The sequence below is a fragment of the Sciurus carolinensis genome, chromosome 16 (assembly GCF_902686445.1).
Source record: "Sciurus carolinensis chromosome 16, mSciCar1.2, whole genome shotgun sequence".
In the NCBI taxonomy this organism is placed as follows: domain Eukaryota; kingdom Metazoa; phylum Chordata; class Mammalia; order Rodentia; family Sciuridae; genus Sciurus; species Sciurus carolinensis.
The window spans coordinates 28,129,008-28,248,974 of NC_062228.1; the positions used below are offsets into that span (position 1 = coordinate 28,129,008).

Here is a 119,967-nt window from a genome sequence, read left to right on the forward strand (position 1 = left end):
CTGCACTAATTTGCAGCCCCACCAGCAATGTATGAGTGTACCTTTCTCCCCCCATCTATTGAGTTTTTAATTTGGTTTACTGTTTCCTTCATTTCAAGTATGTCTGTTGGTTTTTTTTTTCAGAATCCTCTCTTTATTCAAATGCTCTTTTGCTTCCTGCATTTGCTCTTTTAACTGTTTATTGGAGTGATCATACATTGCCTGCATTTGCTCTCTTATCTCATCCTTTGCTTCAGGGATCATTTTAATTATGCACATTATAAACTCCTTTTCTGAAATTTCTACTGCCATGCTGTCTGTCCGGAGCCGGCAGGCCACGCCCTCACCTTGCCACATGTTGAGCTAAGATGGTACCTGCCAAATACTGGCAGGGCGAGCCTCTCCTGCACACGTAACTGTCAGTCAATACTATGCGTGTATCAGGCTAGATTGTGTGGTGCTTTATGATTGGCCAAGTATGTTTCCTTACTTTCCTCTGATTGGCTTTTGTACTTAATATAAACTGTACTCACTTCCTTAATAAATGAGACTTGATCAGACTTTTGTCTTGTCTCCATTTCTCATGTCTCTTGTCTCTCCCAATCCCTGCTCCCCCTTCCAGGTTCCCGTTGTAGTCCTGCGGGTCGGGACAGCTGTCATTGGATTCTATTAAAATAGCATCTTGGTTTGTATGGGACACTTTTTTCCCCTGTTTTTTCATGTTTTTCCTGTTTCTTCCCCTCTAGCAGTGAGAATCTGAGGTATTGCATTTTCCCCCTGTAGGCTGATGGTGACCCTGTATGTTTCCACTAAGTCTATTTTAAAGGGGCAATCAATATTAGCAGCACCCAATACAAACAATACACAGTCCTAAAAGAGATGGCCTCTATGAAGACGTTAACAATATTGTAATAAACACGTAGGATGAGTTTGATTATTATCTACAGTATAGCTAATAGGCATTCCACAAGCTCTACAATTTCTAATGGTGGACAAAGAGGATGGGGAGGGGTGTAGGGTGTAACTGTTAATGGGTAAGAAGTGAGTATACAGACGTTCTAGATCATGGGAAGTATGAGGGTGGGATCAAAAGAAGTTGGTTTTTAGCATGAGAAAAGGAAGAAAGAGACTCAGAGGAAACAGGTAAATAAAAGGAAAATAGAATGAGAAAAAATGAAGAGATACAAAATTAAAAATTAAAAAAAAAGTCCAGGGTCTAACATTCATTTACTATTCAAACCTCCCATATTCTGAATCCTGATGCAAGAGAGTTATCTGACAAAGAGCTTCCAGTCTCCAGCAGTTGCACCACCCAAAGATGGTGGCCTTCCCTTCAGGGACAATCCAAGATGGCAGCACCAGCTTCCAATCATGTTGGTAGATGGGAAGCTGCAGCATGGCCGCTGAGTCTGAGTTGGGCATAGGCAGGCCAGGGTCTGGAAGCCTGGTGTGGACTTGGTTGGACCAGTGTCCAGATGCTGTGGACAGTCTCAGGCAGGCCCTCACTTATACTTAATCCACATCCTATATTAAAATTGTTCTTTTAAAAGACATTACTATTCCCAATTTTTCTTCTAGATGATTTCCCAGTCTATTTATTTCATAGATTCAAACATACTTCCATCCACACTCCCATTGGCCCAGTTACCTATAAATAGTTTTAATGGATATTCTTGAATGTGTCTTCTAATGAGAATATCCATGCATTTCTCCTTGATGTGTATTCCAATTTGTTTTCCTGCCAGCAGAATAAGGATTGTTCTGTATTGTTGTCAATACTTGGTGTTCTCAGAATAACTGCTGCACTGTGATCATTTTTTATACTGTCGATCTCCTTGGTTTATTTTCTTGTATGAAACAATTGATTGAAAGGAGTACATGTGCCCAAGCAGGTCACTGATGGTTGGTTGGTAACTTAAGATTCAGGACACCCTAGTCCATCATCATGATCACTAATAGGGTGACCAGGCATGGACTTCATCAAGAATCATCATTATTGCAACCATATCCTCAAATCTCAGGAAATGTCACTGTTTTGAAACTCAGATCTCTGGACAGAAATCACATTATGCTGACCCTTGCTAAGGAGCTTCTGAAATTCAAGTGTAAATAAGTGTTCAGAGTCCCAGAGCCAGTTGTAAGATTAGAAATGCAGAGAGCCCATGGGAAAATTAGTTTGGGTGCTGATCTACAAGAGGGGACTGCACTTCTCATCTCTGTATGTGGGGGTTACTTGCACCCCCATTTATATGGGTCCCTATTACCTTGCAATCCAGAGAGTCCTTCGCAGTCTCCATTCCACTTTTGTGTTTGCTGGTGTCTTTCTCCTTTCCACTCACTGACTTTCACCTTCTCAGTTCTACTTCTGGTTGTTCTGTTGACCTTCCAGGTTCCAAAATGCTGTCATTGTTTCTGCATGTGTTTGTCCACATGCGTTTGTACTTTTGAAAACTGTAGTTTGCTCTCTTTCTGAAGAATTTGGGGATTGAAGAGAAATTGCCAGATCTCTTTCTCTCACAGGAAAATGGTGAATTTTTTAAACTAACTATTTCAAAGTAATATCTCCACATTTTTGATACCTACATTGCATCCCAGAGGATAAATTCTAAATTATCTAAGCATTTTCTGTTTGAGGCCATTCAGATATTTTACACATTTTGACTCTTATCCCCTTTAATAAAGTGAACACCTGAGGTGCATATCTCTGGAATTACTCCTGGAGAACAAAGTTTTTATATATAGGTTTTATTATTATTACTTCAGCCCGGAAAAGTCAGGGCCATCCACTCAGGAGATGACTGCTGTTGAACAGAGAGTTTGGTACTCAAGGTTCCCAAGTCTAGGGACACTTTGTGCATATGGGGAGGGGGTCACATGGGGAATCACTGAGGTCATACAGTCAAGGGGGAATGTGAACAAGAGGCTTTATTGTGGTTTTCATGGGAGGGAGTTGGAGATGGGAGAAGCAGAGTTAGGATGAGTCATTTCAATGTGCTCTGGGGCATAGGGACTATTCCATCTGGTATCTGGTGCAGGAGTGATTTGGACCCAGGGAAGCTGAGAGATGTGTTCTGATCCGACTGAGCAGCTCTGGGGGTGAGAGCTGATCAAAAATTACCCAGCTTGTTGTCAGGACTCCAGAACAAACCTTGGCCTTGCTTGAAGGTTCACAGGGCAAAGTTTGGAGTCCTACGAGGAAGAAGGTCTTATGCAAGAAGTTGTTGGATGCCTTAGTGTCCATCTTACTCTGAGAGTTGCGTAAGGAGAGTTTAGATAAGAGGGTGAACTCTAGGTAGGCATGGCCTTCCCAATCAATGCCTGATAAACTCTTTGGAACAGAGAGACTATTTCTGTCATTGAGGTGTTTGCAATGTGAAAGAGTGGGCGGATTCTGGGCAGGCCTTCAGTTCTGGAGCAGGACCTGTGCCTTGCCTCTGAGCAGCACAGAGTCTTCATTGTCCTGGAGCTGCTGCCCATCCAGGATGTGGCTCTATTCTGTGGTCTTGGCCGCTCTCTCTGCTTGCATTGCTTGGGGTGAGTCCTTCCAAAATGCATCCATCATGGAGCACATTTGAAACACTTCCACGGGTCCAGTTGGGTGGAATTATGTGCAGGGCAGAGGATGCAGGTCTATTTCTGCAGTGGTTCTCCTACTCTGGATTTAGCATTAGACTTGGAGTATCCAGCTCAGACAGTGCAGGGAGGATAAACATGCTGAGACCTCAGCTGCAGTCACCAGACTCAGGAGCTGACTGAGACAATCTCATGCCTCACACAAAAGGAGTTCAAAGCTTGGGACTAATTTTTCCTTTACTGTAAGGCCAGATCTGGGCAGATCATGGAGGGTGGCCAGTCCCATATTAAAAGCACCAACTCAAGAGCCAAGTGCAGGTCTGAAGACCAGCTGAACCCTTCTGAGCTGGGCAACCTTGGGCAAGGCACCTTACCTTTGCTGTGCCTGTGTTACCTATCTCTTAGACAGGGATGAAAGAGTCCACACTTCATCAGGCTGTAGTGCGGATAAAATGAGTGGTTCTTTCTAAAGTACTTGGAATGGTGCCACATTTAGAAGGGGTACAGAAGGGACTTGTTAGTAAGGGGATGATTTTAAATTAAGTAAATTATTAGGAAATTTGAAGCATGATAGATTAAGGTGAGAAGCCCTTGACCATGGAAAGACAGTGTCTTACTAACAGATCTTAGGGAGTTGAGCACACCACTGTAGTGGAAGAGGACACAAGAGGACCCACCAAGGTCAGTCAGGAGGCAGAGGGAGAGTGGGGCTGTGGGCAAGGGCTTTGGTCATGGTTTCCCCTAGACAGAAATGGTGAGGCGTGGTAAGCAGGTGAAGGGCTGCCTAGTTGTGATTGATTTGTGGGACTTTGGGTCACAGGAGCTGTCACTGGGTGGCTGGTACCTGGCTCTGGGTATTTAGGGCAGGTGAGCACTGGCCTGGAGTTTGAGAACCACACGTAGCAGGTGGGTTGGGTGTGAGTTCTGGATTAGCTGCACTCTGCAGGAGACATTCCTCCAGGATTGTCAAGTCATCAGAGAGGAGAACTTTAGACTCAGGGAGCAAAAATGACAGGGCTATAGGGAAAGATCTCAGCATATCATTGTGCCATTTTATGGACAGAATAGTGAGACTCAGAATGAAATGTTCTCTCCAAAGTTTTTACCTGGTAAATCATGCAGTGGTCTACATCTGGGTATTAATTTCAGAGGAAGTGCCCCAGAGCAGTAGTCAAACAGCCCCCACATACCTGGGATTTAGAATCCACACTGTCTGGTCCTGGGTTATCCTGTAGGAGGCCTGGAACCAAGTGTAAGGCACATTAAGAATGGATCTAAGTTCCAATGGACCATTTGACCACTGTTGTTTGTCTCTGGAGATATCATCACATTTCTGTCTTTAGGAAGTGCATACAAGCCACTTGCAAATACTGTTTGCTCATCTGATCAGCGGGCATTGTAATAACACTTATCTATTGAAGCTTTTTTGAGCAATAATGTAAAGGAGCTGGAATACACATCTGGTACACAGAAAGAGCTTAATATGTGCACATTCCACATGACATAAGAGGTGTCTGCTATTGTTAGCATCTTGTATGCTTCCCACCCCATCTGCCCATCTTTCCAACCTGGAAATTTTGTCTTCTACCCACTTCATTGGGGTTGAAGGTCATCAGTGAGCTACTACAGGCCACACACAGTGATTTTTGCTCAGTCTTCATCCTCCTCCACGTCCTTACAACACTCAGCATCCACTCAGCCCCTTTTCCTCTCCTCCCTGGGCTCCCGAGGCTCCGTGCTCCTCCTGCCACCTCTCTGGAGGGTACTTCCAATCTCAGCTGAAGCTGCCTTTGTGCTTCCTTCTCAGCTCCTGCTCTCCTCTCTCCCTGGTCCCTGCAGTGTGGTCACATGCATCCATGGTATGTACTCTCAACTTCAGAGGGACGATCCCCTGCCCCTTCATTGATGCCTTCCGGACTGGAGGGGCCCTGGTCCTGTGGCCTCTCGCCAGGATATCTCACTGACTCCTCTACTACCCTGCCCTACACGGAGCCAGATTCACACTCCTGCTCTCCATTGTTTTTTCCATTCCACTGCTCTCAAAATCTGGTCAGCTCCCAAGCCCTCCTCAATACTTTTCATATGCATCTTCATATTTCTTCATTAAATGTTTTCTAATTATAAAAAAGGGATCTATCTTCTGTGCAGAATTCCAGGCATGCACCAAGAAGTAAGGAACCTGTACTGCCTGCACCCATGGACATCTCAATGCACAAGCTGGAAGCACAAGTTGGGCCATTGGTAATGATTAACCATACGCCCAACGAAAACAAGGGTTAGGGTTAGCCCTTAATAACAGAAAACAAGGACATGTTTTGTAACCTGGTTTCTGTAGGCAATTCCAGCGGATTGTGTTGCTCTTCTTGATGTTCATGTAGTCCTGCATTAACAGTGGGTTTATGCCTGGTGATCTCAGTGTCTTATGACAATGTGGGACAGATAAGACTGGACACTTGAGAAATATTCAGGAAGCAGGTTCATTGGCTGCAGAGTCCAGAGGGTCTCTATCTAAAAAGTTCTCTGGGTGAAGAATCTGGAAGTTCTTTGAGGGATTTGAAGGTTTACATGACAAGTGGTTTTTGTTCTATTTTTTAGAGTAGACAGAAGTTTTACAAGTTTTTTTCCTTTCTGCAAAAATGGCCTTTACAAAAAGTAGAAACCATCAACCACAATGCCCTCTGCAGAAGCTTTTCCTCATGTCCTGTGAAAAAATCTTTCTGACAAGAAGAGGAACTTATTTTTCCAAAATATAGTGGGGGGTTCAACTTAATATTGGTAAGGGTCTTTGGGTGGGCGTCTCTGGTCTGCGTCAATGATTTTTCCATCATAAATCAAAACCCTGTAATTTGGGAACCATATTTCCATGTTCATCCTGGTGTTATTTGTAATAATTAGCCACAAGAACAAAAAAAAACCTCTCTGTTCACACTATGGAACTGGTTGTTGGTGCCATGCGACATGGATATTATTTCATAAATTGGTTTCTAAGACATTTGATTTTCTTTTGCTAGAACAAATCTTTTCTTTCCTGTCCACACACTTGGAGGAGAATGTGGAGAAATTGACTTTAAGCAAAGAGGAGCATTGTGGAGGACAGGAGGGTAGTAACCATGTCCCGTGATGGGTGCTCTGAGAACCTGAGGTCATTGAGGCCAGACAGGAGAGGACTCCAGGGGTGGCCATGGTCGAGTGTCTGAAATCCACCTGCCACAGCTTAACTCCCTCTGGTCCCACAGCAGGTGGAACCAGTTCAGGTGAGAAGCTGAGGGAGAACTTGTCTCCTCCACAAGAATGGAGGGAATGGAGCAGTAGGAACCTGATGCCTGGTCTACCTCCTTCCTAATGACCCCTGCTTAGAGCTACCAGAGCATGTTTTAGAAGCTCATTGTGTTATTTAATCTAGAATGTTCCTGCCTGTTAATTTGTCCAGTGAATAAAATCCAAAATCCCTGAACCTAACATCCAAGGCCCTTACTGACGTGCACCTGCTCATTCCAGAATTGTCTTCTACTCCTTAGGGACTCCGTGTCCTGGTAGTCAAGGACCACACACCCTTTCTCAGCCAGGGCTGTGTTTTCCCGTTGCCAATCCTCGACTTTTCCTCTTATTTCTCCTTTATTCCCCCATTCCATCTTCCTCATTCTCTTCTCCCCTTGCAAATCCTAGCTCCACATGATCAGAAGACCTTGCTCCCTCTTCTCTCACCTGTAGCCCCTCCATGGTCTCCTGACCAGGACATGGCCACTTTCTTCCCAGCATCAGGTCAAGTATGTCTGGAGTTCTTCTCCCCAGAAGGTCAGCCCTCCTGAGAACAGGGCCGACTTGTGTCCATCCCCTCAACCAGCATGCAGCTCTGCACCAGGATCCTAGTGGGTACATGTTTCTAGAAACTTCTATGAGGGAAACGAAGGCTGTGTTCATTCCCAGAAGTTCTCCTTTTATCATTGTCATCTGTCCAGATGCATTTGTATCTCAATTCCAATTGACCTCTTCTATCAGAGCTTTCAGTGAGGTAGGACACTTTCCTCATCCCTAGTTTACTTATAAAGGATCAGAGGTCTAGAGGTTTGCGGTCGCTTATTCAATATCACATGCCTAGAGAGTGGCAAAACCCACCTGGGACCAGGACTAGCCTTTCCACTCTAATGTCACATTTGCTGCCCATTTCCAGCAGGACAACCGTCCTCGCCACCCGTGGTGGACACTGTGTACGGCAAAGTCCTGGGGAAGTACGTCAACCTGGAAGGATCTGAGCAGCCTGTGGCCGTTTTCCTGGGGGTCCCTTTTGCTAAGCCCCCTCTGGGATCCCTGAGGTTTGCTCCACCGCAGCCTGCAGAGCCCTGGAGCTCCGTGAAGAACACCACCTCCTACCCTCCTATGTAAGTGGGGTGGCCTGTCTCGGGGGTGGTCTCCCAGTGCTGCAGGAAGGGGTGGAGGCCGTCCTGTGCTTGGCTCTGCCTTCTTCTGGAATGCTCGAGAACACTGCAGAGCCCTGAGACAGCCCGGACCTCTCAGGGATGTCTAGAGCCCTTCATTCTACACATGGTTCTTGACCATCTATTGCATCCCAGGCATGTTGTGGGTTCTTAGAGTCCATTAGTGAACAAAACAAAGATCTCTGCCTATGTGGGGCTTCATCAAGGATGAGAGACTTAATTAACAATATATAAGGTCATCCATGAATCATGTGACTTCTTGGAATATGATGAGTGCCTTGGGGGAGAGTCAGTTGAGCAGGAGATGGAGGAAGGGAGATCTTCCTTCCTTTGTGTGTGCACATGCACCTTGATGGGCTTCCAGAGTGTACTGGATGGAGTCCTCTGTGTGGGGTGCCTTGGACGTGTGACTTGACCTCATCTCAACTCCCAGGTGTGTCTATAGACTTCTTCCCGGGCAGAGCAAGTGTGGTGTCCAGTCACCCTGCCACCTGGGCACAGAAGCCCAAGCTTCCAGTGAGGCTCGTGGCCACCCCAGAGCACTTCCGACACCTACAGGTGTCATTCCATCCCTTATTCCTCTCCTCGGCAAGGTGCTTCTGATGTCCAGGATCCCACTTCTGGCTGTGTTCTTTCTTTCTTTAAAAAATGGCATTCACTGTTTTTACTTCATGATAAGCAGAAAAGTTAGGAAAAACTGAGAAGCAAAATTAAGAGGGCAAAAATCACCTGCAATTCTCCTGCCCTGGGAGCACTGCTGTCAATATTGGAAGTCTCATTTCCAGATTTTCATCGGTTGCCCACTCCTCCTTGGGAATGGATTATTCAGACAGATGGTTTGGGTGACCACCTTGCTCATTGTTCAGTATGACAACTTTATTCTCTTCCATTTAATGTCCCCATCTGACACTTAATAGACACATTGAATTAGGTATTAAAAAGAAATTGGTATTCAGGCACCGCTCAAGAGGCTGAGGTAGGAGGGCTGCAAATTCAAAGCCAGCCTCAGCAACGTAGCAAGACCCTGTCTCGAATAAGATTATTTCAAAAGGGCTTGGGAGGTGGCTCAGTAACTAAGCAACCTAGGGTCAATCCCTATTCCAAAAAAAAAAAAAAAAAAAAAAAAATGTAATGTCTAACTTGGGTTCATTAAGGTGGCTTACAAGTTCTTGGCATCATAACTGACACCATAATTATGCTAAAGGTAAATCATTCTACACATTCCTGGATATATGTGGTCTAGGAAAACTTCCCCAGGATAGAAATCTGCAAGCAGCTTTCCTGGGTCCAATTCTATTAATTGACATCTGTGTCCTCCTGGCACCTGATTCCTCAGCTACCCTTCTGCATTCCAGGGCAGTAATGCCTGTGCTTCTGGTTTTGAGATTGGGAAATATTGTTGATAAGGTACTTGGAAACATGAGCACTGTATGGCATGGATGTTCCTGGGTATGGGACCTTTGAAAAGGTCTCCAACCTCTTTGTCTTGGTGTTCGGATCTGTAAATTGGAGATAATTACAGAACCCATGCCGTGTGGATGATCCGAGGCTTGGAGGGGTCAGTACATCAGAATTTAAATTAGTGCTTGGTAACTGGGGGAGCTCAACAAACCTGACCAGATCCATTCTGTATTGGGTTTTGGAGACCTCTTGCCAGGGTAGCCAACAGCGATTTCATGGGAGAGCTGGCCCCAGAGAATCTTAGGATGTCGGGCTTGCTGGATCCACAGGCAAGACTCCTGTCACTGTCACCTGGAAGAGTAAAGCCCAGAGCAGGAAAGAAATTCACCCATGTGACTCAGCACATCAGTGGCAGGACTAGAATGCAGTTCTTCTGGGGTGGTCTCATGTTGATGGCACCACTACCTTGCTCACGGCTGAGTGTCTGTCATTAAGAATCTGTTTGAATGAAGTTCCACAGAGTAGACATAGTTACCAGGTGGGCGGTATGCAGCAGCCCACCATACAAAGCCCAGCAGAGACATGGCCCTGTCCTGGGAGTGCAGGAAATGTCATGTCTCAGGGCAGATCAGCATAGGGGCAGCCTCCCTGCCTTGGCCTCGGCCATCCCTCATTATCCAGAAAGGGAAGACATTCCAAGTCCTTGTCACTTACATGTCCCAAGAATATCTAGAGAGTCCTGGGCTTCTCAGCAGGTCCCTCAGAGACCCTTCTGCCCTTTCTGCTACCTCAAGTCATATGACAAAACTCCATTGAGAGACTTAACACTCCCAGAGCAAGGTCTGCCCCAGGGACACCCTGAGCCTCCATCAGGTAGATCTTCAGAGCTCCTCTTTGCTTCCCCAGGTGCTCCCAAGATGTGGAGGTGGGGCAGGTGCTCTCCGAGCTCTTTACCAACAGAAAGGAGAACATTCCCCTCACCTTCTCTGAAGACTGCCTTTACCTGAATATTTACACTCCTGCAGCCCTGACAGGGAGAAGCAGGCTGCCGGTAAGCATAGCCCCTCGCCAGGACTTGTGAGCCCCAGCATCAGGGAAGTGGCCGGCAGAAGGAAGGGGCTGAAGGGAGTTTGGAACAGGAGCACTTAGGGTCATAATGACTCTGGGCCCAGGGGTTTCTTCCACCACAGGAAATAGCTATCTTCCTTATTTCTGTTGTCACAGGTGCTTCTCCTTGTTATCTTGGCAGGTTGAATAATCCAGGAGGAGTGAAGACTGTGGGCGGGTTGCAGGGAACTCAGTGTCCTTGGCCTTTACTATTCCCATGATGATCCTCTCAGTTTTAAAGGTCTTAGAAGGATGTGGCACATGGACGTGGGGAGAAAGGCAGGCGCCCTGAGCAGCGAGATGGCCTGGGCCCCAGCAGGGAGAGTGGAGGAGGAGACACACTGCCTTTAGGAACCATACTGAGCACAGGTGTACTTGATTGACAGCCAAGATGTCAGCAGGGAATCCAAGCATATTCAGGGATCCTTCTCTGTTCTAATATCAATAAGTAGTTTGGCTGCATCTGTTTTCTCCAGGTGATGGTGTGGATCCATGGAGGTGGACTGGTGGTGGGTGGGGCATCCACCTATGATGGACTGGCCCTCTCTGCCCATGAAAACGTGGTGGTGGTGACCATTCAGTACCGACTGGGCATCTGGGGGTTCTTTAGGTAAGGTGCTGGACTCCCCTCTCTGCATGTGAACCCCTCATTGGCCTATTTCCAATTGACATATCCATCTGCCCAAGACTGAATAAAGAGAAAAAAAAGTTGTAAGTCAAATTATAAAGAAAAGAAATGTACTCTGCTCAGTGCCAGATTGGGGAGGTTCATCAGTTGGGCCTCTGGTAAGGACTACCATTTGCTCAGGTCCAGCTGGTCAAATGGTCCAGGTATAAGGATAACAGCAGTTCCAGGGAAAACATGACCTCCTTGACCTTTGCTCTTCTCAGGACAACATTCCCAGGAATGGCATCTGCAGGAAGAAGAGCTCACGTGTTGAGAGGAAGCTAAGGGGTGCAGGCGGGGAGTCTTGCTGTCTTCATAACAGCTCCCTCTCTCTACAACTAACCAGTGTCCCGTGAGCTCTTCCTTAATCCCCTACAGGGGTGGCACCCCAATGACATACTCGCCTTCCGCTTCACCTGGTGTTTTACAAATTCTGTCCCCTCTTGATACCGCCACATCCTGGACCAGACTGCATCACAGGAGCCCTCGGGAGACAAACTGCATCCAAACCATGCAGCCACCAAAGCAAAGATACTTGAGGGACAGCTGTGATCGATATAGCAATCTTGGTTTTTCATTATTTTCTTTTAGGACTCAGAATACCTTATTCCAAGTCCTTCTGGCTTTTAGAGTTTGTGTTGAGAAATCAGTTCTGATGAGCTTACCTCTAAATGTGAACTGACATTTTTCTCTTGAAGCCTTTGCTTTCTGTTTCTGTGTTCTTTGTTTTCTGTGTTCAGTGTTTTAATCACAATATGTCACAGGGAGGATTTATTTTTTCTAGTTTATTTGGGGTTTTGAAAACTTATATTTATATATCTATTACTTCAACAAAGATTGGAAATTTTTCTGATAGCATTTCACTGAAAAGTTTATCCAACTAGGTGTGGTGGTGCATGCCTGTAATCCCAGTGGCTGGAGAGTCTGAGGCAGGAAGATCACCAGTTCAAAGTCAGCTTCAACAACTGAGCAAGGCCCTAAGCATCCTAGTAAGATCCTGTCTCAAAATAAAACATAAAAACATAGAAATAAAAAAAAGATCATGGAATGTTCTCAGTGGTTAAGTGAAACTGGGTTTACCATTTGCAACAGCAACAAAAACAACAAAAGTTATCCACACCCTTGTCTGGTATCTCAGAGTCCTCTTCCATCCCAGTGGTTCTTATGATTGTCTCTGAATGTGGTCACCGATTTCCTGATTATTCTGACTATAGTCTTTTTGTTTTGTTTTGTTTTATTGAGACTTTGATTTCCATCACTTCTCATTGATTCTTTCTCATAATCTTTACTGAAATGACCTTTCACCTCCTGTAATTTCTCAGTTAGTTCATTCCTTAGATCTTCTTTTAGTCTGTTGGTCACTTTAACTCTCAAATTTCTGATTCTAGTCCAGGATTATTTTCCCTTTGATCTTTGCAAATTCAGTAGTGGGGGAGTAATCACCATTTGGAGGTGGTGTGTTTCCTTGTTTTCCTGTGTTGTCTGTATTTTTATATCTAGGTTTGCCCATCTGTTGGAAGGGGTCTCTTCCACTGTGGTCTAGAGTATGCTTTAGTAGGCTTTTCCCATTATCCTATGTCCCAAACCAGGGGAATATCTCCTTGTAAAAGGCCCCACTCAATGGACCACAGTGCTTTGATCAATTGCTCCTACTTGAGGAGGAGCGGGAGTCACTTGTAAAGGAAATTATGGTTACTGGCTTTCAGAGTGCCTAGTGTTCTAATTATGGATCTTCTAGCACACTCTGGCCAAAGGGTGACAGATAATGCAGTAGAGTGACACAGGCTTTCAGATAGAGGAGGGGGAGTCCAGAGATGGATTGCAAGAATGGCGGGCTCCAGAGACAAATGTCCCCTGCCTCTTCTTTTACCCAGTTTTATTCTCCTCAAATCACTTTCCTTAACTGCCATGTTCTCTTTCCATCTGTTTACTTGTCACCCTTAGTGTGATCTGGGTGCCGTAGATTAAGCCTACTTTCTTTCCAGATGTGCACTAGCCCCTAGTGTAGGTGCTGAGTACACCCTTTCTGGAAGAATGAATGCAGACCCCACACTGAACAGTGGTACAGGAAGGAGCAACAGGAGAATATTACTGTGTCAAGGATGCAGTGTCCAGCCTTGTTCTGGAAGGTTCAGTGAGGGCCCTTAGCTCATCTCTGAACCTGAGAACCTTACCATGACATCTTTGTCTCCATCCCACTCTGTTCTCTTGCAGCACAGGGGATGAGCACAGTCAGGGGAACTGGGGTCACCTGGACCAGGTGGCTGCTCTGCGCTGGGTCCAGGACAACATTGCCAACTTTGGAGGGAATCCAAACTCTGTGACCATCTTTGGAGAGTCAGCAGGAGGTCAAAGTGTGTCTGCTCTTGTAAGTGGTCCTGGAAGCATGTGGGTTTCATAGTCTACACAGAGAAAAATGTTCACGTTTTTAAAGTAATGAAAAAAAGGAAAAATACACCAAATTTCAAAGCAGAAGTCATCTATAGTGCCCCAACCGAAGGACAGTGTCTGAGAGGAAGAGTTGAAACGAACTTTTCTATCATTTTTGTATAGTTTTACCTATCACTTTATCATCCTTTCTTTCTCTTTCTCTCTCTCTCTCTCTCTCTCTCTCTAGCTCTCTCTCTTTCATTTGTGTATGTGCTGGATAAATTTTTACAAAAATAAACACCTCTCTGTTAGACTTAGAGTATGACATTAAAAATTTACTAAATGTTAAACAATCTTACATCATATTATCTTTAATAATTGTATGGTATTCCATGGTAAGAATGAAAATTATCTAATCTCATGTTAGAACTTATGTTGTCTCAAACTTTTTATATTATAAGCAGCATGAACATTTCTAGAAATTTTAGGATCCTCTATAATCATAATTCTTAGAAATAATTCTGAGTAATGGATACCCCACAATGTAATTTGTGGCCTTGACAAGGGAGAAGGTGTAGCTAGGACAGACCAGGACAGGGGAGGCAGATTTCATGTTCACTGACCCCAAACTCTTCAGGTGATTGGCCAGAGCAGAGGAGCAGGCTGAGAGGACCTGAAAGCAGGGTTCTGACCACCTGCCCATGAGCATGACCCCCTCCTCTCCACTCCCCTGCCAGGTGCTGTCTCCCCTGGCCCAGAACCTCTTCCACAGGGCCATCTCACAGAGTGCAGTGGTCCTCTCTGCTGCCTTGGTCAAGAGGAACATCAAGCCTGTGGCTGAGGTAGGTCTGCCCTGGACAGCTCCCATAGCATTTCCTCTGACCTGCAAACTCTGGGGGACTTTCCTCTTCTGGGATTCAGATGGGGTCCTCAAGGGATCTCTGCAGTGGGAACAGTTGGGCAAAAAGCTCTTCTGGGGACGCACACTTAAATCTTATGCCGTACTTTCTGAAGTGTACATGAGAGAATAATTTTACCTAGTTCTCCGTCCCTCTGCACAGGTTCTAGTGAGTGGGAAACATGATACACATCTCAGCCCTTCCTCTAAGAAAGGTGTAATCATTACTCTCTTGTACGTGGGTAAAAAAAGGCACATGTAGATCGAGTGACTTGCTGGAGACTGAAAACTAGTAAGGGGAGGAGAAGGATTTGAAAACTCTTAATACTGACTCCAAGGAGCCTCTATTAAATTCAACTTTGGGAACATTGTTCCCAGCTTACTTATTATTTATTTATGGTGCTGGAGATGAACACTGCATCATTTTAACAGAGATAAGCTAGTCCATGCTACAGTTCCAGTTAGTAACACAGGTAACACTCTGCAACCCAGAACCCTCACCTGGTGGTCTAGAGTGTTTTCTGCTGCCCTCAGAAGCTGTCCATGAGATACAGGGCTTCTTTCTATATTAGTAGAGAGAAGGGACATTTCTCTTATCCTATGCTATTGCCTGTGATCTGTGCAGCAAATTGCTATTGCTGCTGGGTGTAAAACCACCACGTCAGCAATCATCGTTCACTGCATGCGCCAGAAGACAGAAGAAGAGCTCTTGGAGATTACAATGAAAATGGTAGGTGCCTCATTTCAGTAACCCCCATCCTATGTACTTAATCCCAGATTTCATTGATTCATTTTTCCTGAATCACACTATCACATAGAACTGCCATTCTTGAATTTTGGGGCTGGGATACTCAGTTCCACATTTTTAGGTTATTGGCACAATTTATTTTGGTTGTTTCAGAAACTCTAAGTTTTAATATTAGTAGCCATGTCCTCTAGATTTTTGTGAGACTGTGACTTAATTAGGATTCTAAGATAGGCATTTTCCTATCTACTCATTCATCTCTCATCTATTCCTCCATCCATTCCTCCATCCAATTCATTCACTTCCTTTCATCTGTCTAGTTGTCAATCCATCTATAATTTTTCATTCATCTATTTTCAATCTCTCCACCATTCATGAGTCAGTCATCCAACATATATCTATACTTTGTTTCTCAACACTCCAGAATCAATGATGCATTCATTACTGTCTGTTAGTAATCATCTGTGTATTCACATACTCATCCAATTCATCAATAGTACTAGTAATTGCCAACTCCAACCATCCATCCTTCCCTCCCTCCATCCATCCATCCATCCATCCATCCATCCATCCATTCATCCATCTATCCATTCAAGGAATAAGGAAGGGTGGTGTCAGGGTAGAAAATTCAGACATAAATTGAACAAAGCCTCTGCTCAAAAGGGGCTATCCAAGAGAAACACAGCCACATACATGGTGAGTTAATTGTGGCAGATCAGAGAGTGGATACATCCATTTTAATCATCAGTAGTGCTTTTCAGGGAGGTTGACATTTGAGAATTGAATGATGGTCATGACAGTCTCTCATCATAGGGAAGTTCAGCCAGAAAACATGCAGGAAAACAGAACTGCAGCATGCAGGACCCATGGGATCTAGTCCCCCAGTGAGGAAAGTTTAATATGGGCTCAGGGTACTCCTGGCCTCTAGGTTAAGGCCTTGGACACTAGAGGCCATTGGGAGTCATAGGGCAGGCCACTAGCTCTGGGTTGTGCCTATAATTCCATTTGGTGAGTCCAGTGTGGCCCTGGGGCTTGAATCCTGGTTCATCAGGATGAAATAAGATGATCAAGGTGTTTCAAGAATTAAGACACAGCTGTCTTATAATACCCAGAAAGAGGCAAATATTTCAGTCATTCTCCATGTGGCACAAGAGGACCCAGTTTATATGAAAAAGTCAATGAAGTCCAAAGGACCTAAGAGTCCACGACATCCCATTGAGATTTTCTGAGTTCTTACAGAACTATTTCCATGAATGCAGACTGTCCTTGGTGCATACACATGTGCACATGCACACACACACATGTGTGTGCACACACAAACACACACACAATATTCTTTGCTGGTGGAACTACAATTCATGATGCAGGGATTTCTAGTGGTCCTTTCCTACATGTAGTTTAGACCTGTTACCTGACATGTGCCACGCAATCATTGTGACCTTGGTGAGCACATGGCAAAGGAAAGAGTGGAGTTGGAATGTGTTTCAGTGAGGTTGAGTGTTTTTCTAATGCAAGATGCAAAAATTCATTTCAAGGTTCTCTGAAAATCGAAACACTGTACTGTCACAGAATCTTCAGGTAAGTGCAAGGTTCATGAGCAAATGGTGTAGGGATGGCTGGAGCCAGGTACACTGGAAAGATGATTGAGAATTCACCTGTGTTTACCCATGGATTGCCCCATTTAGTTGGCTTCTTTGTGAAGATTCATTCCCTGGGGAGGATAAAGACAACAGCAGTGTAGACTCCCATACTATCTGCTCACAAACCATCTGTTCCAAAAATTCCAGCAATAGGTTTGGGGTGAACTCTGTTGGGCTGACGCTGCCTTACATCCATCCCGGCACTGACACCTGTGTGCAGGGACGGGGAGCACCCTGGTCACCTGCAGATGCCTGAACCTATGGGATGTGAGGAGAGAAGAGCGAAACCCAGGCAGGAGAGTGTCTTCCTCCCATTGCCCATCCCTCCTCCTGTCCCTCTCCTCGGGAGCTGCCATAGTCCATCACCCCAATCACCATGTTGCCCTTTCCAAAGAGGAAGTGTGGCAGATGTTACCAGAGAGAAAGAGTGACAGGACTGGAGGGGAGGATGGTCTGACAGCAGAGATCCTCCCAGAGTCCCAGGGCCCTGACTCTGATTCCCCTGAGTCTCCTTCCCTGGCTGGTGCCTGGCCCTCCCCCATCCCACCCTCTGCTACTGCCAGTGGAGTCCATGTTCCCTGGGTCCAGCCAAGGAGGCGACAGGGGGGAGGACCTGAGAGCAATGGGGCACAGGTCAGAGGAGCCATTTTATACCAGGAAGCTTCTCACCCACATGCTCTGTCTTTATCTTCACAGAGACCTTCTAGGCTTAATGTACATGAAGATCCCAGAGAGGTAAGGCCCTTTGGCTCCTTGATTACAGGTTTTGAGTCTTAAGCCCTTTAAGCTCCAATTCACTATGAATGAAAGAATTCTCCTTTGTGGAATCCCAGCCACTCCTGTGTGCATATTGCTGAGGCCCAGAGAGGGGAGGTCCCTTGCCAGGGTAACACAGCCAGTGGGCCAGAGGCAGGACTGGAACCCGCTCCCCTGTCTCCCAGTGCACTGCTCCCATCTGCACCTGTGTCCCCTGGACCAAGCTCTCCCCTTCATGTTTACATGTGCTGCTTCCCAAAAGGCCCCATGGGAGGACCAGCACCAGTCCTTCCACACTCAGGATGCAGAGCGAACAGGAAAAGGGGCAGAGGAGGCTTCACTAGGAGGACAAGCCTCCTGGGAGGCCACAGGTTTGATCAGCTGGGCAGGGAGGGACCTGAGGGTCTCAGTCCTGAGGACACCTCCTCCTCCCAGCCCCAGGGACACTGCCAGGGTGCTCTCACATCTCCCCCTCCCTTCCCCCTCCCACCCTGTGCCAGGGGCTGGTGACATTAGCTGTGCAGCATCTTAGAATCCTGTCCTCTTTTCTTCCCTGGAGATCCTAGGTCAGTATTCACTGACTCAGCACTCGCTGCAACTCTACAGGTAATCAGACTCACATGCACGTGGAGAGACTGCACGCTGCCCATTAAAATACAACCATCTCTGGTGCTGATTTTAATGTGATTATGGATTCCACTCCTCCATCTTGGCCACCATCATCTTATCACTGCTATATCCCCAAGTTCTTCCCTCTGTGTCTCACAGTCTTAGACCCGTTGTTAGGACCCTGAGTGAGATTCTGTGAGCCCTGTCCTAACCACAGGGCTCTGGTGCTGGCCAAGCCCTCAGACAGTCAGAGGGACCCTGGGTGCTTCACAGGCGGGGTGATAACCCACACTGTCTGCTCTCTTACCTTAGAGCAGACCTTCCATGCTCACTGTCATTGACGGAGTGCTGCTGCCAAAGACACCGGAAGAGATTTTGGCTGATAAGAATTTCAACACCGTCCCCTACATGGTGGGAATCAACAAGCAAGAGTTCGGCTGGCTCATTCCCGAGGTGAGGGCGCAGGACCCTTAGACAGAGGAACCACTGCGGGCTCACCAGCTTCCCTCCCGCTCTGCCCCCTTGGCTTCCTGCATCTCCAGCTCCTCTGAGTCCCATGGGGACCAGCTGACATTTTCTTGGAAACCTCCAGGAGGACAGAACCCTTTCCTGAGTAGAGAGACCCTGGGAAGCCCTTTCCCCAAACACTCCTCGATTGGTTTTCTAGTCAAGAATCCTGAAATGCACAGGATGGAGGCCCAGCCAGAGGATAATCGTGAAGGTGGAGAACCAAGTATTTCTGGAGGGGGAGGAGCTGGAAAGCTCAGGGGACTCAGATCCCACGCACGACACCGTCCACCTTGGGCACGGACTCCTAGGTCCCCACATCCCCACCCCTGTTCTCATTGCAAGGATTCAGAAACCTTGCTTCTCCTTGAGTTCAATCTGTCTTCTAAAAGGGAAGAGGAGATTTTTTTCCTCTCGAGTTCTGCAAAAGTGGACCCTAGTTAAAGCAACGGGAATACAGTAATACAGGAGCAGCTGGGCTAAGATCAAGATGATCTGAACTCAGATTCCGCCAGCAAACCTGGAGAGGTCTCGAGGCTGGGGAGTGCCCAGGGAGGCACTGTGGGGTGAGTGGTGGAGCCACAGGCTTAGGCCATGGGATTTCTTGATCCAGGATCAGCTGCAGGACAAACAGACTTCATGGGAGGAAGCGCAGGGCTTAGTTGAAGTAAGTCCTCCACGGATTTACACCTTTATCACAGGCAGGCATTTTGGGAGTGCTGGGGTCATGACCTCAAATCTCTAGAAGCCATGCTAGATTTTGGTCAATCTCTGAGTGCAGATTTTGGAGGGGGTTAGTCACATGTGGAGAATTCTGCAGTTCTCACTTCAGAAAGGTTTCAGAGGTTATGCCCAGAGACAATCCATCATGGTGGATTTTGGCTCCCTGGGTTATCTGAGTGTGGTGGGTGTGGTCTGTGCTCTGGTTCCCTGAGCTGGTCTCAGTTCCCTCATGTGCCAGATGACCACTGTGTCTCCAGCATTTGAAATAAATTGATTTAAGACTTCCTCTTTCGATTCCTTGAGTTCCTGTATATGAGTCCATTTGATTCATTGATTTTATTCAAACTCATGAAGCTCCTATGAACATGGAGACCCCAAAATACCCTTCTTTCTGCCTTTGTGTTTGGACCAGCTGATTGGGTTCTTCCTGTTCCTTCCTGAGGGATTACAAATGCACAACCCTGTTTTCTTTTTAAACAGGTATTGTTGGGCTATCCACTCTCCGAAGGCAACCTGGACCAGAAGACGGCCACGTCACTCTTGAGGAAGTCCTACCACCTTGTCGTAAGAAACGGGGGAATTAGTTGAGAAATAAAGAAGGGCTGAGGGCCCCCTAGTCGCAGACCATCTCCAGAGCAGAAAAACCCTGAGACCCGGGTTTTGTCCCGGGTTTCTGCCTTTCCCTCCTCGCCACCCCAGAGGTTCAGAGCCAGGGAGCCTTCTGCATTGCTCTCCAGTAGGGGTGTCCTTTCTTGATGATTTCAGAACCTCTCTGAGGAACTGACTCCAGTGGCCGTTGAGAAGTATTTAGGAGGGACAGATGACCCTGTCAAAAAGAAAGAGCTTTTCCTGGACTTGATGGGAGATGTGATTTTTGGTGTCCCTTCTGTGATTGTGGCCCGTAACCACAGAGGTGAGTGTCAGAGGTTGGACGTGGGAGAGGTGCTCTGACCCACCAGCGGTGGTGTCTGACTGGCCCTGTCCCGGCATAGACAGCTGTGGACACTGCGGAGGGATAGGTCTTGAAGTCTGATTCCACATGTCCTTGGGAGGGGCGCTGTCCTGCCTTGTTTCTGCCACTAGCAGACAGAGAAAAGGATCTAATGGCAGGGATTGAATTGTATTCAACTAGAATGGAGATGAGGAGGTGGCCCAGGAAGAGAAGGCAGCCAATCATTATGCAGTGCCAAACACATGTCCCCTGCGTTTGTTCCCAACTGAGAACTGTGGGAAACAAACAGCAAACACACCCCAGGGTTGTCCCACAGAACAGCAGGGAGCTAGTTCTTCTCCACCTGTGTCCTCTGTCACGGGTTGAAGGCTGTTCCCTGGGATTGCTTAATCTGCAGCATTTTGACCTCTGCAAATGAGGGCAAAGTAGATCCTAGTGACCTGATAAAAGGCTGAGCCCAGGTCTATAGATGCTGGTGGAGGACAACAGGGTGGCCTGCCCAGACACAGGGACATGAGCAAGGCACAGACAGCGCCTGCTACAGGGCTGCTGCCCTGGGACCCTGGGACTGGAAGGCAAGCATTGGAAGATGTGTCTTGGAAAGTTTTCAAGGTCAAAACTTGCACTAAAGTGCTCAACTAGTGGAGGTGGGTAACTGCGTTATAGGATCAGGAGGGCATAGGGAAAGGGTCCCAGAAGGCATGGGGTGGCAGATGGGGCTCTCTCCAGCATGGATGCTGGTTTGTCTTTCTTGGTATGTGCTGCTGTGGGCCAGCTGACCACCAGACTGGGGTCTGTTATAGGACCTTCCAACAGCTACCCTGTCCTGTGTGGTCCGAGGGCGTCTTAACAGATAGGTGAACTCAGCTAGGTGGGGAGTGTATCATATTCTAGGGACCCTTTGGAGAGGCTCCCAAGACCCTTCTTTTGTTACCGGTCCTATTAATTTAGTATCAAACCAGGAAATCATTATCTGGTCCAGAGTTCTCTCCCTAATGTGCTAAAGGAGTTTTAAAGTCCAGGACTTTATAAGCATGACAAACACCAGCCAGAATAATTCCCTTCCCCTGTTTTACCTTTTGCAGTTCTGGTTACCTGCTATGAGTGCAGGTGACCAAAGGAAGGCCAAGCAGAGGAAAAGGAGATATTCTGAGAGGTGACACTTACATCACCTACAATTATAAATTAGCAAATGGTATTTGTACACATTTGTGGGTAGAAAGTCATGAAAAGTAGCTTTGGCTGCCTGCTGCTTCAACTCGGTCCTCTGACTCACAAGAGTCCGTTCCTCTCTGACTGGGTTCTGAGCCCCTGCCTAAGGACTGCCTGCAGACACCAGGTGAAACCCTGTGACTTAAGTTCTTCCCGAGCTGCATCAGGTGCCTAACACAGGACTCAAGTCACAGAAGGACTCCTCTCCACGGCACTGCTTGATGAACCAAGGGGCAGCACTGCAGGCTGAGGGGGACGGTCCAGAGACTTCCGTTTTGTTCCCCTGCAGTGAAGACTGATGTTGTTAAATGCATTCTGGTGAATGTCTGAGGCGGGCAGCAGTGATTACCCCAGATCCCTCAGTAACAGAGCAGGATGCCATTGTAGAGACCTAAACGTCCTGTTTCCTAAACTCTTGAAGAAGCTTCTCTGAGTCATGAGATTATGAGGGCTATTTATTTTTTTCTTATTCTGCATTTTCCAACTTTCCTACTGTACCCATGGGAAGGGTGGTTTTGGAAATTTCTCCACCAGCCTGATCTGGGGCCTGACTCTTCTACTCCAGGAACCACTCTGATGTGCACATTGTGACCAATGAAAAACAGTGCGGTCCCCAGTCTGGGGGTCCCTGAGTTAGTCCTGAAGGAGCAGGGAATTGAGGGCCCAGTGAGCTCATGGAGGGGAAGGTGGCATCTTCGTAGGGATTGGCCATGAGCATCTGGTGCAGAGAGAACCTGGCATCACCTAACCCTTAACAGTCCCCGGGCTGAGCAGGAAGCAGGATGCGCAAGAGACTGAAATGGGAATCTGTGAGATTGGTGCTTTCTTTTTTATTTTTATTATTTTTTTTATTGTAAACAAATGGGATACATTTGATTCTCTGTACATGGAGTTAAGCCATACCATTCGTGTAAGCATAAATTTACACAGGGCAATGCTGTTTGATTCATTCTGCCATTTTTCCCCTTTGCCCCCCACCCACCCATCCCTCTTTTCCCTCTATACACAGTCCTTCCTTCCTCCATTCTTGCCCCCCTCCCTAACCCTAACCCTAAACCTAACCCTAACCCTAACGATAACCCCTCCCACCCCCCATTATATGTCACGTCCGCTTATCAGCGAGATCAATGGTCTTTTGGATTTTTGAGATTGGCTTATATCACTTAGCATGATATTCTCCAATTTCATCCATTTGCCTGCAAATGCCACAATTTTATCATTCTTTATGGTGGAGTAATATTCCATTGTATATATATACCACAGTTTCTTTATCCATTCATCAATTGAAGGACATCTAGGTTGGTTCCACAATCTGGCTATGGTGAATTGAGCAGCAATGAACATTGACGTGGCTGTATCTCTGTAGTATGCTGATTTTAAGTCCTTTGGGTATAGGCCAAGGAGTGGGATAGCTGGGTCAAATGGTGGGTCCATTCCAAGCTTTCTGAGGAATCTCCATACTGCTTTCCAGAGTGGTTGCACTAAATTGCAACCCCACCAGCAATGTATGAGTGTACCTTTTTCCCCACATCCTCGCCAACACCTATTGTTGCTTGTGTTCTTGATATAGCCGTTCTAATTGGGGTGAGATGGAATCTTAGGGTAGTTTTGATTTGCATTTCTCTTATTACTAGAGATGTTGAACATTTTTTCATGTATCTGTTGGTTGCTTGTACATCTTCTTCTGTGAAGTGTCTGTTCATTTCCTTAGGCCTTTTGTTGATTGGATTATTTGTATTCATGGTGTAGAGTTTTTTGAGTTCTTCATATATTCTGGAAATTAGCATGCTATCTGTAGTATGAGTGGCAAATATTTTCTCCCACTCTGTAGGCTCTCTCTTCACATTACTGATAGTTTCCTTTGCTGAGAGAAAGCTTTTTACTTTGAATCTATCCCAGTTGTTGATTCTTGCTTTTATTTCTTGTGCTATGGGAGTCCTGTTAAGGAAGTCTGATCCTACGCCGACATGTTGAAGATTTGACCTACTTTTTCTTCTATAAGATGCAGGGTCTCTGATCTGATTCCAAGTTCTTTGATCCATTTTGAGTTGAGTTTTGTGCAGGGTTTTAATTTCATTCTGTTGCATATGGTTTTCCAGTTTTCCCAGCACCATTTGTTGAAGAGGCTATCTTTTCTCCATTGCATATTTTTGGCCCTTTTGTCTATTATGAGAAAATTGTATTTATTTGGGTTTATGTCCACGTCCTCTATTCTGAACCATTGATCTACCTGTCTATTTTGGTATCAATACCATGCCATTTTTGTTACTATTGCTTGGTAGTAGAGTGGAAGATCTGGTATTGCGATACCCCCTACTTCGCTCTTTCTGCTGAGGATTGCTTTAGCTATTCTGGGTTTCTTATTCTTCCAGATGAATTTCATAATTGCTTGCTCTATTTCTCTAAGGTACCATCATTAGGATTTTAATTGGAATTGCATTGAATCTCTATAGCACTTTAGGTAGTATGGCCATTTTTGGCAATATTAATTCTGCCTATCCACGAACATGGGATATCTTTCCATCTTCTAAGGTTTTCTTTAATTTCTTTCTTTAGTGTTCTGTAGTTCTCATTGTAGAGGTCTTTCACCTCTTTTGTGAGATTGATTCCCAAGTATTTTATTTTTTTCAAGGCTATTGTGAATGGGGTAGTTTTCCTAACTTCTCTATCTGAAGATTCATCACTTATGTATAAAAATGCATTGGATTTATGAGCATTGATCTTGTAACCTGCTACTTTACTGAATTCATTTATTAGTTCTAAAAGTTTCCTGGTGGAATTTCCAGGTTCCTCTAAATATATAATCATGTCATCAGTGAACAGGGATAGTTTGAGTTCTTCTTTTCCTATTTGTATCCCTTTAATTTCTTTGGTTTGTCTAATTCCTCTGGCTAGAGTTTCAAGGACAATGTTGAATAGAAGTGGTAAAAGAGGGCATCCCTGCCTTGTTCCAGTTTTAAGGGGAATGCTTTCAGTTTTTCACCATTTAGGATGATATTGGCCATGGGCTTAGCGTAGATGGCCTTTACAATGATAAGGAATGTTCCCACTATTCCTATTTTTTCTAGTGTTTTGAGCATGGAGGGATGCTGTATTTTATTGAATGCTTTTTCTGCATCTATCGAAATAATCATGTGATTCTTAACTTTAAGTCTGTTGATGTGGTGAATGACATTTATTGATTTCCGAATGTTGAACCAACCTTGCATCCCTGGGATAAAACCCACTTGATCATGGTGCACTATCTTTTTAATATATTTTTGTATGCAATTTGCTAAAATTTTGTTGAGAATTTTTGTGTTGATGTTCATTAAGAATATTGGTCTGAATTTTCTTTCCTCCATGTATCTCTATCTGGTTTAGGTATCAGGGTGATATTGGCTTCATAGAATGAGTTTGGGAGGGTTCCCTCCTCTTCTATTTCATGGAATACTTTGAGGAGTATTGGAATGAGCTCTTCTTTAAAGGTTTTGTAGAACTCGACTGAGAACCCATCTGGTCCTGGACTTTTCTTTGTTGGTAGGCTTTTGATGACTTCTTCTATTTTGTTGCTTGAAATTGACTTATTTAAGTTGTGTATTGCTCCTCATTCAGTTTAGGTAATTCATATGTCTCTAAAAACTTGTTGATGTCTTTGAGGTTTTCTGTTTTGTTGGAATCTAGATGTTCAAAATAGCTTCTAATTATGTTTTGTATTTCACTCGTGTCTGTTGTGGTATTTCCTTGTTCATTCTGGATTTTAGTAATTTGAGTTTTCTCCCTCTTTCTCTTTGTTAGTGTGGCTAAGGGTTTATCAATTTTGCTTATTTTTTCAAAGAGCCAACTATTTATTTTGTTAATTTTTCGAATTGTTTCTTTTGTTTCAATTTCGTTGATTTCGGCTCTGATTTTAACTATTTCCTGTCTTCTACTACTTTTGGTGTTGGTCTGCTCTTCTTTTTCTAGGACTTTGAGCTGCAGTGTTAAGTCGTTTATTTGTTGATTTTTACTTCTTTTGTTGAATGCGCCCCATGAAATAAATCTTCCTCTAAGTACTGCTTTCATAGTGTCCCAGAGATTTTGATATGATGTGTCTTTGTTCTCGTTTACTTCTCAGAATTTTTAAATTTCCCTCCTGATGTCTTCTGTTATCCATTCATCATATAATAGCATATTATTTAATCTCCAGGTATTTCAGAAGTTTCTGTTTTTTATTCTGTCATTTATTTCTAATTTCAACCCATTATGATCTGATAGAATACAAGGTAGTATCTCTATCTTCTTCTATTTGCTAACAGTAGCTTTGTGGCATAAAATATGGTCTATTTTAGAGAAGGATCCATGTGCTGCTGAGAAGAAAGTGTATTCGTTCTTTGTTGGATGGTATATTCTATATATGACCATTAAGTCCACATTGTTGATTGTGTTATTGAGATCTATGGTTTCTTTATTCAATTTTTGTTTGGAAGATCTATCCAGTGGTGAGAGAGGTGTGTTAAAATCACCTAGTATTATTGTGTTGTGGTCTATTTGATTTCTGGAAATGAGAAGGATTTGTTTGATGTACATGGATGAGCCAATGTTCGGGGTATAGATATTTATGATTGTTATGTCTTGCTGATTTATGCTTCCCTTAAGCAGTATGTAATGTCCTTCTTTCTCCCTTCTGACTAGTTTTGGCTTGAAGTTCACATTATCTGAAATGAGGATGGATACTCCAGCTTTTTTGCTGTGTCCATGTGCATGGTATGTTTTTTCCTATCCTTTCACCTTTAGTCTATGGGTATCTATCTCTGTGAGATGAGTCTCTTGCAGGCAGCATATTGTTGGCTTTTTCTTTTTAATCCAATTTGCCAGTCTATGTCTTTTGATTGATGAGTTCAGGCCATTAACATTCAGGGTAATTATTATGGTATGAATTGTATTCCCAGTCATTTGACTCATTTTTGTACTTTGACATGATTTGGTTTCTCATTTATTTGGCTATTCCTTGAGGCTAGTTCCTCCCATTGGTGATTTGCATCATTGTTTTTCATCTCTTCCTCATGGAAAATTTTGCTGAGAATGTTCTGTAATGCCGGCTTTCTTTTTGTAAATTCTTTTAGCTTTTGTTTATCATGGAAGGATTTTATTTCATCGTCAAATCTGAAAGTAAGTTTTGCTGGGTATAAGATTCTTGGTTGGCATCCGTTTACTTTCAGGGCTTGGTAAATGTTGTTCCAGGCCCTTCTAGCTTTTAGGGTCTGGATTGAAAAATCTGCTGATATTCTTATTGGTTTCCCCCTGAATGTAATTTGACTCTTTTCTCTCGCAGCCTTTAAAATTCTGTCTTTATTTTGTAAAATTCTGTCTTTATTAGGTAGTTTCATAATAATGTGCCTTGGTGTGGGTCTGTTGTAATTTTGTATATTTGGAGTCCTATTAGCCTCTTCTACCTGGTTTTCCATTTCATTCTTCAGATTTGGGAAATTTTCTGATTTTATTCCATTGAATAGATTGTTCATTCCTTTGGTTTGTTTCTCTAAGCCTTCCTCAATCCCAATATTCTTAAGTTTGGCCTTTTCATGATATCCCATAATTCTTGTAGATTCTGTTCATGATTTCTTCCCATCTTCTCTGTTTGGTCAACTTTGTTTTCAAGATTAAATATTTTGTCTTCAATGTCTGAGGTTCTGTCTTCCAGATGTTCTATCCTATTGGTTATGCTTTCTATGGAGTTTTTAACTTGGTTTATTGTTTCCTTCATTTCAAGAATTTCTGTTTGTTTTTTTTCAGTATCTCTAACTCTTATTGAAATGATCTCTTGCTTTCTGTATTTGCTCTTTTAACTGTTGATTGGTGTGATCATTTAATGCCAGCATTTGCTCTTTCATCTCCTCCTTCAATGCCTGCATTTGCGCTTTCATCTCCTTGTTTGCTTCCCTGATTGTTTTAATTATGTACATTCTGAACTCCCTTTCTGACATTTCTTCTGCTGTGCTGTCATTGGGTTTTATTGATATAGTATCTAGGTTTGTTTGGACATTTTCTTCCCTTGTTTTCTCGTATTGGTCAGATGTCAGTGGGACTCTGAGATATTGCAGATTTCCTCTTTGGCTTATAGTGTCCCTGTAGATTTCCAGTATATCACCTCCCAGCCTTCAGTAGCCTGAAGTCTTGGAGGAACTTGATAATGCAGTGATTCCAAAGAAAGCTGCCCTTAGCCCGCTACGGGTTCCAGGGCTTGGAGCTGGCTCTGTGCGGAAAGGCTCTCACTGGGCTGCCTGCTCCAAGAAGCTGACTGTGGAAGGAACCTGCCTCTGGAGGGAGCACGGCTGCTTGGGGAAGTCTCTGGCTACCCTGCCCTGGCCCGCAAAGCAGCCTGCGGGCCAGGGCCCACGGTTGGGTCCGGCGCTTAGAGCTGGCTCTGTGCGGAAAGGCTCTCACTGGGTGGCCTTCTCCGAGAAGCTTGCTGAGTATTGAGCCTGCCTCCAGAGGGAGCTGGGCTGCTTGGGGAAGTCTCTGGTTGCTCTGCCGTGGCCCCAGAAGCTGCCTGTGGGCCGGGGCCCGCCACTGAGTCCGGGGCTTGGAGCTGGCTCTGTGCGGAAAGAGTCTCACTGGGCAGCCTGCTCCAAGAAGCTGGCTGTGGAAGGAACCTGCTGCCGGAGGGAGCAATGCTGCTTGGGGAAGTCTCTCACTGCCCTGCCCTGCTCCAAGAAGCTGCCCCTATCCAGGCCAGCCGCTGGGCCAAGCTTCACCCAGTGAGAGAGACTCACCCCGCGGCTCTATGTTAGTCCGAATCTCTCATTGCCTCCCCTTCTTGAATCCTGGGTTCTGGAGTGATGGCAGACGCAGTCATGCTCTTGTCCACCATCTTGGATGAGACATACTTGGTGATGTTAGTGACTCCTATTGCTGTTATATGGATAGTAATCTTGATAATTTTCTTCTGTTTTCTCTGATTTCAATGGTACAGACAGTCTTTTAAACATTTTACATTTCAGTGTTTCCTTTGCTGGTTCTTGAGCTGTCTGATTCACTAATGGTGTGACAACTCTGTATTTTCTTTCTTTATATTTCAAAAACTGGCTGCGCTGGGTCCCATACCTGCCTCGCAGCTTCCTCAGAGCAGACAAGGTCAGGTGGCACAGGTGGGAGACAGCTCGCAGGGGCTCAAAGACACCACCAACTTTCACTCCTGATCCCCCTAACTGTCGGACCACACAGGGTCAGTCGTCTCGTGCCCACCTGAGCACCCACCACATTGTCGGGAAGGGGGCACAGGCATGCCGGAAGTCCGATTTGTGCTTTCCTGAAGCCAAAGAGGCAGATTGCTCTGTCTGTGTGAATATTTGTCTTCAAATATCTTCATGTTCAGAGGGGCAGCTTGGATTTGCTTCTCCCTTCTCTAGTGGTTGAGAACAACACTGGAAATGCGCAAAATGAGATGAATAAGAGGCCCCTAGTGGGTCGTGGAGATTTGTGAAGGGAAGGAGGACTCGTGTGTTATCAGCAACACACATCCAGTGTGTTGATTTGATTCATTTAATCCCTTTATTCTGTCCTTCAATAAATATCTGGTTCAATTTCCAATTCCACCTCCACCTGCTCTGCAGCCCCGAGGTAGTCACTGTGCTTTCTGGAACTCAGTTCCTCCCCCATGCGGACATCCAGGGATTTCCTGCACAGTCAGAGTCCTTGAGACCGTGCAGCTGGGTCTGATAACATGCTCTGTGCCCAAATCCCTGTCTTCTCAGATGCCGGAGGCCCCACCTACATGTATGAGTTTGAGTATCGCCCGAGCTTCGCATCACACAAGAGACCTGCGACAGTGGTAGGAGACCACGGTGATGAGCTCTTCTCAGTCTTTGGATCCCCATTTTTAAAAGGTAACCGCTCCTAGCTGGCTGTTAGTTGGGAGGCCTGGGTTCCAGTCTCACTCTAGTGGCCTTGAGCAAGCGTCTCCTGTTCTCAGATTGCTAATTTCCCACCTCAGGGTGCCAGGGCAGAGCAGCCCTGGGATCCTCTGTACGTCCTTTATAAGAGGAAGGATGTGTATTCACATCCCAGAGTCACAGAGTCTCAGAGTCCTGCCCTGAGAGCTGGAGGGTCACCTGCAGAGTCTGCCTGGGGGTCACTGCTTGCCACTGCGAGATTCTCTACCCACAAAACAATGCCAGCAAGAGGGGAAAGTTAGATTAGGTGCTAACCTTGAACTGATTGTCACATATATTGGTCTATAAAACTAAAATTCATATATTTTGTCTGTTATTTCTTAGTAACATCATACTTCAAGCAAAGCTTTCACGATATCTTTGATATGTTAACTCAGCAGTTGCAGATGACTTGTGACCCACCCATGAATATTTGGGACACACCAGGTGCCCCCCACTTGGGTGACTCCCTAGGATGGTGGCAGGTCTGATATTTTTCAGACTCTCTGAAAATGTGGAATCATGTAGCAGATTAAGAAAAGGTCCAAGAGTCAGTAATCCCGCTAAGTAGAGGGAACCCTAGGTGTGGCCTTAGGACCCTGAGTGGGGAGGGACAGGGCAGGTGGGCACGGAAGACAAAGGCCGTCAGCTTTGGAGGCACCGCAGGCCACGCCTGTGCACGAGAGCAGCCGTTCACCATCTGGAGGAGCTCACCTAGGGGAATGCAGACTTGGACCTGGCAGCTGGGGTCAGGGCCAAGGTCTGCATGTCCTAGGGGCTCCCAGGGGCTCCCTGCTGCTGGCCCAGGATGCACAGCTTGAGTGGCCAGGCATTTTTTCCTTCTTCCCCTCAGAGGGAGCCTCAGAGGAGGAGACCAACCTCAGCAGGATGGTGATGAGATTCTGGGCCAACTTTGCTCGCAATGGGTGAGGCTGGTGGCCAAGAGGGAGCAGGGTGGGTGGGTGGGTGGCATGAGGTGGGGTCCACCTTTGGGGAGGGGTAGCATCCAAAGTGTGAGTGACAAACCCCAGCCTGTGACTCTGGTCCCCTGAGAGCATACAGTTGTCCCCTGAGATGGAGAGCTCCCCGACTCTGCATGAGGATGGGTCCTATGGAAGAGATAAGCCAGGGGATCCCTGCAGATCTCAGGAATCGGGGATGACTAGTGGATTTGGGAGTTTCTATTTGGTTCTGTTCACAGGAACCCCAATGGAGACGGGCTGCCCCACTGGCCAGAGTACGACCAGAAGGAAGGGTACCTGCAGATTGGTGCCACCACCCAGGCAGCCGCGGGGCTGAAGGACAAGGAAGTGACTTTCTGGACTGAGCTCAGGGCCAGGGAGGCAGGAGGGACACCCCGCCAGAGCAACCACACGGAGCTGTGACCGGGAGGCTGAGCCAGCCTCGGAAGACGGGAGCAGCAGGACAGGGCTGTTCTGCAGAAGGCGTTTTTAGGCCCCGGAGGAGTCTCACTGTGGAGGCTGGAGAACTGAGTGGTGTGGGTGGCAGAGGCCTGGGTGGGGAACGTTGGTACCTGTGGCCTCAATGGGAATAAATGAAATTTTGGAGACCAAATCAGCATCTGTGCCTTGTGCTTCCTCTCAGAATGAGAGAGACAAAGACAGCAGCATCGTGGTCACTGTTTACCTCTTAACTGCTGAGGGGTCACCTGTTGAAGACCTCAGAAACTCATATGGCCACATAAAATGACCACGCCACCCCTTTTGCTCCTAAGTTCATGTTGAATTGTAGGAGAGGCCCGCCCTGCCCCACCCCTGAGACTGAGACCTCAGCAATGCTTGTTACAAAGTCACACTTTCCTGTGTAGCTGAGGGGGACATTGTGTGGCATCATCATTGTCAATACCTAAGCAAATTTTGGAAGTGCACTGTAAATGTAAGGACATAGATAGGTTGAAAGTAGAAAGAGAAATGTACACCAAACAGGTCTTCCAAGAAAACAAAAGAAATTGGGTGGCTTTATTCATATTGGATGGATGAATATACAAAAGCAAAAGAGGTGCATTACACAATACCAAAGGGGCACCTTAGCAGGAGAATAGGACAGTTCTCAGTGTGTGCACACGTATGAGTGGTCACATTGGCCTGGCATGCCTTGGACTTGGGTCCCTAGGAGCAGGCCCTGAGCAAGGATTTGAGTGTCCTCCTTTGGGGCAGGTGATTTCTGGGCTCCTGGGGGAAGTGGAGAGGGGAACAAGGAGGGGCATCAGCAGACGCAGGTGGGCTGTGTCAGGTTCCTGGGGGGAAGTGGTCAGTCCACTGGGGACTCAAAGGTGCTGGTAGAAAGCAAACTTCAGAGGCCCTGCAGACAAGAGAGGAACGTGGGTGTGTCCACACCAGCTCTCCTCTGGGACTGCTCAAGGGCTGCTCCGTGACCCTAGGGAGAGGACCAGGACACAGGCAGGCAATCTGGAAATTCCTCGGCTTCTGTGGCTGCAACCTGCCAATTTCTACGTTGATATTTGGGGAAATGAACAGCTGGAGAATATCCTTGAAATCGTTTTTAACAATCCTATCACATGAACTGGCCCCGCTGGCCCATGACTGTATTCCAGGAACTCGAGAGACTGAGGCAGGAAGGTTGAACGTTTGAGGACAGCCTCAACAACTTAATGAGAACCTGCCTCAAAATAAAAATAAGAGGGTGGGAATGTGGCTGAGAGGTAAAGTGTCCCTGGATTAAACTCCTGTACCAAAAAGTAAATTCATAAATAAAAAATAAAGATCATGCTAAATAACGTTGCTCACATCATTTTTGTGTCTCAGGCGGGCCTGGCACCTGCACACGTGTTTCTAACTCTGACTGGTGTCTTGCTAGGGGGAGCACATGTGTAAGTCACCCGACAGAGGGCCCTTCCCACCTGCTTCCTGTCGTCATGCAATTAATTGATTTATGGAGTTAATATATGAATGACACATGTCATTTGCTTCCTTTTTTTTTTTTTATTAAAGCTCTACTATTGGAGTGTAAGTAGAAGACTCACTGGCAGTGATTTTCAAATTCCAATGGCCAACTTCCCAGTGCCACTGAAGCACGGTCTCCCTGGGGGACCTGGACACCTGTGCTCAGGTGTAGGCGTTCTGATGGCCACCTTTGATTCACACCCACTGCATTTGAACAGTGCCCCATGTGTATTTTCCACATTTCTAGAATCTCTCCTAAAAGTGTATTTTAATATCTTGGACATCCGTAGACATCACTTGATGAGAATCTTTGGGAAGGACTGCCCTTATTTTTTAGTACTATTCATGGCACTCAGATCTGCAGAGGATGGACTGAGTCAGAGGCAAGCACTTTTTTTAGGGCCTTAGAGTTATAAAGTCGTTGGGTATATTTTGGCAAAATCTTAATGCACAGATTTTGATTTCAATCTGCACTCCCTCCCCTTTATCTCTCTCCTACCTGCCCTTATTCTCCCTCCTCTGTTTTGCTGAATTTCCATTTGCACATTTATTTATTTGTTTTTGATTGGCACTTTCTATGTATATATGAAGAAATTCCCTTTGGTACATTTATACATGCATGCATGATTTTGTCATGGAATTATCCCAGACACCCCTCAATAGATGAATAGTTCAAGAAAATGTGGTATGCATACATAATGGAGTTTTACTCAGTCAGAGAAAAGAAGGAAACAATGGCATTTGCTCATAACTGGATGGAACTGGACAACATCCTGCTATGAGAAATAAGCCAGACTCAGAAAACCCAGGGTCAAATATCTTCTCTGAGATGTGGACAGTAGAGCAAATTGGGGAAAGAAGGCAAGGACCTTTTAACATGACTCTTCTGTGCTCTGCAAATTTCCTTCCCTAAAGAGCCACACCTCTTCATGCTCATCAGCAACCTGAGGACACGCCCTAGGTCTGCTTTTCCATCAGGGACAAAACACAAAAAAATACGCAATCACTTTCTAATTGCAAAATAATTGACTTTTAAAAATAGAAAGCCTTTTTTTCTCCTCCAAAAATTTGTACCTGGTTCATGAAATCAAAGAAGAACCACCTTAGGAACAAACCACCCATCCTGGCCTGTGTCAGAGGGAAACATGCTTCTCTCCTTTGGAGGCCCCTGGGCAGTGGGTGATCAGATGCTACAGAATTTGGACTGGTAGAAATGATCCCAAACTCTTGAATCATGAACCAGTGCCATACACTGCCTTCCTTTTTCTAATGCTTAAAGGGGAAAAGATACCATCCATGCCTTGATGAGACTGAACTCCCAGGCAGCACCGAGGCTGGGCCTGGATGTCTATCTGACTCATCTTTGCTCCTCCTGTGCAAGTGTCACACAAGCCTCAGATAATGGCACAAAGCAGTCCCTCCTCCTGGGCTCCTGCGCCTTCTTCTCCTGGAGGGCCCTTTCCACTCTGGACCTGTTGCCCATTCCCAAAGCCCACTCTGTCTCTGGTTGTAGCTGGAAGTCACCACTTCCATCCAGGTTCCCAGGGGCAGAGGTGGGGAGAGGGACGTGCATAGGCCTTGCACCTGGGGAGGGGCCCCTCCTGGGAAGGTGGGCAAGGGGAGAAGAGCCAGGCTTGACACTGGATTGTGCCCAATACACGGGGTTCACTGAAGAAGCACTTGCTGTGTTCCATGGGGGTGGGAGGGTGGAGCTCAGTGCTGGACGTAAGGGGTGGGCAGGACAGGGGATGGCCAGCAACAGTCAGGTGGAACCATGGCCATGGAAGTGCAGGGTGCTGAGGGTTCAGCCCACCTGGCAGCAGGGTGCATGTGACAAGGTTGCTGCGGCACATCATGGGGACCTAGGGGACAGCTTTTATACCTTGACCTGCAGGAAACACTAATTTCTGTTTGTACAGGGGATGATGTTAGTTCATTTCTTTTTGTTGTTGTTGCTCTAGTAAAACATCTGATGCTGGTTACTTTAAAAGAAAGGAAGTTTATATAATTTGATATTCTGGCATTAGCTCTTGAGAGTTAATATCAGCATCTTCCTGCCTGTGGTGCAAACATCACGGCAGATGGACGCATGTGCAGCAGAGATGACATAGCACAGGAAGCTAGCGATATGGGTAGGGCGCAGCTCACTTTTTAAGAACAACCTGCTTGTACAGGAAAGACCCCAATTCTGTAAGAACTAGGCAAATCTCTTCTGAAAATCAGACCCCCCAATTACTTCATTATCTCCCACTGGGACCACCTCTCAAAAGTGTCACCAACTCTCCACAAAGCTACACTGGGTTTTCAGCACATGAACTTCTGGGGAACATGCTCAAACCCTATCTACAACAAATTATAACTGTAATGATGGGGTGAAAGGTCATCTGTCCATCTGTCTCCCTGACTTTCTCTCTGTGGCCCTTCCTACAATTGGGCTGAAGCTCTGATCACCTCTTGGAACTTTCATAAAGGAGAGGCAATTTATTCAACCGATGTTTTAGGTAAACTTAAACGGGGTGTCTGTTGGTACCCACAGTGCAACGTATAACTGTGCATGTGCATACATGCGATCCACACGGTCGTGCGTACTGTGTTTTTGCAAACTGACCACATTTGTGGTCAGCAGGTCAAGAAGTGGAATGCCATGGGCATCCCAGAGGGCCTCCAGAGCTCAGCCCAGGCCCTGCCCTCTCCCTGCCCATCCTTCTTCAGTGGTCACCACTGTCCTGACTCGAGCAGCATAGGTCATTTTTCTGAGTTCTGTGTCTTCTGTTAACAGAACCATGGGCTCTTACCACTTGGCTCTTATCTCCCTCAGGATCTGGAGGAGTCACCTTCTTGTGGTCTGTGGGTGTAACCTGCTCACGCTCAGTGCTGTAAGTCGTTCATTGGGTGAACGTGCCCTGGTTGGACCAGTCTGCTCATGTTGGTCATTGGAAAGGTGTGATAACCTAGTGAGATTGCTGACACCAAGAACTAGAGTCTGGGCAACTTAATCAACAAAAACTTATTTAGCCTAGTTCTGGAGACTGGAGGTTCCAGATGCAAGTGCTGGCTGACTGTTTTCCTGGTGAGGGAGCCCTTCCTGGCTTGTGGACAGCTGCTTCCTCCCTGTGTCCCAGCCTGGTTTTCCTTCTAGGTGTGTGGTGTTGGTGGGGTAGAACGGTCTGGTGTCTCTTCTTGTAAGGACACCAATTTCCTTGACTAGCACCTGACCCTTATGACCTATTTAACCTTAGTGCCTCCATGATGGTGCATCTCCAAACAGGCACAGTGGAGCTGGAAAATTCAAGAGAAGAAGTTTGGTGGGGGATGCTAGTCAGTTTTTCATCACTGTGACCAAAACACCCGACGAGGACAACTTAGAGGGTGAGAAGTTTGTTTGGACTGATGGTTTCCAAAGCTCAGTCCATGGCAGGCCAACTTCATTGCTGGGCCCAAGTGAGGCCGAAGATCATGGCAGAAGGGTGTGGTGGAGGAGTGCTTCTTCATTCATGGAGGCAGAGAGAGGGCAGGGCCACAGAAAAGATGAACCCTCCTGCCGAAGTCACCACCCAGTTAGTCCATTTAAACTAGGATGGACTGACTCAGGTACAGCTGTCATAATCTAATTATTGCACTTCTAAAAATTTCTATGTTAGACAGGAGGTTTCAGTGGGCACTTATATACAGTCACAATGGGGGATATAATTCAGCTTATTAGAAAAGTTTTTTAAAGGATATCTTTTTAATTTTTACAGACCATATTGTGATTCATTCAAAAGTGCATTTGTTTCTATGGTAGGACACTTGTAGGTTCACACCCTTCATGCAATCATACATGTACACAGGGTAATGATGTCTGTCTCATTCCACCCTCTTTCATACTCCCATTCCCTCCCCCCTCCCATTTCCCTCTACATAATACAAAGATCCTTCACTCTTCTCTTACCACACCTCCCACCCCCATTATGTATCATCATCCACTTTTGAGAGAAAACATTTAGCCTTTGGGTTTTTGGGATTGGCTTAGTTCACTTAGCATGATATTCTCCATTCCATCCTGACCTCCATATGCCATAATTTTATTCTTTTTTATGATGGAGTAATATTCCATTGTGTGTGTAAATATATATATCACACTTTGTTTATCCATTCATTTATTGAAGGTCATGTAGGTTGATTCCACAATCTAGCTATTGTGAATTGAGCTGCTATAAATATTGATGTGGCTGTGTTACCATAATTTGCTGATTTTAAGTCCTTTATGTATAAACAAAGGAGTGAGATAACTGGGTCAAAAGTGGATCGATTTCAATTTTTCTGAGTAATCTCCATGCTATTTTCCAGAGTGGCTGCACCAATTTTCAACTTCACCAGCAATGAACAAGTGTGCCTTTCCCCCATATCCATGCCAACCTCTCTTATTGCTTGTGTTCTTGGATAATAGAAACTCTATTGAAGTAAGATGAAATCTTAGGGTGGTTTTAGGTTGCATTTCTCTAATTACTAATGAGGATGAGCACTTTTTCATATATTTGTTAATTGCTGGTCTACTTCTTCTTTAAAGTGTCTGTCCAGTTCCTTACCCATTTATTGATTGGGTTCTTTGTATTTTGGATGTAAAGTTTTGTAAGTTCTTTATGAATTTTGGATCCAAAGTATGTGTGGAAAAGATTTCCTCCCAGTCTGTAGGCTCTCTTTTCACATTATTGATTGTACCTTTGCTGAGGGAAAGCTTTTGAATCCATTCTATTTCTTGATCTTTGCTTTCACTTCTTCTGTTTCAGGAGTCTTGTTAAGGAAGTCTGGTCCTAAGCCAACACAATGAAGATTCGGGAGTACTTTTCCTTCTATTTTGTGCAGGACCTCTGGTCTAATTCCTAGGTTCTTGATACATTTTGAGTTGAGTTTTGTGCAGGGTGAGAGATAGAGTTTTAATTTCATTTGCTGCATATGGATTTCTAGTTTTCCCAGCACCATTTTTTGAACAGGTTATCTTTTCTCCATTGTATGTTTTTGGCACATTTGTCTAGTATGAGGTAACGGTAATCATGTGGGTTTATCTCTGTGTCTTCTATTCTGTACCATTAGTCTACCTGTTTATTTTGGTGTCAATGCCATGCCATTTTTGTTACTATGGTTCTGTAGTATGGTTTAAGTTTTGGTATGTGACACCTCCTACTTCACTCTTCCTGTTCAGGATTGCTTTGACTCTTTGAGGTCTCCTATTCTTCCAGAGGAATTTCATGATTGCATTCTCTATTTCAATGAGAAACATCATTGGGATTTTAATTAGAATTGCATTGAATCTGTATAGTGCCCTTGGTAGCATGGCCATTTTGACAATATTAATTCTGCCTGTCCAAGAACATGGGAGATCTTTCCATCTTCTAAGGTCTTCTTCAATTTCTTTCTTTAGTGTTCTGTAGTTTTCATTGTAGAGGTCTTTCATGTCTTTAGTTAGATTAGTTCCCAAGTACTTTATTTTATTTTATTGAGACTATTGTGAATAGAGTGGTTTTCCTAATTTCACTTTCAGAGGATTCATCATATATGCATAGAAATGTATTAGAGTTATGGGTATTGATTTTATATCCTGCTTCTTTACTGATTTCATTTATTACTTCTAGAAGTTTTCTGGTGGAGGTTTTTGGATCTGCTAAATAAAGAATCATGTCATTGGCAAATGCAGATAGTTTGAGTTCTTCTTTTTCCATTCATATCCCTTTAATTTCTTTGGTCTGTCTGATTGCTCTGGCTAGTGTTTCAAGGATGATATTGAATAGAAGTGGTGAAATAGGACATTCCTGCCTTGCTCTGGTTATTAGAGGGAATGCTTTCAGTATTTCTCCATTTAGATTGATGTTGGCCATGGGCTTAGCTTAGATAACCTTTACTATGTTGAGGTATGTTCCTACTATCCCTATATTTTGTAGTGTTTTGAGCATGAAGGGGTGCTGTATTTTATCAAACACTGTCTAAGCATCTATTGAAATAATCATATGATTCTTAACTTTAAGTCTATTGATGTGATGAATTATGTTTATTGATTTCTAGATATTGGACTAAACTTGCATCCCTGGGATAAAACCCACCTGATCATGGTACACTATCTTTTTAATATGCTTCTCTCTGTGATTTGCCAGAATTGTGTTAAGGATTTTTGTGTCTATGTTCATTAGAGCTGTTGGTTTAAATTTTTCTTTCCTTGATGGGTCATTTTTGGTGTTGGTATCAGAGTGATACTGCCTTCATAGAATGAGTTTGGAAGGGTTCCCTCCTTTTCTATTTCATGGAATACTTTGAGGAGCATGGTATTACTTCTTCTTTGAAGGGAAGGTCTTGTAGAACTTGGCTGAGAATCCAGCTTTTCTTGATTGGTAGGCTTTTGATGGCTTCTTGTATTTCATTGTTTGAAATTGATCCATTTAAATTGTGTATGTCCTGATTCAGTTTGGGAGGCTCCTATGTCTCTAAAAATTGTCAATGTCTTCAATATTTTCTGTTTTGTTGAAGTATAGATTTTCAAAGTAGCTTCTAATTATGTTATGTATTTCAATGGTGTCTGTCATGATCTTCCTTTTTTCATCACGAATTCTAGTACTTTGAGGTTTCTCTCTCCTTCTCTTTGTTACTGTGGCTAAGGGTGTAACAATTTTGTTTACGTTTTCAGAGAAACAACTTTTTGTTTTGTCCATTTTTTGAATTGTTTCATTTGTTCAATGTCATTGATTTGAGCTCAGATTTTAATTATTTCCTGTCTTCTATTCATTTTGGTGTTGATCTGTTCTTTTTCTAGGGCTTTGAAATGTAATGTTCGAACACTTAGTTGTTGAGTTTTTCTTCTTTTAATGTATGAGCTCAATGCAATGAACTTTCCTCTTAGTACCGCTTTCAGAGTGTCCCAGAGATTTTGATTTGATGTGTCATTGTTCTCATTTACCTGTGAGAATTTTTTATCTCCTCCCTGATGTCTTCTGTTACCATTGCATCATTCACTAGCATATGATTTAGTCTGCAGATATTGGGGTAGTTTCTGTTTTTAATTTTATCATTGATTTCTAATTTCATTCCATTATGCTCTGATAGAACTCAAGGTAGAATCTCTATTTTTTTATATTTACTAATGGCTGCTTTGTGGCATATCATATGATCTGCTTTAGAGAAGGATCCATGAGCTGCTGAGAAGAAAGTGTATTTGCTCGATGATGAATGAAATGCTCTCTATATATCTCTTAAGTCTAAACTGTTGATTGTATCATTTAATTCTATAGTTTCTTTGTTCAGTTTTTGATTGGAGGATCTATGCAGTGATGAGAATGGTGTGTTAAGGTGACCCAGTACTACTGTGTTCTTGTCTATTTGTTCCCTGGAATTGAGAAGGATTTGGTTGACTTAAATGGATATGCCATTGTTTGGGGCATAAATATTTAAAATTGATATGTCTTACTGGGTTACAGTTTCCTGGAACAGTATGAAATGTCTGTCTTTATCCTTTCTGACCATCTTAGGCTTGAAGTCCACTTTATCTAATATGAGGATGGAGACCCCCGCTCTTTCACTGAGTCTGTGTGTGTGGTATGTTTTTAACCATCCTTTCACCTTTAGTCTGTGGATATCTTTTTCTATGACATGAGTCTCTCATATATGAGGCAACATATAGTTAGGTCTTTCCTTTTAATAAAATCTGCCTGTCTATGTCTTTTCATTAATGAGTTTAGTCGATTGACTTGGTTTCTCCTTTGATTAACTTTTCCTTTAGGGTAGCACAGCCCTTTGCTGACTTGCATTGTTGTTTTTCACTTCCTCCTCATGGAATATTTTGCTGAGAATGTCCTGTAGCGCAGGCTTTCCATTTGTAAATTCTTTTACCTTTTGTTTATCGAGAACGAATTTTATTTCATCATCAAATCGGAAGTTTACTTTTGCAGGTTATATGAATCTTGGATGGCATCCATTGTCTTTCAGAGCTTGAAATATATTGTTCAAGGCTTCTAACTTTTAGTGTCTGGGCTGAGAAACCTGCTGATATCTGTATTGGTTTCCCCTTAGATATAATTTGATGCTCTTCTCTTACAGCCTTTAAAATCCTATCTTTCTTTTGTATGTTAGGCATTTTCATTATAATGTGCCTTGGTGTGAATCTGCTGTCATTTTGTGCATTTGCTGTTCTTTATGCCTCTTGTACTTAATTTTCCATTTCATTCTTCAGGTTTGGGAAATTTTCTGATATTATTTTCTTGAACAAGTTGCTGAATCCTTTTACTTGTGTCTCTGTGCCTTTCTCAATCCCAATAATTCTGAAATTTGGTATTTTAATGACATCCCATAATTCTTCAAGGTCTGTGCATAATTTCTTATCATCTCATTTTGGTCAGCTCTATTTTCAAGATTAAATATTTTGTCTTCATTGTCTGAGGTTCTGTCTTCCAAGTGATCTATTTCACTGAGGATGCTTTCTATTGAGTTTTTAATTTGGTTTATTGTTTCCTTCATTTCAAGTATTTCTGTTGGTTTTTTTTTTTTTTTCAGAATCCTCTATCTCTTTATTGAAATGCTCTTTTGCTTCCTGCATTTGCTCTTTTAACTGTTTATTGGAGTGATCATACATTGCCTGCATTTGCTCTCTTATCTCATCCTTTGCTTCAGGGATCATTTTAATTATGCACATTATAAACTCCTTTTCTGAAATTTCTACTGCCATACTGTCACTGGATTCTATTACAATAGCATCTTGGTTTGTATGGGACACTTTCTTCCCCTGTTTTTTCATGTTTTTCCTGTTTCTTCCCCTCTAGCAGTGAGAATCTGAGGTATTGCATTTTCCCCCTGTAGGCTGATGATGAGCCTATATGTTTCCACTAAGTCTATTTTAAAGGGGCAATCAATATTAGCAGCACCCAATACAAACAATACACAGTCCTAAAAGAGATGGCCTCTATGAAGACGTTAACAATATTGTAATAAACACGTAGGATGAGTTTGATTATTATCTACAGTATAGCTAATAGGCATTCCATGAGCTCTACAATTTCTAATGGTGGACAAAGAGGATGGGGAGAGGTGTAGGGTGTAACCGTTAATGGGTAAGAAGTGAGTATACAGAGGTTCTAGATCATGGGAAGAGTGAGAGTGAGATCAAAGAAGTTGGTTTTTAGCATGAGAAAAGGGAGAAAAGAGACTCTGAGGAAACAGGTAAATAAAAGGAAAATAAAGTGAGAAAAAAATGAAGATATACAAAATTAAAAATTAAAAAAAAAAACAGAGTCTACCAGTCATTTACTATTTAAACCTCCCAATCTTCTGCATCCTGATGCAAGAGAGCTACCTGACAAAGAGCTAACAGTCTCCTGCAGTTGCCCCACCCAAAGATGGTGGCCTTCCCTTCAGGGACAATCCAAGATGGCAGCACCAGCTTCCAATCATGTTGGTAGATGGGAAGCTGCAGCATGGTTGCTGAGTCTGAGTTGGGCATAGGCAGGCCAGGGTCTGGAAGCCTGGTGTGGACTTGGTTGGACCAGTGTCCAGATGCTGTGGACAGTCTCGGGCAGGCCCTCACTTATACTTAATCCACATCCTATATTAAAATTGTTCTTTAAAAAGACATTACTATTCCCAATTTTTCTTCTAGATGATTTCCCAGTCTTTTATTTCATAGATTCAAACACACTTCCATCCACACTCCCATTGGCCCAGTTACCTATAAATAGTTTTAATGGATATTCTTGAATGTGTCTTCTAATGAGAATATCCATGCATTTCTCCTTGATGTGTATTCCAATTTGTTCTCCTGCCAACAGAAGAAGGATTGTTCTGTATTGTTGTCAATACTTGGTGTTCTCAGAATAACTGCTCCCCTTTATTTTTTATACTGTCGATCTCCCTGGTTAGTTTTCTTGTATGAAACAATTGATTGAAAGGAGTACATATGCCAAAACAGGTCACTGATGGTTGGTTGGTAACTTAAGATCCAGGACACCCTAGTCCATCATCATGAGCACTAATAGGGTGACCAGGCATGGACTTCATCAAGAATCATCATTATTGCAACCATATCCTCAAGTCTCAGGAAATGTCACTGTTTTGAAACTCAGATCTCTGGACAAAAGTCACATTATGCTGACCCTTGCTAAGGAACTTCTGATGTTCAAGTGTAAATAAGTGTTCAGAGTCCCAAGAGCCAGTTGTCGGATTAGAGATGCAGAGAACCTAAGGGAAAATTAGTCTGAGTGCTGATCTACAAGAGGGGACTGCACTTCTCATCTCTGTATGTGGGGGTTACTTGCACCGCCATTTATATGGGTCCCTATTACCTTGCAATCCAGAGAGTCCTTCGCAGTCTCCATTCCACTTTTCTGTTTGCTAGGGTCTTCCTCCTTCCTGCTCACTGACTTTCACCTTCTCATTCTACTTCTGGTTGTTCTGTTGACCTTCCAGGTTCCAAAATGCTGTCATTGTTTCTGCATGTGTTTGTCCAGATGCATTTGTACTTTTGAAAACTGTAGTTTGCTCTTTCTGAAGAATTTGGGGTTTGAAGAGAAATTGGCAGATCTCTTTCTCTCAGAGGACAATGGTGACTTTTCTAAACTAAATATTTCAAAATAATATATCCACATTTATGACAGCTACATTGCATCCCAGAGGATAAATGCTAAATTATCTAAGCATTTTCTGTTTGAGGTCATTCAGATATTTTACACATTTGACTCCTATCACCTTTAATGAGGTGAACAACTGAGGTGCATATCTCTGGAATTACTCTTGGAGAACAAAGTTTTCACACATAGATTTTATTATTATTACTTAGGTCCAGCAATGTCAGGGTCATCCACTCAGGAGATGACTGCTGTTCAATAGAGTTTGGTACTCAAGGTTCCCAAGTCTAGGGACACTTTGTGCACATGGGGAGGGAGTCACATGAGGAATCACTGAGGTCATACAGTTAAGGGGGAATATGAACAAGAGGCTTTATTGTGGTTTCATGGGAGGGAGTTGGAGATGGGGGAAGCAGAGTTAGAATAGTTAGTTTGAGTCATTTCAATGTGCTCTGGGGCATAGGGACTATTCCATCTGGTATCTGGTGCAGGAGTGATTTGGACCCAGGGAGGTTGAGAGATGTGTTCTGATCCAACTGAGCAGCCCTGGGGCTGAGAGTTGATCAAAATTTCCCACTTTGTTCTCAGGACTCCAGACCAAACCTTGACCTTGCTTGAAGGTTCAACTTGCTGGTGCCTTCTTAGGGAAGGTCACAGTGCAAAGTTTGGAGTCCAACGAGGAAGAAGGTCTTATGTAAGAAGTTATTGGATGCCTTTGTGTCCATCTGTACTCTGAGAGTTACATAGGGAGAGTTTAGATAAGAGGGTGAACTCTAGGTAGGCATGGCCTTCCCAATCAATGCCTGATAAACTCTTTGGAACAGAGAGACTATTTCTGTCACTGTAGTTTTTGCAATGTGAAAGAGTGGGCGGATTCTGGGCAGGCCTTCAGTTCTGGAGCAGGACCTGTGCCTTGCCTCTGAGCAGCACAGAGTCTTCATTGTCCCGCAGATGCTGCCCATCCAGGATGTGGCTCTATTCTGTGGTCTTGGCCTCTCTCTCTGCTTGCACTGCTTGGGGTGAGTCCTTCTGAAATGCATCCATCACGGGGCACATTTGGAAACCCTTCTCCGGGTCAAGTTGGGTGGAGTTATGTCCAGGGCACAGGCATGCAGGTCTATTTCTGCAGTGGTTCTCCCACTCTGGACTTAGCATTGGACTTGGAGTATCCAGTTCAGACAGTGCAGCGAGGATAAATATGCTGAGACCTCAGCTGCAGTCACCAGGCTCAGGAGCTGACTGAGACAATCTCAAGACTCACAAAAATGGAGTTCAAAGCATGGACTATTTTTTCCTTTATATTAAGGCTAGATCTGGGCAGATGACAGAGGGTGGCCAGCACCATATTACAAGACCCATCTCAAGAGCCAAGTGCAGGTCTGAAGACCAGCTGAGCCCTTCTGAGCTGGGCATCCTTGGGCAAGGCACCTTACTTTTGCTGTGCCTGTGTTACCCATCTCTTAGGGATGAAAGAGTCCGCACTTCATCAGGCTGTAGTGTGGATAAAATGAGTGGTTCTTTCTAAAGTACTTGGAATGGTGCCACATTTAGAAGGGGTACAGAAGGGACTTGTTAGTAAGGGGATGATTTTAAATGAAGTGAATTATTAGGAAATTTGATGATTGGTAAATTAAGGTGAGGAGCCCTTGGCCATGGAAAGACAGTGTCTTACTCACAGATCCTAGGAAGTTGAGCACACAACTGTAGTGGAAGAGGACACAAGAGGACCCACCAAGGTCAGTCAGGAGGCAGAGGGAGAGTGGGGCTGTGGGCAAGGGCTTTGGTCATGGTTTCCCCTAGACAGAAATGGTGAGGCGTGGTAAGCAGGTGAAGGGTTGCCTGGTTGTGATTGATTTGTGGGACTTTGGGTCACAGGAGCTGTCACTGGGTGGCTGGTACCTGGCTCTGGGTATTTAGGGCAGGCGAACACTGGCCTGAAGTTTGAGAACCACATGTAGCAGGTGGGTTGGGTGTGAGTTCTGGATTAGCTGCACTCTGCAGGAGACATTCCTCCAGGATTGTCAAGTCATCAGAGAGGAGAACTTTAGACTCAGGGAGCAAAAATGACAGGGTTATAGGGAAAGATCTCAGCATATCACTGTGCCATTTTATGGACAGAATAGTGAGACTCAGAATGAAATGTCCTCTCCAAAGTTTACCTGGTAAATCATGCACTGGTCTACATCTGGATCTTAATTTCAGAAGAAGTGCCCCAGAGCAGTAGTCAAACAGCCCCCACATACCTGGGATTTAGAATTCACACTGGCTGGTCCTGGGTTATCCTGTAGGAGGCCTGGAACCAAGTGTAAGGTAGTGTAAGGTAAGAATGGATCCAAGTTCCAATGGACCATTTGACCCCTGTTTTTTGTCTCTAGAGATATCATCACATTTCCATCTTTAGGAAGTGCATACAAGCCACTTGCAAATCCTGTTTGCTCATCTGATCAGCAGGCATTGTAACACTTATCTGGTGAAGCTTTTTTGAGCAATAATGTAAAGGAGCTGGAATACACATCTGGTACACAGAAAGAGCTTAATATATGCACATTCCACATGACAGAAGACGTACCTGCTATTGTTAGCATCTTGTATGCTTCCCACCCCATCTGCCCATCTTTCCAACCTGGAAATTTTGTCTTCTACCCACTTCATTGGGGTTGAAGGTCATCAGTGAGCTATTACAGGCCACACACAGTGATTTTTGCTCAGCCTTCATCCTCCTCCATGTCCTTTCAACACTCAGCACCTGCTCAGCCCCTTTTCCTCTCCTCCCTGGGCTCCTGAGGCTCTTCTCTCCTCCTGCCACCTCTCTGGAGGGTACTCCCAATCTGAGCTGAAGCTGCCTTTGTGCTTCCTTCTCAGCTCCTGCTCTCCTCTCTCCCTGGTCCCTGCAGTGTGGTCACATGCATCCATGGTATGTACCCTCACCTTCAGAGGAACGATTCCCTGCCCCTTCATTGACTGTCTTCCAGGCTGGAGGGGCCCTGGTCCTGTGGCCTCTTGCCAGGATATCCCCTGACTTCTCCACTGACCCTGCCCTACACGGAGCCAGAATCACACTCCTGCTCTTCATTGTTCTTTCCATTCCACTGCCCCCATAATCTGCTCAGCTCCCAAGCCTCCTCAATACTTTTCATATACATCTCCATATTTCTTCATAATTGTTTTCTAATTATAAAAAAGGGATCTATCTTCTGTGCAGAATTCCAGGCATGCACCAAGAAGTAAGGAACCTGTACTGCCTGCACCCATGGACATCTCAATGCACAAGCTGGAAGCACAACTTGGGCCATTGGTAATGATTAACCATATGCCCAACTAAAACAAGGGTTAAGGTTAACCCTTAATAACAGAAAACAAGGACATGTTTTGTAACCTGGTTTCTGTAGGCGATTACAGTGGTTTGGGTTGCTCTTCTTGATCTTCATGTAGTCCTGCATTAACAGTGGGTTTATGCCTGGTGATCTCAGTGTCTTATGACGATGTGGGACAGATAAGACTGGACACTCAAGAAATGTTCAGGAAGCAGGTTCATTGGCTGCAGGGTCCAGAGGGTCTCTATCTAAAAAGTTCTCTGGATGAAGAATCTGGAAGTTCTTTGAGGGATTTGAAGGTTTACATGACAAGTGGTTTTTGTTCTATTTTTTAGAGTAGACAGAAGTTTTACAAGTTTTTTTTTCTTTCTGCAAACCTGGCATTTACAAAAACTAGAAACCATCAACCACAATGCCCTCTGCAGAAGCTTTTCCTCATGTTCTGTGAAAAAATCTTTCTGACAAGAAGAGGAACTTATTTGTCCCAAATATAGTGGGGGGTTCTGCTTAATATTGGTAAGGGTCTTTGGGTGGGCGTCTCTGGTCTGCGTCAATGATTTTTCCATCATAAATCAAAACACTGTAATTTGGGAACCATATTTCCATGTTCATCCTGGTGTTATTTGTAATAATTAACCACAAGAACAAAAAACAACCTCTCTGTTCACACTATGGAACTGGTTATTGGTGCCTTGCGACATGGATATTATTTCATAAATTGGTTTCTAAGACATTTGATATTCTTTTGCTAGAACAAATCTTTTCTTTCCTGTTCACACACTTTGAGGAGAATGTGGAGAAATTGACTTTATGCAAAGAGGAGCATTGTGGAGGACAGGAGGGTAGTAACCGTGTCCCGTGATGGGTGCTCTGAGAACCTGAGGTCATTGAGGCCAGACAGGAGAGGACTCCAGGGGTGGCCATGGTCGAGTGTCTGAAATCCACCTGCCACAGGTTAGCTCCCTCTGTTCCCACAGCAGGTGGAACCAGGTCAGGTGAGAAGCTGCAGGGAGATGAGGAGCACTTGTCTCCTCCACAAGAGTGGAGGGAATGGAGCAGACAGGAACCTGATGCCCAGTCTACCTCCTTCCTAATGGCCCCTACTTAGAGCTACCTGAGCATGTTTTAGAAACTCATTGTGTTATTTAATCTAGAATGTTCCTGCCTGTTAATTTGTCCAGTGAATAAAATCCAAAATCCCTGAACCTAACATCCAAGGCCCTTACTGACATGCACCTGCTCATTCCAGAATTGTCTTCTACTCCTTAGGGACTCTGTGTCCTGGTAGTCAAGGACCACATACCCTTTCTCAGCCAGGGCTGTGCTTTCTTATCGTCAATCCTCGACATTTTCTCTTATTTCTCCTTTATTCCCCCATTCCATCTTCCTCATTCTCTTCTCCCCTCTGCAAATCCCAGCTCCACATGAGCAGAAGACATTACTCCCTCTTCTCTTGCCTGTAGCCCCTCCCTGGGCCCCCGAGCAGGACATGGCCTCTTTCTTCCCAGCATCAGGTCAAGTATGTCTGGAGCTCTTCTCCCCAGAAGGTCAGCCCTCCTGAGAACAGGGCCGACTTGCGTCCATCCCCTCAACCAGCATGCAGCTCTGCACCAGGATCCTAGTGGGTACATGTTTCCAGAATCTTCTATGAGGGAAACGAAGGCTGTGTTCATTCCCAGAAGTTCTCCTTTTATCATTGTCATCTGGCCGGATGCATTTGTATCTCAATTCCAATTGACCTCTTCTATCAGAGCTTTCAGTGAGGTAGGACACTTTCCTCATCCCTAGTTTACTTAAAAAGGATCTGATGTCTAGAGGTTTGGGGGCACTTATTTTGCCTAGAGAGTGGCAAAACCCACCTGGGACCAGGACTAGCCTTTCCACTCTAATGTCCACTTTTGCTGCCCATTTCCAGCAGGACACCCGTCCTCGCCACCCGTGGTGGACACTGTGTACGGCAAAGTCCTGGGGAAGTACGTCAGCCTGGAAGGATCTGAGCAGCCTGTGGCCGTTTTCCTGGGGGTCCCTTTTGCCAAGCCCCCTCTGGGATCCCTGAGGTTTGCTCCGCCGCAGCCTGCAGAGCCCTGGAGCTCCGTGAAGAACACCACCTCCTACCCTCCTATGTAAGTGGGGTGGCCTGTCTCGGGGGTGGTCTCCCAGTGCTGCAGGAAGGGGTGGAGGCCGTCCTCTGCTTGGCTCTGCCTTCTTCTGGAATGCTCGAGAACACGGCGGAGCCCTGAGACAGCCCGGACCTCTCAGGGATGTCTAGAGCCCTTCATTCTACACATGGTTCTTGACCATCTATTGCATCCCAGGCATGTTGTGGGTTCTTAGAGTCCATTAGTGAACAAAACAAAGATCTCTGCCTATGTGGGGCTTCATCAAGGATGAGAGACTTAATTAACAATATATAAGGTCATCCATGAATCATGTGACTTCTTGGAATATGATGAGTGCCTTGGGGGAGAGTCAGTTGAGCAGGAGATGGAGGAAGGGAGATCTTCCTTCCTTTGTGTGTGCACATGCACCTTGATGGGCTTCCAGAGTGTACTGGATGGAGTCCTCTGTGTGGGGTGCCTTGGACGTGTGACTTGACCTCATCTCAACTCCAGGTGTGTCTATAGACTTCTTCCCGGGCAGAGCAAGTGTGGTGTCCAGTCACCCTGCCACCTGGGCACAGAAGCCCAAGCTTCCAGTGAGGCTCGTGGCCACCCCAGAGCACTTCTGACACCTACAGGTGTCATTCCATCCCTTATTCCTCTCCTCGGCAAGGTGCTTCTGATGTCCAGGATCCCACTTCTGGCTGTGTTCTTTCTTTCTTTAAAAAATGGCATTCACTGTTTTTACTTCATGATAAGCAGAAAAGTTAGGAAAAACTGAGAAGCAAAATTAAGAGGGCAAAAATCACCTGCAATTCTCCTGCCCTGGGAGCACTGCTGTCAATATTGGAAGTCTCATTTCCAGATTTTCATCGGCTGCCCACTCCTCCTTGGGAATGGATCATTCAGACAGATGGTTTGGGTGACCACCTTGCTCATTGTTCAGTATGACAACTTTATTCTCTTCCATTTAATGTCCCCATCTGACACTTAATAGACACATTGAATTAGGTATTAAAAAGAAATTGGTATTCAGGCACCGCTCAAGAGGCTGAGGTAGGAGGGCTGCAAATTCAAAGCCAGCCTCAGCAACGTAGCAAGACCCTGTCTCAAATAAGATTATTTCAAAAGGGCTTGGGAGGTGGCTCAGTAACTAAGCAACCTAGGGTCAATCCCTATTCCAAAAAAAAAAAAAAAAAAAAAAAAAAAAAAAAAAATGTAATGTCTAACTTGGGTTCATTAAGGTGGCTTACAAGTTCTTGGCATCATAACTGACACCATAATTATGCTAAAGGTAAATCATTCTACACATTCCTGGATATATGTGGTCTAGGAAAACTTCCCCAGGATAGAAATCTGCAAGCAGCTTTCCTGGGTCCAATTCTATTAATTGACATCTGTGTCCTCCTGGCACCTGATTCCTCAGCTACCCTTCTGCATTCCAGGGCAGTAATGCCTGTGCTTCTGGTTTTGAGATTGGGAAATATTGTTGATAAGGTACTTGGAAACATGAACACTGTATAACATGAATGTTCCTGGGTATGGGACCTTTGAAAAGGTCTCCAACCTCTTTGTCTTGGTGTTCGGATCTGTAAATTGGAGATAATTACAGAACCCATGCCCTGTGGATGATCCGAGGCTTGGAGGGGTCAGTACATCAGAATTTAAATTAGTGCTTGGTAACTGGGGGAGCTCAACAAACCTGACCAGATCCATTCTGTATTGGGTTTTGGAGACCTCTTGCCAGGGTAGCCAACAGCGATTTCATGGGAGAGCTGGCCCCAGAGAATCTTAGGATGTCGGGCTTGCTGGATCCACAGGCAAGACTCCTGTCACTGTCACCTGGAAGAGTAAAGCCCAGAGCAGGAAAGAAATTCACCCATGTGACTCAGCACATCAGTGGCAGGACTAGAATGCAGTTCTTCTGGGGTGGTCTCATGTTGATGGCACCACTACCTTGCTCACGGCTGAGTGTCTGTCATTGAGAATCTGTTTGAAGGAAGTCCCACAGACTAGACATAGTTACCAGGTGGGCGGTATGCAGCAGCCCACCATACAAAGCCCAGCAGAGACATGGCCCTGTCCTGGGAGTGCAGGAAATGTCATGTCTCAGGGCAGATCAGCATAGGGGCAGCCTCCCTGCCTTGGCCTCGGCCATCCCTCATTATCCAGAAAGGGAAGACATTCCAAGTCCTTGTCACTTACATGTCCCAGGGAGATCTAGAGAGTCCTGGGCTTCTCAGCAGGTCCCTCAGTGAGCCTGCTGCCCATTCGGCTACCTCAAGTCATATGACAAAACTCCATTGAGAGACTTAACACTCCCAGAGCAAGGTCTGCCCCAGGGACACCCTGAGCCTCCATCAGGCAGATCTTCAGAGCTCCTCTTTGCTTCCCCAGGTGCTCCCAAGATGTGGAGGTGGGGCAGGTGCTCTCCGAGCTCTTTACCTTCAGAAAGGAGAACATTCCCCTCACCTTCTCTGAAGACTGCCTTTACCTGAATATTTACACTCCTGCAGCCCTGACAGGGAGAAGCAGGCTGCCGGTAAGTGTGGCCTCTCACCAGGACTTGTGAGCCCCAGCATCAGGGAAGTGGCTGTGCAGAAGGAAGGGGCTGAAGGCAGCCTGGAGCAGGGCACTCAGGGCCATAGTGACTCTGGGCCCAGGGGTTCCTTACACCACAGGAAATACCTGTCTTCCTTATCTTAGTTCCACTAGTGACCTCAAGCACCTGAGAGAGGTTGCTGTACACCAAGAATGCACATCTTAACGTTTTCAAGTTCTTTCACAATAAATGATGGACAAAAAGATTCTTCTTAGTTATTAGATTAAGACTTTGATTCCCAGAGAAGCTAAGACATAATTTCAAATATATTAGATCTGAAAAAAAGAACTTAAAGAGCAATTTCACCCTTTTTTGTAGGTAGAGAAACTGAGATAGGGGAAGGGACAGGACAGGAGCTCAGATCTCATCTTTAGACCAGTGTCCCTGAGCACAGACTAGGAAATGGAGCACGTGGGTCATGTTTCTGCAGCCCACCACCAGTGACCACTTCCACTGTCCCCTTGAAGTCCATGTCCTCTCTCCCTAGAGAGAGGTGTGGAGGTAGAGCCCAGGACAATCTCAGAAACATTTTCCTTGCCTTTGGCCAAATGTCTGAAATGCTCCTGTAGCCCCTCTCCCTGCCTAATGCTTTGGGCACAGGCTGATGACCAGGAGTCAGTATTTCCCTAACAAAGGGAAGGTCAGAGGGAAGGTCAGAGTTTGGGTGGGCTGCCAGGACCAGGAAGAAGAGGGCCTGGTGGAAAAAGAGACCATACGGTGTGAAGGGTAGAAGAGGGGGGACTCAGGAACAGCCTGGAAGACTAGCCAGTTGCTGGGAAGGTGGTGTGACCTTGGGGCTGGAAGGTGGTCCAAGACCACTGCCCTCTACTTTGTCAAATACAATGAGGTGAGGAAAAATCCCCTCCTCATCCCCTTGTGCTGCTGTTAGGCACTTCGTGACGCCATTTGCAAAACTGACCTTTGGGAATAGGGAGAGCAGGAGCCTAAGGTCTTTCCCAGCAGCCCCTGCCCTCCAGATCTTGCCCTCTGGTGCACACATCCTCACTTCTTCAGCCTGTCTCTGCTGACCTGCCCTTGGGTTCAGCTTCCTCTCAGATGACACTGCCTTAGTCCCTCCCTGGAGGAAGCAGGGATGAGAGGTGCAGGAGAAAGGGGATCCAGGAGCCTGGAGGCAGGAGACCCTCCAGCTGTGGACACAGGTCCTAGAACTGCAGGGTCTGGGCTTAGATCCTGGGTCTGCCTTGGCCTGGTTGAGTGTCTTGGGCAAGTTCTCAACTTCTCTCAGCCTCTGCTTCCTCTAGTGGGAAGAATCCCGAGTGAGTGTCTGATGCTGATGGTCAGGCTGCACCTCAGGGCTCTCTGAGTGCGCAGGGCGAGCCTCCTGGAACATGGATCAGAGCTGCAGTGGGCCCTTCCTCCTGCCCTAAGGGCTGACTCACTGTGCTGTCCAGTGTGCTGCAGGAGTCGGGCAGCTCAGCACGTGGCCCTGTTGACAGACAGCCTGGGTCCAATCTTACTTCTGCCACTTATTAATTAATTGCAAGCTCTTGGGTCCGTGGATGCTCTGCTTTCCTGTAAAATACATAAGTTGTGTTTAATGTTCAAAAGAATTCTCAGGGCATAGTTTATAAGTTCTTGGCTTTTATCAGCAGTATTATTACAAATTATTTGATCCACTCCCATTTCTTCCCCGCTGTGTGAGCTTTTGCAAACAAGAACCATGCATTTCGAATGATAACATACATTCTCATGCTCAAGTGTTCTCACAGCCCCTGGCACACAGTGGGTTCACAGATGATGTTAGTCCAAGGATTGAAGACTTCCTGGCGGAGGGAAACCTTAGGTGGGCTTAGGAGGGGCAGATACCCTCTGGACATTCAGAGAGGCAGAGGAGGCTATGAGGCAGTGACATCAACAGGGCACTGAGATCATCCTTCCTGCACCAGGAAATTCAAGACCTCACTAGAGTTAGTGCAGGTGCAGCTGAAGTTCAGGTGCTGCTCCTTGCTTATCTCCAGCTGGTAGAAGGGTCCTGGAGTGAGGACAATGGGTGTGTCGTGGGGAACACAGTGTCCTTGGCTTTTGCTCTTCCTGTGATGAAGCTCTCAGTTTTACAGGTCTTAGAAGGATGTGGCACATGATTCTGTGGAGAAAGGCAGGCATCCCAAGCAGCAAGATGGCCTCGGCCCCAGCAGGGAGAGTGGAGGAGGAGACACACTGCCTTTAGGAACCTTACTAAGCACAGGTGAACTTGATTCACAGCCAAGATGTCAGCAGGGGAACCATTCAACCTCAGGAATCCTTCTCTATTCTACTGTCTATAAGTAGTTTGGCTGCATCTGTTTTCTCCAGGTGATGGTGTGGATCCATGGAGGTGGACTGGTGGTAGGCGGGGCATCCACTTATGATGGACTGGCCCTCTCTGCCCATGAAAACGTAGTGGTGGTGACCACCCAGTACCGCCTGGGCATGTGGGGATTCTTCAGGTAAGGCGCTGGACTCTCCTCTCTGCACGTGCACTCCTCATTGACCTAATTCCAACTGACATAACCATCTGCCCAAGGCTGGATAAAGAGAAAAAAAAGTTATAAATCAAATTAGAAAGAAAAGGCATGTACTGTGCTCACTGCCAGATTGGGGAGGTTCATCAGTTGGGCCTCTGGCAAGGACTACCGTTTGCTCAGGTCCAGCTGGTCAAATGGTCCAGGTGTAAGGATAACAGCAGTTCCAGGGAGAACATGATCTTCTTGACCTTTGCTCTTCTCAGGACAACATTCTCAGGAAAGGCATCTGCAGGAAGAAGAGTTCACGTGTTGAGAGGAAGCTAAGGGGTGCAGGTGGGGAGTCTTGCTGTCTTCATAACAGCTCCCTCTCTCTACAACTAACCGGTGTTCCATGAGCTCTTCCTTAATCCCCTACAGGGGTGGCACCCCAATGACATACTCGCCTTCCACTTCACCTGGCGTTTTACAGGTTCTGTCCCCTCTTGATACCGCCACATGCTAGACCAGGACTGCATCACAGGAGCCCTCGGGAGACAAACTGCATCTAAACCATGCAGCCACCAAAGCAAAGATACTTGAGGGACAGCTGTGATCGATATAGCAATTTTGGTTGGTCATTATTTTCTTTTAGGACTCAGAATACCGTATTCCAAGTCCTCCTGGCTTTTAGGGTTTGTGTTGAGAAATCAGTTCTGATGAACTTACATCTAAATGTGAACTGACATTTTTCTCTTGAAGCCTTTGCTATTCTTTGTTTTCCATGTTCAATGTTTTAATTATGATGTGCCACAGGGAGGGTTTTTTTTTTCTTTTCTATTTGGGGTTTTGAATACTTCTTATATTAATATATCTATACCATTTCCAACATTTGGAAATTTTCTGCTAGTATTTCACTGAAATGTTTATCCATTCAAGTGCCATGGCACTGCCTGCAATTTCAGTGACTGGGGAGGCTAAGTCAGGAGGATCGCCAGTTCAAAGCCAGTCTAAGCAACATAGCAAGGTCCTAAGCAACTCAGTGAGAGCTTGTCTCAAAATAAAACATAAAAACATAAATATTAAAAAAGGGCAGGGGATGTTGCTCGTAGTTAAATGCGCTGGGTTCAATCCCTGGGAACAACAACAACAACAAAAAATTATCCACATCCTCAACTTTTGCCTCAGGATCCTCTCACATCTCAGTGGTTCTTATGATTGGTATCTGAATGTGGGCACCAATTTCCTGAATATTCTGACCATAGTCTTTTTGTATTTGATTTATTGAGACTTTGATATCCAACACTTCTCATTGGTTCTTTCTCATAATCTTTACTGAAATGGTCTTTCACCTCCTGTAATTTCTCAGTTAGTTCATTCCTTAGATCTTCTTTTAGTCTGTTGATCACTTTAACTCTCAAATTTCCGATTCTAGTCCAGGATTTCATCCACTTTGATCTTTGCTGATTCAGTAGTGGGGGAGTTATCACCATTTGGAGGTGGTGTGTTTCCTTGTTTTCCTGTTTTGTCTTTATTTTTATATTGAGGTTTGCCCATCTGTTGGTCTGGAGTATGCTTTAGTATGCTTTTTCCATTATCCTATGTCCTAAACCAGGAGAATACCTCCTTGTAGAAGAACCCACTCAATGTACCACAGTGCTTTGATCAATTTGCTTACACCATTTTGAGGAGGAGCGGGAGTATTTGTAAAGGCAATTATAGTTACTGGCTTTCAGAGTGCCTAGTATTCTAATTATGGATCTTCTAGCACCCACAGGCCAAAGGGTGACAGATAATGCAGCAGAGTAACATAGGCCTTCAGATAGAGGAGGGGGAGTTCAGAGTGGATTGCAAAAATGGCGGGCTCCAGAGACAAAGGTCCCCTGCCTCTTCTTTTACCCAGTTTTATTCTCCTCAAATCACTTTCCTTAACTGCCATGTTTTCTTTCCATCTGTTTACTTGTCACCCTTAGTGCGATCTGGGTGCTGTAGGTATTGCCTATTTTCTTCCCAGATGTGCACTAGCTCCTGGTCCAGTGTTGGTGCTGAGTACACCCTTTCTAGAAGAATGAATGCAGACCCCACACTGAACAGCGGTACAGGAAGGAGTGACAGGAGAAGATTCCTGTGTCAAGGATGCAGTGTCCATCCTTGTTCTGGAAGGTTCAGTGAGGGCCCCAGTTCAACTCTGAACCTGAGAACCTTACCATGACATCTTTGTCTCCATCCCACTCTGTTCTCTTGCAGCACAGGGGATGAGCACAGTCGGGGGAACTGGGGTCACCTGGACCAGGTGGCTGCTCTGCGCTGGGTCCAGGACAACATTGCCAACTTTGGAGGGAACCCAGACTCTGTGACCATCTTTGGAGAGTCAGCAGGAGGTCAAAGTGTGTCTGCTCTTGTAAGTGGTCCTGGTACTAGGCGTCCTCCCCAGGCTTGAAGAGGCTGCTGATGGGACCTCCTGGAGACCAGTCAATTCAGCCACAGGCAGGGTTACCTGCGAGACTAGGATTCAGGACTGGCTCTGCTCAGTGAGCATATTAGATGGTGGAGTGTCAAGGCATAAACTCTTCTTGGCATCTGGGTTCAACATCATGTGGTGGGGCCACAAGCATCTCCAAGAGCCTGTAACAATGACCTTCCCCCTACTCGTATTGGACTGCATTCTCTTCTTCCTACCTTATCATTTTAACTTTAAAGTTACCTCACTTCTCTTGGTAAGTATGGGTGGGCATAAGTTATAATGAGAAGAGGCAAAGACTTGGTTTGGATAAGAAGTTATTGTTTAGCTCCCAGGCAGGTCAATGCTTTGAGGGAACATGGTCCCCAAGAGCCAGCATGGCCTTATTTGCAGTGGTGTTAGCTCCCTGTGCCTAGAGAGGAGAGTGCTTTCTCTGGGGCTGAGGGACAAGTTGGACTGGGAGGTGGAGGAAAAGAGCGGGGATGGAAGTTGGAATCGGTGATGGAAGGAACACCGGATGTGGTCACAGAGACAGCCTGGGGCGTGAGGTGTCCTAGTTAGTGGTGTAGGAAACAGGGTTGGGAGATCCTGAGGGAACTCATGGAACATGACTGGACCATGGTCATTCCTCCGAGACCTCAGAGCTGAGCAGAAGGTTGGCCTAGTCACTCTATTCTGGAAGCGTTTGGGTTTCATAGCCTACACAGAGGAAAATGTTCATATTTTTAAAGTAAGGAATAAAAGGAAAAATACACCAAAGTTTAAAGCAGAAGAAGTCATCCATAGTGCCCTAACCGAAGGACATGAACTTCTCTAGTCTTTTTTCCACAATTTTATCTATCGATCTATCATCCAATCTCTCTCTCTCTCTGTCTCTCTGTCTCTCTGTCTCTCTGTCTCTCTCTCTCTCTCTCTCTCTCTCTCTCTCTGTGTGTGTGTGTCATCTATGTATGTGCTGGGTAAATTTTTACAAAAATAATTACCTTTCTGATAGACCATAGCATAACATTAATATTTTACTAAATGTTAAACAAACTTACATAATATTATCCTTAATAATTGTAGAATACTTCATGGTAAGAATGAAAATTATCTAATCTCATATTAGAATCTATGTTGTTTCAAATTTTTACTATTATAAGCAACATGTATATTTCTAGAAATTTTAGGATCCTCTATAATCATAATTCTTAGAAATAATTCTGAGTAATGGATACCCCACAACGTAATTTGTGGCCTTGACAAGGGAGAAGGTGTAGCTAGGACAGACCAGGACAGGGGAGGCAGATTTCATGTTCACTGACCCCAAACTCTTCAGGTGATTGGCCAGAGCAGAGGAGCAGGCTGAGAAGACCTGAAAGCAGGATTCTGACCACCTGCCCATGAGCACAACCCCCTCCTCTCCACTCCCCTGCCAGGTGCTGTCTCCCCTGGCCCAGAACCTCTTCCACAGGGCCATCTCACAGAGTGCAGTGGTCCTCTCTGCTGCCTTGGTCATGAGGAACATCAAGCCTGTGGCTGAGGTAGGTCTGCCCTGGACAGCTCCCATAGCATTTCCTCTCACCTGCAAACTCTGGGGGACTTTCCTTTTGTGGGATTCAGATGGGGTCCTCAAGGGATCTCTGCAGTGGGAACAGTTGGGCAAAAAGCTCTTCTGGGGATGCACACTTAAATCTTATGCCGTACTTTCTGAAGTGTACATGAGAGAATAATTTTACCTAGTTCTCCGTCCCTCTGCACAGGTTCTAGTGAGTGGGAAACATGATACACATCTCAGTCCTTCCTCTAAGAAAGGTGTAATCATTACCCTCTTGTATGTGGGGGGAAAAGGCACATGTAGATCGAGTGGCTTGCTGGAGACCAAATAATTGGTAAGGAGAGGAGAAGGAATTGAAAGCTCTTAATAATGACTCCAAAGAGCCTCTCTTAAATTCAACTTTGGGAACATTGTTCCCAGCTTACTTATTATTTATTTATGGTGCTGGGGATGAACACTGCATCATTTTAACAGAGATAAGCTAGTCCATGCTACAGTTCCAGTCAGTAACACAGGTAACACTCTGCAACCCAGCACCCTCACCTGGTGGTCTAGGGGGTTTTCTGCTGCCCTCAGAAGCTGTCCATGAGATACAGGGCTTCTTTCTATATTAGTAGAGAGAAAGGACATTTCTCTTATCCTATTGCCTGTGATCTGTGCAGCAAATTGCTATTGCTGCTGGGTGTAAAGCCACCACATCAGCAATCATCGTTCACTGTATGCGCCAGAAGACAGAAGAAGAGCTCTTGGAGATTACAATGAAAATGGTAGGTGCCTCATTTCAGTAGCCCCCATCCTATGTATTAATCCCAGATTTCATTGATTCAGTCTTCCTGAATCACACTATCACATAGAACTGCCATTCTTGAATTTGGGGGCTGGGATACTCAGTTCCACGTTTTCAGGTTGTTGGCACAATTTATCTTGGTTGTTTTAGAAACCCTAAGTTTTAATGTTAGTAGCCATGTTCTCTAGATTTTTGGGAGACTGTGACTTAATTAGGATTCTAAGATAAGCATTTTCCTATCCATTCATTCATCTCTCATCTATTCCTCCATCCTTCCTCTATCCATCCAATTCATTCACTTCCTTTCATCAGTCTAGTGGTCAATCCATCTATAATTTTTCATTCATCTATTTTCAATCTCTCCATCATTCATGAGTCAGTCATCCAACATATATCTAAACTTTGTTACTCAACCCTCCAGAATCAATGATGCATTTGTTAATGTCTGTTAGTAACCAATTGTGTATTCACATATTCATCCAATTCAGCAATAGTACTAGTAATGGCCAACTCCACCCATCCATCCATCCCTCCATCCATTCATCCATCTATCCATTCAAGGAATAAGGAAGGGTGGTGTCAGGGCAGAAAATTCAGACATAAATTGAACAAAGCCTCTGCTCACAAAGGGCTATCCAAGAGAAACACAGCCACACACAAGGTGAGTTAATTGTGGCAGATCAGAGAGTGGATACAACCATTTTAATCATCAGTAGTGCTTTTCAGGGAGGTTGACATTTGAGAATTGGTGGATAGTCATGACAGTCTCTCATCATAGGGAAGTTCAACCAGAAAACATGCAGGAAAACAGAACAACAGCAGTGTGCAAGACCAATGGGAACTATTTCCTCAGTGAGGAAAGTTTAATGTGGGCTCAAGGGACTCCTGGCCTCTCTGTCTAGGTCTTGGACACTAGAGGCTATTGGGGGCACATATCTCATCTCTGTGTTCTACCTATAATTCTATGGAGTGCATCCACTGGGGCCTTGGGGCTTGGATTCTGGTTCATCAGGATCAAATAAGATGATCATGATGTTGCAAGAATTAAGACACAGCAGTTTTATAACACCCAGAAAAAGGCAAATATTCTACTCATTCTCTGTGTGGCGCAAGAGGACCCAGTTTATATGAAAATAACCGAGGAAGTTAAAGAACCTAAGATTCCAGGACATTGAGATTTTCTGAGTTCTGGAAGTATTTCCATGATTATGGACTGTCCTTGGTGCATACACACATGTACACACAAACACACACACACAATATTCTTTGCTGGTGGAGCTACAATTTATGATGCAGGGATTTCTAGTGGTCCTTTACTACATGTAGGTCAGACCTGTTACCTGACATGTGCCACACAATCATTGTGACCTTGGCACACATGGCAAAGGAAAGTGTGGAGTTGGAATGTGTTTCAGTGAGTTTATTTGAGGGTTTTTCTAATGCAGGATGTGAAAATTCATTTCAATGTACTTTGAGCAGGCAAAACACTGTACTGTCACAGAATCTCCAGGTACGTGCAAGGTTCATGAGCAAATGGTGTAGGGATGGCTGGAGCCAGGTACACCTGAAAGATGATAGAGAATCACCCTGTGTCTAACCCTGGCTCTCCTCTCTTAGTTGGCTTTTGTGAAGATTTGTTCCCTGGGGAGGATAAAGACAATAGCAGTGTAGACTCTCATCCTATCTTCTCAGAAACCTTCTAGTCCCAAAATCCCAACAATAGGTTTGGGTTGAACCCTGTTGAGCAGACACTGCCTTGCATCCATCCCTACACTAACACCCATGTGCAGGGATGGGGAAGACCCTAGGTCACATGTGGATTCCTGAACCCATGAGGTGTGAGTAGGGATGGGGCTCATCCCACAGGCTCATCCCACCTCCAGCCCCATTACCCATCAATCCTGCCACCACAGTTACCTTGATGTCACTTTTCCTAGTGGGAATGTGGTAGTTAGTTACCACCAGAGGGAAAAAGTTGACAGGACTGGAGGGGAGGATGGTCTGACAGCAGAGATCCTCCCAGAGCCCCAGGGCCCTGACTCTGGTTCCCCTGAGTCTCCTTCCCTGGCTGGTGCCTGGCCCTCCCCCATCCCACAATTGCACCCTCTGCTCCTGCCAGTGGAGTCCATGTTCCCTGGGTCCAGCCAAGGAGGCGCCAGGTGGGAGGACCTGAGAGCAACGGGGCACAGGTCAGAGGAGCCATTTTATACCAGGAAGCTTCTCACCCACATCCTGTCTTTATCTTCACAGAGAACTTCTAGGCTTAATTTACATAGATATCCAAGAGAAGCAAGGCCCTTTGGCTCCTTGATTACAGGTTTTGAGTCTTAAGCCCTTTAAGCTCCAATTCACTATGAATGAAAGAATTCTCCTTTGTGGAATCCCAGCCACTCCTGTGTGCATATTGCTGAGGCCCAGAGAGGGGAGGTCCCTTGCCAGGGTAACATAGCCAGTGGGCCAGAGGCAGGACTGGAACCCGCTCCCCTGCCTCCCAGTGCACTGCTCCCATCTGCACCTGTGTCCCCTGGACCAAGCTCTCCCCTTCATGTTTACATGTGCTGCTTCCCAAAAGGCCCCATGGGAGGACCAGCAACAGCCCTTCCACACTCAGGATGCAGAGCGAACAGGAAAAGGGGCAGAGGAGGCTTCACTAGGAGGACAGGTTTCCTGGAAGGCCACAGGTTTGATCAGCTGAGCAGGGAGGGACCTGAGGGTCTCAGTCCTGAGGACACCTCCTCCTCCCAGCCCCAGGGACACTGCCAGGGTGCTCTCACATCTCCCCCTCCCTTCCCCCTCCCACCCTGTGCCAGGGGCTGGTGACTTTAGCTGTGCAGCATCTTAGAATCCTGTCCTCTCTTCTTCCCTGGAGATCCTAGTTCAGTATTCACTGACTCAGCACTCGCTGCAACTCTACAGGTAATCAGACTCACATGCACTGTTGTGCCCAAAGGCTCGAGACCCCACAAGGACCACCAGAGACCACGATCAATGCAAGCAGCAAAGAGTCATTTATTAGCAAGTTCGAACCTGGTCCTCTGCGTCCTTAACCAGTGACGCTAAGAGAGGCCCCGAGCCCTCGTTAGCAGGGTTTTTATAATGAAAGGCAAGCAGTTTTACAGTGTTCTTTTAATTGGTTAACATTTGAACAGCTAAACATTAGTCCTCCTCTGGTTGGGTCCAGCCAATCTATTTGATTCTCATTGTGTCCTGCCAGAACTGAACGGTCCTAGTGGAAAAAGGGAGGAGGGAAGGGGTGAACTATGCAGGAGATGAGTCGGGGCTAAGCCCCGCTCCTGTCCTTGACGGATAAGGTCTCCAGGCAACTGCACATTCCTCGGACAAATATCTCTTAACAACCTTGGTAAGCATAGGGGCCCAGCAGTCCTGTTTGTCCTTGAGACAGTTAGCAGCACAGATACCACCCTGCTCTCAACATTCCCCCTTTCCAAGAACATTTAGAGAGCCAATCTTGGGTCTCTATTGTTCTAATTCTTGCTGCTTAATGGGCTGATATTGGGCCTTTAGCACCATTAGCTGTACTGTATTTATTTTATCTTTAACAAAAGCAATTAACTTATTGATTATACAAGGTCCTACAGTTAAAGCTAGTAACAACAATATTAGGAGTCCCACTGTAGCGGACACCAGAGTAGTTAACCAAGGGGAAAAATTGAACCAGGATTCAAACCAGTTCTGACTAGCTTCCCGTTCTTTCTTTCTGTTTGCTAGTCCTTCTCTGACTTTTGCCATGTTATCCTTAATTATTCCAGAGTGATTAGCATAAAACCAACATTCTTCTCCCAGAGCTGCACATAGACCTCCTTGCTTACAGTCTTTAAAGGCAGGTAAATTTGGTAATTAATGAGCTCTGGAGATCCTTGACATTTCATTCTTCCAGGGGCAGTCTCCAACTTCCAAAGGCAGATGGCTTCATGGCTTCATTTCCTCAAATTGACCTGATTCCCTATTTCTACACTAACTACCTGTCCTTAATTCTGGCTTCATTCCCCCCTTTAGCGTTAGGAACTCCTAACTGCTGTAAGGAAAAGAAAGGGAGCGTCGATCTTTCTGGCTGCTTCGAAGCTGAAAGGGGGCAGCGAGGGGCAAGCAGTTTGGAGTTCCTTTTTAAAAATCGGGTCAATCGAGGGGTCCAAGGCAGAAGTCTGGTTGGGGAAGAGGAGGTTGTAAACTCATCTGGGGGTGGGTGCTTCTATGATAGAAGAACAAAAAGACATGAGTACTGAAATGAGATTAGTACAAAGTAAATGTTGCAGCATCTGAAACATGCCACTGAGTATCATGAAAATGACAGAAGTCAATTTCTCACCAGGAGGTGGAAGAACTGAGAAATTGTTCCCATAACTAGGCCTAGCAAAGGCTGGAGAGGACAAGGCCTTTATTTGGGGACTTTACATTGTCCAGGTTATCAGGAATGTAAACACAATATTTAACTTTTAATGTCATTGAGGTCCCCAGAAAATATAGTTAAGCTACTTAATGTCATCTGAATTTTGTAAAATCTCCCTTTATTGGTATAACCTGTGTTTAGTAGAGATCTCTATACTTCTGTTACTTAGGGATAGATAATCATACGAGCAAACATAGATAAAGCCTACCTGTGACTGTAGACCTTAAACTGACTAAAATTTTCTGACTCTGGCAGTTTCCCTTGATAGTTATCAGGCACATTTGCCTAATAATCTTTCTTTTGTAGCTTCCACTCTTAATTTTAGTGGGTTAACACAAGTGTACATCTTAAGTTACTTTTAACTATTATTTCTTTTAAATGCCCAAGAATGGCTATATTTTGGTTTTAACTGTTTTGCTGGGTGTCCAAGACCAAGCTGGTCAAATTGACCTGGTTCCTGTCTTGTTAAAGAGTCAGCTGAGTTTCCACAGGGGCCACTCATAGAGAACTTAAGAGCAACTTCTTAGCTCCACTAGTGCCATTGGTTAGGCAGGGTCTTCTCGATGAGGTGGCTTTCCTTGAAAGCATTAGGGGTGTCTCCCTTTTTCCATGACCCTCCTCTGCAGCAGATGCACTGAGCGATTCTCATCCTCTAGTCTCAACAATCTCCTTGATCAGGAGGTTGTGTGACCCAGAGTTGCAGCGCTCCTTAAAGAAGTCCTCTTATTCCCTGGGTTCAGGCTGACTTTGAGGGCAAGATACTGTTTTTTTCTTGGCCTCTGTATTTAATTCCAATTTCTAAGTTTGATCTTAATCATCCAGCAAGCCAGTCTCACCAGTCATACAGTAAGAGTACTGGGCTTTAACTTTAATGTCCATAACTTTACAGTCATTTACCCTTTTATTAAAGTACTACCACATATTATCTGTTTTGAAGGTGATGGCCTATTATCACAAGTTACCTAGGTTGTATGTTCTGGAAGCAGCTACTTCTGCAAAACAGTAATAGGCAACAGTTTTACAAAATGAAATTAGCAAGAGTAAAAACATATTTAGCTTGTATAATAGTTATCTTGAATTTTGGCTGAGTTCTACATTATATACCCTGTTTGAGATCACAGTAATCTTTACAACAAACATCAAACTTTTGAGCACAACTTTAAATGAGTTTAAGTCTGGCTTACTTTCGAGTCATTCTAACATGTAGCAGGGTGAGGCAGAGCCTTATAAGGCAGGGCTCTTCACAAGTCTTAAGTAAAATGTTCTAATCCTAAAACTAATTTTTGCCCCTTTTGCCATGACCAGCATGACCAAATTTTAAAGTTCAGTGAGGGTCAAAGGAGTATTAGAAAATAAAGGTTTATAAACACAGATTTTGAAGATTAAGCTGAGATCAGATGGAGCTCTGTTCTCTGATGGAAATGCAGATCTAAAGAGTTATGTTAGCAACATTTATACATGTCTTATTATTAAGTTAAAGACTATGTAAGCATTATTCTTTGTTTTCAGGAGAGTTACAGAGACTAGACTATCTACATAACTTTTTCCCACAACTGCAAAGTGCAATGTTAGGAACTCTGTGTAGCTCTCAAAGAAGTCCACTGTCCAAAGTTACTGTAAGGTGGGCAGGAACTAGAGAAGGGAACTGATGAAACACTGGTTATCTAGCAAAACAATTTCTTTCTGCCCAAGAGCTGTGTGCCTGATATCAATGTAAGAGCTGATAGGACTCCTGTACAGAGCCTCCCCAGGGAGGCTACTGCCACAGCAGTTAGGCATCTTGCGCTCCTACACAGGAACACTCCTAGGCACCAGGCATGCTACAGTCATGAAGTCAGGGACTCCAATCTCAGTCATTGTTGTCCCACTTTTGCTATAGTGCATTATACTCTTTCTTAAATGTCATTTTAAGAAGTTTACATATATTGATTTCTGAGTCCATATGAACATTAGTTAACACAGTCTAACATTATATCCAAAACAGGAATCAATCAAAGAAAGGCTGAGAGAGCTTTTAACTTTTCTTTTGTGTAGCAAAATGCTTTCACCTTCTACAATATGAACCTTTAAACAAATCAGGCTGTCACTAACTCTTAGATATACATTTACATTTAAATTTTTATCTCAGTGAAATAAGTAACCAATTTTACATATACCTTACTGATAATATGTCCCATAATAGAACATTAAATGATAGAAATAAATCCCCAATAAAATGTACTCTTTAAGTTTAATATTACCAGTACAGACAAGTTTATTCTGGAGAATAGCAGCTTGACAAATTTCCTGCTTTAAAAACTTGTATACCTGGAAAATATGAATACATTTAATATACAAGGAGTGACCATTTCACAATTACCTTGACACTTTAAGCTTACTAAATTCAGTTTTTAAAGAAAATTTAGACTCTGTAACATAGTACAATACTCTTAACAGTTGTTTAACCATAATTGTATAAACCCCAATTTTTAAGACTAATTGTTTTAAAGAATAAAACTTAATAGACACAAAGTTAAGAGTAAATTAGTGTTTCTAAGAAATCCTTGTTATTTTACCATGTCATTTTACCATATAGATTAAACTTTGGCTTATATCAGAACATTAGTATTTCACCTTAGGAAAAATCTTAAATAGCTTTAGCTGTCTCACATACACACAACCAACTTAGTTACACACAGACTTGTTGAAACTTGCCCTTTACTTACACACAGACTTCCTTAGCACTTACTTAGACCCTCATGTATTCCATCACACAGGCACTTTCTTACCCAGAAACATTTTCTTTTCCTTTTTATTAAATATATTTCCAAACCCAGAACCTTTTATTCTCTCTTTCCTATCTGTTGACCCCTTTTTGTTCACATTCTGAAACAACTCTAACTGAAACACAGTGAAAGGGGAGATGGTAACTCTAAATCCAAATCTAAGAGCTCCTTGGAGCTTTGCAGAACTGGAGGGGGAGCAGGGGGAAGTGGTAAGGGAGCAGATGGAATGCTCACCCTCTGAGTTGAGGTTTTGTCTGTTAGAACATAACTCTTAATAACCTTGTTTTTAGTAATGACACAAAGCAATTTTAAACCCTTTTTAATTTACCAACCTATGAAAACACCAATAATGTTTAAGTATGTTACCCCATGTAATTTAAGGACTTAAAAGTACTTGATGTTATTTAACAATGAGCATTTTAGCTTTCAAATTAATCAGATGTCACCAACAAACACATTTCAGTAATCCCATACATGTTAACTCTAATTCACTTATTCTGTAAAAACCAAGATATTAGACAAGTGTCCTGAACAGTATTTGCTGTCTTTTTCCTGTTGAAGAAAAGTCCTAGAAACAATTGATATTAGACATTGTTTAACATCAACATTCCATTAGTTTGACCACCTAGAGACTTGCGAGTTATTTCTAAAGACATTTTACTTTTATTAATTTACCCAATTTAAATTGAACCCTTTTAAATCACGTGAATAAAAGTATTTGGATCCATTTTTAAATTTTAATTTTAGGAGCGCTCAGTTTTGATACAGACAAAACACAACATTAGCACGACATACAAATAATACAAAATCAAAGGCCTTGTAACTTTATAGGTGAATCTCCATTGCAATGTAACAGATGTTCAAAAACTCTAGTTGAATAAAAATAGAACTGATCAAAAAGAAAAAAAATCATTAACCTAGGTATGCAGGATCAAAATTATGAGCTCAAAAATACAGCATTAGAGAAAAACAAAACAAAACAAGAATCCTAGAGAATGAGTTAGTTCTGTGTAGCAGCCCAGAAGTTTAAAACGGACACCTTTTTTTTCTTTTTTTCTTATCTTCAGGTTACCCCCCCTTTCCCACTGAGACTGCTGCAGCCTACATTCCAATGCAGGCTTCAGCAAGGCCAGGCAGGGGGGAGGGAGGATCACCCAGGACTTGTTAACCCTTTTTCTTCCTGGTTGAGAAATCAGGTTAGGTTTGAATGCAGAAAATCACAAAACATTATTTCTTACTACTTTTGAGGAATGGAGCTGCTGAGCTCTCTGCCTAGGGGGATTGGAGTAAACAAATCTCTCAGGAACAAGGAGAAGGACTGTAAAGTACCCTGCAATGAGTATCCCTAAGCCTAAGATCGAATTAACACAATGAAGAATTTAATAGAAGGCAAGAGTAAAGACCATATAGTACAATACACAAACAGACAGACATGTAGCGCGCTAAATCAAAAATTGGCTAGCTGGTACTTTGTCAATAAAAACAAACAATTTCCAATTATATCAAAGAGTTGCCCAGGCGCAACACAATGCCCAAATGGGACAAAGAGTTAACCAGATGTGACAAGTCGCCCAAATGCAGCACAGAAGCTGCCCAGATGCAGCGCAAAATCTGCCCAGATGCAGCGCAAAAGCTGCCCAGATGTGGGAGTCACCCAAATGCGACAGAATCGCCCAGATGCAGCGCAAAAGCTGATCAGATGTGACAGAGTCACCAGATGCGACAAGTCGCCAGAATGCAGCACAAAAGCTGCCCAGATGCAGCACAAAATCTGTTCAGATGTGACAGAGTCACCAGATGCAACCAGGTCGCCCGACGGGTTGAGGAGATGTCTCCTGAGACCCTGCTGGGGTCCTATAGCACGTCCACCAGGACTATGCCAGCCCAGAACCAGAACCTGCAGGCAATCCAGAACAGAAAACACACGGCAATGCCTTACTCATGGGCCGAAGGTGTCACTTATGACTCTATGATCAGGTGTCTGGGTGGGCTTGGGGCATCCCGGACGAGCCCCCAATGTTGTGCCCAAAGGCTCGAGACTCCACAAGGACCACCAGAGACCACGATCAATGCAAGCAGCAAAGAGTCATTTATTAGCAAGTTCGAACCTGGTCCTCTGCGTCCTTAACCAGTGACGCTAAGAGAGGCCCTGAGCCCTCGTTAGCAGGGTTTTTATAATGAAAGGCAAGCAGTTTTACAGTGTTCTTTTAATGGTTAACATTTGAACAGCTAAACATTAGTCCTCCTCTGGTTGGGTCCGGTCAATCTATTTGATTCTCATTGGGTCCTGCCAAAACTGAACGGTCCTAGTGGAAGAAGGGAGGAGGGAAGGGGTGAACTATGCAGGAGATGAGTCGGGGCTAAGCCCCGCTCCCGTCCTTGACGGATAAGGTCTCCAGGCAACCGCACATTCCTCGGACAAATATCTCTTAACAACCTTGGTAAGCACAGGGGCCCAGCAGTCCTGTTTGTCCTTGAGACAGTTAGCAGCACAGATACCACCCTGCTCTTAGAATCCTGTCCTTTCTTCTTCCCTGGAGATCCTAGCTCAGTATTCACTGACTCAGCACTCGCTGCAACTCTACAGGTAATCAGACTCACATGCATGTGGAGAGACTGCACGCTGCCCATTAAAATACAACCATCCCTGATGCTGATTTTAATGTGATTATGGATTCCACTCCTCCATCTTGGCCACCATCATCTTATCACTGCTATTTCCCCAAGTTCTTCCCTCTGTGTCTCACAGTCTTAGACTCGTTGTTAGGACCCTGAGTGAGATTCTGTGAGCCCTGTCCTAACCACAGGGGTCTGGTGCTGGCCAAGCCCTCAGACAGTCAGAGGGACCCTGGGTGCTTCACAGGCGGGGTGATAACCCACACTGTCCGCTCTCTTGCCTTAGAGCAGACCTTCCATGCTCACTGTCATTGATGGAGTGCTGCTGCCAAAGACACCAGAAGAGATTTTGGCTGATAAGAATTTCAACACCGTCCCCTACATGGTGGGAATCAACAAGCAAGAGTTCGGCTGGCTCATTCCCGAGGTGAGGGCGCAGGACCCTTAGAGGAAGCACTGCGGCCTCACCAGCTTCTCTCCCACTCTGCCCCCATGGCTTCCTGCATCTCCAGCTCCTCTGAGTCCCATGGGGACCAGCTGACATTTTCTTGGAAACCTCCAGGAGGACAGAACCCTTTCCTGAGTAGAGAGACCCTGGGAAGCCCTTTCCCCAAACACTCCTCGATTGGTTTTCTAGTCAAGAATCCTGAAATGCACAGGACGGAGGCCCAGCCAGAGGATAATCGTGAAGGTGGAGAACCAAGTATTTCTGGAGGGGGAGGAGCTGGAAAGCTCAGGGGACTCAGATCCCACGCACGACAGTGTCCACCTTGGGCACGGACTCCTAGGTCCCCACATCCCCACCCCTGTTCTCATTGCAAGGATTCAGAAACCTTGCTTCTCCTTGAGTTCAATCTGTCTTCTAAAAGGGAAGAGGAGATTTTTTTTCTCTCAAGTTATGCAAAAGTGGACCCTAGTTAAAGCAATGGGAATACAGTAATACAGGAGCAGCTGGGCTAAGATCAAGATGACCTGAACTCAGATTCCCGCCAGCAAACCTGGAGAGGTCTCGAGGCTGGGGAGTGCCCAGGGAGGCACTGTGGGGTGAGGGGTGGAGCCACAGGCTTAGGCCATGGGATTTCTTGATCCGGGATCAGCTTCAGGACAAACAGATTTCATGGGAGGAAGCGCAGGGCTTAGGTGAAGTAAGTCCTCCACGGAAGTTACACCTTTATCACAGGCAGGCATTTTGGGAGTTCTGGGGTCATGACCTCAAACCTCTAGCAGCCATGCTAGATTTGGGTCAATCTCTGAGTGCAGATGTTGGAGGGGGTTAGTCACATGTGGAGAATTCTGCAGTTCAGAAGGGTTCCAGAGGTTATGCCCAGAGACAATCCATCATGGTGGATTTTGGCTCCCTGGGTTATCTGAGTGTGGTGGGTGGGGTCTGTGCTCTGGTTCCCTGAGCTGGTCTCAGTTCCCTCACGTGCCAGATGATACCACTGTGTCTCCAGCATTTGAAATATATTGATTTAAGACTTCCTCTTTCCATTCTTTGAGCTACTGTATATGAGTCCATTTGATTCATTGATTCTTTTCACACTCATGACGCACCGATGAACATGGAGACCCCAAAAGACCCTTCTTTCTGCCTTTGTGTTTGGACCAGCTGATTGGGTTCTTCCTGTTCATTCCTGAGGGATTACAGATGCACAACCCTGTTTTCTTTTTAAACAGGTATTGATGCGCTATCCACTCTCCGAAGGCAACCTGGACCAGAAGACGGCCACGTCACTCTTGAGGAAGTCCTACCCAATGGTCGTAAGAGTTGAGGGAATGAGTTGAGAAACAAAGAAAGGCTGGGGGCCCCCTAGTCGCAGACCATCTCCAGAGCAGAAAAACCCTGAGAACCGGGTTTTGTCCCGGGTTTCTGCCTTTCCCTCCTCGCCACCCCAGAGGTTCAGAGCCAGGGAGCCTTCTGTATTGCTCTGCAGTGGGGGTGTCCTTTCTTGATGATTTCAGAACCTCTCTGAGGAACTGACTCCAGTGGCCGTTGAGAAGTATTTAGGAGGGACAGATGATCCTGTCAAAAAGAAAGAGCTTTTCCTGGACTTGATGGGAGATGTGGTTTTTGGTGTCCCTTCTGTGATTGTGGCCCGTAACCACAGAGGTGAGTGTCAGAGGTTGGACGTGGGAGAGGTGCTCTGACCCACCAGGGGTGGTGTCTAACTGACCCTGTCCCGGCATAGACAGCTGTGGACACTGCAGAGGGACAGGTCTTGGAGTCTGATTCCATACGTCCTCGGGAGGGACGCTGTCCTGTCTTGTTTCTGCCACTAGCAGACAGAGAAAAGGATCTAATGGCAGGGATTGAATTGTATTCAACTAGAATGGAGATGAGGAGGTGGCCCAGGAAGAGAAGGCAGCCAATCATTATGCAGTGCCAAACACATGTCCCCTGCGTTTGTTCCCAACTGAGAACTGTGGGAAACAAACAGCAAACACACCCCAGGGTTGTCCCACAGAGCAGCAGGGAGCTAGTTCTTCTCCACCTGTGTCCTCTGTCACGGGTTGAAGGCTGTTCCCTGGGATTGCTTAATCTGCAGCATTTTGACCTCTGCAAATGAGGGCAAAGTAGATCCTAGTGACCTGATAAAAGGCTGAGCCCAGGTCTATAGATGCTGGTGGAGGATAACAGGGTGGCCTGCCCAGACACAGGGACATGAGCAAGGCACAGACAGCGTCTGCTACAGGGCTGCTGCCCTGGGACCCTGGGACTGGAAGGCAAGCATTGGAAGATGTGTCTTGGAAAGTTTTCAAGGTCAAAACTTGCACTAAAGTGCTCAACTAGTGGAGGTGGGTAACTGCGTTATAGGATCAGGAGGACAAAGGAACAAGGTTGCAGAAGACATGGGGAGGAGCAGTATCCAGCGTGGATGCTGGTTTGTCTTTCTTGGTATGTGCTGCTGTGGGCCAGCCGAGTACCAGGCTGGGTCTGTTACTGGACCATCCAACAGGGACCCTGGGCTGTGTGGTCCGAGGGCATCTTTACAGATAGGTGAACTCAGCTAGGTGGGGAGTGTGTCATATTCTAGGGACCATTTGGAGAGGCTCCCAAGACCCTTCTTTTGTTACCAGTCCTATTAATTTTGTGTCAAACCAGGAAATCATTATCTGGTCCAGACTTCTCACCCTAATGTGCTAAAGGAGTTTTAAAGTCCAGGACTTTATAAGCATGACAAACACCAGCCAGAATAATTCCCTTCCCCTGTTTTACCTTTTGCAGTTCTGGTTACCTGCTATGAGTGCAGGTGACCAAAGGAAGGCCAAGCAGAGGAAAAGGAGATATTCTGAGAGGTGACGCTCACATCACCTACAATTATAAATTAGCAAACGGATTTGAACACATTTGTGGGTAGAAAGTCATGAAAAGTACCTTTGGCCGCCTGCTGCTTCAACTCGGTCCTCTGACTCACAAGAGTCCGTTCCTCTCTGACTGGGTTCTGAGCCCCTGCCTAAGGACTGCCTGCAGACACCAGGTGAAACCCTGTGACTTAAGTTCTGCCCGAGCTGCATCAGGTGCCTAACACAGGACTCAAGTCACAGAAGGACTCCTCTCCACGGCACTGCTTGATGAACCAAGGGGCAGCAATGCAGGCTGAGGGGGACGGTCCAGAGACTTCCGCTTTTTTCCCCTGCAGTGAAGACTGATGTTGTTAAATGCATTCTGGTAAATGTCTGAGGCGGGCAGCAGTGATTACCCCAGATCCCTCAGTAACAGAGCAGGATGCCATTGTAGAGACCTAAACGTCCTGTTTCCTAAACTCTTGAAGAAGCTTCTCTGAGCCATGGGATTTTAAGTGCTGTTTTTCTTGGGTTTTTTTTTGTTTTTTTTTTTGTTTTTTTCTTATTCTTCATTTTCCAACTTTCCTACTGTACCCACGGGAAGGGTGGTTTTGGAAATTTCTCCACCAGCCTGATCTGGGGCCTGACTCTTCTACTCCAGGAACCACTCTGATGTGCGCATTGTGACCAATGAAAAACAGTGCGGTCCCCAGTCTGGGGGTCCCTGAGTTAGTCCTGAAGGAGCAGGGAATTGGGGGCCCAGTGAGCTCATGGAGGGGAAGGTGGCATGTTCGTAGGGCTTGAGCAGGAGTGTCTGGTACACAGAGAACCTGGCATCACCTAACCCTTAACAGTCCCCGGGCCGAGCAGGAAGCAGGATATGCAAGAGACTGAAATGGGAATCTGTGAGATTTGTGCTTTCTTGAAGCAAAAGAGGCAGATTGCTCTGTCTGTGTGAATATTTGTCTTCAAATATCTTCATGTTCAGAGGGGCAGCTTGGATTTGCTTCTCCCTTCTCTAGTGGTTGAAAACAACACTGGAAATGCGCAAAATGAGATGAATAAGAGGCCCCTAGTGGGTCGTGGAGATTTGTGAAGGGAAGGAGGACTTGTCCAGTGTGTTGATTTGATTCATTTAATCCCTTTATTCTGTCCTTCACTAAGTATCTGGCTCAATTTCCAATTCCACCTCCACCTGCTCTGCAGCCCCAAGCTAGTCACTGCACTTTCTGGAACTCAGTTCCTCCCCCATGCTGTTGCCCAGGGGTTTCCTGCACAGCCAGAGTCCTTGAGACCATGCAGCTGGGTCTGATAACATGCTCTGTGCCCAAATCCCTGTCTTCTCAGATGCCGGAGGCCCCACCTACATGTATGAGTTTGAGTATCGCCCGAGCTTCGCATCACACAAGAGACCTGCGACAGTGGTAGGAGACCACGGTGATGAGCTTTTCTCAGTCTTCGGATCCCCATTTTTAAAAGGTAACCGCTCCTAGCTGGCTGTTAGTTAGGAGGCCTGGGTTCCAGTCTCGCTCTAGTGGCCTTGAGCAAGCGTCTCCTGTTCTCAGATTGCTAATTTCCCACCTCAGGGTGACAGGGCGGAGCAGCCCTGGGGTCCTCTGTACGTCCTCTGTAAAAGGGAAGATGTGTATTCACATCCCAGAGTCACAGAGTCTCAGAGTCCTGCCCTGAGAGCTGGAGGGTCACCTGCAGAGTCTGCCTGGGGGTCACTGCTTGCCACTGCGAGATTCTCTACCCACAAAACAATGCCAGCAAGAGGGGAAAGTTAGATTAGGTGCTAACCTTGAACTGATTGTCACATATATTGGTCTATAAAACTAAAATTCATATATTTTGTCTGTTATTTCTTAGTAACATCATACTTCAAGAAAAGCTTTCATGATATATTTGATATGTTAACTCAGCAGTTGCAGATGACTTGTGACCCACCCATGAATATTTGGGACACACCAGGTGCCCCCCACTTGGGTGACTCCCTAGGATGGTGGCAGGTCTGATATTTTTCAGACTCTCTGAAAATGTGGAATCATGTAGCAGATTAAGAAAAGGTCCAAGAGTCAGTAATCCCGCTAAGTAGAGGGAACCCTAGGTGTGGCCTCAGGACCCTGAGTGGGGAGGGACAGAGCAGGCGGGCACGGAAGACAAAGGCCGTCAGCTTTGGAGGCACCGCAGGCCACCCCTGGGCACGAGAGCAGCCGTTCTCCATCTGGAGGAGCTCACCTAGGGGAATGCAGACTTGGACCCGGCAGCTGGGGTCAGGGCCGAGGTCTGCATGTCCTAGGGGCTCCCAGGGGCTCCCTGCTGCTGGTCCAGGAAGCACAGCTTGAGTAGCCGGGCATTTTTTCCTTCTTCCCCTCAGAGGGAGCCTCAGAGGAGGAGACCAACCTCAGCAGGATGGTGATGAGATTCTGGGCCAACTTTGCTCGCAATGGGTGAGGCTGGTGGCCAAGAGGGAGCAGGGTGGGTGGGTGGGTGGCATGGGGTGGGGTCCACCTTTGGGGAGGGGTAGCATCCAAAGTGTGAGTGACAAACCCCAGCCTGTGACTCTGGTCCACTGAGAGCATACAGTTGTCCCAGAGATGGAGAGCTCCCCGACTCTGCATGAGGATGGGTCCTGTGGAAGAGATAAGCCAGGGGATCCCTGCAGATCTCAGGAATTGGGGACGACTAGTGGATTTGGGAGTTTCTATTTGGTTCTGTTCCCAGGAACCCCAACGGAGACGGGCTGCCCCACTGGCCAGAGTACGACCAGAAGGAAGGGTACCTGCAGATCGGTGCCACCACCCAGGCAGCCGAGGGGCTGAAGGACAAGGAAGTGGCTTTCTGGACTGAGCTCAGGGCCAGGGAGGCAGGAGAAAAAAGCCCCCAGAGGGAACACACGGAGCTGTGACCGGGAGGCTGAGCCAGCCTCGGGAGACGGGAACAGCAGGACAGGGCTGTTCTGCAGAAGGCGTTTGTAGGCCCGGGAAGAGTCTCACTGTGGAGGCTGGAGAACTGAGTGGTGCGGGTGGCAGAGGCCTGGGTGGGGAATGTTTCTACCTGTGGCCTCTGTTGGGAGAATAAATGAAATTTTAGAGACAAAATCAGCATGTGTGTCTTGGGTTGGAGATGTGTCCATCCTCTCAGACAGAGAGGATGAAGAGCAGCGGTTTCGGGAAGCTGCCTGGCAGGCCAGTCTGCTGGCTCCTGGGCCTGCCCTCTGATGAGACAGGCCTGCTGAGGGAGAGTGCCACAGGACCCTGGCTCACATGGCGGTGGAAGGTGTCATTGTTGTGCCCAGCGGCTCGAGACCCCACAAAGACCACCAGAGACCATGATCAATGCAAGCAACAAGAGTCTTTTATTAGCAAGCTCGAGCCTGGTCCTCTGCGCACTCAGTAAATGGTGACTCTAAGAGGCCCCGAGCCCTTGTTAGCAGGGTTTTTATAATGAAAAACAAGCAGTTTTACAGTGTTCTTTTAATTGGTTAACATATAAAATTGTATACAAAGCATGTTAGTTTAAGTTCTGGGTCTCCCTGACCTCCAAGAGGAGGGTTGTCATGATCTTTAAGTTTGCTTTTTGGGTCAGCCACTTGGCCTTTACAGATAACATAAGAGACGAGATGTAAATTCTTTGCAGCTTTTATGAGGGGTTGAGGGCAGTTTGGGAAGAACCTCGTATTTGTACAGGTGCAAACTTTTTCTATCTTTTCATTATCATACATGTGAGGACAGTGCTCAAGGCCACGTGTGGGCCAGGGGAAGAGTGTAAAAGCCCCAAGGGGAAGATCACACCCACACAGACTCTAATCCATGGATGTCTCTCAGGTGCTTATGGGAGATTCTGGAGGCAGGTGGAAAAGTGGAGAAAGTCTGGGTCCAGGAGTGCAGGTACCAAGTCCCGCGCAGACCATTTTCCACCAAGGAACAAAATCCTACAACCACTGGGGAAAGAGCAGCAAAACTGACCTCCCTCAGGGCCCTGGTGACCTACTGAGACCAAGGCAAAGGAAAATTCGAAACTCTGTCTCTTTCCGTGTGGGACAGGAAAGCGTCCTGGGTGAAGGTCGGTAGCCGTCTGTTACTGCTGGAGAGGGGCAGCATCGCTGAGAAGGTCGCATCTGCAAGACAGGAACACAGGGTTCCCCTCCGATGGAAGCTGGAGCAGACCGGAGAGCTACAGGGCACCCGGCCAGCAGGCCCAGGTACCAAGCCCCAGATATCTACTGCCAAGGTCAGATGGTGGTGTGGAGAGGGGGCGGGGGAAGGGCAGGTGACCAGCAAACACCACAGCAATCGCATAAACAATGGGACAGGACGATTCTAAACCCACTGTCACAAGGGGTTTAAGACTTCATGGAACTGGTATGATTTGAAGACACAACATGATCATTCCAAGATGGCTACTGCCTACCTAGTACAACCACTGAAGATTTTTTAAGAGATCTGAGATGTCATCCAATGGTGGAGATAAAATGGAATCCTAAAACTGCTTCGGTCTCGAAACAAGCAGACAGGAGAAAAGGAACATGTGAACAAGTTCAATCTAAGATGCCTGAATTCAATCCAACCACTTAATGACCCTACTCAATAAAAATGACTTAAACGCATTGATAAAAAGAGAGTCTCAGATGGCATTTAGAAAGCAAGACCAACTCCGTGGTGCCTAATGAGGGGCCTGGCTCCACTCCTTGACACTTGCCCCTCCCACTGCTTTGAAGCCTCGCTCCTCCCCCAACCACCCTGCCCCTCCCCCACCCATCTTGCCCCTTATCTGGAAAAGCAGATAAGCAAGGTTGGGTGCTTCCTCCTTTAGTGCCAGTGAAAGATCCAAGCCTCATAAGGCTCACCACTGCCCCAACCCCTAACCATATAAAGCCCCCGAGGCAGTGTCCTGCCCTGGCTGACAGAGACCACCATGCACTTGAGGGGAGGGGGTGACTCATCAGTCTCATCTCCTGAGCAAACTTGGATGGGAATGCACTGTAAACCTAAGGTTCTAGAGGTGGAAAGTAGAGGGACAAGATACACTACAGAGATGCACGTAAAGGTGGGTGGCTGTGTTAATGTTGGAGGGGTGAACGTTCCCAGGGAGAGCAAGGCGCGTCAGGTAATGACGAAGGGGGCAATTCAACAAGAAGACGTGGCAGTCACAGGGGCTCAGTGACCCCAAGGTGAAGCTGTGAGTGCAGTCGTTCTGGACAGGTGTCCTGGGAGAGGAGGGCAGATGAGGCACGACCAGGGGAGTCAGCAGATGCCGGTGTTCCGTGCACAGGTCCTTGGTGGAGCAATGGGGCCGGTCCCACGGGGCACCCACAGGCCACGGCAGAAAACAAACACCGGAGGCCCTGCAGAGAAGAGAGGAAGGCGGGTACCTGTGTACCAGCTCTCACCTGTGACTGCGCAGCTGCTCCGTGGCCCTAGGGAGAGGACCAGGCCACACGCGGGCCATCTGGAAATTCCCTGGTTTCTGCGGCTGCAGCGGACTAATTTCAACATTAATATTTGGAGAAATTAACAACTAGGAAATAACACTCAGCTCATTTTTTAAAATGTCATCTTATTAAATGACATTACACACATCCCTTATGTGCTGCGGGCAGTCTCAGCATCCTTGACTATGGTTCTAATTTTGGAGGTGTCTTGGCAGGTGGAGTGTATTTCCAAGTCATCCAGACTAGGGCCTCTCCCTTTCTTCTGCTTCCAGTTCGCATGCAGTCAGATGTTTTATGGAGTTAAAGTTGACATATAAGTGACACTTGGTATCCATTTTTTTTTCTACTTGATTGAAGATTTTCTATCAGGAGTCTAATTAGAAGAATCACCAGCCACTCCCCAGTCCAACCAAAATAGAAGCTTCTTAGATAGGATCTGGACAACTAATTTTTTTCTCACAGTATTCCAACATATAAGAACCGCTGCATCTGAATAGTTTGCCACTTGTATTTCTCCAAGTTATGTGAGTATCTCCAAAAAAATCTGCTTTAATATCTTTGACATTTATGGACATAATTTGACCAATGTTAGAAATAAGTATTTTCATTTTTTAGTATTATTTATGGCATCAAGATTATCAAGAGATGATGAACTGGATACAGAGTCAGGCCTTACAAGTTCACTGTTCTAGAGTCCCATCACTTTATTATGCAAGACTTGGTCACATTTTAGTCACCTCTGCCTTTCTATCATTATAAAAATACAAAATATCCAAATAATTTCTAGTTGTAATATTATGATTTTATTTTAACATAAAGTCTGTCCCTAACCCCAAACAATCCTTGAGGTGATTCATTAAATCGGACCAAAGTCAAATTGAGAAACAAATGTCTTCACCTGTGAAGCTCCCAGAGTCCAGCAGAGGGCAGCACCGAGACAAGGAAAATGTGCTTCTTTCCCCTGGAGGATCCTGGGAGGCTGGTGATGGATAAGATGTTGTAAAACTTGGACGGATTGAAATTATAACAAATAGTTAAATTGGAAACCAATATCATGCTCTGTTGTCCTTTTTCTATGTTACATCAGAAGAGGAAAAAGTTATCATCCATGACCTAAAGACTAAACTCACAGAGTTTGAGGTTTGTAGTTTTCTTCTTTACCTGTTTTTTACATTTCTATCAAGAGCCAGGCATTTGGATAAATGTTTTAAGGAGGAATGAACAAATGTGTGGATTTATGCTGAGAACCAAGGATTTTGGAGAGATGGAGTTCACTTACTGTACGAATATTCTACCCCAAAATCCCTGCTCCAAAATGTAGTGAATTCCCTGGCCCTGGAGGTGTGGGGCAGCAGTCTGGGCCACTTGGCTGGAATATTACAAGGCTAATGTAGGCATCAGAAGGGGACTGAATGAAGTGTAAGATCACTTTCAAACTTAAGAGCCTGGAACTCTAGGAGATAGCAGCCCAGGGAAGCTAAAGATGTGTCCTGATTTCTCAGCTGAGCAGCTCCCAGGATCTGAGTTGCTCTACAATTTTCCAACTTGATCTGGGGACTCCAGACCAAAGTCTCATCTTCTTGAAGGCTCAGCTAGCGGGTGCCTGCTTTGGAACTCTCCCAATGCACTGAGCTTAGAGTTCATCCTGGGAGAAATCCATATGCAAGAAGTTGCTGGGCGAGTTTGTTGTCATCTGTAATCTGAGAGCTGAGGAGCAGGATCCAGATAAAGAGGTTGAACTCAGACCGAGGTCTGGCTTCCAGGTCCCGCCAGTCCCCCAGGAGAAGCTCGGTGGAAGGAAAGAACTTTGGTCATCTCCCATTCAGACAATCAGACTGCAGGTCCAAGGGTGTGGGGACCCGACCTCAGGCTCTGGGTTGGGACCCTTCGGAGGGACACGAAGATTTTTTCAGAGAGTGGCTGTCCTTCCATCATGTGGTTCTATGCTCTGGTCCTGGCTTCTCTTGTCACAGGCACAGCATGGGGTGAGTCCTAAAATAAAAGTACTAAGGGGTACATTTGAGAACCCTAGACCTGGGCAGAGGGGGGCTGAGATGTCTACAGGACAAACTTTGCAGGTCTGGTTCTACAATGGTCCACTGAACCAGGACTTGGCATAGCCCAGCTCAGCCTGCCCGGCCTCCCAGAGACTCAGGGAAGAATAAGCTCCCTGAGATGCTGCCGCAGGTGTGAGGTGCAGGAGGCAATGAGATGACCTCATGCCTCACCTACGAGGAGGTAAGAGCTCAGTTTACTGTTTCCTTGATCATTGGTACAGATCTGTCCAGGTCACCGAGAGTGTCTTAGTAGAATGTTAAAGTATCAACTCAGGGACCAAGAGCAGATCTGAATCCTAGCTGAGCAGTGCCGAGCTGGGTGTCCTTGGGCAGGGAATTTATCTTTGTTATGCCTGGGTTATCCCACCTCTAAAATAAGAATGCCCGCAGCCCCCACCTCATTGGGCTGTCCTGGGGATGAAATGGGTGGTTCCTTCTAAAGCATTTAGGATGGTGCCTGTTCTAGAGAAGGTGCTGGTAAGGAATGGGTAAATAAAGGAGTGGATTTAAAATACAGTACATTAATAGGAAGTCTGAAGTATCATAAGGCCAACATATCAAGAGCCAATGCTACTGAAAAAATAAGTTGTTATCTTTTCAGCAGTTCTCAAGAAGGGACTTACTTCTGGGGTTGGGGACACAAGAGGAAGCACCAGGATCAGTCAGGAAGCACAAAGGTTGGGGACTGTGGGCAAGGATCTTTGTCAGGGTTTCCACTGGAAGGAAGAGATGAAACACGGTAAAGTAGTTGTAGGACTGACTGGTTGAATCGTTTCAGGGAACTCTTGGGTGCAGGGACTGTCCCTGGTTGTGTGGTACTGGCTCTGGGTGATTAGGGCAGGTGGATACCAACCCAGGGTGTGAGAACTAGCTGTAGGAGATGGACAGGGGTGAGCTCTGGATGGGTTGGAACCTAGGAGGGAGAGTTCCTACAGAATCAGCAAGTCCAAAGCGTCAGATACAGAAAATCATGTTCTTAGTTATTGCAGGGCTGTAACAAGGGCCCTTTGTATATATTTGTGCCATTTTACTAATTGAGAAATGGAGACACAGAGGGAGGTTGTTTTAGTTAACATTTTATCAGTGTGACCAAAATACCCAACAAGAACAATTTGGAGGAGGAAAAGTCTATTTGGGGCTCATGGTTTCAGAGGTCTCAGTCCATAGATGGCCAACTCCATTACTCTGGACCCAAGGTGAGGCAGCACATCATGGCGGAAGGGCTTAGAGGAGGGAAGTTGCTCTGATCATGATGATGTCAGGAAGCAGGGGCGGGGGAGAAGGGGCCCCAGGGAAGATGCACACTTCCGGGCACACCGCAGTGACCCACCTCCTCGGTCACATCCACCTACTATAGTTACCACCCAATTAGCCCACTCAGACTAGGATGGACCGATTAGGTTAAAGTCTCAATCTAATCATTTCACCTCTGAATATCCCTGTACTAACGGGGGAATAGCTCATAGCCAAACCATGACAGACACATACTCTCCCAAAGTCACCTGGGAAATCATGTCTGGCCTTCCTCTGGCTCCTGAATCCAGGCTCTGCTTTGCACATCAGTGCCCTGACAGCCCAGGTCCCACCTGGATTTCACTTCTCCTTGGTCATGTGACACTGTGAGAGTCCTGGAACTCAGCATGAGACAGAGGGAAAAAATGGAGACCAAAATATGAGTGGGACATTCCTTTACTGATAGTTGCCCCTGGCTAACTGATTTCCATCTTTAGGGAGTCCATACAGGCTGCTTCTAATTTCCCAGTTTCCTCATCTGCAACATGGCCATGACTACCTAGCTACATTTTATTTGCTTGTTTGTTTGTTTTAGAATTAATTTCATGGAACAGGAACACAGTAAGTGCTCAATAAGTGCACATTCCATGTAACATCAATGGTAACTGCTGTTATTCCCATTTTTTTTTTTAAGCCTCTCACTCCATCCAACCAGGTTTTCACCCTAGATCATGTGGCTTCTATCCACTTCATCTGGGTTGAAAGTCCTCCTTGACCCAACTCACATCCAGTGATTTCTGCTCAGACTTCATCCTCCTTCACCTCCTTGAAGCACCCACCCATCCCCTCCTCTTCTCTCTGGTCTCCCGAGGCTCCGCCCTCCTCCTGCCACCTCTCTGGAGGGTGCTCCCAATCTCAGCTGAAGCTGCCTCTGTGCTTCCTTCTCAGCTCCTGCTCTCCTCTCACCCTGGCCCTTGCAGTGAGTCACAGGCATCCATGGTGTGCACCTTTACTTCAGAGGGACGATACCCTGCCCTTTCACTGGCCTCCTTCCAGCCCTAAGACGCCCGTGTCACTTGGCGTATTATTAACTGGACAGCTCACTCTCTTCCCCAAATGAGCCAGGACCACACACCCACTCTTCCATCTCCTTTCCCTCAGGTGGCACCCCATCATTGACCATGGGAAAATCGTTTTCTTCAGAATTCCTTGTACACATTACTGTATTTGTAAAATGGTTCTTCTTATTCTCTAAAGATGCCTAAGTTCAGTGTAGGAGATTTGGAAAGAATAAAGAAAAAGTTCACCTCCGCTGTCACCCCTGTGGACATGTGGCTGTGCGCTAACTCTTAAGACGGGGTTATGTACTGATAATCTCAAGATCAAAAGTCAAAAAATTGTAAGTCAAAACACCAGAAATGTAAACAATGGAGGTTTGGAACTGTCTGTAGATGTGTCCCAGGAAATACATCTTGGCATTATTTGTGGTACTTAGCAACAACAACAACAACACAAGTGTTCATAGCATAGAACTGAGGGTTAAGGCCACCAGGCATTGATACTGCTTTGTAACCTGGCTGAGGCCTAGAGGGTATAGATGACTTTTTCAATGTCACATGCCTAGAATGGGCAAACCCACCTGGGACCAGGACTAGCCTTTCCCCTCTCATGTCCTCATTTGCACCCATGTCCAGCAGGACACCCGTCCTCGTCACCCGTGGTGGACACCGTGTATGGCAAAGTCCTGGGGAAGTACGTCAGCCTGGAGGGATCTGCCCAGCCTGTGGCCGTTTTCCTGGGGGTCCCTTTTGCCAAGCCCCCTCTGGGATCCCTGAGGTTTGCTCCGCCGCAGCCTGCAGAGCCCTGGAGCTCCGTGAAGAACACCACCTCCTACCCTCCTATGTAAGTGGGGTGGCCTATCTCGGGGGTGGTCTCCCAGTGCTGCAGGGAGGGGTGGAGGCCGTCCTCTGCTTGGCTCTGCCTTCTTCTGGAATGCTCGAGAACACGGCGGAGCCCTGAGACAGCCCAGACCTCTCGGGGATGTCTAGAGCCCTTCATCCAGCACGTGGTTCTTGAGCAACCATCGCCTCCCAGGCATGTTGAGGGCTCTTAGAGTCCATTAGTGAACAAGACAAAGATCTCTGCCTCCATGGGGCTTCCATTCCTAGAGGGGGAGAGAGATAATAAATAATATGCAAGGCAATAGATGAATTAGGTCATATGGGAGATTATGATTAGTGATTTGTGCTTTGGAAAAAGAACAGTTGAGCAGGGGAAGAAGCAAGTGGTTCTCTGTCTCTTCTCTCCCGAACCTCATGTGCCTGGGGGGTGGGTTCCTGAGTGAGGGGTGGTGCACTGATGGGTATATTGATGCAGTAGCTTGTCAGATCCCAGGTGCATCTAGATACCTAGTAAGGGACAGGACAGAGGCCGGGGTGCCAAGCACCCTAGTCAGCTGGGCACAGAAGGCCAACGTTCCCTACTGTCCTCACTAATCAAACATCTAGCTTTGGTAGATTTCCTTCCTCCCTTCTCCCTTTCTTGCTCTCTCCCTTTGTGGTTACCTGGTTTTCTCTAGTAGTATCTTTTGATCCCTTGCTTTTTCTTTTGGGTGTATCTATTATAGGTTTTTGCTTTTTGTTTACTATCAGGTTCAGGTTTAAAATAAATATCCTATAGTTATAATATTTTAAACTGATAATAATGTAACTTTAATCACAAAGAAAACAAACCAAAAAATTCTACATTTTGACTCTGTTTCCATTTTCAATTTTTGGTGTCACCTGTGATAGTTTTCTTCCTTGCTTATTATTAACAAATTAGTGATTATTATTTTGAATAGTTTTATCTTTTTAAGGATATAGGTGCCTTACATGGCATCACTACAGTATTAAAATAATTATAATTGTATATTCACTTTCAACAGTGATGTTTTCTTCTTACACATTAGCATCCTTTTCTTTCAATGTGAAGAACTCCCTTTAGCATGTCTTCTAGGACAGTTCTGGTAGCAATGAATTCCCTCAGTTTTGTTTCTCTGAGAAAGGCATACTGGAACTCCCTTGTCTGCTATTTGTTGCTTGTGGGGTCCTCTCTTTGTCTCTGACCTTTGAGAGTTTGATTAGAACGTCTTAGTGTGTTTTATTGGGTGGAATCAGATGCATGACCTTTGGCCTTACTGTACCTGGAAGTTAACATCTTTCTCCAGATTTGGAACATTCTCTGTTAGTGCCTCTGGAATTTGGCTCTCTTACCTCCCTCCAGAGCTCCAACGCCCTGATTGTTCGGTCTTTTGAAGCTGTGCCCTAGATCTCATACACTTTCTTCATGCCTTTTCATTCTCTTTTCTCCTCTGTGTGTTTTCCAAGTCTGCCTTCGAGCTCAATGACTCTTTCCTCTGTTGGATGAAGTCAGCTGTCCATACCATGTAATGTATTTTTCATGTTTTTCATTGTATTTTTCAGCTTTAGGATTTCTGTTGGATTTTTTAAAATTTCAATCTCCTTATTAAATGTCTCTGATGAATTTATGAATTGTTTCTCAGCATTTTCTTGAAGTTTATCAAGCCTCTGTAAGACAAATAAACAAACAAACAAAATCCCAGCTGTTTGGAATGATTCCTCTGAGAGATGGCACATCTTCATCACTTCTGGGTTGACCTTTGCCGCTGTACTTTGTCCATTTGTCGGGGTCCTATTTCCATGAATGTTAAGGATGCTGCAGATCATGTTACAATGTCTACACATTGAAGGATTCCCATCTTCACAGTATGGCTTTGTTGGTGCCAGTCCATCTTCATTGAGACTTCTAGAGATTTTAGGTAGATTGATTGTTGTGTCCCCTGAGTCTGTGATAACTGCAACCATCTAAGCAATATGGAACACTCAGTCCAGGTTTGCCACGAGTCTCACGAGGGCTGCAAAGTTGCTGTGACTTTCCAGTTCAAATGAAGGGTATGCAGACTGGGAGGGAAAGCTGGCCAAGTCTGGAAGCCTGTCCCAGTGGCCAAATAGGCAAACACCCCAGCACGTCTTTGCACAGGACAGCAGCCTGACTATAGCATGAGCATCTGGAGCCTAGAATGGGCCACTGTAGGGTCTGCCATGATGCAGATGCTGGTAAGCCCTTCTTATTAGATCACATGGGTGCCCATCCCCCATCAGTGCCCTGAACAGGCACGATAGTTGCTTGACAGCATCAAGAAAGGCCAGAGCTGAGACGAGTCCTGCTTAGGATGTGCTGTTTGATGGGAGCGAGGTGCCAAGTCCTTCCCACTCTGCAGAGTCTTCGAGACCCTACGCATGGTTCCCACCAGGACCCTCAGAGTCTCTACCCAGCCAGTGTCTCAAGTCTGGTAATAACAACTCCATTTACAGGCTTAAACCATCCGGTTGAAGGTCCTTTCCAGATTCAGGATAGTCTTGGTCAGATGTGTGAACCTCAGGGACTCTTTCCTCTGTTCTCCGCAGGTGTTCCCAAATCACGGGAGCAGGGCCTGTGCTGTCCGAGGTCTTCACCAACAGACTGGAAGGCATCCCTCTGGAGTATTCTGAAGACTGTCTTTACCTGAATTATTTACTCCCCCGTTGACCTGATGACCAAAAGCCGGCTGCCAGTAAGCAAGGGTCACCATGTGGGAGTGCCAACAACCCATCTCCCCAGTGCGGATCAGAAAGGGGTGGAGGCCGCTCTCAGCACGGGCATCACGAGCCAGGCCTCTGCTCCCCAGGGTCACCAGGCATTGAATGGAAGTTGCTGTAATTGCACTTCTTAATTTTTCCAGTTTTCCTGACAATCATAGAGTGATCACTCTAAGTGGCTAGTTGGAGAGCAACTAAGACATAATTTTCAATAAAATTAAAGTGGAAAAAATCTTAGGGAAAAGACAACAACCCAAAACACTTTCCTTAGGGCTGGGGAGATAGCTCAGTTGGTAGAGTGCTTGCCTTGCAAGCACAAGGCCCTGAGTTCAATCCCCAGCACTGAAAAAAAAAAAACAAAAAACTTTCCTTTTAGATAGAGAAACTCAGGCCTGGGTGGGGGAAGTGAGGGTTGACAGGAAAAGAGCTGGGGTCTTGTGATCTTCAAACCAATGTCTTTGAACAGGGGCTAGAAAATCAACAAGTACATGCCCTTTCTCCAGCTCTCCAAGATCCACGTGGGAAAAACTGTCACTGAGCCATGCAGGAGGCAGAGCCTGGACAACCTCAGAAACACTTTCCTTCCCTTAGCTCAAACATCTGGACTTTATCATAGCTCCTCTCCCTCTCTAACCTTTGGGACAGACTGATGTCCAGACTGATGTCCAGTGAGTCAGCATTTCCCAGCAGAGGAAGGGCCAGGGGTGGGGCAGGCTGCCATGTGCAAGCCCGAGGGCGAGGGGTCTGCTGGAAAAGAACCACACCTGGGGTGGAAGGAAGAGTAGCGTCAGCACCCAGCCAGTCCCCCAGGGACACTCTGTCGTGGTTACCAGGTGGGGTGGAGAAGGTTGTGAACTGGGGTCTTATGCAAGTTACAGGTGGTGGGGACCTCACTCATTCATTGCTTCTTCTGCTAGGAACTTGATGTCCCCACACTGGTAGTTAGACTTGGGCTTAGGGAGGGCAGGAGCCTGGGGACTTTCCCAGCAGCCCCTGCCCTCCAGATCTTGCCCTCTGGTGCACATGCCCTGACTTCTTCAGCCTGTCTCTACTGACCTGCCCTTGGGCTCAGCCTTCACTCAGATGACCCCGACTCAGTCCCTCCCTGGAGGAAGCAGGGATCAGAGGTGCAGGAGAAATGGTCCCTGGGAATTGGAGACAGGAGACCCTCCAGCTGTGGACACAGGTTCTAGAACTCCAGGGTCAGGGTTTAGATCCTGGACCTGCCTTGACCTGGCTGAGAGTCTTGAGCAAGTTCTCAACTTCCCTCAGCCTCTGCTTCCTCTGGCGGGAAGAATCCCGAGTGAGTGTCTGATGCTGATGGTCAGGTTGCACCTCAGGGCTAGCTGAGTGTGCAGAGCGAGCCTCCTGGAACACGGCTCAGAGCTGCAGTGGGACCTTCCTCCTGCCCTAAGGGCTGACTCACTGTGCTGTCCAGTGTGCTGCAGGAGTCGGGCAGCTCAGCACGTGGCTGCTGGGTCAAGTCCACTTCTATCACTTATTCCCTGCAGTGTCTTTAGGCAGGTGAAGTGCCTCATTTTTACTGTCAAATAGGATGATGTTAGGACTTACCTAGTAGATAGTTCATTTTAAAATCTCTTATGCACATGATGGGTTCTTTTTCACTAACAATATCATATTACTTTACTCACTCTCATTTCTTCTCTGCTACCTGAGCTCTTTAAGGCAACAACCATGAAGTTTGAATTGTGTCCACACTCAATTCTTGGCACAGTCGCTGGTCCATAGTAGGTTCTCAGCTGATGTTAGTCAGGTGACTGAAGACTTCCTGGAGGAGGAGATGTGAGGCTGGGCTTGACGGGGAGGGTAGCTTTGGACATGCAGAGGAGGCTGAGGGGGCACATTAGAAAAGGGCACGTGCCTGCTTCCTCAGGCAAGCCTCCCTGCAGAGCGGAGCTTAATCCTCACTAGAGTCAACTGAGACGGCGCTGAAGTATGATTGCCGCCCGTTGCTTATGTCCAGCTGGTTGACTGCTCCAGGCATGAGGGTGACAGCACTGTTGAGAAGGACATCACTGGCCTTTGCTGTTCCCATGACACTTTCTCTGTTTGAAGAGCCTTGACAGGACATGGCACTTGGAGCTGGAGAGAGAGGCAGGGCAGCCAGGTGGCATTGAGAGGGGTGGTCCCTGGGCCCACAACCTTGCTGTGCACTGGTGGACTTGGGTGACAGCCTCCTCTTGTGGCCAAGAGGTAGGACATCACACCAGACTCCCCTCTGCCCTCTCCGCTTCCTTTATCTGCAAGCTTGTTTCCTCCCTGCCCAGGTGATGGTGTGGATCCATGGAGGTGGCTTACTGTCGGGCGGGGCATCCACCTTTGACGGGCTGGTCCTCTCTACCCATGAGAACGTGGTGGTGGTGACCATCCAGTACCGCCTGGGTATCTGGGGGTTCTTCAGGTAAGGTGTGGACAAAGCATCCCTGTTTCTCTGTGTTCGCTCCCCAGCACCCACCTTCTCATGCCCCAGCCAAACTTGTCCTCTTGGCACGTGCTGTTCCCTTTGCCTGGATGCCTGCTCCACCTCTCAAGCGCCTGTTCATCCTGCCAGGCCCGGTCCTCCTATTACCACCTCTGACACACTCTCCCCGCTCCCCTGTGCTGCCCAGCACCTGCGTCCTCCGTGCAGGCAGTTAGCATGCAGCTGAGCAGCCGATGTTGCACATCTCCTCCCAAAGGACAAAGGAGCGACTTCAGCAAGCGCCGGGGGTGGGGGGGGAGCCAGGGTGGCTGGAGGTGGGACGTCACCAGAGCATGACCCAGGGATCCATGCTCCCTGGAGAAGTGTGGGATCAACTCAACCTGTGTCCTTCTTAGCATCTGGCACATGTCCGAATCAGGGCTAGAGTCTTCCTTATCAAGTCTCCGTGGGGACAGGAACCAGGTTTTCTGCAGTGTGCAGTGACTGTGAGCCTTTTCTGACCGCTGACCCTGAGGTGGTTGCTAGGTGTTCTGGAGCAGGTTCTGATCGCCACTGGGAAGACGCCCGAGCTGGAGGAGGGGTTCAGGTCTGCCTGTCTGTGGGTTGCCCCAGGCCCTCGTGCCCAGGATGCATGGCCTTCACAGGGAGCCTCTTCTCTTCCTTTCTGGACTGTTTCTGCTTCCTGTTCCGGTAAAACTGCCTCAAGATCTCTCCAGCTCCTTCTGCCCCGTCCATCCTCTACCCATGCCAGGTAGGTTTTCACCTGTCCAGGCCTCCTGTCTGTGCTTGTCCAGGTCACCGATGACCTCAACCCCTCTTGGCACTTAGTGTGACCTCTCAGCAGTGGCCACAGATGACCACTCACAGCTCTTGGAGATGTCTCCTTCTCTTGGCCCTGCATGCTCTCACCCTCTGGCTGTTCCTCAGACCTTTGATGGCCATTCTTCCTTCTGCGTCCTCAGGCCTCTGAGTGTCTCTCTCGTTCCCTCCACTGATTCCCTGAGTGATCCTAGCAGCACTCTCACAGCTTCTGTTTGGAGCCCCCACCTCTCCTTGCCCCCAGGTTCTGTCTTTAAGTACGTCTCCTCCCTGAACATCATCAACAGAGCACCCGCCACTTCAAGGGACAGACTGAACCCAACTCCTCTGAGCCCCAACAAAAACTCTCTTCTTCCCACCAAGTCACCCACACAGCTGGCAGCTCCCTCCTCCAGACTGCTCAGGATAAAGAGCTGTGGGCAGCTCAGATGCTCCTCTTTATCTTCTCTTCACACCAAGGGGACCAGCAAATCCTTGTGGCTCCACCTTTCAAATCTATTCAGAATCCAATTACTTCTCCCCTTCCTTTCTTTTACCCTATTCAAAGTTGTCTGTCTCTCATCTGGATTCTTGTCAAAACCACTTCTTTTATAATTCTGCTTCTTTTGTGGGATGATTGATGTGCTCGGTAGCCAGAGTGCTCGTGTGAGACAGCCTGAGCCATGGCCCACCGGAGCAGGGGGCTCCCGCCTTCTCCGCAAAGACCGCTGCTGTTGCTGTGGTCGTGGACCAGGCAGCAGGTCTGGAGGTGGCCCTGGGCAGGAAGCACGTGGAGAGTGCCTGTGGCTATTTCCTTGATTCCTATGACTCTTGGAAGGTCTCTGGCCCGGGATGGCAATGGAGGCTTTGAGGACTTCTGGGATGGCAACAGAGAGCTTGGGGACTTCTGGGATGTGTGGGTCCCCTTCCCAGTGGTCGGAATGAGGAGCATCTCTGCCGGCCTCTCTCTCAAGGGGTCACTCAGCTCCACCCCTGTGTACTTTTTATTTGCTCCTTCAGTGTCCAGATTGCAAAATTTCCATATCTTTCCACTCTGCTTCCCTTTGCTCTCCAGCCTTGTCAATCCCACTAAAAGCAGCCAATAACATACCCATGCCATAATCTGAATGCTTTGCTGCTTAGAACTTTCTTCCACCAAATAAACTCTTCTGTCATTCTTATTCATGGACTTAGTTCATCCAAGCTCCCTGCAGTGGTGCGACAAGGGTGGTCTTTACCCCAATCAGATCCTCGTTTCCCTCTGAGTCACTTCCATGGCCTCCTTGTCATCTGGGTCCTCACCAGAATCAACCATAAGTCACCACTTACAGCATTTTTTTCAAGTCTAAAACTCCAAACTCTTCCAATCTTTTTCCAAAGTCTTCCACATTTTCAGGTGTAGCTATTTCAAGGATCCCATTTTTTTTAAGAGGCGGGTACTGGTGATTGAACCCAGGGTCACTTTACCACTGAGTCTTATTTCCAGTCCTTTTTATTTTTTATTTTGAGACAGTCTCACTAAGTTGCTGAGCTCTTGCTAAGTTACCGAGGTGTGGCCTCAACCTTCTGATCCTCCTGCCTCAGGCTCCTGAGTCACTGGGATTACAGTGTGTGCACCACCATATGTAGCAGTACCAATTTTCTGTATTAGTTCATTTTCCATTGCTGTAATAAAATTCCTGAGGCTGGGTACTTCATAAGAGAAGGGGGTTATTTAACTCACAGTTAAACAACATGGAACCAGCTGGGGCAAGGGCTTCTTGGCTGTGTCACATTATGGCGGATGGCAGGGTGTGACAGTGAAAGATGACATGAGACAGGAAGCCAGAGAGCAGGGAGGAGCCGTCTTGTTCTTTTATAACAAAACTCTTTCAAGAGATAACCAGAGCTCCATGGGAACTGTCGTAATCCTTCCTGTGAGCAGCACCTCAATGATCTCATCACCTAGCTCTGGGCCCCTCTCTTGAAAATTCCACCGTCTTCCCACATCACCACCCTGGGAACCAAGTGTCCCACACATGAACCTCTGTGAGAAAACCCATGTCAAGCCACAGTAAGCCCCCAGCCCATCTCCAGTCCTGAGATCCTTATCCTGATATCTTTTCCTTGATCTCACCCTGCTCTCTTGCAGCACAGGAGACAAACACAGTCCAGGGAACTGGGGCCACCTGGACCAGGTGGCTGCTCTGCGCTGGGTCCAGGACAACATTGCCAACTTTGGAGGGAACCCGGGCTCTGTGACCATCTTTGGAGAGTCAGCAGGAGGAGAAAGCGTCTCTGTTCTTGTAAGTGCTCCTGGCTCCTGCCCCACCCCTGGACCTCTTGGAGACCAGCCAATCCAGCCTCAGGATCCTTTGGTTGTAAGACCTGGATTCAGGGTTGACTCTGCTCACTGCCCAGCATGAGGTGATGGGGAGCCAAGGCCCAGACCCTCCTTGGCCTCCAGGAAGCTCGGAGCTTGGCTTTATGTCCTGGGACCAGAAGCATCTCCAGCCCAGTCTGCAATAGTGACTTTTCTCCTCTTCTACCTTGGCTGACTTTTTTCTCTCCTTCCTAATCATTTTAATATTTTGGACAGAAGGTTGATTTTTCAGTAGCCAGATCTACATGCCGAGGGATGTGATCACCAACACAGGCAGGGGCTTCCTCTGGGATGGTCTGATGGCTTGTCCATGTCCAATAGGGAGGGTAGCAGACTTGAACTGAAAGATACTGTGCTGGGGGGTGAGGTCAATGACAGAGAGGAGGGATGGAGGAGGGGGAGGGGGGGGGCACACAGACACAACCTGGAGACATGAAATGCCTTGTTGACATGGGAGATGGGGCTGGGTGGGGGGCACTAGGGAAGATAAAGAAGGTTCAGGGAACTAATGAAAACCCTCCTGATACCTCAACATTGAACAGAGGCTCAATCTGATCACTGTATTCTTCAAACATCTATTGGTTTCATAGTTGAATACTTGAAAGAAAATGTTGATATACATTTGTTAAAGTAGAGAAGGAAAGTAGCAGATAATCCCAAAGAAGAAAAAAGTATCCACTTTCCCACTATGCAGGACATTTTGATATGCATTCCTTAGTCTTTTTTCTTAGACTTTATCTTTCACCCACCTTTCCATCATTGATCTATTATCTTTCACTTTACCTATGTCTCCCCTATCTTGGGTGGTCTATATATCATCTTTCTAAAGAAAATACTTTCCTCAATATTATAGGGTATCATAAATGCTTCCCTAAAGTTTCTTCTGTAATATTTTGTTTGATAATTGGATAGTATTCATGATAAGACTAAAAAAAGGTTTATTTACCCAACTTCATAATATTTAGAACCTTGGATGATTTCCAGTTTTTACAATTCTAAAACAGCCTTTGTGCCCATTAATTCTACTTAATGGAAGGGCTGGGCCAGAATTGGTGGCTAGGAATTGCCCAGCCGTCTCTCCAATACTTCTGATGGTCATGATGGGCACAGGCCACTTCCAGTTCTATCGCTCCTTCCAAGCTCCGGTTTCACTCTGCTGAGAGTCTCTAGGGGAAGGCGGGCCCAGGAAGCAGGTCGGGCCAGGCCGGGTGCTGGGCTGTTACATCCACTGACTGACTGTCAGTCTCCAGGGCAACAGGCCAGGGCAGAGTTGGCTTGGAGGAAGGCTTGCAGGACAGATGTGTCCCTGACCCTTCCCTGTGAGCATAAACTCTCCTCCTCTCACCCCTCCCCAGGTGTTGTCTCCCCTGGCCAAGAACCTTTTCCACCGGGCCATCTCCGAGAGCGGCGTGGTTCTCACCCCGTGCCTGTTCAGGAAGGACACCAGGCCTGGGGCTGAGGTAGGTCTCACCTGGGACACAGCTCCCGCACACTTCGCTCAGCTCTCCAGGAATCTGCAGCGGTCTTTCTTTTTGTGGGATCCAGGAGACATTCTCCAAGAGTCACTGGAGTGAGAATGGCTGAGTGAGAAGGAAATGGGGACAGCTTGTCCATCCTCAGATTTGTAACCAGGACACTGGGGCGGAACATGGAAATGGCTCACTGGGTTCAGCAAATGATCAGGGCCGAGCTTTGATTCAAACTCCTGAAACTTGACTGCCAGCCAAGTGCAGGGTCCACCCTCCCCAGTCTCTCAAAGTGCTGTGGACGGTGGCAGTGGCCTGGGATTATGTCATGTCTCTGTCACGGTCTGAGTGCTGGTGGTCCCATGTGCATGACATGGGTCTGGACTGATTCTTCACTGAGTACCTTGTGACAGGGTTGGTTTCTGGAGAATTCGTTCACTGATTCATTCTAATACTCCACAAATAATTTTTGATGTATCCATATACCTTGCATCCGCTCAAAGCATCCATTCCAACTGAGGAGATAGACTAAGGAGATGAATGATTATACAGTCATGGAAATGACAAGATTTCAACCATGACAAGATAATTAAAGGAAAGATAGCAGACTAGCTCTGGCGGTGCATGCGTAGCAACTTGGGAGGCTGAAGGAGGAGGATGGCAAGTTCCAGGCCACTTAGTGAGACACTGTCTCAAAATAATAATGCTGGGGATGCAGCCTGGTGTTGGAGTCTCCCTGGTTCAAACACCAGTAATGAGAGAGACACACAGACAGAGACAGAGACAGAGACAGAGAACAGAATCTGATCTCATAATTGAAACCAAAAGGAACATTAGTCCAGGTGTAGGGGGAGATTACTGGGAAACATTTCCTGAAAAAATACTGAGTCAGAACCAGAAAGATAAGCAATAAACAACTTGTTGAGGAAAGACTGTTTCAGGAAGAAGAAACAGCATGTGCAAAAGGCCTTTGGCAAGAGGAAGCGTCCTGGGTGTGGGACAGTGAGGGAGGCTAGTGAGGCCAGAGCCAGGAGAACAGGGCACCTTGGAGGGAGCCGAGGGTGGGCACAGGGCAGTGCTTCCTAGGACCCTGGGGAGACTTTTGTCTTTATCTGGGGGCAACCGGAAGCTCAGGAATGGGTCATCAACAGGGTTAGTTCTGAGGATCGCCCACTGGTGCTCCTGAGGTGGATCTGGTTTTGGTGGAGTGGCTGGGGAGCATCCGGATGCACAGAGACTGATAAGCAGGAGGGGAGGAACTGGAGCCACGAAGAATTTGTAGAAGTTTTGAGGTTTTGTTCAGAGTTCTTTGGTCATAAGCAACAGACGCCCAGATGCCCAGGTTCCATTCAGGAAGGAGGAATTTTTTTTTTTTTTTAGGGAAATTAAGATGGCAGAGATGAGGCTCAACAAAAACGAATCAGAAACTTTAGAGCAGAGGGAGTCCAAGAACTCTTACTCCTGCTCTTTCTCCGAGCACCGATTCTGTAGCAGACCCCGTACGAGGCTCCGGGGAGCCCACACCCACCTACCCACCATGGCCCCACTGCCGTGGAGCCTGCCTCTACCCATCTATGACCTCTCCAGAAAAAGTTTTCTTCCAGTCTTTATGACTACCCCTGGGATTAGGAGCTCCACTTTGGTTCCAGACAACGGAGGCTTTCACCTCTGTTTCAGAAAGTGAGTGGTTCACTTTAACAGCTTTCTGCAACAACGGAATTGGAAACCAGACAGTGGAATTTGGGGTTCCATGCTTGTGACCACCACTCCACACTGCCGTTTTTGACACCTTCAGCTTTCAGGTAGACCCTCACGGCCATTTCAGCAGAGATAAGCTAACCGAGACACAGATGTGTAACCAGCTCATGCCACAGCGTCAGTTAGTTAACAGAAGCAACGCTAAGTGGGGCCTGGAACCCACGCCTGCTGGTCTAGGGGATTTTCAGCTACCCACAGCCTCCCCTGCAGCCTTCAGAAGTTGGGCACAGGCTAGAACCCCTCTGTCTGCACCATGGAGGGAAGGGACATTGCTCTTGAACTCTGCTGTGTGGCCTGTGTTCTCTGCAGCAAGTTGCTCTTGCGACTGGGTGTGAGACCACCAGCTCAGCTGCCATGGTTCAGTGCCTGCGCCAGAAGACAGAGGAGGAGCTCTTGGAGACCACCCTGAAAATGGTAGGTGCTCCATTCCCATGGCCCCCACCCTGTTTACTGGGCCCCTGACTTGCTGTCTGCTTGTCCCGGTCAAACAACCTGAGACAGATTCCCACCTCTCAGGAGAAGTGTCAGGCTCCTGATCCAAAGTGGTAATTTTGGTTTTCCCTTTTATTATAAAGTACCTCAAATGCCAACAGTCCAAAAATGACATGATGAAAAATTGCCTAACAATTTCCCAGCTTCATCAGAACTTAATATTTGGTCACTGCTGTATACAGATGTATTTTTAAGAAACTGAACATTTTATATCCATAGAAGTAACCCCCATCTTGGATTTTGAGTTGAGTGTAGTAAGATTTTCTGAAAGGTGTTACAATTTGTCTAATGTTGATTCAGAAACTATAACCTAGTAGTGGCCCAATCCTCTACATTTCCTGAGATTCTGCCCTAACTGTGATTCCAAGATGACCATCCATTCACCCATTCATTCATTCACCTGTCGTTCACCCATCCATTCATCCTCCCATCCATTCATCTAGCCACCATGTAATTGTCCATCTGTCCAGCCACTGATCCATTCAATCCATTGATATCCTTCCATAAATCCAGTATCCATCCATAATGTTTCTTTTAACCATTTTCAATCATTTAACATGCATCTCCCGGCACCATGTATCTATACTCCATCATCCATTCCAACAAAAGCATGGATCCAGCCTGTGTGCTAGCTGCCATCCTCTATCTGTGCATTCATCCGATTGGTCCATACTCTGTGCACAACTCCATCCATAGCCACCATCCATTCATGGGAAGTGCGGGGAGGAGGGCACCAAGGGAGTGATGCAGTATGACCTGAACCGAGCCCTTGCTCACGAGGGACCATCCAGAGGGAAACACACCTATGAGTGTAGTGTGTTAAATGAGGTAAGAGTACCCAGAGATGACACCTTCATTTAGTCAGCCGGGTACTTTCCAGATGACTGATGGGTGATCATGGTGGTTTGTCACCACAGAGAAGCTTACCCAGCAGGACAAACACCCAGAAAACACAGCACTCAGGCCAAGGGGAACTGCTCCCTTAGTGGGGAGGTGTGAGTTGGAGCTCAGAAGCAGCTGGAACACCTGGCTTCTTTATCTCGACTCTGGACAATACTCCTGGGCTCCACGGTAGGACACAGCACTGGGTACTGCCTATGTCTGTGGGGTGAGGCCAATGTGAGCTTGGAACTGAGGTCCTGGCTCTTCAGGTCCACATAGGAAGCAAGGTTTTCCATGAATCAGAGCAACTCTGCTTCCTAAAGCCTTGAAAGAGGCCAACGTTTCATCCACTCTGTGTTGGCACAAGAGGACCCAGCGCATAAGGAGAGGAAGGCACACCACAGATGTCCTCTCTGGAGCTCCAGTGGCCTCATTCTAGGCCCAGGGCCTGTCCTTCCCTTGCTGGCACCTGCCCCTCCCCTCGCCTATGCCTCCACCCTGCACCCATGCCCAGCACAACCCCTGTCCTGCCCGCTTCCTCTGGGCCCAGCCAAAGAGGCGCTGGGTGAGAGAACCTGATACCTCTGAGGCAGAGCTCATGAAAATCGGATTTTCCCACAGGAAGCCTTCTCACCACAACCTCTGCTTTTGTCTTTACAGAAGTTCTTTAGTCTTGATTTATTCGAAGACCCCAGAAAGGTAAGGCCCTTTGGCTTCTTGATTACAGGTTTTGTGTCTTAAGACCTTTAGGCTCCAATTCACAATGAATGAAAGACTTCTCCTTGGTGGGATCACAGCCACTCCTTGTGTGTGTCTTGCTGAGGCCCAGAGAGGGGAGGTCACTTGTTCGGGTAACACAGCCAGGTGGGCCAGAGGCAGAACTTGAACCTGCTCCCCTGACTCCAGGCCAGGTGCTCCCAGTCAGCAACGCTATGTCCTCTGGACTCAGCTACCAATTTTGCATTTATATTTCTGCTTCCAAAAAGGCCCAGGGGGAGGAGACTGCATTAGAACACTCTCAGGAGGAAGAGGTAACCAGATGAGGGACTCAGGCGTCTTTACTGAGGAGGACACACCTCCTGGAAGGCCCAGGGTGATTGGCTTTGCAGAGAACGAGGGAAGCAGGCACAGGATCTATCATGAGGACAGGGCCCTCCTCCCAGTGCTAGGAAACCCCAACAGGACCCTCCCATTGGCTCCTCCGTCTTTCCCTCCCACGTGCCAGGAAGTTTCCAGGGTCTGGTGACGTCATCTGTGCATCACCTTAAGAACCTGGCCTCTGCTCCCTCCCAGGAGACCCCCGCACTTCTCTCGAGTCTGGTCAGGATGAGTTGAGGTCTACTCAGACATTCATCCTACCACGTTGCAGGGTGTGATTTAGCAGCCGGGATAGGACAGTGACACAGGCAAGATTCCCTGCTTTCCTGAGCCTTCCCTTCCAGGGCAGGAGAGCTCAATAGGAAAAATAAAACCACAGGCAGTATGTGCTGTGCTTGGTCAGAGTTGAGGTCAAAAGGGATTAGGAACTGGGGCAGTGGTGCCCGCCTGTGATCCCAGCAACTCAGGAGGGTCACAACGTCCAGCCAGCCTCAGCCACTTAGTGAGACCCTGCCTTGAAAGAATAAAGAGAGCTGACCAGTGGTTTCTATGTAAACAGAGGGGTCAGGGGGTGATTTGATGAGCAGGTGACCTTGGAGTCGAGCTCTGGAGGAGGGAAGGAAGTCAGCTGTCAGGACAACTAGAGGAGGAGTGTTCCTGGGGGAGGGAACAGCCACTGCAGAGGCCCAAGAAGCCTCTACGTTTGAGGGAGGGAGCGAGGGGGAGGCTGGGGTCCTGGAGGTGGGGGTGGGGTGGTCCCTGGAAGGACCTGGGCTGTGACTCGGCATGAGGTGGGAGATGCTCAGAGGGCTCTGAACAGAGCAGAGATGTGGTCTTAGATTTTCCGAAGGTCCATTTGGCTCTGAGGTAGAAGCAGTGGAGGAGAGGGCAGAGCAGACGCAGGAAGGTCAGCTGAGAGGCGGCCCCTGGCCGGCAAAGGAGCCTCGTGGCTTGGACCAGGCCCAGAGCAGCGGGGTGGAGAGAAGTGGCTGGAGTCTGGGTATTTTTGAAGGAAGAGCTGTCAGCACTTGCTGATGGACAGCTGATGGACAGCTCGGAGAGAAAGAGGGAAGATGGAAACCCGAGTTCTCCAACCCCAGCACAGCAAAGTGACCTCACAGGGAACCAGCAGCAGCCACTGAGCAGACAGTGGCAATGACTGTGGTTCCCACTGTGGCTGAGCAGGCCGTCCCAGGGAGGCCGTCGCGTCTGCCTTCTGGATTCGTACCATCTCCTATTCCTCTTTCGGTCCCGGCTCTCACGTCCCCTGGGGTCACCAGACTTGCCTTTCTAAAGCAGGCCTTCTCCCTTCTTAAAAGCCTGGCCTCGTTGGCAAGACAAACTGGCTTCCTTCTATCCAGTTGAACTTCAAATCATCCCTGTGCCTGCGAAGAGCCCGACAGTGTGCAGAGGCCCTGCCCTATCCTGTGGTCCTCTGTTGACCTGCCCCAGGGCATTGCTCTGAGCTCAGGGCTCTTCGACATGCTGACCTGTCCCTTCACTCAGGCACATCCATGGTGTGGAAATTTTCACCCTCTTTCTTCATCTGTCCATCCCGTTCATCCTCTGTGCGTGGCAGACTCCTGCTCCAGGTGGCCTGCCACGTCCCTTCTTCTAAATAAGCCACTTCTCTTCCCGGCCACCCTTTCTGGATGGTAAGCTTCTCAGAGTCTTTCTATTGTCAGCCAGGTTGGATTAGGATCTGGGCCCCTGGTGCTGGATCTAGTTCAGGTTATCAGACTTCCTGTGGACAGCCAGCCCCAGCTGTCATTCACTGGTCTCGGCAGAGTAGACACAGGTCTTGGAAACCTAGGGTCTTAAAGCTCCAGAATTGTCCAGTTCCATCTGCTGTCCACGGAGGGAAATAGGGCCCATGGAGTACGGAGCTGGAGGTAGGGCACTTGAGATTGGGGTCTATGTGGGGATCTGTAATAACCCTGCTCATCAATAATATCCAGTGTTAATGGAGCCTTTTCTGGGTTCCAAGCACCAGAGCATTGCTTGTATCTGTCCTTTGCTTCCTATGGGTTCATAGATGAGAAAACCAAGGCACAGGTTAGGGGAAGTTGCCTTTCCAAGTTACCAGCTAATAAGTAGAAGAGCCAGGATTCACATCCGGGTAGTTCAGCCCCAAGACACATGATCTTCACAGCTACACCATTGTGACTGAGCATGACATAACTACACCCAGAACCAGCTTCCCAGGTGGTGACATGTGAACCCACTTATTCTGTGACCCTGCATTTTGCATTGAAAGTAAAAAGTAAATTTGGGAAATTTATCAACATAATATCAGCTCGGATTCTTTTATTCATGTATTCCATTCGGTTGAGGCATTGTGAGGGCGAGGGGTTCTGTTCCTTCCAAAGCAAACCTTTTATCAATGAAAACTCATGTTTAAATATAGATGGACAAATTCCCCAAAGCATAGAAAAAATGCTTGTTTAATATTGTCAATTACACAGCAAGAAAGCAATCACTGTACAAACTATTCATAATAAGCTTTTACAAAGAAATACTTTTTAAAGATGTAGATAGATAGACAGGGCTGGAGATGTAGCTCAGGGGTGGAGCACTTGCCTAGCCTGTGTGAGGCCCTGGGTTCCATCCCCAGTACAGCAAAATAAGTAGAGAGAAAGAGACAGACAGACAGACAGAGAGGAAGTCAATCCTCCTTAACCACAAATTCTGGGATTTGATTTCTGGAAAATCAAACATACAGCACTCTTGTGGTTATTCACGGATAGGAGCAAAGGGGTAAAAGTTTGAGTCACTTGATACACACATTCCCATCCCAAATCAGACAAAACAGTTCTGTCTTCTTGTTTCATCTTCTGTACAAAGAAGTGTTTTTTTGTGGTCTATTTAGTGCCAGTTTTGTTGTTTTAGTGCCAGTTCTTTGTTGTCTATTTTGGGGTTACTTTGCGTGTGTGTGTGCACGTTGGTGCTTTTTGTTGGTAATCTCTCTATTTCAAATGCCCACCCAGCACAGTGCTGCGTGGTGCTCCTTAGCTAGAAAATGCCTGTGACAGAGGAGCTTGGTTCAGCCGGGAGTTAATATGCTCTTGGTCACTCCCAGGGTTAAGGAACAGCACATCCAGAGAGCAGGAGACTGCCTAGTTGTAGGTGAGGCCACCCTGTAAAGTGATAATATAACATCTGTCGTGTGTGCTTCAGCTGTGGAAAAGATGGGGGAAAAAAATGGGGAATTCTTGAAATGAGGAGGAATATTAAAAGCTGTGAAGTGGACAGCAGGGTTGTGAGGCTGAAGACAAAGACATTTGCTCTTATGTGACCCAGGGTTGGGATAATGTTAACCCCTTCCTGTCTGGTGTATTATTGGTAGTTGGTACTACACATAGCTAATTCTTTTTGAGAAATCTATATAATATAAAGTGTCTAAAAAAAGAACTTACACATAAAACAAAGTTGATGGGGCTTGTAAGTATCTCGCTCTTCAATCCTGTGGAGCATTGGCTCGGTATTCACTGATCCAGTATTCACGCAATTTACAGAACATAACTACCGTGAATAACAAGAATCAACTACAGAGGGTGTGACTGGTCCACAGCCCAGCTGTCCTAGGGTATTGGGCTAGGTTACCAAGGGACAAAGAAAATACCCGATGACATGTGCAGGGCAGGAATCTTATTGAAAACGCTTGGGGATGGCCCGGTGGTGACGCCATGGGCAAGGCATCTCCACCCCTCATGGTGCTTTGTCCAGTGGTGGATGAGCACCTTTGCTCTGCTGTGCTTCAGTTGCCTCGAGGAGAGGGCTTCCATAGGTTGGGCTACAGAGCAATGACATCATTAACTTGACTTGTCCCTTGGATGACCAGTAGCCCACGGAACGGGGCATGCATGTGAGTAAGCAGCTTTCAGCAGATAACACTAACATGCCCTGAGTCCTAGCATGTGCGGCAGCAAGTCAGTGTCCTTCAAGATAATATGATCTAGGCATCCGGCACAGGCCCACTGTCATTGTTCCATGGACTTGGCTGGGTTCTTGGGAACAGAGAGGAGCATTTCAGGGACATGATATTTTACTGTCCTCCTTTTCTCAAAGAATGATGCAGATCAACAGAGAGATAGAAAGATAGACAGATACATAGAGAAACAGGCACATTTAAAATAGAATGATAGATAGGTTTAAGCGCATATATGTATTTATCTCTGTGTCATAGATCTCTCTTTGTCTGATAGGTTTAGCATCCCTAATCTAAAACTCTGAAATCCAAAATACTCCAAAATGTTTTGAGGGCTGTAATGATACCGTGTATAGAAAATTCACATGTGACCTCATGTGACAAGCCCCAGTGTAATCCCAGGTACATTAAAAATGGTGTGTTCAGACTTGAGTACCATCCCTGAGACATCTAATTATGTTTATGCAATATTCCAAAAATCAAAAAGAAATCTCTAAAATTAGGAAGACTTCTGGTTGCAAGCATCTTAGATAAGGAATACTCAACCAATCCCGGTGACTTGGGAGGCTGAGCCAGGAGAATCGCAGGTTCAAAGTCAGCCTCAGCAACTTAGCAAGGTACTAGGCAACATAGTGAGACTCTGTCTCAAAATAAAACATTAAAAAGGGCTGGGATGTGGCTCAGTGGTTAAGTGCCCTGGGTTCAATCTCTAGTACAAAAACAAGGAATACTCAACCTGTATATATTTCAATTTGGTAAATATTTATGCTCCCTCAAAGCGTTGTCACCTTACCTGGTTCAATTTCTGTCCTCTGAAGTAGACTTTGTCATCTTCTTAGGACCCTGAGTCTGTTGCCACTGCCCATGGCCATACATAGGGTCCATGGTGCTAGCCTCACCCTCAGACAGGCAGAGGGGGACGGGAGTGTTTCCTGGGGAAGGAGAATCACAGAACGAGCCTGCTCTCTTCCCTAGCGGTACCCCGTCCTCACAACTGTAGTTGACGGAGTTGTGCTGCCCAAGGCCCCTGAAGAGATTCTGGCTGAGAAGAATTTCAACACGGTCCCCTACATCTTGGGCATCAACAAGCAAGAGTTCGGCTGGTATATTCCAACGGTGAGAACGCGCAAGCCACTTGACAGATGGCCCCCTGACCAGCTCCTCTGTCCTCCAACTTCTGGCCCCATGGGTTCTTCAGCCTCAAAGCCCTTCCTCTGAATTCAGTGCAGCTGTCCCCAGTATTTCCTGGGATGACCCACTGTCCCTGGGGTGCCAGGGCCCGGGAACCCCTCCCTCCAAACACTCATTGCTTTTCTGTTAAAGGATCTTTCTTGTCCAGGTGCGAGAGCCAGTAGAGACAATAACTATGCAAAATGGAAAACCAAGGCTGTTTAGGAAGAGGCAGGAGCAGGGAGTACAGGAGAGTGAGGTCTGGCAGCACCCTCCACCCTGGGCTGGGACTTGTGAGCCCCACAGATCCCCACGTGCGCTCCCCGCACCCCCCAGGACAGAGTTAGAGAAAGTTGCTTCTCCTCGATTTGAAACTGGCTTCTGAAAGGGAAGAAGTCCTTTTCTTCTCTTAAAGAAGAACCAGTTGAAAGCCATGGAACAGGTTTTCTTCAGTAGTGAGTTTGCAGTGGGGAAAATTCCCCCATGGCAAAGGCTGGAACCTTCTCAAAGCTGGGGTGCTGGGGGGCACTGTGGGTGGAGTCGCCTGGCTCACCCGCGGCATTGGTTGACCCGCGCTCAGCTGTGGGAGAAACAGACTCCTCTTCAGGTCAAGAAGCACAGGCGTGGTAGAAGGAAGGCCCCTAATGAAGTTAGGCTTTGTCCTTGGACCAGGCCTGGAAGGATGCTCAAGATTTATGCCCCAAATGTTTACCTTTCAAAGAGGCTTCAAAAAAAAATTTTTTTTTAAATGCTCTCAGGTCCTTGAGGAAACAGTTCTGGATGGGGTGTTTATATTTCAAAGGACAGAGAAAAGATTGATAATGGCAAACTTTCTAAGGTAAATGCCCTCAGAGAGGGTCCAGGGCCTGCTTGCCCAACACAAGGTTTTGGCTGGAGAAAACAGTATTTCCACCTGGAAGAATTGAGTTTTCTCAGGCAGTCATTTTAAGAACCTGGGGTCCTCCTAGGACATGGCCTTAAGTCACTGGCAGCCAGGCTAGAGTGAGGTTGGACAGGATCGTCACCTGCTGAGAGCTATACCGTTCTCCCTTCAGAAGGATTTCAGAGGTTATGCTGAGAGGACAAATCCTCATGGTGGATTTTGGCTTGCTGGGTCATCTAAGTCTGTGGGGGTGTGGTCTCTTCCCTTGGTCCCTAAGTCCTCTACGTCGACATTAGCCCACCTTCCTTCTCTGGACTGGCCATTGTGTGGGTTCTGGCTGACAGATAGAGTTAGACATAAAGAAACACTTATACAGCAAGGACAGCTTCCACTAAACTTGTTTATCTTCTTTGCACTCCTTGAGTTTCTCGATACAAGTTTATTTGATTCATTAATTTTGTTTAATGCATCAAAGACCCATGCCCATTGACGACGGGCCGAAGTGCCCTCACTCTGCCCTGGTTTGTTGGTTGGCCTGTCGTTGGGTTCTTTCTCTTAGTTCCTGATGACTCACGAATGCTGAACCTTTTTTTCACAGATGATGGGCTTTCCACTCTCTGAAGACACACTAGACCAGCGGACGGCCACGGCCCTCTTGTGGAAGTCCTACCCACTCGTCGTAAGAATCTAGGGAATCATGGGAACCGGTTGAGAAAGAAGGGCTGGGAACTTGCCCCCCAAAACAGATCAATTCAAAGGCAACAAAGGTTGGGATCTGGTGCCCCGATTTTCTGCCTTCCCACTTCACCACCCCAGAAAAGACTTGCTCCAGTCTAGGAGGGCCATGATCAATAGATCCTTCGTAGCTGGCTGGGCAGCTGCCTTGCTCACCATAGGGGCTGGTCACTCTGTTGATGATTTCAGAACATCTCTGAGGCGTTGACAACAGAGGCCACTGAGGAGTATTTAGGACAGACGGATGACCCTGTCAAAAAGAAAGAACTGTTCCTGGACTTGATGGGAGATGTCATGTTTTGTGTCCCTTCTGTGATTGTGGCCCGTGGCCACAGAGGTGAGTCCCAGAGGTTGAATGGGAAGAGGAAATTGTCTCACCAGCCTGATGTGGGATCTGCCCGGCTCCAGCATAGACAGATGTGGGATCTGCTGACGTTTAGGCCCGAGAGGCTGATTCCATATGGCCTGGGTTGGGGGGGACGTCCTGTTTTGTCTCTGTTAGTAGCAGACCGAAAACAGGATTCAAGTGCAAGGAGTTCATTTAGGAAGTGACCCCAGAAACACCGATGGGGAGGTGAGGAAGTGATGCAGGAAAGAGGTAAGAGTTGGCATAGATCAGATTTGAATGTCCCCAGAGGCCTATGTGTTGGTGGCTTGGTCACAGCCAATGGTGCCATTGGGACATTGGGGAATTTTAGGAGGGACGGCCTAGTTGAATGAAGTTAGGTCCTAGGGTGCTTGTCCTTGAAGGAGATACTGGGACCTCAGCCTTTCTCTCTTTGCTTCCTGACTGCTATGAGGTGAACAGACCTCCTCTGTCACCTGACGGCATGATGTCCCCTGCTGCCACCGTACCAAAGCAACAAAACCAAATGACTGTGACTGAAACCATGAGCCAACATGAGGCCTTCCTCCTTATAGGCTGGTTGTCTCAGGTGTTTGGTTTAGCAATGGAAAGGAGACTAACACAGAAGCCAATGGAGGATGCACTGCCCAGCGGTGCCCCAATGGACACCTGGAGCCGGGGAGCTCTGGGGAACAGGCCCTGTTTCCAGGTGCAACCGGGGAGACCCACAGGACCTTTTGTTATTGACCAGTCTTCGTCCACCTAATCTGCAAGCCAGGAAATGCTTCCCTGGTCTTGACTTCTCTAAGCATGCCGCAAGGGTTTTAAAATTCAGTACTTTATAAGCATAATTAAAAACAAAAAGCTGGCTACAGCAAGGTTAGCATCCGTCCAAACACCCCTCAATACAGGTGCCAAATACCACTTTCGCCTCCCGCGGTGCCCCATGAGACCCTTCTCCCCTTCCATAAACCTAGGTGTGTCTGCTACTGGGTCTGATCTGTGATGTCCCCACCTGCGTGTCATGGGGTCCACTCATGTTGGACTTGAGTCTGTGATCTGAGATTTTATGACGTTTGAGTTCAAGGTCTTTATTTTTGCATGGATAGTATCAACTTTCATTTATTGTATTTGTCTCACTGTTCTTGATCAGCGAGTTTTTCTGAATATAGAATTAATATAATTGTAGAAAGTTTTGAAAATAGGAAACAAAGAGGAAACCAGATGTCACTCAGAATTCCTCTACTCAGCCACCTGCTATAAATTTTTTCTGTATTATCTTCTAATAAGTTTTCTACAGCTTACATAGTTTAAAATTAATTTATATGATTATTTTGTTCAGAAAGCAGTGCATTTGGGGGATTTCCTCAATGTCAATAAAAACCCATAAAAATGTCTATTATCAGGTACATAAAATCTACTCTTCCTATCTTTATGGCTGCTCATATTGTGATGCCACAAATAACATTATGCAGACCCTTATGTGCATAAATAGTTAATCAGATCTCTTCTATTTTTTTTAAGATTGGGGTTTAGAAGGGAGGTTACTAAGCTGGATCACAGGAACATTTTAAAGCTCTTGATACATATTGCAAAACTGCTTTCCAGTATATTTGAACGTGGATTTTTTTCTTCTTCTTTTTGTCCTGGTGCTAACAATTAATCCATGGAGGACTCTACTACTGAGCCACATCCCAAGCCCTTTTCAGCTTTTATTTTGAGACAGGGTCTCACTAAGTTGCTTAGTGCCTTGCTAAGTTGCTGAGGCTGGCTTTGAACTTGCAATCCTTCTGCCTCAGTCTTCCAAACTACTGACATGTGCTACCACCAAACCCCTTGAAGACTATGGGCTTCTTAACTCTTTTTATCACTTGGAATACTGAGGTTGAAAAATGGAAACAGGGGCTGGGTTGTGGCTCAGTGGCAGAGCGCTTGACTAGCACATGTAAGGCACTGGTTTCGAACCTCAGCACCACGTAAAAATAAATAAATAAAACAAAGGTATTGTGTCTATTTACAACTAAAAAATATTAAAAATAAAATAAAAATAAAAATAGTGCTACAAATTCCACAAGCCTTCCCTACAGAGAGAGAGAGAAAGAGAGAGAGAGAGAAAAGAGAGAGAGAGAGAGACTCTCTGGGCAGCATACTGCCTAAAATAATTATCTCATCCACCAAACTTTCCTCTATGCTTGGGTCCTGAGATCCTTTCTTAAGCATGTGAGTGGCAGAGGCAAAATTAAACTCTCCTTTCGACAAGCCTAACTCGACCTTGACACTGTTTTGTAAGAGGATTACAGAGCCACAGAAGGATGCTTGTTCCAAAGGTCACTTCTTGCTAAACCTCAGCTGCACTGATGGGGGTGGAAAGGGTTGTTAAATAAATTATTCTACATCCTTGTGTTGAGATAACATCTATTGTGAAATCATTTTGTGGATGAATATTTAATGATGTGAAGAAATGATTACCGTGTATTACAGAATAGCATAGACAATATTATTCCCATTTTATACACATAAAAGGAAATATACCAAAATATCAAAAGAGGTTTTCTATGAGTGGTGGAATTATGAGTGATTTTTTTTGTTCAGTGTACTTTTTTTTGGCACTTTCCAAGTTTCTTGCTGTCTCCAAGGAGGGAAAAGACTTCACATTTCTCTACCAGCCTAACTTGGGACCTCAACCTTCCCCTCTTAGAGTGACCTCTCCTCTGGGGACATTGGGACCAATGCAATCTGCTGAGGTCCCCAGGCTGGGGGATCCTGAGTTAGTCCTGTAGGACCAGGGATTGGTGGCTTGGATGACCCAAGAGAAGGAAAACTGGAATCTTCTTGGGGCTTGGACAGGAAGTTTTGGTGGTAGATAGAAAGGCAGAGGAGATGGAGGTCAGGATAGAAGCAGGTCACCCTTCCCTGGCCCCTTTTCTTCTCTGCCACCACCTTATCACCTTAATGCACCCCAGGTGAAGAAGGAAGTGAGGTATCCGAGGAGACGGAAGTATGAATGAAACCTCCACTTTGCAATTTCCTGAGACACAGAGATGCACACTCCCTTTCCGCCTGTGTTTGTGTTTAAATATCCTCTTTCAGAAGACCCACTTGGTTTTGCTTCATTCTTCTCAGGATAGGTGAGAAAACCACTGGAAGTGCTCAAAACTAGGCTGAACAGGAGTCGCCTATGAGGTCATAGAACTTCTTAAAACAAACGAGCACTAGTGTGTTTTCAGTGAAGCAGTGTAAACTGGGTCCATAAAGATGTTTTGTGGGTGAATGTGTCAGGGGCCAAGGGGTTTTGTGAACCAAGCCAGTAGCCCTATGCTGAGATTTTAAGTGGCTCGACCCAGGGTGTCAACATTCAGTCCTTCAAGCAACATCTGGCCCACATCCCCTCAACCAGCTCTGCAGCAGTAGGCCAGTCCCGGGGCGTTCCTAAAACTGTTCCTCTCCCACGCTGATACCCAGGGGTTTCCTGCACAGCCAGAGACCCTAAGACCATCCACTGTGGGTCTCATGACACAAACTGTGCCCAAACCCCTGTCTTCTCAGGTGCCGGAGCTCCCACCTACATGTACCAGTTTCAGTATCGCCCGAGCTTCGCATCGGACGTGAGACCCAAGATGGTGATAGCAGACCATGGAGACGATGTCTACTCTGTCTTTGGGATCCCATTTTTAAAAGGTAACAGCTCTGTGCTGGCCGTGAGCTTACAGTCCGGAGGCCTGGGTTCCAGTCTTGCTTTGGTGGCCTTGAGCAAGTTCTGCTGTCCCAGGCTTCACTTGGGACTCACTGTAACAGGGCTGAGACACACGGGCCGTTCCTGGCCTCTCTCCTGCTACCATGCAAGGAGGAGGGGTATTCATGTGCCCTGAGCCAGAGTCACTCTCAGAATCCTGAGCTGCGACATCAGTGAGGGAGGTGGTGGGCCACCCACAGGGCCCTGCTCTATAGTAAAAATGATGCTGCTTGATTTCTACTTTAAAAGCCATGTGAGTAAGGGTGAACTGGCGATGACTTCAAATCCAGTGTCGTATGTAACCATCCTCTGTGGATGTATCTAAAACTCATATTTTACCAAGATTTAATAATGTAATATTTTTTAAAAAAAAACTTTTCACAAATGTCTTTGATATGCTAACTCTCAGCAGTTGCAGATGACTTGTGACCCACCTCATGACACACCAGGTGTCTCCCAGTCAGGTGACTCCTTAGGACCTTAGCAGGTCTGATATTTTTCAAGCTCTCTGAAAATGTGAATGCACGTAGGAGATTAAGAAATGACCCAAGAACTAGAACCCTACAAAATAGAGGAAACCCCAGGTGTGGCCTTTGGACCCTGAATGTGGAGGGACAGGGGAGAGAGAGGCAGCCAGATTCCTGATGAAACCGCATGCCTGTGTGTGTGTGTGTGTGTGTGTGTGCGCGCGCTCGCGCACCAGGAATTGAACCGAGGGACACTTGACCATAGAGCCACATCCCCAGCCCTTTTAAAATTTTATGTTGAGACAGGGTCTTGCTAAGTTGCTGAGGGCCTCGCTGGTTGCTGAGGCTGGCTCTGAACTCATGATCCTCCTGACTCAGATACATGTCCTAGGAGCTCCCAGGGGCTCCCTGCTGCTGGTCCAGGAAGCACAGCTTGAGTAGCCGGGCATTTTTTCCTTCTTCCCCTCAGAGGGAGCCTCAGAGGAGGAGACCAACCTCAGCAGGATGGTGATGAGATTCTGGGCCAACTTTGCTCGCAATGGGTGAGGCTGGTGGCCAAGAGGGAGCAGGGTGGGTGGGTGGGTGGCATGGGGTGGGGCCCACCTTTGGGGAGGGGTAGCATCCAAAGTGTGAGTGACAAACCCCAGCCTGTGACTCTGGTCCCCTGAGAGCATACAGTTGTCCCCTGAGATGGAGAGCTCCCCGACTCTGCATGAGGATGGGTCTTGTGGAAGAGATAAGCCAGGGGATCCCTGCAGATCTCAGGAATCGGGGACGACTAGTGGATTTGGGAGTTTCTATTTGGTTCTGTTCCCAGGAACCCCAACGGAGACGGGCTGCCCCACTGGCCAGAATACGACCAGAAGGAAGGGTACCTGCAGATCGGTGCCCCCACCCAGGCAGCCGCGGGGCTGAAGGACAAGGAAGTGGCTTTCTGGACTGAGCTCAGGGCCAGGGAGGCAGGAGAGAAACCTCCCCAAGGACAAGACGTGCAGCAGTGACCGGGAGGCTGTGGCAGCCTCAGGAGACGGGAGCAGCTGAGACGGGGGTGTTCTGCAGAAGGTGTCGCGGGCCTCAGAGGCGTCCTATTTGGGAGGCCTATTGTGGTGGACTGGGCAAAGACCAGGGAGGCCTTGTGGCCTCAATTTGTGAAATAAATGCCTTTCCTGTGATCAAATCGGTGTCTGTGACTGGAGCTGGAGATGAGACCTTCCTCCTCAGAGAGAGTTGGAAGAGAGAGGCGCCATCAGAGGCTGGTGATCAGCTCAGCCTTCAGTCCCTCTCTCCTTGGCGTAGGGTGGGGTGGGTCTTTAAGTCCCCGCCCTCTTATCCTGCTTTGTCTTTCCAGAGACCTGTACCTCCTGGGAAGCTACAGAGGGATGCCAGTAATCAGAAAAATAATTAGCATAAAAAGACACTTTGCTTTAGAGATGCCAAGATTTAAGAGTCATGTGCCGGGAACAGGCATGGCATCCAGAATGCAACGTCACCTAACCACAGACCCAAGGGCGAGGTGACACTTCTGACAAACTCTTCTCCTCAGACCTCTGTGTGGTGCTCATGAGAAAGCCTGAGTGCAGGTTGTAAGGCTAGAGAAACCTGCTTCCAGGGGTGCAGGCAAGAGGCTCTGCTCAGGTTCTCCCACCATTGTTGTGGTTTGGAGGTGAAGTGTCCCGCAGAAGCTCACATGTGACACAGTGCAGGAGGGTTCAGAGGAGAAATGATTGGGTTGTAAGAGTCTTAACCCGATCAGTGAATTAATCCCTGATGGGACTAATTGAAGTGGTGGGTGTGGCTGGAGGAGGTGGGATTGGGGCGTGGCTATGGGGTATATATTTTGTATCTGCAGGGTGGAGTGTCGGTCTCTCCCTCCCTCTCCCTCTCCCCCTTCTTCTCCCCTTGTGCCCTCTCATCCCTGATGCGAGCTGCTTCCCTCTGCCTCTCTTCTTCACTCTGCCCCACTCTTCTGCCATGATGTTCTGCCTCACCTTGAGCCCTTTGAGGAATGGAGCTGGCCTTCTATGGACTAAGACCTCTGAAACCGTGAGCCCTCAAGTGAACTTACCAGAGAGCAGCAAATTAGATCCCTCCTAAGGACCTGGCTCCACCTCTGTTTGAGGCCTGTATTGAGGCCAACAAAAGGAGAAATGTTAAACTCTGTGCCTCATGATATGGGACACAATCCTGTCCTGAGTCGAGATCATTAGAGAACTTTCACTTCTGGTGAGAGGAAGGATGACTGAGCAAGCCCCATCTTCAAGACTGAGGAACGCAGTCTTCCCTCAGGCCGAGTCTGGACCAGGACAAGAGAAACAGTCCCAGATGCCTCCTTCTGTAACTGAAAGCTCCTTGTCCGCACCACCAATCCGATCGCCAAGACAAGGTCTTGAGACAAAGGAAAATGCTTTATTGTTTTGCTGGCAGAAGAGAAACCCAGGGGACTCCTGTCCCAGAACCTGTGATTCTTCCCATCAGCAGGAACGGGTGGTGTGTGGGGTCCGGTTATCGACGCATAGTGAGACCACCAGAAACTAAGATAGGAAAAAAGTTTATTTTGGGGACAGAGAAGAAAAACAGACGGACATGTCAGGACTGCCACTCCAAGTGGGAGGGGCAGCAGCGGCAGTGACTTGGGCAAGCTGGTTTTTAAAGTGAAAAATCATACACACCAAAAAACCTTGGCAGCCTCACAATAGGGGTCTTTCTTTTTTTCTTTCTCATGGAATACAAACAGCAAGCTTTAGTTCATCTATTTTAGGCTGCACCTGGCGGGTAAGCAGGGCGGGCGAGGCGGAGGAGCTAGACGATCCAGATCTGAAACCGGCAGCTTCTGGAGCCTCCGGAGGGATGGGCTGCTTCACAGAAATGGTCACGATGTCCTTGACTCATGGCCACGTTGTTTTATCTTGGGTGCTGTCCTTGTATTGCCCACAGTCAGCCCAACTCAATGATTTTATTTGCACCCATTTTGGTTTGGTCAATCTTAACTAGGTATATTTGTTTTAGATCACAAGGTCTCTACCTTTTTCTTTTTCTAAAGAGGTCTCTTTCACAGTGGCTTTTAAAGAGGCGATTCAGAGAAAATAAGATTTCAAAGCTTACAGGGGATATAGTCAAGGCAAGAAGAGAACCCCTGTTACACTTCAAGTCTACAAATACCAAGTCCCAGGACTCTGCTGCTAGGGAGAGTGAAAGTCTGGAGAGAGGCCTTCTCTGAAGGGTAGCTGCACAAGGCAGGTCTGGAGCTGAGGGCGGGACAAGATCTTTTTATAAACGCATTTCAGAGACCATCCCTCACACAGGGGAAATAGAACAGAGCTCAATGTCACACTAGAAGAATTTGAAGCTGTGGTACACTTAGGATACCCAAGGCAACAGTGCGCACATGTGCATGCATTCACATGTGCACACACACACACACACACACACACACAATCAACCAGGAGGAAAAGACATTGCCTGTTTTCTCTCTTAAATACCCTCAGTTTCTACTTTCCCACACTTGATGTAAAGCATTGAATTCAAAAAATTGTAAACACACACAAAAGCAAGAAAACACCCATTAACAAGTGATAAAGCAAACAACAGACTCAGAGTCAGAGATAACCTAGGTGTTAAAACTAATAGACTGGGGATTTGAAGTAACCTTATGGAAAACGTACATGGATGGAGGGTCATGGTTTGGATATGAGATATCCCCAAGGCTCATGTTTGAGACAAAGCAAGAAGGTTCAGAGGCAAAAGGATTAGTTTATAAGAGGTGTAACATAATCAATGGCTTAATCCACTGATATGGATTAATTGAGTGGTATCGTAGGCAGGTAGGGTGTGGCTAAAGGTTGGAGGTCACTGAAGGTGTGCCTTTGGGATATGTATTTTGTCCCTGGTGAACAGAATGCTCTCTCAGCTTCCTGACTGCCATGTACTAAGCTGATTTCCTCCGCCACAGGCTTCTGCCATGATGTTCTGCCTCACCTTGAGCCCCAAGGAATGGAGTTGGCCATCCATGGACTGAGACCTCTGAAACTGTGAGCCCTCAAATAAACTTTTCCTCCTCTAAATTTGTTCTCTTCTGTTGGGGGCCATCTTGGACAAGATGGCGCCTGGCAATGAGCCAAAGGGCACTGGGTACCAAAATAAGGAAGTACCCATAAAGGTTGCTTGCCTCCAAGTTCCTTGGAGACTTATGATGTGTTGACGCCAGGCTCTAGGATTGGCTATCTAATATCATGCCGCGCGTGGACAGCTCGTGATTCATATAGTGCTATGCTGACATTCCTCTGCATGCTCTCCTGTGTGAGAGAAAGAAAGCTTTGCTATAATTGGCCGATAAGCTAGGAGCCTGGGGGAGGAGGGAGGCAGAGGGTAGAAGAGGGGAGATAGTGGCAGAACAAAGGAGGCAGAAAAACAGAGAGGACGCAATAAATCTGGTCAACTAAAGATTGGTGGTGTCTCCTTTCTCCGCGCTGGTTCCGCTGGATGGAACACTCTTCAGGTCTTTTGATCACAGCAGTGAAAAAGCTGACTAAAACAGACAAATCTGGTGCAGGAAATTCCAAGGCTGCACAGCATTCAGGCAGTGGCATGGATGTGGCTGGTAGCTTTCAGCTAAGTTCACTACGATAATCAGGAGCAGAAAGTGGATCACAAAGATTTGAGAAATTTGCATTTTGGCCAGAAAACTGCAAGTAAAATGGGCTAAAGAAATTGTGGTTGTTAAAGACAATATGGCCACCAAAAAATGGTAAATTCTTTATCCAGAGACAGTTGGAAAGATGGCATCTAAGGGATTGGCAAGACCATGCCCATCTCAGGCTCCAGATGTAAAGGTAAGGATTTCTTTGAGAAGAGACCCTGCTTTCCTGGGGTGCCTAGGAAGTTGTTTCACCATGCTCAGTCACCCAGGCACTCAGAGGCTGCTGTGGCCATGGTCCCTGGAGGCCCAAATGCTGCTCAAGATGGCAGCAGACCTTGGCGTCAACTATGTGGTGCTGGTTCTGCAGGAAGGCAGGATGCTGGAGTTAGGGGGTCATGGAGGCTTCCACCAGGATTTCAGAGGAAGGCCTGGCAGACCAGGCAGTTTTGCAAGGTCAGAGTCCCCAAGGGCTCTGAGTCCCGGAGAGGGCCATGCATGAAGAAGTGCAAATGAAGCCAAAGCTGCAGTGGGGACCCCTGGCATGAAGAAATGCCCGTGCTGTGGACCGCCTGCTAAGGAAAGCTGCAGAAATCAGACTCAGACAAGCCAAAAGAGAGGCCAGCTGGGCTTCAACCAACAAGGCCACAGGGGCGCAGCTACACAAGCTCTTTGAAGAGTACTCCAAATCCTGAACGTGGAGCTATGGGACTTGTCTGTGCAGCTGAATTTCAGTCTTGCTTTGACCCCATCCCTTCTTTCTATCCCCCTATTTCTCTCTTATGAAATGCAGGGATTACTCTATACCTGTATATGTTGGATACATATAACTTGCTTTTGATATTTACAGGGGCTCATCGTTAAGAGTTTGTCTTGAGTCTCAAATGAGATTTGGATTTGGACTTTTGAGTGATGCTAGAACTGTTAAGCCTACTGGGGACTCTTGGAAAGAGACTGAACATATTTTGCATTGTGAGATGGGTTTGAGTTTTGGGGAGTATGGGGACGAATATTATGGTTTGGATATGTGACGTCACCCCAAAGCTCATGTGTGACATGATGTAAGAGGGTTCAGAGGTGAAATTATTTAGATCATGAGAGCTAAGCTAATCAGTGTGTTAATTCACTTGAATGGATTAACTGAGTGGTAACTGTCAGCAGGTAGGGTGTGACTGAAGAAGTAGGTCACTGGGGTTGTGCTCGTGGGGTTTATATTTTGTCCCTGGTGAGTGGAGCTCTCTCCACTCCCTGACCCTCATGAGCTGAGCGGCCTTTCTCCACTGGGCCCCTCCCCGTCATGTGCTGCCTCACCTTGAGCCCAGAGCAATGGAGTCGCCATCCATCCATGGACTGAGACCTCGGAAACTATGAGCCCTAAGACATTTTCCCTCCTCTAAGTTGCTCTCATCAGGTAATTTGGTCACAGAAATACAAAAGCTGACTAAAACACAAGACAAAAACATAAACACCAAAGATGTGAAGATTGATCTACAAAAATTTTAAAATAAACGTAAGAGTAATTTTTCTTTTTTTTTTCCTGCAGTGCTGGGGATTGAACCCAGGACCTTGTGCTTCCGAGGCAAACACTCAACCAACTGAGCTATCTCCCCAGCCCATAATTTTTTTCTTATTATAAATCATTATCAAAACCAAAAATACTATGAATGAGCTATGGGTTTAATACATATCATAAAAATAGCACAAAAGAAGGGAGATGGGAATTTAAAGCATGCTGCTGTAAAGTTCCTACGCATCACACGATTGGTACTATACACAAGGTCATTAAGCAAAGGTGTGGATTGTACACCCAGCACAGTCACTGAAGACTTTTTAAAGAGGTACAAATTACAGCCCAGTTGGGAGCAGTGACACACACCTGTAATCCCAGCCACTTGGGAGGCTGAGGCAGGAGGATTGCAAGTTTGAAGTCAGACTCAGAAACTTAGAGAGGTCCTAAGCAACTTAGCAAGACCCTAAGCAACTCAGTGAGACCCTGTTTCAAAAAAAAAAAAAAAAAAAAAATTTTAAAGGTCTGGGGATGTAACTCAGTGGCAAAATGCCCCTGGGTTCAATCCCTAGTACACACACACAGACACACACAAACCACAAAAAAAAAAAAAAAAAAAAAAAAAGAAAGAAAGAAGGAAGAAATAACAGCCAATAGTAGAGAAAAAAAATTGAAGTATTAAAAAATGCTCAATCCAAACACAAGCAATAAAACTGGAAAAAAAAGAACAAAGACCTCATAGAAAAGCCTGGTAAGAAGACAGATTTTAATCCAGCCATACCAATAATCATGTGAAATAAAAATGTTTCAAACCCCTCAATTGAAAGAGACTGTTGGGTTTGATTTTAAAAGCAAGACCAGCTCAGTGGTGCCTAATGGATGCCTGCCTCACTCCTTGACACTCACTGCCCACAGCTGAGAAGCCCCCCCCCCGCCCACCTTGCCCCTGGGAAAGCTGAGGAGCCAGGCTGGGTGCTTCCTCCCCTGGTGCCAGCGGAAGATCCGGTCCTCCCGAAGCTCACCACGGCCCCCTTCCCTAACAGAGAGAGCCCCTGGCCAGTGTCCTTCCCTTACTCTCAGGCCATGCTGGACCTGCCTTGCGGAGACCTCAACCGTGCAGGGAGCACAACTCCCCAGCTTCCTGTGAGCGGTGGGGAGCGGCCTCAGCGTTCTGGCCACACCTTGCGTGGAACTGTAGATGTAAGGACGTAAATAGGTTGAAAGTAATCGGAAGAAGCTGATGCCCCACACAGATGCCCACAGGGACAGTTGGTTCCACAGGGACATGACATGAGTGAATGTTACATGGGAAAGGGAGGCCTGTTAAGTGATGACAAAGGGGTCAGTTCACTGTGAAGACACGACCCTCCAACACCCAACAACAGAGTCACAAAGGCCCAGCGTGATGTCTCGGGTTTGGTCCACTCAAGAGCAGGCCCCAGGACAAGGACTTGGGTGTGGCCATTTGCAGGGAGAAGGTGACCCCAGAAAGCACTCAGAGAGGAGAGAAGAGAGACAGGCGAGGAGCCAGCAGCTGCAGTGTGCTGTGAGCAGGTTCCTAGTGGACAGCTGGGCTCTGCCCCACGGGGGACCCATGGAAGAAGGACCAACACAAACCCCAGAGCTGCTCCTGTGGAAAAGAAAGGACACCAAACCTGTCACTGTTCCAGAGGGGCTCCCTCCTGGCTCTGTGACCTGCCCCATGGAGAAGCCCCAGGCAGGGTTACTAGGGCTGGTTGAGGAAGCCACCCAGCCTATAGGAACAGCAAGCAGAGGTGACTGGGACAGGCACGATGGAGTCTATTAGGTCACAGAGAAAGAACAGAGAGAGGCTCAGAGAGGGACCTGGCTCAAAGCCCCCAGAAGTCATTAACAAAGCCACTGGAGCCAAACCAGGGTCCCCTTGCTCTGACACAGGGTTCTTTCCCCCGCTCCACCCGGATCCCCAGGCTGACTCCTCTCCACATGGGTATGACCCTGCCTCTTGACCACACTCAGCTGCCTGTCCCTCTGCAGATGCTCACGGCTGCTGCCCTCTCCACATAGCTCCAGGGTGTGACAGGGACTGTCAGACACCCATGCCCCCCCCAAGGCAGCCCTAGGCGCCCAGGGCTCTGTTGACAGACAGGTCCCTTGCAAAAACAATGCCCACCAGAACCTCAAGGGAATGAGTGGCAGGAGCCGAGCCCTCGCCCTCCTCAACACCAAGCTGCGACCAAAAGCAAAGAATAAAGGCAACCCAACCAGATGAAAGGGAGGGAGGGAGAGGGAAAGGAAGGTAAGAAAATGCAGAAAGGATTTAAGAGGCAAACCTGCAGAAGCAGGAAGAAATCCTGGAGCCAGGTCCCCCCACCCCCGCCCCCGCCCCAGCTGCTCATTAGTGTCACCTGATTAGCTTTTAAGAAGTGTCATTGTCTGTGTTCCATTCTGATTCTGATTTCTGTGGCCCAGGGAGAGACCTGGACATTAGTATTTTTGCATTTTGTTTTAAGTTCATTTCTAGATTAAAAGGAAAAATCACGCTGGTTTTCTTTTTCACCCCCAGTCTCGGGAGACTGTAAGACTGCCTCAGGACGACCAGGAGTTGATTCCGCAGGGAGGAAGGGGTGGTGCCGGTGCTGGGAAAGAGCCTCCTGCCTTTGCATCAGTCAGCCTTCCACCTGGAGCCAGGAGTGTGAGCAGGAGAGGGGAAGGAGGGGACCCTCCGTCTGGCCATAATCAGCTCCCATGCAGCTCTTGGTGACACACGCAGCCATATCCACAGCCAGGACTTCCTCTTAATCTTCTGATCTCCTTGGAGCAGGGGTGGTTATTTTTATTGGTCTGTGTCTCGGATGATCTGTCCAGGTCACAGTAGGGGCAAGGAAGCAGAAACACAGCTCATTGTAGTCCTTGTGGTCATCTGCTCACCTGTATTCATCAACACAAATAAGAACCAAGGTAAGTTAGCTAGTGACCAGAGGCTTTCCTGTTAGACTGTGAGGCTGGGGGTGTGGACCAAGGTCAGATTCATCTTCATCTTCTCCTAGCAAGTGGTTGGCTGTGGGACTAGATGGATGGACTGATAAACTGCCAGCCAGATGGTTCTGTACACAGAGAAGTGGACATTAGCCTTTATGATCTGTCAGTGGTACCTTTGAACCCGAGAATAATAATAATGGTAACTAAAAGTGATCGAATATCTTTTATATATTTTCATTATAATTTTCATATTAATCCATATAATCTGATCCAGAGTAATCTATGCAGTTAATACTTGGAACCACTCCCATGAAAATCAGCATGAGACCCAAGAAAACTCAGCTAGTAAGTGACGGACAGGACCAACTCCATAATTTGCTGTGCATAAATAAAAATGTAGGACTCCTTATTTTGAAACTTATAAGAACTTTAAGGCAGAAAATAAAGAGAATTTTAACAACCATGGAGCCCTTTGGAGAGCTGGGCCCTGTGACTTCAAGGTCTCGTGACCAGGAAGCCATCCCTGGAGACAGAAGTGGGATGAACCTGGGGCCTAGTCCTTAAGTGCCAAGCAATCTTGCCTTCCAACACAGGATCTTGTTCAAAAACCTTTATCTGGGCTTGTTTGGATCTGTCTGATCTCCAATTTCAGAGACCTGATTCAGAGTGCGGACCGGCTTGGTTGACAGTTCTCTGCTGCCCTCTTGTGGGAAGTTTCCATAGGGCCGCACATGCTTCAGGGAACTAGGACCACAGCCCTGCTAAGACTCCAGGCAACACCACCAGTACTGTCATTATGCCTGTGCTAACACAGAGACACATGGGGACTGGTTTCCAGTCCATTTCAGCACCTAGGGTCCTAATCATGCAGACGCCTGTGAGTGAGAATTCCCCAAATCCATTTCTCCTTCAAACTTCACATTTACACCAGCAAATAATGAAACATTTAGGGATAAATCAAACTAAAAATGTGAAAGACTTGTATTTTGAATACTCCAAAGCACTGTGGGGAGAACTTAAAACACCAAGAAATGAAAAGACATTTTTTCTCATGGATCGAAAGTCTGAATATTGTTAAAATGTCTATATTATCCAAAGCAATCTATAGATTCAATGTGTTCCTATAAATGTACCAGTGACATTTTTTAACAGAACAAAACAACTCAAAAGACCAGAAAAGACTATGAACAGCCAAATCAATCTTGATAAAAAGTGAAGTCGAGACATAATATTCCTGATTTTAAAAATATTTAACAAAGATACAAACTGATACTAAAGCCTTCGGGCCCAGTGGCCTTCAAGACAGAACTAATCTAGTTCTGGGCACCTCCAAGTTGCTCAGGAAACTCTCCATCACATTGCAAAGGAGCACTTCTTCTCTCTCTTTGGACTGATCCTGAATGAGGAAAAATCAACTGTTTTCTTCTCTCAAACTCACTCTCAATAACTCACTTCAGACAACAGATGTGTTTTTCCCACATGCCAATGCTCCAGCTGAGGGTCCTGCAGTTCAATTCAATTCTGACCCCATCTACCAAGAGGGAGGTAGTGTCAGATCCCACAAATTCGGGGCTCAGTCCCACAAGACCATCCCATGTCAGATGCCAGACATGAATCCCAGGCCTCAACTGTGAAGCGGGTTCATGGTGCACTGGATGCCAACGTGTCTGAGTCTGGTGGACAGACACCCTGATGCAGCCAGTTTTATGAGGCAGGTCTGGTACTTACAGACAGGCAGCAAGGGCCAAGAGAAGCCGAGGACTTACTGCAAGCCGCTCCCCAGCACAGCTGCCTAGGGCACCGGAGTCCTATCTGTGTGAAGGACCAAGAAAGCAGCCTGCCCTGGGCCTTATGCACCTGGTGTCACGACACACCGGGCTAAGCTGCTAACGGGCATCAGTTCTGGTGGGGACCGGACCAGGGGCCAGGCTGATCTGGCCAGAAAACCCCACCATATCTCAAGATATGGCCTTCTGGCACATTCTAGTCGTTACGAGAACTACGAGTGAGAAAGAAGCGGGGAGCTGAGTGGTCCAAGGTCTCCTGGCCAACCTGGCCTGCAGCAGCCGTGCTCTAACTGGCCGTGAGCTGTCCGTGCTTCTGTGACCCCTTCCTTAGGGCTGATCGTTTGTTAGAGTGGCTTCTCAGAACCAAGGGAAACACCTGTGCTTCCCAGTTTGTTTTAAAGGACAGCACGAAGGATACGGATGAGGGAAGGATAGAAGGGCAGAGCAGCCAGATGAGGGAAGGATGGATGGGGAGGGGGGAACTTCCGTGACCTCCCCGTGAAGCCTGCCATGCTGGTGCCCCCCCGCCCCCCGTGTTCAGGAACCCTGAAACTCCCTTGTCCTTTGGGGTTTTTCCAGAGGCTTTCTTAAGTAGGCATGATCGGCTCAACCGTGGTAAGCTCTCTCCTCCCCGGAGGTCCAGGGCTGAGGCTGAAACTTCCTGCCCCCAAAATACATGACTGTAGCCCCTACTCTGGGGCTATCTAGGAGCACCCTGTTATCAGTCCTCTCATTAGCAGATAAAAAAGAGATTGCAAGGATTTTAGGAGCTGTGTGCCAGGAAAGGGGAAGAGGGAGGCAGAAATCAAATGTATCTCTTATTACGTCCCCGTCCACCCTGCGCCATTGACCAGAGACCGCATATGGAAAAACAATACGCAATTCAAAATACACGGGCACATTACTAGACTTTCTTTGGTCATTTATTAGTCCAGTCCATCATCATATCATAGGCAAATGTCGTAGCAGCTGAGCCTCCTTCAGATCAGAACCCCCCAGGTGGCCCACAGATGCATCAACTAAATACGTGGTTGTTGGTTTGTTATGCAGAGATCGCTGGTGGATACACTCTGCAAATCTAAATTCCTCAGTGACTTCCTCCTGCCTCCTTACTATAGCATAGGATGGCCCTCTTCTTCTGGATTTTACTTTCTTTTCCCATTCGAACCCCAGAATGGCTGCTCTTGTGCTTCCTGAAGTGCTTTTTACCTCTGCACTGATACCTTTCCTATTCTTACTTGGAATATTAAGACTCACCTGTCATGGGGGACTCTCTGATCTCCCCAGGTGGAGCTCTGTCTGATTGTGGTACAAGCTTATGATATGGCCTGGTCTCTTTCATCACTGTAAGACCACCACCACCGTTTTAATGAATGACCAGGATAGGCTTCAGTCCATTCTGCTTCTCACAGGGTCCCCCTAATTCTCAGATGCCGGCAGTCACTGAAAGGAAGGCAATGATCACGTCCTTCCTGTGTTCATCTCATCCTCTCCCTATGAGAACCCTGGTTCTGTGCAGGGCAACAATATGCCCAGCTAAAAATTACCTGCCTAGACTCTCTTACAGGTAAGGTTGTCACATGACCCAGATCTGGCCAATAGGACCCAGGCAGACATCCAGGTGGGGTCCAGGGAGGCTATTCTTCTCCAGAGCGCCAGGAGAAAGACCCTCCTGGCCCGTCTCCTGCCATTTCTCTTTATTTCTCTTCTTCCTGCCTGAAAGGTGGGCCAGATGTCTGCAGGTAGATGAGCCACCTTTTCCCCACAGAAGCCACGTGCTGTGGATGTCAGCCCAGGAGGCTAACAGGAGCCCAGACACTTTTTGATGACTTTCTTAAGCAGCTCCAGAGCCGTCCTGAGCTCTGGCCCCT

The 119,967-nt window shown here is 46.6% G+C and overlaps 3 protein-coding genes across 8 annotated transcripts; all 3 read left to right on the top strand.

Annotated features, from left to right (window-relative positions):
- The first annotated feature begins 3,399 nt into the window (after positions 1-3,399).
- LOC124966697 (liver carboxylesterase 1-like) lies at positions 3,400-31,033 on the top strand. 3 transcript variants are annotated; one of them, XM_047528270.1, is made up of 14 exons: positions 3,400-3,513; positions 7,724-7,931; positions 10,296-10,440; positions 10,973-11,106; positions 13,378-13,531; positions 14,271-14,375; positions 15,057-15,161; positions 17,513-17,551; positions 18,494-18,634; positions 19,892-19,975; positions 20,177-20,324; positions 29,291-29,422; positions 30,321-30,393; positions 30,669-31,033. In XM_047528270.1, exons 1-14 carry the CDS (start codon positions 3,462-3,464, stop codon positions 30,850-30,852), a joined length of 1,704 nt encoding a protein of 567 aa, XP_047384226.1. In that variant the 5' UTR covers positions 3,400-3,461; the 3' UTR covers positions 30,853-31,033. The 3 variants fall into 3 exon arrangements, with proteins under 3 accessions (XP_047384226.1, XP_047384227.1, XP_047384228.1); XM_047528271.1 differs by lacking the exon at positions 17,513-17,551; XM_047528272.1 differs by lacking the exons at positions 15,057-15,161; positions 17,513-17,551.
- A 12,822-nt stretch (positions 31,034-43,855) lies between these two features.
- On the top strand, positions 43,856-74,398 carry LOC124966698 (carboxylesterase 1D-like). Of its 4 annotated transcripts, none has more exons than XM_047528273.1 (13): positions 43,856-43,987; positions 48,198-48,405; positions 50,779-50,923; positions 53,297-53,430; positions 55,672-55,825; positions 57,304-57,408; positions 58,085-58,189; positions 68,285-68,425; positions 69,676-69,759; positions 69,961-70,108; positions 72,631-72,762; positions 73,661-73,733; positions 74,008-74,398. In XM_047528273.1, exons 1-13 carry the CDS (start codon positions 43,936-43,938, stop codon positions 74,189-74,191), a joined length of 1,665 nt encoding a protein of 554 aa, XP_047384229.1. In that variant the 5' UTR covers positions 43,856-43,935; the 3' UTR covers positions 74,192-74,398. The 4 variants fall into 4 exon arrangements, with proteins under 4 accessions (XP_047384229.1, XP_047384232.1, XP_047384231.1 ...); XM_047528276.1 differs by having other exon boundaries at positions 69,676-69,756; XM_047528275.1 differs by lacking the exon at positions 68,285-68,425.
- A 942-nt stretch (positions 74,399-75,340) lies between these two features.
- Positions 75,341-108,370, top strand: LOC124966678 (liver carboxylesterase 1-like). The gene is given in 15 exon segments (XM_047528219.1): positions 75,341-75,487; positions 81,702-81,909; positions 84,477-84,579; positions 84,581-84,622; positions 86,936-87,069; positions 90,020-90,173; positions 91,606-91,710; positions 93,784-93,888; positions 95,509-95,547; positions 100,850-100,990; positions 102,526-102,606; positions 102,852-102,999; positions 106,555-106,686; positions 107,678-107,750; positions 108,026-108,370. Coding segments are annotated over 14 exon segments (1,443 nt in total). The 5' UTR covers positions 75,341-75,487; positions 81,702-81,907; the 3' UTR covers positions 108,210-108,370.
- The last annotated feature ends 11,597 nt before the right edge of the window (positions 108,371-119,967 follow it).

Coding starts and splice junctions, on each gene's coding strand:
- LOC124966697 (XM_047528270.1), top strand. CDS start 3,462: ATGTGGCTCTATTCTGTGGTCTTGGCCGCTCTCTCTGCTTGCATTGCT. Junction 3,514..7,723: donor CTCTGCTTGCATTGCTTGGG/GTGAGTCCTTCC, acceptor GCCCATTTCCAG/CAGGACAACCGTCCTCGCCA. Junction 30,394..30,668: donor GCCAACTTTGCTCGCAATGG/GTGAGGCTGGTG, acceptor TTCTGTTCACAG/GAACCCCAATGGAGACGGGC.
- LOC124966698 (XM_047528273.1), top strand. CDS start 43,936: ATGTGGCTCTATTCTGTGGTCTTGGCCTCTCTCTCTGCTTGCACTGCT. Junction 48,406..50,778: donor ACCACCTCCTACCCTCCTAT/GTAAGTGGGGTG, acceptor TTGCTTCCCCAG/GTGCTCCCAAGATGTGGAGG. Junction 69,760..69,960: donor GGAAGTCCTACCCAATGGTC/GTAAGAGTTGAG, acceptor TGATGATTTCAG/AACCTCTCTGAGGAACTGAC.